Genomic DNA, 144,179 nt, shown 5'->3' on the forward strand with positions numbered 1-144,179 from the left:
ACTGAAGTACCTGGCAAAGACTTTACTTTCACTTGGATTGGCCCTTGGAGCTCAAAGACAGCTTTCCCAGGGAAAACAGCACATCTAGTGAGAAATCCAACCATTCCAAGAGTTAGGAAGAGTCAGGGGCCACTTCTCCAGTGTTTGATTGGAGAACAAATCCACAGAGGCTGCCAGAGTTGGGATTATCTGTAAAACGACTGGGTTTGTGGCCATTCACATCTATTCCTCCATGATTTACTGTACTCACTTTGATCACCTTGAGCCTCAGCTTAAAGAACACCTCAGTTTTATTCCTCCAAGGGTTACTATGTGCCCTTTTGGGTACAGAGGGCACCTAGCCAGGTGTGGTGAGGTGGAGACACAGAGACAAATTGGGAGGACATTCTGGGTTTTTGGAAGTGTTTGCTCTGTGCAAGATAAGATTTGTGGATGGTCTATCAAGAGCCCCTCCTGATAGAGACTCTTTTGAGTTTTTGTTGTCCCGCAGAGTTGCAGATGCTTAATTTTTTTCTCCAGGCATCATCTCTCCCATCCCCAGAGTCCTGCTATTAAAAACCAGGTTCCTGTTCTTCAGAATCCAAAGCCTGGTGGGGGGCACAGAATGGGCACATGACTGACCCTCAAGTCAGGCTGATGGCAGCCACACAGGAGGATTCTGCCCAGGGGTCAGGAGGCTGCAGAGAGGTCAGAAGGTCAGGAGGGATAGACGGTGGACAAGCTGAGAGGATGCTAGCTGGACAGGTCGAGGAGGCTATGGGTTTTCTAGCAGAACATAGAGCAGGATCAAAAGCAATTGTGAAAGGACAGGGGCATCTGAGGGTTTGTAACAAGGGTTTGGAGGGTGAGGGTTGGGCACCGAAAAAGAGGCTGAAAGGCGGAGGCCCAGCTGTAGAGGACTCGGAGACTAAGGAAATGGGACTTGAGGCTCCAAGAGCCATCTGAGGATCTTGAGCGTCTTTTGGCAAGGTCACTTCTGGGATGGCTACTTGAATGCTGCCTAGAGGACAGATTTACAAGAGAAGCTGAAGACAGGCGAAGGAACTGCGATCTTCCAGGGACAGACCAGACAGGAAGTCTCAGCTTGACCATCGCCAAAGGGGCATATCAACCTTTGAGCTGCTCTTCTCCCCATCAAGGGCAAGCGTCCTCCGACTTCTATCTGTGTATGGGGGGGGAGGTGGGGGCGGGTAGTGCCCCTTCTACGCTTCTATGGCAGGATGATACGATGACTCCAGCCTCAGAAGTTTCGAATTTCTCCTTGCCAAGGTCGGGCCCCTACAGGTGGGCGCCTGCGAGCCCCGGCCCCACGTATGGGCCCCATGCCCGGCCGCCGCCGCGGCTCGTCCCCTCCAGGCCCGGACGCCGCCGCGGGCCGTGCCGGGCCGGGCGCTCCGGGAGCTGCGCGGCGGCTGCTCGAGGAGGCCTGGCGGGCGGCGGCGAGAGGCTGTGCCCCAGTTTGTGTCCAATCAGGGAGTGCGGGCTGTGCCCCGAGCCGGGCAGCAATGCGTAAACAAACCCACGGCAACTCCTCCGCCCCCTCGGCGCGCTCGCCCCGCGCCCGCCGTCGCCGCCGCCGCCGGCTCCGCTCTCCTCGCGCCCGCCCGCCCGGCCGCCCCCCCGCCGCCCCGCCCGCACCCTGCGGCCCCGCCCCGCCCCCGCCGGCGCGGGCGCCCTCATCTACCTCCCCACGCGCGCGCGCTCGCGCACCACGCGCCCCGCGCGGCCCGCCCGGCTCGTGGCCTCCCGAGAGCAAGGTAAGGGCGATGCGCCGGGACCCGGGCGGCTCCCCCGCCCGGCGCGGCCCGGGGAAGTTTCTGGCGTCGCTGTATTCAGCCGGGCTGGGGGGAGGCCCCCGAGCGGCTGGGGGCCGGGACGGGCGGGAGGGGGCCGCCGGACACCCGGGGGTCACAAGTTGCCCAACCTGCCATCGGGGCGGGCCGGCGGGCTGCGCGGCGGGGGCGGGCGTCGCGCGGAAAGGGGCTGGAGGCGCGGCGGGGCCGGGCGCAGCGCGGGCGAGGGGAGGGCCCCGAGGAACTTTCTCCTCCCCGGAGGGGCTCCCGCCAGCCCGGGCCGCGGCCCCGCTGCCCCAGGGGCCGGCTCCCCGGCTGGAGGGAGCCCGTGAAACGTGTTTGAAGAAGCTGACGCAGTTTGTGACGCTCGCGGCTTCCTGACGGGGACCGGCAGCGGCAGCGCCTTCTCCGAGGAGGGACGAGCCGAGGCGGCGCTCTGGCCCTTCCCCCGGAGCCGCGCGCTCTGGCGCCTAGTTCGGGGGCCGGGGGCTCGGGGCGCGAGCATCCAGTGGCAGCCGGGAACCGGGCCCCGGCAGCGCGCGTCGCTTCCGTTTTGATTAGCTCGGGTTATTATATAAGATGTCACGGAGAGGAAAGGGGCGAGCGGGCGGCGCGTCGGCGAGGGCGCGTCGGCCTTCCGCGAGTGGCGGGGAGGGGCGGGAGGCTGGGCCGGCGGGGACCCACCTGTGCGCCCGCCGCGCCCCCTGCGGGTGCTGCCCGCGCGCCTGCGGGGTCGGGGACTGGAAGGGGGTCGGCGGCCGGGTGGACGGACGTGCTCCGCGCGCCCCTCACGACCCCGGGAACACTCGGTCAGCGGCCGAAACGTGCAGTTTCCTTCTCGCCGCCTGGCCTGGGTCGACACGTTTCTGGCTCAGGGCGTTTGTACTTTGAAACATTTGTTTAATATTAAGGAAGCTGCGTGTGCGGCCGTCCCCGTACGCCCGAAATGTGTGGCCGTGGGCCACCTCCGGGGCGGTGAATGAATCATCGCCCCGCGGACCGGGCGCCGATGATTCATGCGCGGTACACCCCGCGCGTACTCGCCGTGTGCCTCTGCCCCGGGGACCGGGGCCCTTCCGCGGCGGTGACGCCTGGAGGGCCGGGGTGGGGAGAGAGTGCAAAAGGATGGGGTTTATTTTTCCCCCCTCCTCCCGCAGTTTGGGGAAACTTTAGGGGGGGAGGGGTGTCAGTTTGCCCAGATTTCCCGAGGCTTGTTTCCCGTTCTTAGAAGAGTTGCGAGATTCCACCTGGCTGAGTTGATGAGCCGGTGGAGAGCACTGGTTCGCTGCAGGTGTGGGTCCGCTCTCTTTAGAATCTGCATGGTGTCAAGTGAGGTTTTGGACTCACTAGAAGGCATCCCTCTAGTAATTGCCTCTACTTAAGTACCGCCAGGGTAATTAGCAGAAAGTTTAAAAGTTAGTGGATCTTAAAAATAAGTAGTTCCTAAATAGAAGGGTTCTACTTAAAGGCTTAGGTTTAGGGCTTTTTTTTTTTTTTTTTTTTTAAAGCCAAATCCTACAAGAACCTAGTTTACCATTAATTAAAAACTTTTGACCACTGTGACCACCCTTAAAGACTAACTTGATTCATTCCTACCACACCCTACGCTTTTAAGATTGAGTAAAGTTTTCTCATCATTTAGAACTCAACTCAAATGGCATTTACTCAGCAAGGCCCTCTTGATTAACTTAAGTGGCCTGTCACCCCTCACCCCAGGGACCATCCCCGGGCCTATTTTATTTTCTTCATAGAACTTAATCACTATCTGAAAAGATTTTCTTTGGGTGTTCTTTAAGTCCTGTCCCTCTTCACTAGAACGTAAGCTCTACTATGGCAGGAGTTTTCGCCTGGTTTGTTACTGCTGTAACTCTAGTACCTGGAACAGTGCCTGGCATAGTAGGCACTCAGGATATGTTGACTAGTGAATGAATAAATTCCTTTTCCCTGATTTCTTGGTGAGTCTGTCTTTGACTGTTGAACTTAACTGTAACCTTTTTGTAGGCAAGGCACTAAGATGGGACAGTTCTAACTTTTCTCCTTCCAATTTTCTTTTGGTTGATTCATTTCCTCCTCTGTGGTGTTAAATTAACAGCACAAGGTGGATTGAGCTGTATATCCTAAGATGCCGAGTATGAAGAAAGATAAGGCATGTGGAGCCTTGTCAAGAGAAAGTGTAACTGTAGAGGTTAACGGATGATTAAAAATAATACCTGTGCTAGTTGAGAAGTAGAGGATATTGAAAGGAAATTGGCAAAATCAGTTCCCACAGTACTATATGTTTCCAGTGGTATTTGAAATACTGATATTTCTATTTCCTCCCTCCCCACTGCCTGTGCACCAACCTCAAATTTAACACAGTTTGGGATGGTCCTTAGTAGGTAGCACTTAATATGGTGTATTAATTTAACTAAGTGAATACAAGATTTCCGTCTCTGGCAGGGGCCTCAGCTCTGTTGTTGTTAGTGTCCATAGCTTAACTCCATAGGAGAATAGATAGAAGGAGTTATTTTAAAGTATATTTTTAATTTGAATACTTTAAATGGATTGTAAAGAATTAAAACTATAATATGTCAGTGATATAATGGAAGAAGGGTTCGAATGTCGTGCTTCATACTACCTCCCCTCAGGAAAAACTTTAGCAAACTTTTTGATTATAAATGATAAACTTTGGAGGCATAGCTTTACATTGTAGGAATCTTCTCAGAACCCAGTTCTTCCTAATTCACTGCCAGAGAAGAGTGGGCTTCCAGCAGTTCCCTTTCTGTAGTAGTGTAATCTCAAGAGTGAGCTCAGACAGAATTTTAAAGCTAAAAGGGACCTTAAAGTTGATTGGCATAATTCATTCCTTTTTATCAGTTCCTTTACTGAGGAAACTAAGGCAGAGTGGGATGATTTGCCTGGGGAGCAGGACTGGGATTAGACTCAAGTGTCTTGACTTATTGTTTGGAAGTCCTTGAATCAGCCAGAGCTCCCATAGTTGGGGATGAGTGGTTGTGGTTAGTGGATTCTCTGCCTCTTACTGGTGAACTCTCAGAGTGAAATGATGTCGTATTCAACTTTGTACCCTCCCCTGTGCCTTGGACATCCAAGGGATCAACACATACTTGTTGAATGTGGTTAGAAAAGTGTATTTTAAGTTAAAAAATTTGTTTAAGAATTGAGAAAGCAGGAAAGCATGTATCTTTTCCAGATTAAAAATGTTTTTGACAAGAAAGTCAGGATGTTGGCAGTAATTAACCTTAAAACTTTTATGGTAATGAAGCTGTTGCTTAATTTTTATTCCTCCACAATTTCAAGTAAGATGGCTTACAACTTGTAAGTGTATGCACTTGCTTAGTTGGCGTAATTATTCACTGAAGAAACAGTAGGAGGCTATTTCAGGACACTTGGTAAAGGTTTTGCCTTTGCCACAGCAAGGGAGGTTCAAGAGGGAGGGGACGTATGTATGCCTCGTATGTCCATGTTGATGTACGAAAGAAACTAACACAGTATTGTAAAACAATTATCCTCCAATTAAAAAAAATTGGAAAAGCCTAGACTTCTCAGCCAGAGTTGAGGCCGAAGCTCAGCTATGTCTCTGACAAGCAGGGCTGTCTGTAGCAAGTTACTTAACCTTTTTGAATGTTCTCATTTCTGAGTGGGGGTAATACCGCCTACCTTGAAGGACTGTTGTAAGACTGGGATAATGTATGTAAATTACCTTGTGTGTACTAGGCCCTTAATAAATGGAAAGTTATATTTTGACTTCTGATTTATACGACCAAGAGAACAACTTAATTTCTTAAAGCTTCAGTTTTCTCAACTGCAGAACTGGTGATTGGCCTAGGAGGGGGGGAATTAAATGATCCCTAATGCCTTCTCTAACTGTAGAGTTTAAGGAACTGATAAAAAATACACAGTTCCTGGATATGTTCTAGTGTTTCCTAGTTTATAGTCTATGGGAACTTGAAAATAATTTATATCCTCCTCTTGGGTCAAAATTGTATAAATCTTAATTATGTTGAATTGGTTCATAGTGCTTTTCAGATCTACTGTATCCTACTGCTTTTTTGCATATTCATTCTATTTTTGAGAGTTTGATAATGAAACTCCAATTACAAATCTTAGTCTACTTAAAAAATGTAACATATAGTGGAACTATCTGTAACTTCATTATGTGTTTTCTAAGTCTCTTGTAAATGTGTTATCATACTGTCATAATTTAAAAAATAAAAAGAGGAAAAAAAGAATGTACAATCATCCTACAGTTTTAGTTGAAATTATTCATATATCCTTGATCTAATAAGAGCAACTGCAAAGATGGTTAATTTCTAGGCCTTCCTAAGAATTTGGTGTAATTAGCTTTGATGATCTTAGCTATGTTTTCATTGTTTTATGTGCTATATGCTAGATACAAAGTTAACTTTCAGCCTCTCATTCATCTTATTATGTATAAGGCAGTATAAGGATGTATATGAGTTAATCAGACATAGGCACCCTTCCTTTGAGAGGCTTAGGAAGCATGTAGGGAGCTTAAGACAGATGCAAGCTAAGTCGCTTCATTTGTGTCTGGCTCTTTGTGACCCTATGGACTGTCAACCTCCAGACTCCTCTGTCCATGAGATTCTCTAGGCAGAAATACTGAGGTGGGTTACCATGCCCTCCTCCAGTGGGTCTTCCCAACCCACGATTGAACCCGCGTCTCTTACATCTCCTGCATTGGCAGGTGGGTTCTTTACCACTCGTGCCACCTGAGAAGCCCATAAGATAGGTAACCACAGACTTTATTACATGGAGGAACTGTTACAGAGGCATAAAGTAAATGCTTTGTGATTTTAGAGAAGGAACACACTGTTTCTAGCTGGGGAAAAATGGGGAAATTTTAATTAAGGAGTCTTGAGCAAGGCTTTAAAGAATTGGTAGAGTTTCAACTGGCAGAGATGTAGGGCTCAACCTATACTAAGACTTGAAGGAAAGGATAGATGAGCATACCCAAGACTGGAGAGGAATGTGGTCAAGCTGATGGGTGAGGAGCCTTGAGGCAGAAGAGTGGGACAGCAGGCTGCATGGCAGAGGTAGGACCGTGTTGTGAGCATCTTGAACACTGGGCTAAGGAGTCTGGTCAGTAGGCTGTAGATAACTATCAGCAGTAGTTTGAGTGGGGGAATGATGTGATGAAAGCTGTGCTCTATGAAATCAATTTGTATTGGAGGCGTCCTGGTTAGTCCCAGTTTGAAAGCTATTAAAATAGCTCCCAGAAGAAAAGCACTGAGAACCTAAGTTAGAATAGGGGCAGTTGGGTGGGTGAGACACTATAGAAATAGTAAATGCATTGGGATCTGTTGTCTGATTGGATGAAGGAGTTGAGGGAGGAGTCAGACTGAAGCTAAATGACTTTGGATAGTGATGGCGGAAAATGAAATCATCAAGAAGGCCACTAGTGAAGCACCTGTGAGTGCGTGCAGTCAGTGAAGATATGTCTAATTAATGGAAGCTTGGATTTGGATATGTTGATTTCCATCTGCCTATGGAACTGTCCAAATGGATGGCAGCCGTTAAAAACAGAGATAGAATTGCGAGCATCCTTATGACAGGGGATGCTGAAGCTGTGAGAATGTTTCCAAATGTGAGTGAGAAGGAAAAAAGGTCAGGATGGAGCTCAGAAAAACCATGTTTGTGGGCTTAGAGGGAGGTGAAAGAGGCTAACAGGGTGCCAAGAGGAAAAGCTGGAAGAGAAGAAGGAAAAGCTAGGGTAAAGAAAGCTGAGGAAGGAGAATTTGGAGGGGCCAATAGGGTAGAGACGCTGAGATTGAATACTTGGGAAAGGTCATTAGGATTGTCAGTGAGACTGTTGTCAGTGGCCTTCGAGGGTCAGGGTCCTTTGGGCAGTGGAGACGGAAGTCAGCCAGGGACCTGAGAGGTGCCTGAGTGGAAAGGATGCAGAGTGAGTGTAAACGGGGATTGGACTGTGAACATGAGAGGATGATGACTTGAGGTGATGGGGGGGCCAGTGGACACTCTTAAAACTATCAGAAAAGCCCAAGAGCGCTATGCACTGAGTGGCCGTCAGTAGAGAGGAAGAGACTGAAGCTCAGGAGAGGGAGCAGGAAGGCGGTTAATGCTCCTGGAGCAGGAGGGAAAGGAGCTGGAGAAGGTGACCACGTATCGGATTATCCAAGACAGTCTCAGTTCACATCTGTCACCCCAGTTCAGTTGTAGGATAGTGTTTGGACAAATATTACAGTTAGTTGGACAAGTAATGCCTGTTTTTATTCTAAAACAAAGCCCCCTTTTGAATAATAAATCATTTGATCATGACAAAAGTGGTTATTCATAGAAGAACATGTGATGTGGAGGGGAAAAGATTAAATGAAGGCAAGAAGAAACAGATTAAAAGAAGAGAGTTGGAAACTTGGAGTGTGATTGCATCTGAAATGGGTTGGTTCCTCTTTTTTTAAAAAAAAGAAAAAAAAAACACAGAGAAGGCCAGTTTCTTGGCTGAAGTATATTGAGAGTGAGAGGTAAAGCTGGGAGGTGGAGGAGCGGGGAAAAGATTTGGAATGGATCTGAGCATGACAAGAGCCCATGGTGGTGAGGAGGACCTGACAAGTTGCTAAGAAGCCTTCACCTTAGCCTTGTGATATGATGCATCTTCCCTGTATTTATGATTTTTCTCCAGCAATACTCAGAAAATTGGAAGTGGAGATGGTGTGAGTATCATTGAAACTGCCAGCTCCATATGGGTCCTGGGATGAGGAGGAAGGCGAGGGAAACTAGTGTTGATGGACTGGGAGAAAGAGCTGGAGATCTGAGTAGAATGTGTAGTGGCTGCCTCAGCAAGAGCGAAGGAAAGGGAGGATTGGTGTGTAGGGGGAGGGTGTCCAGCGCTGCTTGGTGAAGGGCCTGCGGGACTTCTGCAGTAGCTCATTGTGGTGGAGAGACCAGTAATGAGCAATGATGTGAATTCAGAGTGTGGCTGAACCTGAGGATGGTGAAGTGACACAACCATGACGTAGAATTTCACTGATCTCCAGGAACTGTGAGGACAGGGTGTCAAATGACACATACACCACACACACACGCTTTTAAAATTCTGGAATACATTTATTAAATCCTTTCTGAGCTTTTGGTTCATAAAGTTGGAAGTGTCTTAAAAAAGGGAAGTTATTTTATTCCTTCATTTAAAAGATGAGGAAGCTAAAATCTTTTAAAGGCTTTCTAGGAAAACTAAGACCCTCCCCAGATCACAGGTGTGTGTGTGGCAGAGTTTCCCTGGAAAGAATCAGAATCCCTGAATTTCAGATTAGTGTTGCCCTCCAGGGTAGAAGGAGCAATAAAGTATCCACTGAACAAAGTCTTAGGATGCTTCCTCACCATACAACTTGCTTCCTGCTTCTAGAGCACCTGTGTTTGTGAGCCCAGAAACCCACTGAGGAGGGCTGTGGAGTCATGTCCACAGTCTCTGACTTCTAACTGAAAGGCAGGCGATGGCATCTCTGAGGAGGACCCATGGAAAGCACCCCTTCTTTCCTACCAATTAAAAAATAGATGAGAAGCAGCTGATCGTCAAAAAATTTACTTTATTATTGATGAAGACTAGGCTGGAAGACACAACTCAGTGGGAAGCCCAAAATGGTCTTATAAACTGTGTATACCCTAGGCTGGACTTTGGAACAGCCTACTGGATGGAAAGTTTGAGGCAGCAGAGCAGAAACACCCGTTTCTGCCTTTCACTGTTTAGGCAGAGACGAGGCCAAATCTCTCATGCCCGATCTCTCTGATAGGAAAACTCCATCCATTTGCAGACTGAGAAACAGAGCCACAGTGTCACAAACCAACCAAATAAGTGGCGCCACCTCCGTGGACAAAGCATGGTGCAGGGGAAGAAGACGGCTGTGGATGGGGGCTATCCCCACCCCGCCCCCCTTTGGAAGCCCTGTGAGTGTCAGACAGGCATTTGTTCCCCTTGAAACCCCAGCTTATAGACCACTCATAACTCTCGTGTTTATGTTGGAGTTAAACTAGCTTCTGAGGCAGCAGGTGCATTTTTACGTTAACCAGGAGTGAGTGAAATAACTCAGAAGGTGTGAGCATAGTCCTTAGTTAGTTGATTTCATAGCCATGCTGAGTTGTTCTCTCCTCGCTCTCTCAGGAATCTCCAGAAACTCACTGGTACCATCCCAGAGACCTCCTTTGATAACCTGTTTTTGAATTCAGAGTGGAAAGTTCTTTGTCCTCATAAAATGTTGAAGGAGCCTTTGATCGGACATACGGCACTTGGAGTTTGTCCTGATTCTGTCACTGTTAGTGACCTTACTCATTAACTATTACTTGCCTCAGCTTTCTCATCTGCAGCATGGGAGAACACAGTGCCTGTCCTGTCTCCCAGGTATTTGATGTGAAAGTGCTTTGCAAATAAATAGTGTCATCCATATGTAAGATATCAACATTACCATGTGGGATAAAAGGAACATTCCAAAGTTTAAGAATTTTTTAAAAGTAAAGTGTTTCAAATAAAACAAATGACTTTTGAATTTTGGTGGGACCCTGGTTTAGGCACTGAAGGTGAATCATGGTGACTTTTCTACCTTTAGCCATGTCAGTGTGTATAACAGTTCTGGCCAAGTGTGATTAAAGCGCTGCATTTATGACAAATGAAAAATTTGCCTTTTTATCTATTTCTCTTTTAACTGCTAAAAAGGTTTTTTTTTTTCTTTTTTTTTAATGCAAAAGATAACATATATATAACTTTTGAAATGTAAATGTCTAGTTCAATGAATTATTTAAGAAGTGAACATTCATGGAACTACCTCCCAGCTCAAGAAATAGGACAGTTTCATTCCCCACCCACCCCTGCACAAGAGTCTTTTTTCTTTGTTAGGTGCTTGGTTTTCTTTTCAGGGAAGTTATGAGTAGTAGCAGGAGGCAGTCATAAACATTGACAGGTCCAAAATATGTGCTTCTTTGAGTGGAATTAGATCAAAAGTGTAACATTAGTGTTTTACTTGGTAGTTATTTCTTATAACTATGAATTTAGTGTTTTGGATAAGTCCTGAGTTTTCAGCCTTAAAGATCATAATCTTCAGGTTTAGATCAGATTTTTGTCCTTTGAATGGAACACAGAAAGTTGTAATCCTTTGGATGTGAGAAAACTTAACTTGCCCAATTATCTGTTAAATATTCTGGTCATTCCTCCTTTGCCTGTTTTTAGAAATGAAATAACTAAGACTCCAGTATTGATGACTTGTACAGTAGTCAAAGGTCTTCTTGGAAATACTTGAACATTATTAAGGCAAATGCCTTTCAGTTCAGGCACCATAGGCTCGATATGAAGTGGCAAGAATCAGTGAAAACAGCTTTATTGCATGAAAACAAACTGTATTTTCTTTCATTATAATCTAGTGTTCTAAATACTGCCATCTTTTAAGGCTTAATTAACGAGCCAATAAATCAGAAGTTTTTTTGGTATCCAGAAAAGGATTATCTGTTTTGTTTTTTATGTTTTTATGATTAAGACAGAAAATGATGGTAAACATGACAATAATTGAGAAAGCATCTTAGCTAATCAGATGTGTCTATAAAAACAGAAAAGCCATGAGTGTTTCAAAAATTGATAAAGGCTCATCTTTGGGGGGCAGTTTGTGGTTGTAGGATTGAGTTATTGGGATTCAGCAGTTTGGTGGATTGAACATACATTAATCTGTCCTTCTTGAGGCATGGTTGCAGTGATGGTAAACTAGAGATGGGAGATACCAGCACACTTTTGGAGGATGAAAATCAGACAGACCTGTGGCAACTGACTTAGTGTAGTGGAGAAAGGTGCTACTAAGTGCCCTTAAAGGAGGTTGGGAATAGAAATTAGGAAGAAATGGCCAATTTATCCCCCAGAATTCCAGAAGTGCTTTGGAATTAGAGGCTCTGAAGCAGGGCATGGGACTGGAAATAAGGGCTTGATTGAAAATCTAAAAGGAACAAGACTCACAGTTTGCTTCTCCCACCCCATATAGCAAGAGGAAGTCCTGAATATTTTGTCTTTGGAGAAATCAAGGTAAATTAGCAGCTCTGGATTTAAGGATAACAGGGAGAAAAAAAGACGGTAAGGGTGAAATGCTCAACTGAAAACAGTAATTTAATGAAATTGTGCATACCAAACGGGTGAGACCTGGTGTTCTTTTTAAGTCATTCCCAATCCTAGGGTAGCCAGGTAATCACCAACCTGGGCAGGATATTGAAGGACTCTTCTCTGGGCAAAATGAACGACCCCCCCCCCACCCCCAAAATAAAAAACCTACCATATACTGATAGTTTCTCCCACAGTGAGAAAACTTACTACCCAGTCTTCCTATGGTGAACCCACTACTAGTCAACCACCCTACACCTTCTGTTCTATGAACATGGAACTTGCAACTAGACACTCACTTGTGTCTGGCTCTTTGTGACCACATGGACTGTAGCCCCCCAGGCTCCTCTGTCAATGGAATTTTCCAGGCAAGAATACTGGATTGGGTTGTCATTTAAAGTCAGTGAATACGAGACGTTTGAAGAAACCATTCAGCAATGAAAAGGCAGGAACCAGAACAAATGAGGGAAAAAAATCATGGAGGCAACAGAAATGCAAAAGTAAGAAAATGGAAATAATTAAAACCAATCCACCCGTAACTAATGAAATAGAAACAGGGCTATAAGGTAATAATTAGACAATACGAGATAGGTCTTAATTAAAAATAAGATGGCAAAAATCATTTGAAGGACCAGAAGAAAAAGTAGAAATAAAAGCAGAGATAGAAAAAGGAGGAAAAAATAGAGTTAGTCAGTTGATCACATGTTATATCATATTAATGAGTTCCAGAGACTACAAAAATAAAAAATAAAATGAAAATTAATTAAAATAAGCAAAATTTTTTTTTAAAAGATTACAGGGAAAAGTAAAGGAGAAGAAATTAGCAAAGACATATTAAAGCTATTTTCCCAGAACTGGAAGACATACATTTGTAGACTGAAAGAGTTCACAAGATAGCCAGGTGAATGAATGAAAAAAGATCCCCACAGTGAGTGTGTATAAGACATTGAACATTGAATGACATAACATTGAAAATTTTTAGAATACTAATGAAAATGGGAACGAGCTAAATCCTGTCTGGGGTCGGGGGAACAGATCACATCCAAAAAAATTGGGAATTGGAGTGGCAGCTGAGAAACAATGGATTCATTCTTTCAGAATTCTGATTTCCTCAACCTAGAATTTCAAACAAACTATCAAGTGGGAGACATAGTATGGACATTTTGTGCATGTGCAGTGTCTCAAAAGTTTATTTTCTATGCATCTTTTTATAGGATGTTATGGATCGATAGAAAAATGTGGGTATCAATGAAGAAATAATAATACACAGTCTTCTGGAAACAGAGTCAGACACAGGAGACTTCTAGGATGATAGTGAAATTTCAAGGCAGCAGTAGTGCAGCAGGCCTGGAGAGGAGCCCATCCAGCTTAGAACAGGAGGAAGATCTACCAGCAGGCAGTGTCCAAATGAAAACAAAAACAAAACCAACAGTTGCTCTGCTACATCTGACCAAGCGTGGGATATTCCTCAGTGGGACTTTCCATTTCCCATGGAGTATTTGGCATAAATTGTTGATTCATAAGACCTATTAAGTAGGGAAAGTAAAGGGCAATTATAAACTCCAGAAAAATCAAATGGTCTTACAAGAAAAAGCACATAGAGTGAGATTTGTATTTACTTCGGGTGACAGTTCATGGATGAGCATTTCACACGGGTCGATGTCTCTGCTCCATGCAGCTCTTCAGGAACCCGGGTTCCTTCCACCTTGTGACTCTGCCATCCTCTCAGCCTTAGGATCTAAGGCTTTGTCCTCACCTGTGTGAGTGGTTAGCACCTGATTGCAGCCTGTGTGTGCTGCAGCTCACAGGAATGGGAAAGAGCAATGATGGGCAAAGGTTTAAAGTTCAAGTCTGCAAGTGGCAGAGATCACTTGCCCTCATATTCCCTTGGCAAAAATTTAATGACATGGCCACATCTAGGGAAAATATTCAAAATATTTCATAACTGGTAGCCCATCAGAACATAGGTTCTAATATGGAGTGAGAACTGCTCTAAAAGCTCCCTCCTGTATCAGACGTTAGCATTTTGTTTGCTGGATAATGGGGACAGGAGAAGGTCCCTGGAAGGGCCTAAGAGAAGCTCGGGTAGCAGTTATTTACCAGCTGGTGTGGAAGTATTTTAATAGTGACTGGTACAATATACTGAGATACATACCTTATTAACCCTGACCATACATACTACCAGAGAGGTTGGGGAAAAATATTGACTTCACTCTATCATAGGAGTCTGGGAGAGGATAAGCTAGTGTCTAATAATACATTGGTAATTTTATTAATTACTAAATGAAAGTCAAAAGTAAATCAAGAAATATCAGTATAAGCATATTGTTTAGGAATATAAAATTAAATATCAAAAGAGAAATAGTTAAATATTTTTAGAGTAGATTGCCTTTGGCAAGTTAGTTTGGGGGTGAGTGGAGATGTAAGAGAGGTTACTGCTGTCTTTTCATTTTAAGCCTGGTAGTAATTTGCATGAGTTATATTGACAAAAATAAAACTAGTAAGAAAAAACAGTAATCCAGTGCTAATAAGTACATTAGAGAATGATTTACATGGAATCCAGAGCTTTTACAAATATACATTAAAAGTTAAGAAACATTGTTTCAAAGTTAGACTCCTCCCTCAGGACTGACTCCAGTCCTCTGGAATCACTGTGTCTCACAATCATTTGAGGGAGCTTTAAAAAAGTTCAGATGACTCCCGCCTTCCTGAGATTCTGGCTTCTTTGGCTTTGGGTGGGCCCCAGGGGATCCATAACTTTTCAAAGAACCCCAGATGCGTCTGATGTATAGGGAGGGCTGACTCCCAGCCAAGTAGTTTAAACACCCTTGCTTCTGCTGCTTAAATGTTTCTTCTTTTCTTCCTGTCCTCTCTCACTGCTTCTGCTTCAGTCTGACCTTCTCTGTCTCTCAGTTCTGAACCAATGTGGTCTGTTTGGGGTCAGAAGAGTAGAACAGAAAGAAGAGACACGGGAGAGGTCATTTGGATGGCTGAATAGTGAGAATGGCTGTACAGGAAGCCAGGATTGTGTCCTTTTGTTTTGCAGAAACTAATTAAATTGATGGTCTTATCTTGCATTTCTGGTGGAGTAATTTTAGAGCTCAAATAAATTTGAACTTAATGACATTTTGTTATTTCTTTACATTTGGTATTGCCTCTGGTGGCTAAATTCACTGCATCCTCAGGTTGCCTTCAAGTTCTTTTATCTCCAATAGGTTTGGCCCCTGATGGTCCCAGCTGTGGTTGACCAGATGTTCACCACTGGCACCTGGGATCCCCAACAGTTTCTATAACTCTCTAGTTTTCTGTGAGGAAATTCTTAGAAGGAGACTAGCAAGCAAGAGATGAAGGAATTTCAGAATGATGTAATTTCCCAAAGTTAGAGGTCTTGTTGAACTAGATTTTGATCACGAGAGATTTTGTATACCTTAAGGAGAAATGTTTGTTGTGTGGATGAGAAAGTTTAGACCTCAGGGAAGAACTTTTTAATCTAACTTTTGATTTTTTTATTATTAATAATTACAGGCATAGTTACTTTCCTTTGTACCTTGCCCCACCCCATTCCCTGCCTCTAGATTCAGCTGTTCTTGTGAATCAGATGTCAGAGATATGCTTGTGATCATTTCACATCAGGCCATGCCCCACACCATGCAGGGGAGGACTTGCCTCTCGCAGCATGTCCAGGTTATAAGGAGCTGTCCCAGCTGATTTCTGAGCAAGTACTTTACATTTAATACATTTGTACGCTGGGGTCAGAGTGTGACCTTTAAGGTGAGGGATTGATTCAGCCCATCAATCAGTCTTATTCAGAGCTTGCCCACTTAGTGCAAGCCTGTTCTAGGTCAGTGCATCTCACACTTCACTGTGCACACACATGTTACTCTGGATGGCATTTCATTGCAGATTCCAGTTCACTTGCTCTCAGGTGGGACCAGAGATTCTGCACTTCCTTTAAGCTCCCAGGGGATGCTGTTGGTTCTCAGACTGCACTTAAAGAAACAAGGTTCTGGTTACCGGTTCTCAATTCTGATTGCTTTGTGGAATCACCTAGGGTCTTCTAGGGCTTATCTCTATAGTGTTTCTGATACCATTGGTCTAGGGTGGGGCCCAGATATGATATATATATGTATATATATATATGTGTGTACATATATTTTAACCTTCCTGAGTAACACTAACATGCAGATAGGATTAAGAACCACTGTTTCAAGCTCTGCACACTTGCTGTGACTCACAGGTAAAGATCTTCATGTGTAGACTTTGTAGCAATTTAGGAAGTATCCATAGCCTTTATGCGTGAATGCACCTACTTTGTGGGCTTCCCAGGTGGCGCTAGGGTTAAAGAATCTGCCTGCCAATGTCTGAGATGCAAGAGATGTGGGTTTGATCCCTGGATCAGGAAGATCCCTTGGAGAAGGAAATGGCGACCTACCCCAGTATTCTAGCCTGGAAAATCCTATGGACAGCAGAGCCTGGTGGGCTACCGTCCATGGGGTTGCAAAGAGTCAGACATGACTAAGCGCACATGCACACACAGAGATGACTAAAGGTGGCTATCAGAGGGGACATGCCTAAGAAGAAAAAAATAGCCTTTTCATTAAAACCCATATGTCACCTAACAGGAAAAATATTTGAAGTGATGAACAGATACAAAGTTAGTGTCTCTCTCTTTTTTGTTTTTCTTCCCAAGGGATCCTTCTGTCTTCTATATCCTTTCACTAAGAGATCATGGGGAAATTATATTAGAAACTTTTTGATGCTTTGTTTTCTCTGGGGAAGGCTATACATTTACTTCCTGTGTATAGGTTTTGTTGTTATTTAGTCATTAAATCATTCCAGCTCTTTGCAACCCCATGGCCTGTAGCCTGCAGAGGTTCTCTGTCCATGTGATTTCCCAGGTAAGAATACTGGAGTGGGTTGCCATTTCTGATTCCAGGGGATCTTCCCGACCTAGGGATTGAAGCCACATCTCTTGCATTAGCAGGTGGATTCTTTACTACAAAACCACATGGGAAGCCCATGTATATGTTTACCTGTAAATATATGTATTTGCAAAGTTTCCATAGCCAGAATTCTAGTCCTTATCCTTTGCCAAATACTTAGGAAAATTTACAGTATCTCCTATACTTTGTCTTAACTTGTCCTAAAACTTGAGTGACTTAACCATCCTGGTGAAGAAACAGTTGTTATTCTCAGGATTTTCCAATGGTGATGGCAATGGATGACTTGATTTGCTCTAAAATCATAGGCCTTAGTTCAGTTCAGATGTTACTTGTTTTGTTATTCTTACAAGGATGATCCTAGAAGCAGATGACACAATTTTCTGTATATTAAAATTATGTAAATTACAACATCTTGGGAAACAATAAGCATTAAAACCAGTGGATTAAAATTAAATATAATTGTGTGGCTAAGAAATTGCAGTCCTCTCTTCCACCTCCCTACCATTCAGTCAAAAATAGGGTTTTGATTTTATTTCCTTAACATAAACTTGTCTGCTTCATAGACTCTGACTTGGGTCAGACCCTCCTTACTTCTCATTCATGTTAATTTCTTTACTGGAACTCCCTGCACTCTTATTCCTCACAGCCAGCCTGCCAGAGTCCTCATATGTGGAGGTAAATCTACGGCTGAGGACAGAGTCTGAGGATGGAGTCCAATCTCCAGGGTGTCTTGTAGAGCTCTCTGACCTGGTCCTACTTTTTCTCCACCCTCATCACCTGTCACTTCCCTGGACAGTAGTTTTTCTCATTCTTTAGCTGAGCTCAAGGACAGGGGAGAAGATATCGGAGTTTGAAGGAAGATATAGGTATGGAAGAGTGGTCTAGGATGGGGAAGAGTAGATGGCCCCAGGACAGGAACTGTGATCTCTGGGCAGCATGGCAGTCCCTAAGCTAGGTGATTACAGATGTAAAGTGAGCCCGGCTGGCATTGGCTACAGAGGGTACAGGTGTGGGGAAGGTGGAACCTTGCATCTTGCATCCTGACTAGGCCATTCCACTTCTTGTCTCTTTGTTTTTGCACATGGTAAGTCCTCCGTCTAAAACAATTCCTTGTCTTTGCCTGGGAAAAAGCGTCTCTTCCCTTAAAAAGCCCTGCTGGTAATTTTGTCCCCTTTCCAGGCATTCTCCCTTTACCCCCAAGATATTTGGTCATCTTCCTCCATCCTGTCGCCACTATTCCATCATCCAGCCGCTGTATGCACCACACCACAGCAAGCATCTGTTCACACATGTCTCTACTGGACTGTTGACTTAGTGAGGGCAAGAATGTGATCTTTGAATGTCCAGTTCATACCACAGGACCCAGCACATAGTGGACACATACAATAAATCCTGGATGAATCCTTATGAGATTTCTCTGTAAAGTGTCGAGACTCTGTTCTTGCTGGATTGGAGGTTTGAAAGTAAATTCCACTTAGTAGCACATGACATGAACGATTGTGTTGCTTTAAGTTTTAGCCTGATCTACCCCTACCACATATCCAAGTTAACAGATCTTTCCAAATATACACATATATGTGCATGTGTGTATATATGTGTGTTGGGCTTCCCTGGTAGTTTAGTCAGTAAAGAATCCGCCTGCAGTGCAGGAGACCGAAGTTTGATCCCTGGGTCGGAAAGATACCCTGGAGAAGGAAATGGCAACCCACTCCAGCATTCGTGCCTGGAAAGTCCCGTGGATAGAGGAGCCTGGTGGGCTACAGTCCGTGGGGTCACAAGAGTTGAACACAACTTAATGACTAAACCGCTACATAGATATATACTTATCCACATGAAAATGGAGGGAAGTTAAAGAAAAACCAAAGAGTATAAATATTAAATATCCAGGATAATGGACGTCATAGACTCCTGCACACAGCGCACGTGGTTTATCTGTTCTCTTTCAGATGGGCCTGCTTGACTGGTAGGAAATAGGGTGAAACCTTAAGGGCCCATATTAAACACATAGGTGTTTTCAGGTTGTGTTGAAGTTATAAGACTCTAATTTTGAAAAGGTTTTTCTCAATCATGTAGAAACATTATGGAGATCTTAACTGCCAAAACAATTTCATGTCATTTACAAATGAATAAAACCCAGAGATAATTGAGGGATACTTTTGGAGGTTACAGTTTTACATTTTTCCTTAGGAGTGAGGGGACTTAGTTCTGTCGTGATGTGTCATTAAAGGGCTGTGGCGTCAGAGTCTCCCCAACTCCGTAAGCTTTATTTTCCTCATGTATAAAATATGAGATTTAGTCTCAATTATTACCAAGGTCATTTTGAATCATCTGTGATTCTGGAAAGTTATAAAACACATCCTGTATCCATGGAGAGAAAAGTTGATTGGTGACTCCAAAAATAGACTTATTTTCTCCTCCTTCATAACATTGATGCGCACTCATTGAGGAAATCACTCTGTGTGTATTGCCTTAATCAACCAATTTCTCAACTTTTTTTTTCTTACTGCCAGAAGCTCGAAAGTAAATGAGAGACTGTCTTAAGAAGCACCAAACAAATAGCTCTTGTCTCTTGTTTTAAATATAGAACTGAATTATTGTGCTCTTTTGCATTTCTGTTGTAGGTATTCAGAAAGCAGAAGGTGGTGATTTGGTAAATTTGGAAGCTATTTCGCATCAGTTCTTGCTGTCCTCTGTGTTTGTGTGAGAACCCCATTCAAAACATGTCTTATTTCTTTTCTGAAAATATACTTTCCTTCATTTTTTGCCTTTCTGCTGGCAACAAGTCCACATCTATAAATACTTCCAGATTTTGTCAAGATCCTTAGGTAACAATTATTTTCCTCTATTAACATATAGTTAGTCTAGTGAGGTGTCATTCCATTTTCCTCCTCAGCCCCTTGACTTCGCAGATGTGTGGCACCATCAGCCTGTCCCTGTGTGGTGATGTCCTAAGGGGCCCTCCTCCATTTGCTCTGAGGTTGCAAGGCCTGCGGCCACGCCACGCCCTTAGGCCTGTCTGCTCTCTGTAGCATCTTGACCTGGTCGGGCGAAGCATAGGGCTGGTAGGGAGAGTCTCCCCGTCTGTCAGCATCTGTGCTGGATCCAGCCCTTTGAAGCAGAGAATCAGCTCATTAAATGAACATTTTAAATGCCTGGAGAGGTTGCAAAAATTTCACTTTCGCTTTCCCTATTCTGTAAGACTATATGTCCAAAGTATCAGATCACTGACTCACTGTGTGAGATAAGACAAGTCACTTACCCTCTCTGAGCCTCAGTTGCCTTCTCTATGAAGTTTGGATTTGATCTCTAAAGTGACTTGGTCTTCAAAAGAAATATTTTTTCTCTCTTGCTTTGTCATAATCCCTCTGACCCTGAACCGACTAACTGGCAGTCGGCAGTCTTAAACATCAGTGGGTATCAGTGCTTTCTTTCTTCATGGTACTTCCTCAAACCAGTATGTTTCTTTTTCCCACTACACAGGCATTTCTGGAGGTTTTTACAAATCATTTATGACAATTTTAGTCATTTATTTTTCTATGCATATTGAGACCAGATGAACTCAACAACTCAATTTGTTTTGCCCATGTACTTGGATAATAGCATAAAAAATAAAGCATTGCTATTTTTGTAGCAATAACAAACATTTTTATCCAGCAAATATTGATGTCTTTATTAGTGAGAACTGAGTTCAGTTCAGTTGCTCAGTCATGTCCGACTCTTTGCGACCCCATGAATTGTAGCAGCCAGGCCTCCCTGTCCATCACCAACTCCCGGAGTTGACTCAAACTCATGCCCGTCGAGTCGGTGATGCCATCCAGCCATCTCATCCTCTGTAGATACTATTCACCTCAGCAGTGGGGCAATGTTAAGAGATCAGTCCTTTGATATTTATCCATATTCCTCATCACCAGTCAAGATCTTTGTTAAAGTGTTTTTGAACTGTCGAAACTAAAAGCAATCTGTGGAAATGGAGTTAGAGAATGTTAAAGTGACAGGATAAGTTTATTTATTCATCCAAGAAGTGCTTATTCCACGCCTTCTAGCTAGTCTTTAGATTGGCATTGAATGAAAGAAAGATCCTTGAACCCAAAGGAGTTTACTTTATACCAGGGGAATACATATGATAATCAATAAGCATAGTACATATTTGTTATATGATTTGTTATAAGTTGGTTAGAGCTATAGAAAAATGAGAAAATTGAGCAAGAAAAGGAGATGAACTGTGATGGGGAGTGGAGAGCTGGGTTGCAGTATAAATGCCATGGTCAGGAAAGGAGGCATGGCGGACAGAATGCCTCCTAGGATGTCCATGCTCTAATCCCTGGAACCTGTAAATAGGTTAAGGTCCATGGCAAAGGGACTTTCCAGCTTTAATTAAAGTTACAGGCCTTAAAATACAGGGATCGTCCTGGATAATCTGGGTGGCCCTTAAAAGTAGAGTGAGTGGTTTGGGTCACAGAGATGGGGCTGAGTTTGGAGCAATTCAAATGTGAGGGAGGTACAGCCTGCCAGTGCTAGAGAGGGGCTACATGGAGAGTGAAAAAAAGGGAGGGCAGCCTTGAGGAGCAGTGACTAGCGAGGAAATGGGACCTCAGTCTTAGAGCTGCAAGAACCTGAGTCTGGCCAGCAACCTGAATGAGCCTGGAAGCATACTAATACTAATACTGGAGTGGATAGCCTATCCCTTCTCCAGCGGATCTTCCTGACCCAGGAATCGAACCAGGGTCTCCTGCATTGCAGGTGGATTCTTTACCAACTGAGCTATCAGGGAAGCTTATACTAATACCGAGAGCCTTCAGAAAGGAATGCAGCCCTGCTGATACCTTGATTTTGGCCTTGTGAGACCGTGAGCAGGGGACCAGCAGAGCCTTGCTGTCCCCAGACTTCAGACCTACAGAACTAGGAGATTATAAATGGATGTTGTTTTAAGCCACTGATTCTGTAGTAATTGCTCATAGCAGCAATAGAAAACTAGTACAAGGACTGAGGAAGATAGCCATAGGTGTCAGGGAAAGAGTATTCCAGCAGAGAGAACAAGGAAAGCCAAGGCCCCGAGTGAAATCCATCTGGAGGGCTAGAAGGACAGCAAGTGGCCAGTGTGGCTGGAGTGGAGAAAGCAAGGAATGACAAGGAGGGGGTCAGAAAGGCAACTGGGGTGGAGACTATCGGGGGCTTTGGCTCTTATTCCCAGGAACCTGGGGAGTCCTTGGAGCATTTTGATCAGAAAGTAATGTGTCAGCTTAATTTTTAGAAGGATCATGTTGACTACTCTGAAAAATGAACTGTAGGGGGAGAAGCTGGACACCAGTTAGGAAGTGACAGCAACAATTCTGATGCAAGGTGGTGGTGGCTTCAGCCGGTGTTAGTGCAGGTGACGAGAGGTGGCCAGATTCTAGATACATTTTGAAGATAAAGTCTGCTTTTTTGTGCTTTAGATGCGGGATATGAGAGAGAGAAGTCAGGGATGATTCTCTCATCTGGGACCTGAACAACTGAAAAGATGCAGCAAACCAAGATGTAGAAAGCTGTGGGTGGAGGAGATTTGTGATGGGGGAGAATTGGAATACAGTTTGAACATAGTAACTGTGTCTGTTAGATAGCCATTTGGAGAGGCAGAGCAGTGGAGCCCAAACATGCCCAAATCCTAATCTCTAGATCCTGTAAACATGCCACCTTGGGTAGCAAGAGGGACTTTGCAGATGTGATTAAATTAAGGACCTAGAGGTGGAGAGATTATTCTGGATTATCCAATGGGCCCAGCCTAATCACATGAGTCCTTAAAGTTGGAGAACCTTTCCTTTGGTGGCCAGAAGGAGATGTGACTCTGGAAGGATCAGATGGTCAGAGAGACTCAGTGTGGCTCGCTTTGAAGACAGGAAGGGGGCAGTGGGCCAGGGAATGTAGTGGCCTCTAGAAACCAGAAGAAGCAAAGAAACAAATCTTCCCTAAGAGTCTTGAGAAAGGAACACAGCCCTGCCGACATCTGATTTTTACCCCAGTGAAACTCATATCTGACCTGCAGACCCATCAGATAATACTTGTGTTGTCCTAAGGCTAGATTTGTGACAGTTAGTTACAACAGCCGTAGAAAACTAATACACAGAGGATGCAGTTGGGCCTGAATCTGGAGAGGAGGGGAGGGAGGCCTGGAAGTGTACAGGTGGTATTTAAAGGCCTGGGCTGAAGGAGATCACCAACAGAATGTCCTCTTCTCTTCTCTCTCTCTGCTCAAAGCATTGAACCCTTGGCATTCCCCATCCGGAGATCAGGGAGGAAGAAGGAAACAGCAGAGCGCACCGAGAATGATCAGCCAAGGAGATGGGGGCAACAAAGACAGGGTGGCGTCCTGGAGGGCGCGTGAAGAAAGCATATCAAGGAAGAGGGAATGATTGTTTATGAGAGATGCTGCTGATGGATTACGTAAGATGAAGAGCAAGGCGATGCTAATGAAGATGTGCTGAAAAGGGGTGGCAGTTCTCAGGAAAAGTGGCATCAAGAGAACTTTCTTTGCCTTTATTTTTTTAGAGGTAGCATTAGGGGCATGTTTGTATGCTGATGGGAGCTAAGAATTGCTGGGGAAATGTCTTTGGGTGGGCAGTAAGGGTGGTGTGTTTATAGGGCATGAGTTGATACCTACTTTGGTAGGAGATTGGTGAGTTGCAAGAAGAGGGTGGGTGAATGTGGTGGGAGTGTATGGCCCTTCTCTTCTGATGCTCCCATCTTCTTAGTGGAATAGGAAAGCAGATGAGAATGAGGATGGGGAAGGTGGTTTGGGGGATTTCACAAGCCATGGATATGTAGAAGGATTACTTGGAAGCATTAAAAGCCCATAAGAAATTTATGATCATGAATTGAAAGGAGTAAATGACTCCATACACCTTTGAGAAAAGTGTCACCTAATACTAGATACCTTCTCTCTTTAAAAAAAAAAAAAAAGCCAAAAATTAAAGGACAGCATAAAGTACAATTATGCAAGAAAAGCCCAGTATTATTTCCTTATCATTTCCATCACTTTCTAGAAGATAACTTGCCTTATAGGGTTATTAAATTGTTGAACATAAGTCATATTTTACTAAATCAAATTTAAGTGAGTCTTAAACTGGGTTCCTCTAAGTAACAAAAACAAGTCTTTATGGGACAATTAGTTTATATTGAGTAGTAATACCAAAGAAAAGGATTGGCCCCTCGAAAGAGTTAATAGGAAAGAAAGGAAACTGGAGCCAAGATTTGTTCAGCAACTTGGTGACCACTATGGGTAGCTGGGACTTGATCCCATAGGTGACCCTCCAGGAACATGCCTTAGAATTGTCTGATGGAGGACAGACTGGGGGCAGGGGTAATTCATTCATTTTTTCATCCACTTGCTCCCATCCCCTGCTGATCATGGATTGCTTCAGAGTCTGAAGTCCATCACAGGACTGTGTGTGTCAGAAAGCTCAGTGGATTCCTGCAGGTGACGGGAAGGTAGCTTGACAACAGGATGCCCAGCACCAGGTGAAAGGAGTCTATACTTATTGAATACATGGTTTTCATAATGCATCTTCTTGTTCACTTTTTTCCATGCTGTGTGGCTCATCTCACGCAGTTACGCTCTTTACTAAGTGAGCTGCTGAGGCCTTGGGGGTTCATTGATGGAGGAGAGGCAGCCCCTCCCTCGAGTCTCCCAGTTCTCCGAGGAGCTTCCCCAATTCTTTTTATTCTCAGCATGATGTTGCAGTCCGTTGGAATCCTTCTTAAACAAAAGAGTAACATGCTGTGGTTTCTCTGTTAGAAGCAAATGGGGAGTCATTATTGGCAGTGCTCTGGTCGTCTGATAGACTGACAGACCCACCCCAAACTTGATATAAAACAACCATCTGTGGCCTCTCGTGGTTTCTGTGGGTGAGGAATTTTGATTCTGGTTGGCTGTGTGGCCTGTCTCCATTCCATTCAGGGTCAGGACAGAGGGCTCAGGGGCTGGGGTGGCATCGCCTTAAGGCTTGCTCGCTTACTGGTGCCTGGTCTGAGACACCTGGGCTCCTCAGATGCGTCCTTCTCTCTGTGTGACCTCTCCATGTGGATTCTCCAGCATGAAGGCATCAAAGGACCCAGACTTGTTACGTGGCCCCCTGGGGCTCCCAAGGAGCATGGTTCAAGAGAGGAGGGTCCAGAGGAAAGCTGTGTCACCTTTTATAACCAGTCTTGGAAGTCACGTAGAATCACTTGTACCTGGTCACAGACCTGCCCAGATTCAAGAGGAGGGTTCACAGGCATAACGCTTGATGGAGGCATGTCTGCACCACACTGAAGGAGCCCTTTCGGGTGGGAGGTATATGTTAGTGTAGCCATGTTTGGAAAATAAAATCTCACGGGCAGTGTTATTGCAGTGACTGCTGATGTTTAGTGAGGGCTCGCTGTGCTCCAGGCATTGTGTTAAGTGCTGGATGTGTTACATTATTTACTTTCTAGCAGGTGGAATTTGTAAGGTGACCCCCGCTTTTTATAATTTTGTTTATTTTTGGTCTTCATTGCTGTGCACGGACTTTCTCTAGTTGTGGATAGCGGGGACGACCCTCCAGTTGTGGTGCATGGGCTTCTCCTTGCAGTGGCTTCTCTTGTTTCCGAGCACAGGCTCTAGGCGAGCAGGCTTCGGTAGCTGCAGCTCGTGGGCTCTAGAGCACAGGCTCAGTACTTGTGGTGCACAGACTTGGTTGCTCCACAGCATGTGGATTCTTCCCGAACCCGTGTCCCCTGCATTAGCAGGCAGAGTCTTAACCACCGGACCACCAGGGAAGTCCCTTGCCTCCTTTTTACAAGGAGACGAAGACTCAGTGAGGTTATATGACTGGTGTAAGCTCACAGAGGAGTTCTGAATTCAGGGATGAAAGGGCTGATGGTGGTGAGGAGGTGGGGGCCTTACCTCCAGAGGGAAACAGAACCACGGGTCCCCTTCTGACTCCTTCTTCAGCAGCTCCTGGCAGTTTCCCCACTCTTATCCCCTCCCGCTTCTTCCCTCCAGTACATTTCCAGAATATTTCCATTTTATTCAATTAAATTTCAGTGATGTTGTCCTGTAGCATTTTTCACCATTGTGCACAGAGATCATTTCAGTTATGCCTTGAGTCTGTGGATTGATCAGGAAACACAAATATTACAAAAAGACACCTGAATTTAGTTTAGAAAACTTTCTAGACCATAAACTATTGGTATGTTGGAAACTTTTGTATATAAAAAGGACACATTTCCTTATACTGGTGAATCTCAAGCTTTTTTTGCACCAGGGTCAGTGATTTTCACAGGGGATTCCCTGTCCTGCTAGCGAGGGCACTTGTGTCCTTTGTACATGCTCTCTTCCCTTCCCCTGGTCCCGTCTGCCCCTGAGAACGGCAGGCCTGTCACAGAAAGGCAGCGGCTCCGAATCCTGTTCATTTGAAACCTCATTAATGAGCATCTCATAGACACTGTCTCCCGGTGTGTGTTTCATGAATGAATTCCATATGTGTAAAACCTCCCAAACTGCTGATTCGATGAGTCTGTGGCTTTCTTCTGCATCTAAGCATCCAATTTTTAGAAGTTATTAATAGAAACATATTTCTATCTTTGGGCACCTAGGTGCCTAAAAGAAAGAGAAGGTAATATGTTGTTTTGGCCTCACAGTGCCAATCTAAATATCTTTGGAGGGAGTAGAAACATACTCTTTGTTGAATTCATATTGCCATTTAGAAAAGTTCTTCAGGTTCTTCTCAAGATGACCCATTCATTCATTCAATAAATATTGATTATCTACTAAGTGCCAGACACTGGGGGACCCTGCAGCAGTGAAAAGAACAGACAAAAATCATCTGCCCTCATGGGGCTTACTTTCTAATGGGTGGAGACAGTTAGTAAATACAGAACATGCATAATTTGTCAGACAGTAAGAAATGCTGCAGAGGAAAATCAATCCAGAGTAGGAAATGGAAGTGTTAGATTATGTCGCTCAACACAGCTGTGTTCCCAGGACTTCCCACCTTCTCTAAGTAGACGCCAGCATCCTTACAGTGGCCCAGAAGGCTCTGTCAGACCTGCCCCTCATCTCCCTGACCTCAGACCCTCTCAGTTCTCTGCCACACTCATCTCCTTGCTCTTCCTCCGGCATCCGCTTTGTTTGCTTATTCATTTCTCTCTGTGTCACCACCTTCCTCCTGGTGACCATGAGACTAAGTCCTTATCTCTTTGCCCAGATGTCACCTTCTCAGTGGTGCCTTTGCAACTTACCATCTTATTTTAAATTCCAATCGTTATCCACTGCTAGCCTCCTTTCCTCTCCAGGAGGTCAGAGCCAAACAGAGGAGGTAACTGGCTGCCACCAGTTGGGCACAACCTTTGGCAGAACAGCATCACCAGCTTTCTCATTGGAGAGCCGTCTCGGTCCTTCACTGCTATTGGGAGAGTCTTCGCAGAGGCCCTGCCTGTGGTAGCATCATGGAAATCTCCCCAGCCTCTTCAGGAGCATGATCTAACCTGAGCTTCATTGGTGGAAATTCCCAGGATGGCGTTTGCCTTGGTCACACCGGGGGATGGTATCTCTTACGGGTTGGCTGTGGTCCAGAGCCCTCTTTCAGATGGATTATTTCTGCCCCATGATTTTTGACTTGGTATGTATGGTATGTTTAGTCTGCTTCTCCTTGGCAAGGCCATTCTTGTTTTCTTTCTCTGGGAGAGATTTCTCTCTTTCATTGCCCTCTGAGACTACCTCATCTGAGTTCTCTCAACTTTCAGTTTCACTGACTATGCTGACCTTTCATGTATTTTTTGCTTTTGTTCAGAAACCGAAACCGCATCTCATACATAGCTGGGCTGTATCTGCCTCATTCCCATCTTATTAAAAACTTTGCTTTATTTCCTCCTGTCTCCACCACTTCCTGGCCTTATAGCATTAAAAGGAACATGCCTGCTTCCACAGGCAGAGTTCCAGAGTCTGTGATTTTCATGACATAATAAATAAAATTTAAAATGAAGTCATCACAGGTGGGGTCCTCTGGGAAGCCGACCACAAAGTGGAGTTGAACACTCAGGATGTTTATCAGCCCTTTGAAGGATGGGAAAGAAACAAGAAGGCAGGCCCAGCGGCAGCCTCCGCAGCCCCTCAAGGAGCACTGGGGCTAAAGTGGCCCTTCAGAGCTGGCTTGACTTGGGCTGAGATGAACAGGCCTTTTCGGCTCAAGCATCCCTCAGTCGGTGCATAATGACGACCTTCGGAAAGTGCATCACCTTGGGTAGGAGGGTCTCTGTAGCTGAGGCCACCACCACAGAGGCCACAGGGACCTCACTGATGGCATCCGGGCATTGCTGCCTTCTTCCTCCTCATTTATGGAGCTAGGCACCAAGATTAGATACAGTGGCTCAGTGAAGAGGTAACCTCATCATCAGTTTCAGTTGGATGCTTTCATCATTGAAAGCAAAGGATGCTAGAGCCTGAAGAGGCACTCGAGGTCCTCTCTCCAGTCCTGGTGTTTTAACTGGTAGAGAAGGGGAGTCCCAAAGGAGAGGAAATCCCAGTTTGGCTTTCCTAGAAACAGGCCCCAAGACAAGGACTTGAGAGTGAGCAGTTTATCTGAGAGGTTCTCCCAGGAATGTCAGCAGGGAGGTGGGCAAGTGGGACAGGGCAGAGAAGAAGCCTTCAATAAAGGTGAGTTTTGAGAGAATTACTGCTGTGGGTACCTGGAGCTCAGTCCCTTGAGGGAACTTGGGGAGTTGTCCTCCCTAAAGAGCAAGAGAGCAGGGAGATTCGTCCTTGACTCAAGGCTGTTTCCTGGAGGCGTTAGCTGCCCTGCATACACAGCTCACCCCCTGAGCTGGCCCAGCCTGCACCCAGAACCCTGGTCCCAGCACAGGCTCCCAGAAGGCCGCCTGCAGAGTGGAGAGGGGAGCCTCGCGGGCCAGGCAGGATGGGGACAACGATGCTGCCTCCACAGGGCATCACCCCAGGTGTGACCAGAACTCAGGGGTCCCACCTACCAGCCAGTCCCTTGACACTGAGTAGGGAACATCTTCCTACACTGTGCCCACACCCATTCTGGGTAGTCTGGTGAGGAGGGTGAAGTCTGTGAAAAGTGCATGGGAGATAGTCCCTCTTTTTGAGAAGGGCTAAACACACATATGTGCCTGCAAGAGGGAGCATCTCCCTTGTACTTTTCACAGCCTCACCCTCCTCACCAGACTACCCAGGATGGGCAGACGACAGGGCCCTGAGAGCTGTGCCCGGCATGTGTCAGCGCCAAGTGAGGGGCTCCTCTGAAGGGGGCTTTGTGTTCTGTTTTGTGTGGGGGAGGTTGAGTCTGGAACAGTGTCTCAGGGAAGGTTTGAACAGGAATTATCGTGAACTGAGAGGCCGAATAGCACCCTGGTTAAGAGTCGGGGAGCCCTTGAGGTGGGCCATCTAGATTTTCATCCTCCTTCCATCACTCTGTGGCCGTTGGACTGTGGGCTTCTCTATACAGTAGAGCCATGGTAGAATCTGAGTCACACGGGTGTTGAGCACAGTCAGTGAAGGAGTTGATGTGAAAACATTTAACTGAGAGCCGGCCCTATAGAAAGAATTTGGTGAGCATGAGCTGTGGTCTCAATGATAGTTGACACAGGAGGGTAGAAAGGCAAGGTCGTGTGGGAGAATGATTAGGGCGTAAGATTCTAGAAGCAAGAGGAGAAATGCTGTGAAGTGAACCTTCTGGGATGCTGGGGAAGTGATGGGGAAAGCTTTCTGAAGTCGAGAAGGGCCGCCCACTCAGACCGAGTTCTCATGGGAGCCTCAGTCCCATCAAAGCAAAAGTTTAAGGGGAAACCCAATATGTAAAAAATATAAACAGAGCTGCTTGTCTGAAGGTGGAGTGGGGAACTGGGGTCCTATCTCTTCCCCTTCTCCCTCTGCCCACAGCCCCTGAGGGAATTCTGAGAAACCCCAAAGCTGCAAGAACAAAAAGAATTTCTACAGAAAGAATTTTAAAAGCTACTGTAACACCTCATTTGTTCTGTATTGAGTTTGTTTTCCAGAAAAACATTTTTTTAGAAATTCATCTTGGATGAAATTTTGCTTAAGTGTGTTACTTTTTTGCCTTCTTAACAAGGCTGAATGAAAACCTTTTAATCTGTTCTTGATGACTTCTGATTATAGTAATGAACATTTAGTTACGGGTCTGTGCTTTAATGTGGTGATTTCCAACCTCAGAGGTTCTAAAGAGTTAGGATTGTTTACTTGTGCTGTGCTTTTCAAATTGTTAAAAGAAGCAGTATGGCATCAGGGGAAGGTCCTGGACTTGGAAGCTAGACTGTACAAGTTTGCATTCCAGCCTTGCATCTTCTTAGCCTTGTGACCTTGGACAAGTACTTAACGTCTCTTTTCCTCAATTTCTTCTTCTGTAAATTGGAAATAATAATCATACTCCAGAGGGTTATTGTGAGAAATACACATGTTCTGTATGTTCATTGCTTAGAATAGTGCCTGCATATAAATATTATCATACAAATGTTGTTATTGTTAATATATCTGTTTTTTAATTCTTCTGTCTTCTCTGTTGATGTAGCAGAGTGGTTTAACGTAAGGGCTCAGAAGAATAATTTAATTCTTATGACTCAGTTTATTCATCTGAAAAATTGGGGCTAATAAGACAAATTAATTCACAGAATTTTTGTAAATGTTAAACAGGATGAAATTGGGGAAGCCTTTAGCACAGTATATGGCACATTGTTGCATAGTCATCATTACTATGAATTATTGAGACTCTAAATGAGGGATACTGTAACTGCAATGTAATCTAGAGACAGAAGTTTTTACTGTATTGACCCTAAGGGGGTCTTTAGAAAGAAGTCTTTAGAAAGTTCCTTCTTGTTACTTAATTGTTTTTCGGTTAGTAGAATTGTTATGTTAAGTAACAATGATCTTAAGTAATAAACATTCAATGTGTTTCTTAATATTGGAACAAGGGGTGGATGGGTGGAAGAATTAACTGTTCATGCGCTAGAATATGATGCTTATTAATGAATAAGCCTCTGACTCATTACTTTCCGATGTGTTTATGATGAAAGAGTTTGTGTTTGCTTTAGTTAAAAGGTTGACATGATTAGTACTCATAAAAGGGGATATTTTTAAAGGAAGATAAACAGTAAAGAAACGTGTTGGTGGAAATGACTAGAAGCAACTCAACATTAGGCATCAAATTTTCTGATACAGAAGAAGAGAGGCGAAGTGATATGAAAAGCAGGCAAACAAATAAAGAGTGATTTTGCAGCCCTGGTGATAGTGGGATGTTCACCTACCACGCACCAGCATACGCCTTGGTACTGAGCATTTTAAGGGCTAATTTAGGTTTCTGGGCTTCCCTGGTGGCTTAGACAATAACGAGTCTGCTTGTAGTGCAGGAGACCCAAGTTTGATCCCTGGGTCGGGAAGAGCCCCTGGAGAAGAGAATGGCCTCCCACTCCAGTATTCTTGTCTGGAGAATCCCACGCACGGACAGAGGAGCTTGGTGGGCTATAGTCCATGGGGTCGCAAAGAGTCAGACACGCAAAGAGTCAGACACGACTGAGCACTAACACTTCGATCTTGCAACCATGCCACTATCAAGACTAACCCATGCGTGAGGATTTTGTATAGCCAAGGTTCTATTGCATATTAAAGTGTTAAGAGAAAATTACCCAGCACTTGGGAATGAGGCACAGGGGTGATGATTGCCTGTCCTTTCAGTGTTCTGCTGAAGCATTGGCGGACATACCCAGTCACAGATCACATGATTCTCTAGGGAACTGTATCTTTATTGAACTTATTAATTTACTATTGATCAGGACCCAGAGTCTGTGAAGTTAGATGTTCATTGTAGATTGATAACTTGCAAACAGTTTTTGTCTGATCATGAAGATAAACCTGAAATTTTGTAGTTTTATTGACCTATAGCATATTAACTAGTTACACACACACACACACACATATAAAAACAATCTTCTTTCAGTATTCTCTTTCATTGACTATATACACTTCAGGCTTTCCTATACTCCACTGAAATGGATGTGTCATCCTGCTGTTTTAAATTAATGATTTAAATAAATTTTTGACACATGTTCAATTTATATTTTTACGAGTGATATTTTAACTCCTTGACAGTATATCCTAACAAACTAGCTGTTAATGGGAATTTCCTTTCTTTCTTTTTCCTGCTTTCTCTAACAGTTTTGTTTGTTACGATTTCAAAATTGATACTTGTTTTACAGCTCTTTTATTATTTTGATGTTGACATTCTGTGAAGAGCAAAACCAAGTGTAGGTAGTCAAAAGCTTTAAACCTGATTTTTTTAGGCTGTTTAGTTGTGAACCTAATGATTTCAGTAAGACCCACATTTCTGAAGTGTGTTATGTCAGTATAAGCTAATGTAACACTTTCATAACAGTTTTCATAATGTGATGGTGCAACTAGTTGCTGTTTTTGAAGTTGTTTGAGTTTATGGAACATGACATAAAAAATTGTAGAAATGTTCCATTTAGTGTAACTAGAACTACAAATTGTGATAAAATTTAGAGAACATGTTTTTTAATAGTTATTGGGTTTTATACAGAAATTTTTAGAAATATATTTCTCTCCATTCTTTACTCCTCATAAAATATTCTGACAAATCTTGCGTTAGAGAAGCTATTTGTTAGGGATGGGATGTCTTAGACAGGATCCCAGAGTTGGATAATAGATTGAATTTACGACTTCCCTGGTGGCTCAGATAGTAAAGACTCTGCCTGTAATGCAGGAGACCTGAGTTCAATCCCTTGGTTGGGAAGATCCCCTGGGGAAGGGCATGGCAACCCACTCCAGTATTCTTGCCTGGAGAATCCCCATGGACAGAGGAGCCTGGCGGGCTACAGTCCATGGGATCACAAAGAGTCAGCCATGACTTTAAGGTCGCCTGAGTCATTAAAGTTATGTGATTATGAGGTTTTCATGAAAGATTTTTCAGATTATCCTCCTTTTGTTAGAGGCTTGCTTTTAGCTGTTTTAGATCTGCTTAACCAATATGTACTTAATATTTAATTTGAATTTAAATTGAATATTTAATTAATATTCAGTTCCTCTAGAAGGTAAGCTCCATGAGGACAAGGCCATGTCTGCCTAATTCACCTGTGTTTTCCAGGCACCTGGCACCTGGTACCCTGTGCCTGGTACAGGGTAGGCCTGCAGCAAAGTATTTATGGAGTGACTTAATGACCACATGCTCACTTTCTCTCCATTATAAAATAAGGACTGTGTTTAGACCTTGATAATAGGTGATTTCAAATGTTGCAAATGCTGATTGCATTTCATCCAGGGCCTTACCAAGCTAGGAGAACCACAGAGACATGGCATACTCCTTGACCTTCTTTTTTTAGTTATCTGTGTCAAACTATTTTCTTCAGGGTTTTGTTTTTGTTTTAAACTGGCCTGTTTGTAAATTACCAAAATGGAGAATAAATTGGTATGAAACAGTGGAGCAGTTTCTATCGAGGCAAACCTTTGGCTTTCAGGAGTCTTGGAAGATGACATGCATGAGAACCCAGAAAATGCTGAGAGAGCTCAGAGAACAAAACCCACTGCTTGTACATAGCGAAAGCTCCACCACCCCCAGTTCATTGTTGCTCCCTTTTTCTCTCTCATCCTTAAATCCCTTTCCCTTTTAACTGCCTCAGTTTCTTTTTCCAAAAATGAGTCCTTTTGGTGTCAGTTTGGTACTATGTAGGTCTCCAAGTTCAAGAAAGGTAATAAACTGCCTTTATCTGGGCACAGTGTGAGGGTTTTTTGGTGTTCCAGTTTTAGCTTCTTTTTCATAAAATGTCAAAAAATGAAGATATTTCTTAAAATTCAGAGTATGTAGTTGTGTTTATACTGAATATATCTAAATTATCTAATAAATTTGTAATTTTTATCTATATAAACAACTTTAAAATTTTTTATGGGTGAGTCAAATTGTGTATAATACAGGTTTAGGACCCTAATCCTCCCAGTTCCGTGAGATCACATCTGTAAATATAATTGTTTTTTAAAGCATCTGTATATTTCTGTCTCTCATTAGAGGCACTGCATTGGTCAGATTCTTGATTTCTTTGATTATCCATGTCATCCATGTTTGAGCACAGTTGTTCCCAAATATTTTGAAAGGATGTTATTAATTTCCTTTTTTTCCCCAGATTACCAAAATTACTAGGAAAATGTAACCTCTGTCCACTTGGTTCAGCTCAGCTAACAGGGAGGAGATCTGTGCCACTCATCCCCAAATCAGTCATAGTCCTCTACATCCCACGTAACACAGTCTGCGAGGGGAAACATACCAGCTATCCCAGAGATCCATGTTACAAGTGACACTTGATGCCCAAGTTCATGTTTGTTGCGTTGGTGATGCCATCCAACCATCTCATCCTCTGTTACCCCCTTCTCCTTCTGCCTTCAATCTTTCCCTGTGTCATGGTCTCTTCCAACATGTCGGCTGTTTGCATCTGGTGGCCAAAGTATTGGAGCTTCAACATCAGTCCTTCCAATGAGTATTCAAGATTGATTTCCTTTAAGATTGACTGGTTTGATCTCCTTGCAGTCCAAGGGACTCTCTAGTAATTGTTATTAGTTGATAAAAATGTTTTAGGTTATTAGTTCATAAAAAGTGTACCAAGTTCAAGGTACATTTTTGCCTCTAGATGCAATATTATTAATGTCAATAGATATTGTAAATACTGTTAATATTATAAACAATGGCCTTCACAGGCCAGCCCACATAGCTCCTGTCTGGTGTTTGGTCAGTTATCAGTCTAACCATTTCTCCATTCATCAAATACCTAGTAAGTTTCTATGTACCAAGCACTGCATCCTGCATCAGACTGCATTTGAATCAGTTATGATATGTTTACAGTTAATAGAAATGAAAGGCACAGTATGTTAACATTTTGACAAACTCAATCAGCTTAATAAGTGATTGCCTTTTAAATCTTTTTCCTTTAAAACATTCCCACAACTATTTATTGATGAACTACTATATGCCACGCCCTTTGCTTGTCACTAGGAATGAAAGACTGACCATGATGGCCCCTGCCTTTAAGTTGCTTAACAGCGAACTTGAAGAAAAACAAGTTTGACTAAAGGAGAATGGAGAGGCAGGTGCCAATGTTTTCTGGAGCACTTTCTGGGCATTTTTGAAGACTTTTTATGCTAATACTTTATTGTGACTCAGCCCCTTCAGAACTTAACCTCTGGAAAGGAATGATGTCTTCTGGGAGAACCAGCACTGGATGTTTTAAATATGGCTCTTCAACTTATCAGCTATGATGTGGCTCTTTTTTTTTTTTTTTTTTTTTTACCTCTAAACCCAAAGAAAACTTTCTGGAGACCTTTGCATGAAGTTTTAACGGGAGTGGAAGGAGAAAGGAGTTAGGCAGAGTGTGTTTCCAAGTATGGCATCTGAGGAAGAAATGACGTAGATGGAAAACTGGTAGAAAGGGGAAGCATGCTCAAGCCTAGCACTGAGCAAGCGCACTTGGCTGCTCCCTCATGGTAGCCCCTTCATTACAGGGCTGGCTAGTTGGCTGTCCAATGCAAGATGGACAGGTAGGAGGCTGCAGTTGGCTTATCAGAGTAAATAGGAAAGTCTGGATGATGGCCTAGGAGGGACTCCATGACCTGACCACCTCCAGTCTCCCTCTTGGGCCAGCTTGGGCACCATCCTGCCTCAGGACCTTTGCACATACTGTGCCCTCTGCCTGGTATGTGCTTTCCCCAGTTACTTGCACAGTTTATTCCCTCACCTCATTCAGGTCTCTGTTCACTGTCACCTCACTAGAGTCCTTCTCCAACCACCTGTTTTATTTTTTATTTTTATTTATTTTATTTTTTGGTCACATCCTGCAACATGTAGGATCTCAGTTTCCTGACCAGGGATTGAACCCAGGCCCCCTGCACTGGAAGCATGGAGTCTTAACCATGGGACCACCAGGGAAGTCCCTCCAACCACCTATTTTATTTTTTATATTATTATTGTTATTTTAAAATTTATCACCTTAACCGTTTATTGCTGTGCTGGGTCTTCATTGCTTTGTGGGGCTTCCTCTAGTTTTGGGGAGCTGAGGCTATTCTCCAGTTGTAGTGGCTTCTCTTGTTGCAGAGCACAGGCTCTGGGCTTTCAGGCTTCTGTAGTTCTCGCCCGTGGGTTCAGTAGTTGTAGCTCTCAGGCTGCATAGTTCAGGCTTAATAGTTGTGGTTAATAGACTTTGTTGCTCCGCAATATGTGGGATCTTCCTGGACCAGAAATCAAACCAGTGTCCCCTGCATTGCAAGGCAGATTCTTAACCACTGGACCACCAGGGAACACCCCACCCCCTTTTTTTTTGAGATGATCTTAAGCTTTTTATTTTATATTGGGGTGTAGCTGATAATTTCAAATGGACAGCAAAGTGACTCACCATACATATGCACGTATCCATTCTCCCCCAAACTTCCCTCCTGTCTGTGCTGCCACATAACATTGAGTAGAGTTTCCTGTGCTATACTGTAGGTTGATTATCCATTTTAGATATAGCAGTGTGTATATATATCCCATCCCAAACTCCTTACGGTAGGTTGATTATCCATTTTAGATATAGCAGTGTGTATATATATCCCATCCCAAACTCCTTAACTATCCCTTTCCCCCATCCTTCTCCCCATTCCTCCCCACCAACCCTAGTTTGTTTTTTAAGTCTGTGAGTCTGTTTCTGTTTTGTAAATAAGTTAATTTGTATCTTTTTAGATTCTGCATTTAAAGGATGATATACAATGTTTCTGCTTCTCTATCTGACTTACTTCATTCAGTATGACAATCTCTGCATCCATCCATGTTGCTGTAAATGGCATTGTTTCATTCTTTTTAATGGCTCGGTAGTATTTCATTGTATATATGTGCCATATCTTCTTTATCCATTCCTCTGTCAATGGACATTTATCCAACCACCTGTTTGTTTGTTTTTTTAATTTGTTAAATGAAACAAAAGTAAATCTTTTTAAAGATAAAAGGTACAACTCACAAAGAAGATAGACATCCTAAACTGTTAGACACCCAACAACAAAGAAACAAAGTTACATAAAGCAAATATCAGAAGTATAACAACCACCTGTTTTAAATAGCACTCCCTCTCTGTCCCTCTGAGCTTTATAGCATTTAACTATTACCTAACATTTATTCTGTCTCCTTCTATGAGAATGTGTTCCATGAGAGCAGTTCTTTGCTTGCTCCACAGCCCCTACTTCCTGTGTCCAGAACACCCCCTGCACATAGTAGAAGGAATTAGGAGGTGCACTTCCAAAGAACAGGCTTTGAGCCTAGAAAAGACTTTTTCCTAGAACTCTCTTAAGGAGGAGTATTTTCAGCCTGTCATGTGCTTGTATTCACTTTCAAGACTACTCTAGGTGGAAGAGGGTACAGTTGGTAGTGGTATTCTAATTTTTCTAGAAAGTTGTGAGTTGGGGGTCATTTTTATTTATTTATTTTTAAGATTAAATTTTATTTTTTCATTTATTTTTACTGGTTGGAGGCTAATTACTTTACAATATTGCAGTGGTTTTTGCCATACATTGACATGAATCAGCCATGGATTTACATGTGTTCCCCATCCTGAACCCCCCTCCCACCTCCCTCCCCATCCCATCCCTCTGGGTCTTCCCAGGGCACCAGCCCTGAGCACTTGTCTCATGCATCCAACCTGGACTGGCCATCTGTTTCACACTTGATAATATACATGTTTCGATGCTGTTCTCTCAAATCATCCCACCCTCACCTTCTCTCATAGAGTCCAGAAGTCTGTTCTATACATCTGTGTCTCTTTTTCTGTCTTGCATATAGGGTTATCGTTACCATCTTTCTGAATTCCATATATATGCGTTAGTATACTGTATTGGTGTTTATCTTTCTGGCTTACTTCACTCTGTATAATGGGCTCCAGTTTTATCCGTCTCATTAGAACTGATTCAAATGAATTCTTTTTAATGGCTGAGTAATAGTCCATTGTGTATATGTACCATAACTTTCTTATCCATTCGTCTGCTGATGGGCATCTAGGTTGCTTCCATGTCCTGGCTATTATAAACAGTGCTGTGATGAACATTGGGGTGCATGTGTCTCTTTCAGATCTGGTTTCCTCAGTGTGTATGCCCAGGAGTGGGATTGCTGGGTCATATGGCAGTTCTGGGGGTCATTTTTAATTGCATTACTTTCAGATCATTTGCTCTCTTTTTCTATTTCCAACTTTTTATTTTTACAAATTCAAAATCTGCAGAAAAGTTTCCAGAATAGTTCAGTGAACACCCATATAACTTTCACTTAGATGTGCCACTTGCTACCATTGGGCCACACTTGCTTTATCTCTCTCTGTATATATATCAGTCAGTACAGTGTAGCTTTGACTGTACGGACCTTTGTTGGCAAAGTAATGTCTCTGCTTTTTCATATGCTGTCTAGGTTGGTCATAGCCTTCCTCCAAAGGAACAAGCATCTTTTAATTTCATGGTTGCAGTCACCATCTGCCATGATTTTGGAGTCCAAGAAAATAGTCTGTTACTTTCCACTGTTTCCCCATCTATTTGCCGTGAAGTGATGGAACCAGATGCCATGGTCTTAGTTTTTTGAATGTTGAGTTTTAAGTCAGCTTTTTACTCTCCTCTTTCACTTTCATCAAGAGGCTCTTTAGTTCTTCTTCTCTTTCTGCCAAAAGGGTGGTGTCATCTGCCTATCTGAGATTATTGATATTTCTCCCGCCAATCTTGATTCCAGCTTGTGCTTCATCCAGCCCAGCGTTTGTCATGATGTACTCTGCATAGAAGTTAAATAAGCATGGTGACAATATACAGCCTTGACGTACTCCTTTCCCAGTTTGGAACCAGTTTGTTGCTCCATGACCAGTTCTAACTGTTGCTTCCTGACCCGATACAGATTTCTCAGGAGGCAGGCCAGGTGGTCTGGTATTCCCATCTCTTAAAGAATTTTCCAAAGTTTGTTGTCATCAATACAAAGGCTTTGCTGCTGCTGCTGCTAAGTCACTTCAGTCGTGTCCGACTCTGTGCGACCCCATAGATGGCAGCCCACCAGGCTCCCCTGTCCCTGGGATTCTCCAGACAAGAATACTGGAGTGGTTTGCCATTTACTTCTCCTTAGCATAGTCAATAAAGCAGAAGTAGATGTTTTTCTGGAATTCTCTTGCTTTTTCTATGATCTGATGGATGTTGGCAATTTGATCTCTGGTTCCTCTGCCTTTTCTAAATCCAGCTTGAACACGTGAAGTTTTCAGTTCACTGCCTCAGTCAATTCAGTCACTCAGTTGTGTCCAACTCTTTGCCACCCCGTGGACTGCAGCACACCAGGCCTCCCTGTCCATCACCAACTCCTGAAGCTTGCTCAAACTCCTGTCCATTGAGTTGGTGATGCCATCCAACCATTTCATCCTCTGTTGTCCCCTTCTCCTGCCTTCAATCTTCCCCAGCATCAGGATCTTTTTTAATGAGTCAGTTCTTTGCATCAGGTGGCCAAAGTATTGGAGCTTCAGTTTCAGCATCAGTCCTTCCAACAAACATTCAAGACTGATTTCCTTTAGGATTAACTGGTTTGATCACCTTGCAGTCCAAGGGACTCTCAAGTCTTTTCCAACACCACAGTTCAAAAGCATCAATTCTTAAGCACTCAGCTTTTTTTTAATGGTCCAACTCTCACATCCATACATGACTACTGGAAAGACCTTACTTTTGATTATACGGACCTTTGAAGTTAAAGTAATGTCTCTTAAAGTAATTAGCCTCCAACTAATAAAAATAAATGAAAAAAATTAAGTAATGTCTCTGCTTTTTAATATGCTGTTTAGGTTTGTCATAACTTTTCTTTCAAGGAGCAAGCGTCTTTTAATTTCATGGCTGCAGTCATCGTCTGCAGTGATTTGGGAGCCCAAGAAAGTCGTCTGTCACTGTTTCCACTGTTTCCCCGTCTGTTTGCCATAAAGTTATGGACCGGATGCCATGGTCTTCATTTTTTGAATTTTAAGCTTTTTCACTCTCCTCTTTCACTTTCATCAAGAGGCTCTTTAGTTCCTCTTCACTTTCTGCCGTAAGGGTGGTGTCATCTGCATATCTGAGGTTATTGGTACTTCTGGCAGTCTTGATTCCAACCTGTGATTTATCCAGCCAGGCATTTCACATGATGTACTCTGCATATAATTTAAATAAGCAGGGTGACAGTATACAGCCTTGACATACTCCTTTCTCAATTTTGAACCAGTCCATTCTTCCATGTCTGATTTTAACTGTTGCTTCTTGACCTGCATACACATTTCTCAGGAGGCAGGTAAGGTGATCTGGTATTCCCATCTCTAAAAATTTTTCACAGTTTATTATGATCCACACAGTCAAAGGCTTTAGCATAATCAGTGAAGTGGAAGTAGATGTTTTTCTGGACTTCTCTTGCTTTTGCCTAGCTTGGAGAATTTTGAGCATTACTTTGCTAGCATGTGAAAAAGTGAAAGTGAAGTTGCTTATTCGTATCCGACTCTTTGCGACCCCACGGACTGTAGCCTACCAGGCTCCTCCGTCCATGGGATTTTCCAGGTAAAAGTACTGGAGTGGGTTGTCATTTCCTTCTCCAGGGGATCTTCTCAACCCAGGGATTGAACCCAGATCTCCTGCATCGCAGACAGACGCTTTACCATCTGAGCCACCAGGAAAGTACCTGCTGGCGTGTGAGATGAGTGCAATTGTACCGTAGTTTGAGCATTCTTTGGCATTGCCTTTCTTTGGGATGGAATGATAATTGACCTTTTCCAGTCCTGTGGCCACTGCTGAGTTTTCCAAATTTGCTGGCATATTGAGTGTAGCACTTTCACAGCATCATCTTTCAGGATTTGAAATAGCTCAACTGGAATTCCATCACCTCCACTAGCTTTGTTTGTAGTGATGCTTTTTAAGGCCCACTTGACTTCACATTCCAGGATGTCTGGCTCTAGGTGAGTGATCACATCATTGTGATTATCTGGGTCATTAAGATCTTTTTGTATAGTTCTTCTGTATATTCTTGCCACCTCTTCTTAATATCTTCTGCTTTTCTTAGGTCCATACCTTTCCTTTATTGAACCCATCTTTGCATGAAATATTCCCTCAGTATCTCTGATTTTCTTGAAGAGATCTCTAGTCTTTCCCTTTCTTGTTTTTCTCTATCTCTTTCCATTGATCACTTAGGAAGGCTTTCGTATGTCTCTTTGCTGTTGTTTGGAACTCTGCATTCAAATGGGTATATCTTTCCTTTTCTCCTTTGCGTTTAGCTTCTCTTCTTTTCTCTTCTATTTGTAAGGCCTCCTCAGACATCCATTTTGCCTTTTTGCATTTCTTTCTCTTGGGGGTGGTTTTGATCACTGCCTCCTGTACAGTGTTACGAACCTCTGTCCATAGTTCTTCAGGCACTCTGTCAGATCTAATCCTTTGAATCTACTTGTCACTTCCACTGTATAATCATAAGGGATTTGATTTAGGTCATACCTGAGTGGTCTAATGATTTCCCCTACTTTCTTCAGTTTAAGTCTGAATTTTGTAATAAGTAGTTCATTATCTGAGCCACAGTCAGCTCCTGGTCGTGTTTTTGCTGACTGTATAGAGCTTCTCCATCTTTGGCTGCAAAGAATATAATCAATCTGATTTCAGTATTGACCATCTGGTGATGTCCATGTGTAGAGTGTTGTTGGAAGAGAATGTTTGCTATGACCAGCACATTCTCTTGGCAAAAGTCTGTTAGCCTTTGCCCTGCTTCATTTTGTACTCCAAGGCCAAACTTCCCTTTTACTCCAGTTATCTCTTGACTTCCTACTTTTGCATCCCAGTCCCCTATGAAGAAAAGGACATCTTTTTTGTTTGTTTGTTTTATACATACAGACACACACATATACTATTGCAGACCTCACTGTTTAAGAGGTCTGTACTGGAGACCTCTTTTAAATAGGACTAAAGAACTATTTAAGAATAAGTTGCAGATATGACCCATCACTGCTCAGTACTTCAGTTTGTATTCCCTAAAAAGGAGATACAGTTACCATATTCAGTAAAAGTAACATTGATACAGTATCATTAGCTAATATGCAGACCTGTCTCAGTAATGCCCTTTTCAACAGTAATATCCATAAAAGAGCAAAAAGGAAGTCTCAATCCAGGAAAAAGTCTGGGATCACACATTCCATTTAGTTATCAAGCCCCTTTCATCTTTCTCAGTTCTTCTTTGTCTTTCATAACACTAACATTTTTGAAAAGTACCAGCCATTTGATTCGTAAAATGTCCCTCAATGTGGGCTTATTTTTATTTCTTTATATAAATTAGGGTCAGGTTATACATTTAGGGGGCAGGAATATCACATAAGTGCTAGTATGTCCTTCTGTGTGCACCACCTCAGCAGATACATATGTCAGGTGGTCCTGTTCCTGATGATGTTAAATTTGGTCACTTGATTAATGTAGTGTCCAATAGAGTTCTCCTCTGTAAAGGTGCCTTTTTCCTCTTGTAATTCATAAGTAATATGTGGAGGGATACTGCATCAGTGTGTAAATATCTTAGTGCCCCGACAAACGTTTACTTCATGGCTTTAGGATTCCTGGAGATTCTTGCCTGAATCCACTATAATTTTGGTGGTTGCAAAATGGTAATTTTCTAACTCTTTCATTCTTGAGATAGTTATAAAATGGCCTTCTTTTGGGCTTTCCTGCTGGCTCAATAGTAAAAAAAAAAAAAAAAAAAAAAAAAAAATCTGCCTGCCAATGCAGGAGAGGAAGGTTCGATCCCCAGGAAGATTCCGTGTGCCACAGAGTAACAAAGCCTGTGAGCCTCACTGTTGAGCCTGTGCCCTAGAGCCCAGGAGCCCTAGAGCCTGTGCTCTGCACCCGGAGAAGCCACCGCAGTGGGAAGCCCACACATTGCAAAGGTGGATCCCTGCTCTCTGCAGCAAAGGCCCCGCACAGCCAAAAAAAATACAGAAAATCATATTAAAAAATAAAAAAGAGTAAAATGGCCTTCTTTTTAAAGAAGAACTTCCTCTTACCCATTCATCTGTTTGTTATAAATTTAGATTCATGGCTTCTTTTCTTTAAATTCAGTGTGTTGTAATCCCCACTATCATTCATTCTGATGCTCAGCTCGTCTTAGACTTTGGCCTAACTATACTGATCCCTGGCATGTGCGGAGAAATGCCTAATCCCAGGAGTAAGAAATATTTTTCATCCAGTCACAGTGCTTCTGAAATTTTAATTGTGTCCCAATCACCTGAGGCCCCAGACTCTGCATTCCTCACAAGCTCCCTCATGGCACTGATGCTGACGGCTTCTGGGACTGTAAGCTGAAGGAGCAAAAGCGTAGGAATCTGTAGGCAGATCTGGAAGACTTAAAACTGTCTTGCTCTTCCTGTATTTCCATGAAAAATTCCCCTCATTAACATGAAAGAGACTGATCTTCTGAAGAGTACATGAGGTCTGCGAGGCAGGGAGAGAGGAGAGGAGAGAGTAACCCCTGTTACTTGATTCCCAGAAGTCAGGATGATGAGGAAAGTGCCGTTCCACCCACTCATCTTATTTGTGCATTTCCCTAGAAATCCTGCCACTTTAGGGTGCTGGCTTCAGCTGATTCTTGGGGACCATGGCAGTAGTGACAGCCTTAGTGGAGGGTGTCCCTGCTGGTGTTCTGTATGGAACAGATGGAACTTAGATAGGTAGTTTAAACTGTCCTCGTCCAAAAGTAAATGTTCTTTTTTTCTTTTCTTTTCTTTTTCCCTCTGTTGGAGTTATGAGCTTCTTGTCATTGGTAGATTTTAGTGGCTCTAAGTCAAATAATTTCCTTTTCCCATTAAAAGCTATTTCTTGACAGATGGTTGTCAGCACCTTGGCCATCTGCAGTTTGTGACCACTACATTCATAAAAATTCCAAATGTTTATGGTGCTTTGTACTGTTTAATCATCCTGTTTACTCTATTTACATTTTTATCAGCAAGTTTTTTTCCTGATGTCATTTCATTTACCCATCTGTCCTCTGACTTTTATATTTCCCCTTCTTCATCCTATTAAGAACTATTTTGGGGTGGGGGGGGGAGTTGCAAAAAAAAAAAAAGAATTGATGGGATCTTCCCTATGGAAGAGGTGAGCGTTACAAGCATGGGAATCCCTGTGTGGTGGTCTTAGAGGAACGTAACACATCAGAGGACATGTAGTCTTACCCACTGAAGGCTTGTGTCTTCCAGCATTCTTGTGGTGAAGTCATATCTCCACTCACCAATGTGATGGTGTTAAAAGGTGGCCCTTTGGGGCTTCCCGGTGGCTCCTACACTAAAGAATCTGCCTGTAATGTCGGAGACCTGGGTTTGATCCCTGGAGAAGGGAATGGCTACCCACTCCAGTATTCTTGCCTGGAGAATTCCATGAACAGAGGAGCCTGGCGGGCTACAGTCCATGGGGTCGCATTGAGTCAAACATGACTGAGCGACTAACGCACACACACACAAGGTTAGACAAAGTGCTGAGGGTGGATCCCTTATGAAAGTGAAAATGAAGTCGCTCAGTCGTGTCCATCTCTTTGCAACCCCATGGACTATAGCCTGCCAGGCTCCTCCGTCCATGGGATTTTTCCAGGCAAGAGTACTGGAGTGGGTTGCCATTTCCTTCTCCAGGGGATCTTCCCGGCCCAGGGATCAAACCTGGGTCTCCCATGTTGCAGGCAGACTTACCATCTGAGCCACCAGGGAAGCCTGGATCCCTCATGATTATGCCTTTGTAAGAATCATGTGAGCTTGCGTCCTCTGTCCGGCTCTTGGCATAAGTGAGATTACAGTGGTGCTGGGCCACCCACCAACTAGAGATGGCTGTGTTCTCACCAGCACCCAGGCATGGTGCCACCCTGACCTTGGACTTCCAACCTCCACAGCTGTGAGAAATAAGTTTCTGTCGTTTATAAGCGATCCATTTTATACTCTTTTGTTCTAGCAGCCTGAACTAAGATGCCTGCTGATGTCAAGTTATACTCATCTTAGTTTAGCCAGGTCCCAGTCAGCCCTGGGGGAGTGAGTGAGTGTGGAATCAGTGTGCACATGCCAGTTCATTTAAGGGAGTTCAGAAGATCTCCAAAATGAGTGTGCGTTTTTGTTTGTTGAATCTCTACCCTTTGTACCTTTTGCTGTTTCTCACAAGTAAGGAGACAGATGATGATAGTAGTAGACTTCAGAAAAGCTTGGGCACTTTCTGACCTATGAATGATTTAAGACTTCCTGTGTCCCAGGGCTCTCCCTTAGCTTCCATCCTTATCCCAGAAGGCTGGCCCTTACCTCCCTGCGGAGAGGTGCTTGGTCCTCTTCCCCTTATTGTAGAGTATCTACCTGCTGCTCCAGCAGGTAAGTGCCAGAAAGTGCCCTTTTTCTTATGATTCATCCCGTGGCCACAGCACTTGCTCATGTACTCCTTGAACTGCATGAAGTTCATAGGGATTTTTGTTCTCCCCCTCTGAGTAAGGTATGTATTACAAAAGGGTGTTTAATATAGCTACACTATATCTAAAAGCTAATCTGGCAGTCTCCTAGCAAGATACATCAGCAAGTTGTTGTTGTTTAGTCACCAAGTCGTGTCTGACTCTTTTGCTGCCCGGTAGACTGTAGCCCACCAGGCTCCTCTGTCCATAGAATTTTCCAGGCAAGAATACTGGAGTGGGTTGCCATTACCTTCTCCAGGAGATCTTCCTGATTGAGGGATCGAGTCTGCGTCTCCTGAATTGGCAGGCAGATTCTTCACTGCGGAGCCACATCAATGAGTAGATACCCTTCAAAGAGTGTTCTCTTTTAGAGGATGCCACCTGAAGATTTCTGCTATCAAGCTGTGTAATTGGCTTAGCCCAGTAAGAGATGATTGTCCCACAAAGGTGCCTCGTTGCCGTAGAAGCACAGGGCCAGCGGAGCCTGCGGTCTGTGCGGGCCACAGTGAGGGAGCTCAGGGCCATGGCTGTGGCTGGGTGCCAGGGCCCTGGGGAAAGCAGAAAGGCTGCCGCGCTGCCTCGTGCTAGACCCCTGGTACTGATGAGACCACACCTGCTCTCTGCATCTGGTCCCTCCCTTTCTCTCTCCTGTGAGTTGCTCTTGTTTTAAAAAAAAAAAAAAAAAAAATCACTGAAAGTCAGAAATGCTTCAGATTCTGACCCAGATCTCTGTGTATCTTTTTGACTTCTCAAAACTGTATTTGAATTCCAATGGTAGTCAGAGAGCAGGTTTTACCTCATTCAAATGTAAAAGAATAAATAGCTCATCCTGACATTGAAAAATTCTCAGACAGACGAGGTACTTCACACAAACCTCTGCCGGACCATGGCAGCATCCTTCAGAGTGCCTACAAAGAGTGTTTAAAGAGCAGGTCCACATGTAAATCCATGGCTGATTCATGTCAATGTATGACAAAAACCACTACAATATTGTAAAGTAATTAGCCTCCAACTAATAAAAATAAATGGAAAAAATAAAATAAAGAGCAGGTCCTATGAAGTGTTTGTTACGTAAATGAACCAGAGCCGAAAAGAATGGCAGCTGAGTGCATTTTATTTTCATTTGCCATCTTATCAGCCTTTTCAGAACATCATTTTGATTCCAACAAATTGGGATGCCAGTGCTGTGTTTGAACACTGCTCAAGTGTCAGTCCCTGGCTCTTTACACTCACATATGCATAGACTGATGATATCCAAACACAGACATGCCTGTTTAGTTGGTGTGATCAGCTGGGGAAATAGGTTGTCCAGTTGAGGAATACTCTGGATGTTATGTGCGCCTTTACTTTTACCCCAGAAGTCTTGAGATGATGTCCCCAGTGTTCATGACGGTCGGTGTGCTGCGTTCATTTTACCTACTGTATTCTGTGAGATTGTCATACATTCCGCCAGCAGGTATTGAGCATCTGCTCAGCTCACAGACATGTGCTGGGTCCTGTGTGTCCCTGCCTCCATTGTGCTTGTTGCCTGACCTGGTAGACCAGATGAACCCCAAACAGCAGCACTCACCCTGAACTCCTATGTATTCAGGTACACAGACCTCCAGCAGTTCTCAGAACAGAGACACTCAAAAGAGGTGGAAAGGCTGGTAAAAGGAATTGTTTGAGAAGATGTAGAATTGCAGTTGGCCTTCCTGGAGGGGGAGAAGGAGGAAATAGAGCATTCCATATGGTGGGCAGTGCTATAAATAAGCCAGGGTTAGGGGCTGGTTTTCACATTGTGTTTGTGGGATGGTGAGAAGTCCGCTCCAGCTGTGGAGGAGAGGCGCTGTGTTGGAGAGTGGAGCTAGGGTGATGAAACTTCTCTGGTTCTGGGCCCCAGACGCACTTATTATACAGAGCCGAGTGGTCTGGAAGGTTGCCCCGTAGCACAGGGGCTGTCCTAGAACTGCCCTGTGGGTTCCACACCTGCTTCCATCCATCTGTGCTGTGTGGTCCTGATCGTCATGCAAGCTGTGTGTGCCATGGCTTCACCTGTTCAACGAGGACCAGGAGTTTATTTATCTCACAGGGTTGCTGTTAAGAAAGAAGAGACTCATAAAGCACTTAGCATCGTGCTGAGTACTTGGCAGCCCTCATTACATCATTCGTTGTTGAGCAAGGAGATAAGTAGTGGCTTCAGAAAGCTGACTCGGGTTGAGTGACACTTGAGGAGGGTTCATGGAGTTGCCTTTTGCCTAGATGGAGTCTGAGATGGGATTTTAAAGGTGTTACCCGAATTCTAGCCTTTGCGTACAAGAAGGCATGTGAATGTATGGAGGATGACGTGTTAAGTGAGGCCATTCTGTTTTCACCCCCATCTCCATTCCACAGATTTTTAAGAAAGATCATGCTTGGCAGTCAGTCAGGAATGACTGGGTCAGAGTAAGTGGCAGTGTCCCGTAACAGCACAGGACACTCTTATGCTAGTCAGAGGAAATGAATTATTGGACCAGAAGTAACTGGAAGTTTACTCCCCCCACCCCTTCTTGGTTAATATTTTATACTGTGTATCCAGAGGCTGCTGTACTGACAGGGATGAGATAGAGAACTGAATAATCAAAATGGAAAGTAACTATGAATATCCTTACAAGAATTGTAGTGTCTAACTGCAGCAACTCATGCATGCTACTTCTGTTTGTTTTTATGCTTTGAGTGGGTGAGATCATGGAAGGCAGCTCCCTATATAATGTCAACAATTCTGTTTCATACATTTTCTTGAAGATTTTCTTTTAACTAAAAATTTTAGCTGAAAGTAAGCTGAATTCATTGATATGGTAGGAAGTTTGCTTTTTTTTTTTTTTTTTACTAAGCTTGATGTGGTTTGTCTTTGTAAAAATATGAAAAAAAAAAAAGTTGCACTTCAGTCCTGTCTTCGTGGTAGAAACTGTATGAAAAAACCTACAGCATGAACATTACACTTCATGAAGAAACAGCATCTTCAGAGTAGAACACTACAAAACACTCACATTCTTGTTTAGCACAATATTTTACCTCCTAAGTGTTGCTTGTCTGTTTTTTGATTCTAATTATTATAGATATTAGCATATGTGGTAAAGAGTGTTCTTATGTGCAATTCAAAGGGTTTACAAATGTAGTAGTTGTGGTATAGTGCTCCAAATATAATGCAAGACATTAACTGACACCACCAGTTGCAAATCAGTCTTGATGATATTTGTGTGTGATAAAACATGAGATAATCAGTTAAAAGTGAGCATGACTCTAATGTTTGAAGAAATACATCTCCTTAGTTCTTAGCCCATGCAATCCTTAAAATATACCATGCATATGCGTGAGTGCATATATCTATGTGATTTGTGCTTAGTCGCTCAGTCACGTCCAACTCTTTGCAACCCTATGGACTATAGCCCGCCAGGCTCCTCTGTCCATGGGATTATCCAGGCAGGAATACTGGAGTGGGTTGCCATGCCCTCCTCCAAGGGATCTTCCCAATCCAGGGATCCAACCCAGGTCTCCCACATTGCAGGAGAATTCTTTACTGTCTGAGCCACCAGGGGAGTCCACGTGTATGTATACATGTATGTTAATGTATATATGTATCAAGTAACCCCTGTAACTGTGTGGTTATTTGTAGTACAGATTAGTTCTATGCCAGATATTGTAAGTATTAATCTATGTCAGATTCCTTTGAACTGATCAAAAAGAATATCTCAAGTTAACAAGTACAATATAACTCAGTTTTAAAATAACCATTTTGGCTTATACACTTGGGAAATTGCATTAATAATAATATGAATGGGGATTCACTACCCTTCCCTTAGCTTTCTCTCAGCTCCATTCATATACCACATGTTTCTCCACACGTGTTAGCCTTTTGGTGAGTCCACTCATCTGTTTGTCTATCATGGCTGTCTGCAAATCAGTACTACTAGAAATACAGTATCCAGTTCAACTGGATTCTCAGTGCTGGGTTCTTTGTTTTAAAAATCCTTGTGTCTGTGCCTGAACAAATTCTCTCTCATTTCCTGTAGCCATCATCTTAAATGTGATCAGTGTCCTTAACTTCTTTAACCCAGTGGTAGCTGAGTTGTAATCCCCTGTGGTGGAAATATCCCTGGAGAGAATTTCCCCTCCCCTGAAACATGCCATTTAGGTGCCACTGCTCCAGTCTCTGCATCTGTCGTCACATGACTATCTTCTCTGTGCATCTGTGTCTTCACATGATGTTCTCCCTGTCTGTCTGTCTCCTTTTCTTATAAGGACACACTAGTCCTATTAAATTAAGAGCCCCACTATTCTAGTATGACCTCATTGTACTTGGTGATACCTTCAAAGACCTTTTCTGACTGGAAAATGTCAGTTTTCATTCCAATCCCAAAGAAAGGCAATGCCAAAGAATGTTCAAACTACCACACAATTGCACTCATCTCACACACTAGCAAAGTAATGCTCAAATTTCTCCAAGCGAGGCTTCAATAGTACATGAACTGTGAACTTCCAGATGCTCAAGCTGGATTAGAAAAGGCAGTGGAACCAGAGATCATGTTGCCAACATCCGTTGGATCATAGAAAAAGCAAGAGAGTTCCAGAAAAATATCTACTTCTGCTTTATTGACTATGGCAGAGCCTTTGACTGTGTGGATCACAACAAACTGTGGAAAATTCTTAAAGAGATGGGAATACCAGACCACCTGACCTGCCTCCTGAGAAATCTGTACACAGGTCAAGAAGCAACAGTTAGAACTGGACATGGAGCAACAGACTGGTTCCAAACTGGGAAAGGAGTATATCAAGGTTGTATATTGTCAATCTGCTAATTTAACATTTTCAGAATGCATCATGCAAAATGCCAGGTTGGATGAAGCACAAGCTGGAATCAAGATTCCTGGGAGAAATATCAACAACCTTACATACGCAGATAATGCCGCCCTTGTGGCAGAAAGCAAAGAACTAAAGAGCCTCTTGATGAAAATGAATGAGGAGAATGAAAACATTGGCTTAAAACTCAACATACAGAAGACTAAGACCATAGCATACGGTCCAATCACTTCATGGCAAATAGATGGGAAAACAACGGAAAACAGTGACAGACTTTATTTTCTTAGGCTCCACAATCACTGCATATGGTGACTGCAGCCTTGAAATTAAAAGACACTTGCTCCTTGGAAGAAAAGTTATGACAAACCTAGAAAACATATTAAAAAGCAGAGACATTACTTTGCTGACAGTTTCCTCTAGTCAAAGCTATGGTTTTTCCAGTAGTCATGTATGGATGTGAGAGTTGAACTATAAAGAAAGCTGAGCACCGAAGAATTGATGCTTTTGAACTGTGGTGTTGGAGGAGACTCTTGAGAGTCCTTTGGAACGCAAGGAGATGCAGCCAGTCCATCCTAAAGGAAATCAGTCCTGAATATTCATTGGAAGAACTGATGCTGAAGCTGAGACTCCAGTACTTTGGCCACCTGATGGGAAGAATTGACTCACTTGAAGAGACCCTGATGCTGGAAAAGATTGAAGGCAGGAGGAGAAGGGGACGACGAAGGATGAGATGGTTGGATGGCATCACCAACTTGATGGACATGAATTTGAGTAAGCTCCAGGAGTTGGTGATGAACATGGAAGCCTGGTATGCTGCCGTCCATGGGGTCACAAAGAGTTGGATATGACTGAGTAATTGAACTGAACTGAGTCGTATTAAATTAAGAGCCCCGATACTCTAGTATGACCTCATTGTACTTGGTGATACCTTCAAAGACCTTTTCTCCAAATAAGTCACATTCACAGAAAAATATAAAAGTTGAGAGTTTTATATTTTTATTTTTTATGTGTATTTTTTGGGGGCATACAATTCAACCCTTAGCAGGCATTTGGAAGAAATCTGTGCAGATATATAACATGTAATATTTAACCCTTAATGTGAAATATTTAAATAATGAGGTAAATGAGTACAGTATAAAAGTGAGAAATATTCACATTGTTGTTGAGTATGGATATTATAAATATCAACTTTTAAAGATTAAATTTTATTTATCCAGTTTTGTTAATGATTAGTGTTTATTGTTGGATACTTCTGAAGTGACCTAACTTATATAAAGACTTCATACAAGTATTCATGCCTGTGCTAATAAATTCAGTTTCTAATTACAGAAATTCTCTCTTTTGCCAGTAGAAGTGAGTACTTCACTTAAAACTTCAGACTTCACTGGTAAAGAGGGTTAAAGAGCAAATTGTTCAGGAACTCCACTGTAAAGGAAATGGTGATCTACTAATTTATAATCATCACGTTCCAATTAACTTCCTTGTCAGTATTTGTGGTGAGTACTATCCTCTGAAATTTTAAGAAGTGAAACACCATTGTAAGTTGTTCAAATCAAGAACAATTCTTGACAAAATTTAGCTTTTAAAAGCGTAAGCAAATACATGTAATTATGTCTCTTCTTTGGACTTTTTGCAGTGTTCTTAATTTGGTAAATTAAAATGCGAGCATTCACACGCTCTAATGTCAAAACCTCTCCTTTTGTAATTCTGCCGTGTAGGTAGTGAATGGTGCTCAGTCATGATGACTTACGTGAAAAATACTTTGCAACTCTTTCCCCCATTCACAGATCCTTCTTGATTTACGTGCAACACTCGTCCAAAAAGCTGCAGGGGGGTGAGTATCATCAGTACTTAGGCTGTGTAAATTTCTCTGTTTAGCATCTGTAGAAATGGAAGCATTTCTCCTCTCCTTAGGCTGTGAGGCCAGATCTAGTTCCCATAGACAGTATCCTGATTTCAAATGTGCTCTCTCTCGTTGCAGTTGTTGTCCTTCACAGGTCTGTGGAGATGGGAAGGTGAATACCCACCATCCTGTCATTCAGGGCTTCTTCTGAGACCAGGGTCCAGGCTACTGAGGCTGGAGATGACATGTACGCACACTCCAGCATGGCTTCCCCAGGTCAGGCCAGCTCGGAGCACTGTCCACCAGTATACAAGCAGGAAGCTTACCCCTCGAAGCCCTGTGTTCTCTCTTAGATCAGCACCCTAGACTCCCAGGTAGAATGGGGAAATCCTTTCTCTTTAAATGCCACCATGACTGTTTGGTGCTTTGAAGTCAGAGGTGAGGGATTAAGCCCTACTCTTTGGCAAATAGGAGAGAATGTTTTTGTTTAATATTCTTCTTCTCTTTGTTGGTAAACTTTCTCCATCATGACTAAGGAGAAACAGAAGATTATGCAAATCTTTACAAAGAAGAATAAAAGATTGTTTCTAACTCTCCTGGCTGTTTGATGATGATAACAGTGATAAGGATGACTCCCTTCTGGTAGTTTAGCCACTGTGTCCTACTCATTCCTGGAAAACAGAAGGCTGAAAGTTTGATTTAAGATGTTGCACTAAAACCATTTTGGTTTGAGACTGTCATCAAAAGCTTATTGAAACTGTAGAAGTTTTCAACCTTGGGATATAGAGAACTTTTTAATTACTATTATCTATGTGTGGAGGCTTGCGGACTACAGCCCATAGCGTTGCAAAAGAGTTGGACACAACGTAGTGACTAAACAACAACAGCAAAATGCATGTTCACAGAGAAATTCTTTGGGTCAGGAACTGGCAAACTGTAGCCCAAGGGCTACATCTGGCTAACTGCCTGTTTCTTAAATAAAGTTTTATCCATTTGTTTACATACTGTCTTTGGCAGCCTTTGCCCTGTATGGGCAGAGTTATGTGGTTGTGACAGAAATCACATGGCCCACAAGGCCTAAAATGTTCCCTCCTGACCCATTACAGATGCAGTTCGCTCTAGGTAATGCTCCCAAATTGTACAACCATTACTGAAGATCTTCAAGGCCCATTAGAGATGATATATCCCAAGTCTAAAGTGGTTTTATAGATGGGTCATGAAGTGAGCCATTGATTATGGCTCATGAAGTGAGTTGCCAAGGGTCTTACTGTTTGCCGGTGACTTCTTTTTCCTTTTTTAAAAAAGGAAGATTTTTCTTCCCAGAACTTTTAAAACATTGTGATAAAATAAGCATAATGCAAATTTTACCATTCAGTCTTTTTTAAGTATACAGTTCCATGGCATTAAGAACATTCATATTATTGTACTGCCATTACCACCGTCCATCTCTGAAGCTTTTTCCATCTTGGGATCCCAAACTGAAATTCTGTACCCATTAAATAACCTTTTGTTCCATTGCTGCCCATCCCCCCAGCCCCAAGCCTTAGGCAACCCCTGTTCTACTTTCTGTCTCTTTACATTTGACTACTTATCTTCTTGAACTCAAGAACAACTTATCACAGTCTCTGAGGCTGTTAAAGGGTTTATCACTGTGAAGTCCTTTGTGACTAGCTTATCCATAACTTTTTAACTGGAAGAACTATGCTTTACAGAAACTGGAAAATCCTAGCCTTTTTCCTGACTGATTCACTAGCGCTTGTCTTAGACCAAGGTAACCTGATCAACTTAATATCCGAGAGTATACCCAGGTCACTCTGTTGAAGTTTTACATGAAACTCTAGACTGCTGTGTACATCCTGTTTCTCGATTTCATCTTGATGAATAAGTTAAGCCATGATTTCCATATTTTACACATTTACCACTTAGAGAGTAATCTTTGAAATTCTTGCAGGAGGAGGAAGGGCACTGGGCAGGCAAGTTAGGTGACTAAATGTTACCTCCATGTGCATCCTAAAAGCAAATAAATCATGTGAAGGCATTTGTTTGAAGTATTTGTCATCAGGCCTTAAATTATGTTCCATGGTTCATTGTTTCATCCAGATAGGAAATTCTTAAAGTTAGTTCAGTGTTTGTTAGCTTACTATGTGCATTACTTATATCATCTCATTAATCCTCATAAAAACTCCTCAGAGATACATACTTCAATTATATTCATTTGAGTGGTGAGGAAACTGAGTCCAAAAACAGTTCTTTGCCCTAAAACATAGAGCTAGTATGAGATTGTGCCAGAATGTCAGCATAGGCAGTTGGTTGCGAAGTCAGAATTTATTTATCTGTTTGTATATTCCTTCATGCTTTCCCTCCATTCAACATGTTCAACAAATATTTAATGAGAGTCTGTTATGTTTTAGACTTTTTTTTTGGCCGCACAGCATGGCATGTGGGATCTTAACTCTGCCCAGGGATTGAACCATGCCCCTGGCAGTGGAAGCAAAGAATCTTAACCAACCTGGTCTAAGCACTGAACTGCCAGAGAAGTCCCATATTATGTTTTAGACTTGATTCAAGGGATACGGCAGTAATGATAAAGTCCTGGCCCTCATGGGGTTATGCTCTGTTAACTGTTTTCTATGTAGCCATCTTGTCTTCTCATTCATCATCTGATCAAAGATGCTTTGATACTGGTGCCTTTTTCAGCTTCTCATTTAGAAGGTATCAAAGGAAGGTTTGATAACTGGCAGGAGTTTTTCCGGTCATCTGGGAGAATTCCTTTCAACAGACAAACTAAGGACCCATTGAAGACAAATAGTGTCTCTCTCTTGTTGAACTATCAAGAACAACTTATCACAGCCTCTGAGACTGTTATAGGTTTATCACCCTGAAGGTCATGAGTTAAGAATGCCTATCTAATATTATAGCTAATCCACTCCCCGCTCACCCCACTTTAATTTAAGCCAGTTTTCTTTTAGCATTTCCACAAACCTGTCCAAAAATTAATCAGTATCTTAGCCATTAAGTCTTTGAGTAGTCGAATACAGTATGAAGACTAATTTTCCTTTTGTTTTCAAAGGGGTTTTTTTGTATTTGGTCCAAGATGGAATTGTGAAGTTCAAGCAAGAAGATTGTCTTTGGTTTTTTGACATCTTCCTCTTTCAGAGGGATTCCTTGGTGGCTCAGACGGTAAAGCGTCTGCCCGCAATGCGGGAGACCCAGGTTTGATCCCTGGGTCAGGAAGATCCCCTGGAGAAGGAAATGGCAAAACACTCTAGTACTCTTTTTTTTTTTTTCCAGTGGGTTTTGTCATACATTGATATGAATCAGCCATGGATTTACATGTATTCCCAATCCCGATCCCCGCTCCCACCTCCCTCTCCACCCGATTCCTCTGGGGCTTCCCAGTGCACCAGGCCCAAGCACTTGTCTCATGCATCCCACCTGGGCTGGTGATCTGTCTCACCATAGATAGTATACATGCTGTTCTTTTGAAATATCCCACTAGTACTCTTGCCTAGAAAATTCCATGGATGGAGGAGCCTGGTGGGCTACAGTCCATGGGGTCACAAAGAGTCAGACACGACTTCACTTTCACTTTCACTTTTCTTTCAGATCTGCTTTCCTACTTCTGCTGCTTCCCCGGCCTCCCAGCCAGCAGGGTGTTACAGTTTTATAGTTCAGTTCAGTTTAGTTGCTCAGTCGTGTCCGACTGTTTGCGACCCCATGGACTACAGCACGCCAGGCTTCCCTGTCCATCACCATCTCACAGAACTTGCTCAAACTCATGTCCATTGAGTTAGTGATGTCATCCAACCATCTCATCCTTCTACCTTCAATCTTTCCCAGCATCAGGGTCTTTTTCAGTGAATCAGTTCTTCACATCAGGTGGCCAAAGGAATCGAGCTTCAGCTTCAGCATCAGTCATTCCAATGAATATTCAGGATTGATTTCCTTTCGGATTGAATGGTATGATCTCCTTGCAGTCCAAGGGACTCTCAAGATTCTTCAACACCACAGTTACCCTGCTAAAGTGTTAGCTCTTAACCAGAGATTCATGCCCTTCCTGTGTGTTCTCCCTGCCTGCAGACTGAGAGTACTAATCCTCATTAACTGAGAACGAATAGCTGGAAATGGTTCACAAGGGCTTAATTATGACCCTGGCCTGGAATATTTGCCCTTTAATGGAAAACATTTTTTTGCTACGCCTTCATTCCAGAGGAGTGAATAAAGATTTAACATACCTGTTCTACAATGTTGAACTAACCCAAATTGCTAAGCATTTTTGTGGAACTAGTTTTCTTTGTACTACTTTGAATTGCTCAGTGAAATATTTAAGTTTCCCAATCTTGTTTTGAAAAATTGAGTGTGTTGAGTATTGAATTCAGAGGAGGGAGAGCTTTCTGACCATTGCATGCCTTAGTTTAGTCTGTGTGCTGGTTCTGTTGCCCCACCAGGAGTGTCTCATTCATTCTACAAACATTCTTGGGTACACTTGCTATCAGGACCTCTGTTGGGTGGGACAGAAATACTAGGTACTGTTCATCTGCTGGTGGTCCACAGAGTTCCTACTTAAACTTTACATTTTTGTAGTCCTTTACAGTTTACAATTTATAAAAAATTTTCTCACTTATTTAATCTTATATATGCTCACTATAACAATGCACAGGTATAAAGAAAATCTTCCCTATACGCCAGTGGTTAAGATAATATTAGTCCCAATTTTCATAGGAAGCAAGTAAAGCCAAGGGAAGTTAAGAGATTTGCCCTTACTAAAAAACCAGGCCCTCTGGGTGCAGTATCCTTTCTTTTAAACCACAGCTACCTATAAAGTTAGGACTTTTTCAATTCATGTGCTTACTTTTCTCTGGTGTGAATGTTCTGTCACTAAGTTTATATATTACATTTGCCCCAGTTGAATTTCATATCCTTTTTTTTTTCTTGATGGAATATTTTTCCCCTAATTTTTCCATCATAATTCCTAACTTTAGAATTACCTACATTCAGATTTGATGACATATTCTAAGTTTCTATATTTAGGTCCTTTGTCCATTTATGATCTTTGGAGATTTAATCTGAGCTTTCAGAGTAACAGTTGTGATTCTATACTGATGTTTTAAAATATGGTAGCCCTGATGATTGGAGTAAATCCAGTTTTCACATACAGTCTGTACCTATTCTAGTTCCATCCTCTGTTCTTCCAGTTGAAGTAGAACTTGCCACAGCCAACTGTTGACATCACAGTAAAGAAAATACAGCCAGTTTTATCTGCCTCTCAAGGGGAAAAAAGCAAATTTGGTTGGTTTGTCTCCTTAGCATAAAGCACTTTAAAATATTTATTTAGCTAACTGCACAGTCTTTAGCAGACTGATCTTATCTCTATTCCTAATGCTATTTATCTGTACTTACTTTTAGTATTTTGACTTAATTCTGTTTTTGTCTCTGGCTTTCTCATTTATTTTTAATATCCGTAGTTTTTGGTATTTTGCCTTACTATCACTGTCTTTGTAACTGGCGGAATCTTAAGCATGTAGGGCTAGTTTTTGACCACCCATAGTATTTTCTCTTTCAACTGGAGATTTTATCATTTGATTCTCTTTCATTTAACACTTTATTAATAAATCAGGTGTATTACTCTATAATTGTTTCTTGTGCATAAGTATCTCTCTCTACTCCTTGGTTTGACGTTAATTAGTAGTTCTGGAGGGCGGTGATTAACATATCCTTTGTAAGGATCCCTTCAAGAAGAAATCCCCCTCCCTACAAATACACAGTTTTTCAGTCAATATTTATTTGAATGATTACTGTTTGTCATCCACTGTGCTAGGGATGCACAGTCAAGTGACAGATCCACTGGGCTTACACTAGCAGGAGATTCAGACAAGTTAACCCGGTAATACAATTCAGTGTAGTGTGGGGCTTGAGAGAATAAGAATGAGTTGTGTTTTCTCTCTCTCTGTGGCTCAACTGGTAAAGAATCCACCTGCAGTGTGGGAGACCTGCACATACACAAACACACACACACACGAGTTGGGCAGATTTAGCAAGGGTGGGGAGGGGACTGAGATGGGATTGGGACAGGATTCTTATTTGAAAGAATAAAGCTCATCCCTCAGTCAGTTCAGTTCAGTCGCTCAGTCGTGTCCGACTCTCTGCGACCCCATGAGTCGCAGCACGCCAGGCCTCGCTGTCCATCACCAACTCCCGGAGTTTACTCAAACTCATGCCCATCGAGTCGGTGATGCCATCCAGCCATCTCATCCTCTGTCGTCCCCTTCCCCACCTGCCCCCAATCCCTCCCAGCATCAGGGTCTTTTCCAACGAGTCAGCTCTTCTCATGAGGTGGCCAAAGTGTTGGAGTTTCAGCTTCAGCATGAGTCCTTCCAATGAACACCCAGGACTGATCTCATTCAGGATGGACTGGTTGGATCTCCTTGCAATGCAAGGGACTCTCAAGAGTCTTCTCCAAGACCACAGTTCAAAAGCATCAATTTTTTGGTGCTCAGCTTTCTTCACAGTCCAACTTTCACATCCACTTACACGGCCACTGGAAAAACCACAGCCTTGACCAGACGGAACTCTGTTGGCAAAGTAAGGTCTCTGCTTTTTAATATGCTATCTAGGTTTGTCATAACTTTCCTTCCAAGGAGTAAGCATCTTTTAATTTCATGGCTGCAGTCACCATCTGCAGTGATTTTGGAGCCCCCCCAAAAAAATGTCTAACACTGTTTCCACTGTCTCCCCATCTATTTCCCATGAGGTGATGGGACCAGATGCCATGATCTTAGTTTTCTGAATGTTGAGCTTTAAGCCAACTTTTTCACTGTCCTCTTTCACTTTCATCAAGAGGCTTTTTAGTTCCTCTTCACTTGCTGCCATAAGGGTGGTATCATTTGCATATCTGAGGTTATTGGTATTTCTCCCGGCAATCTTGATTCCAGCTTGTGCTTCCTCCAGACCAGCGTTTCTCATGATGTACTCTGCACATAAGTTAAATAAGCAGGGTTACAATATACAGCCTTGACATACTCCTTTTCCTATTTGGAACCAGTCTGTTGTTCCATGCCCAGTTCTAACTGTTGCTTCCTGACCTGCATATAGGTTTCTCAAGAGGCAGGTCAGGTGGTCTGGTATTCCCATCTCCTTCAGAATTTTCCACAGTTTATTGTGATCCACACAGTCGAAGGCTTTGGCCTAGTCAGTAAAGCAGAAATAGATGTTTTTCTGGAACTCTCTTGCTTTTTCGATGATCCAGCGGATATTGGCAATTTGATCTCTGGTTCCTCTGCCTTTTCTAAAACCAGCTTGAACATCTGGAAGTTCTCGGTTCACGTATTGCTGAAGCCTGCCTTGGAGAATTTTGAGCGTTACTTTACTAGTGTGTGAGATGAGTGCAATTGTGTGGTAGTTTGAGCATTCTTTGGCATTGCCTTTCTTAGGGATTGGAATGAAAACTGACCTTTTCCAGTCCTGTGGCCTCTGCTGAGTTTTCCAAATTTGCTGGCATATTGAGTGTAGCACTTTCACAGCATCATCTTTCAGGATTTGAAATAGCTCAACTGGAATTCCATCACCTCCACTAGCTTTGTTTGTAGTGATGCTTTTTAAGGCCCACTTGACTTCACATTCCAGGATGTCTGGCTCTAGGTGAGTGATCACACCATTGTGATTATCTGGGTTGTGAAGATCTTTTTTGTACAGTTCTTCTGTGTGTTCTTGCCACCTCTTCTTAATATCTTCTGCTTCTGTTAGGTCCATACCATTTATGTCCTTTTTTTTTTTTTCCCATTTATTTTTATTAGTTGGAAGCTAATTACTTTACAGTATTGTAGTGGTTTTTTGGTCATACATTTATGACAAAATTGAGCCCATTTTTCATGAAATATTCCCTTGGTATCTCTAATTTTCTTGAAGAGCTCTCTAGTCTTTCCCATTCTGTTGTTTTCCTCTATTTCTTTGCATTGATCGCTGAGGAAGGCTTTCTTATCTCTCCTGGCTATTCTTTGGAACTCTTCTTTCAAATGGGAATAGCTTTCCTTTTCTCCTTTGCTTTTTGCTTCCCTTCTTTTCACAGCTATTTGTAAGGCCTCCTCAGACAACCATTTTGCCTTTTCGCATTTCTTTTCCATGGGGATGGTCTTGATCCCTGTCTCCTGTACAATGTCATGAACCTCCGTCCATAGTTGATCAGGCTGGCTGTCTATCAAATCTAGTCCCTTGAATCTACTTGTCACTTCCACTGTATAATCATAAGGGATTTGATTTAGGTCATACCTGAATGGTCTAGTGGTTATCCCTACTTTCTTCAGTTTAAGTCTGAATTTGGCAATAAGGAGTTCATGATCTGAGCCACAGTCAGCTCCTGGTCGTGTTTTTGCTGACTGTATAGAGCTTCTCCATCTTTGGCTGCAAAGAATATAATCAATCTGATTTTGGTGTTGACCATCTGGTGATGTCTATGTGTAGAGTCTTCTCTTGTGTTGTTGGAAGAGGGTGTTTGCTATGACCAGTGCGTTCTCTTGGCAAAACTCTATTAGCCTTTGTCCTGCTTCATTCTGTACTCTAAGGCCAAATGTGCCTGTTACTCCAGGTGTTTCTTGACTTCCTACTTTTGCATTCCAGTCCCCCATAATGAAAAGGACATTTTTTTTTTGGGGGGGGGGGTGTTAGTTCTAAAAGATCTTGTAGGTCTTCATAGAACCGTTCAACTTCAGCTTCTTCAGTGTTACAAGTTGGGGCATAGGCTTGGATTACTGTGATATTGAATGGTTTGCCTTGGAAATGAACAGAGATTATTCTGTCGTTTTTGAGGTTGCATCCAAGTACTGGATTTCGAACTCTTTTGTTGACTATGATGGCTACTCCATTTCTTCTAAGGGATTCCTGCCCACGGTAGTAGATATAATGGTCATCTGAGTTAAATTCACCCACCCCAGTCCATTTTAGTTCGCTGAGTCCTAGAATGTTGACATTCACTCTTGCCACCTCCTGTTTGACCACTCCAATTTGCCTTGATTCATGGACCTAACATTCCGGGTTCCTATGCAATATTGCTCTTTACAGCATCGGACCTTGCTTCTATCACCAGTCCCATCCACAACTGGGTATTGTTTTTGCTTTGGCTCCATCCCTTCATTCTTCCTGGAGTTATTTCTCCACTGATCTCCAGTAGCATATTGGGCACCTACTGACCTGGGGAGTTCCTCTTTCAGTATCCTATCATTTTGCCTTCTCAGACTGTTCATGGGGTTCTCAAGGCAAGAATACTGAAGTCGTTTGCCATTCCCTTCTCCAGTGGACCACATTCTGTCAGACCTAGCTAGAGGGTAAAAAGGTTCATTGTGGCTGCAGCATGAAGTTCAGTGTAGAGGCTGTAGAAGTAACAGGGTTATGGGATGGGCTTATTAGGTGTTTGGGTTTTATCTTAGGGAACAAGGGACTTTTTTTAAATCAGGGAGCAGCATGATCAAATTTTCCATTGGAAAGGGTCCTCTGCTGTGCTTCAGAGAATGGTTTGGCAGAGAAGAGCTGTAGGAAGACCACTTAAGAGTTCATTGAAGTAATGACGGGTAGACATGATGGTGATCTGAACCAGGGTAGGTTAAGTGGAAGGATTCAAGAGACGTTTAGCAGAGAGAGTCCTTGAGAGTTATTGATTACAAGGGAGGAGTAAATTAAGAGAAAAAGATAGATGGTGAAGGGTAATGAGAAGTCCTTCAGTTCTGTGTTCCCTCCCATTCCTCCGTCATTGATTTTAGGCAGTCATAGATTTTGAGCTGTAATATCCATGGCCATAAAATAAATACATTTAGGCCCAACAGGACACTTTAAATTTTAATATTTTCTAAAATCTCTGTGGGATGACTTATAGATTACAGAGGGTAGTTTTATGTCAGAGATATCCTATGTTCAAAGTTTAAATAGCATACTTAGGTATATAAAATAATTTACAATAATGGAAAAGTCATCTCACTGAATATTTCAGGGAAATAAAGATGTAACTTTATTTTTAAAATGTTATATGCTGTTAAACATCTGTTCACTGATGATATATTCATTAGGCAAGAAAGGAATGTGAACTTTTCAGTACAGAATTGCCCATCCATGGCCCAGCCTTAACTGAAATAAAAGTCTATACTTAAAAATATAAAGTAATGAAACCGTTTCTTAGGTATACAGATAGCCCCAGGTAGTTCCAAGGGTTGTCAGGAACCAAGTTGTTATTTGTGGTTTCCTGGAAGAATCTAGATCAGTGATCAAGTGAAACAAGTTATCGCTGTGTGATTTTGCTGCTTTGATGGGAAATCACCAGTGACCAGTTCACTCCTAAGTACACTGTATTCATTATTTCCCTTCTTCCTTTCATTTATAAAGTTTCTTTATTTCTTTTTTAAAAAGTTAACCTTTTTTTTTAACCTAACCCCTCTTAAATTCTTGGGTTTAAGAAGTTCTCTTAGGACGTGTAAATAACATGTGCCTTCGTTTTGATCTTGACCAAAATCAGCTCTGTGATGATGAATTTGCCACTTCTCAGGGTCTTGGCTTCTACATCTGTAAAGTGAGAAAGCTCAAATAGATCAGTGATAAGGGGACCTCAGCTATGATTCTCTTATCTGCCTTTTCTCTTTCTTGGTCCTGTATATTTATTTGTTCCCAGGCCTTTGTCTACTTGAACGTCCCTCTGGTTTTTGATATTTGTTATCAGAGCCTTACTGGGGCTTCTACGGTTTGTTGCAGTCCCCACAGTCAGAACCAAAGGACTCAGAGATGAGTTACTGGAAAGCAGTCCGAGGGGAGAAGCAACACAGCAGCTAGAAGTCTGTGTTTAAACCCTTAGAACTTATACATGAGTCAGGACACTTGCCCCTTCTTAACATTCCCTCTCGCCATTTCTTTTGTGGTTTTTTTTGACCCAACAAATGTTTGAGTTTTTGTTTTTGCTTTTTGTGTGTGTGTGTGCTTTTTTTTTTTTTCTCCTTTGAATGGGCAAGGTGGGGTGGTAGCTGAAGAGGGGAAAGGAGAAACTACTGAACATTTCACTGCAAACCACACTGCCTCAAGACACAAAGCACGGCTTTCCTTGCAAAGCTGTCATTCTCTTCCTGCTTCCAAGACCACCATTGCAGCTTTATTATGAAAGCCCTGCCTCCACGTCTGTCTCCAGGTCCTGCTCTGTAGCATATTTGTGACCCCGGTCTCCACTGCTGGTGTAAACCCTAATATCCAGCCACACATGCATTTCCTCAGGGAATGCCAGTTAACCCCACTTAGTGTGGATAGCGTCACCGACTCAATGGATATGAATTTGACAAATTCTGGGAGATAGCGGAGGACATGGGAACCTGGTGTGCTGCCCATGGGGTTGCAAAGAGTTGGACACGACTTAGTGACTCAACAACACCACACTGTTGATCACCAATCACACTTACACTCCCAGGACTTCATTAAGTGTTATTCCTTAAAAATACATTTACAATAGCTTCAGATGCAAATTAGGAAGATAGCAAGTCATAGTGTATATGTTGTAGTATTCAATATATACAATAGTATCTTCTATTTCTACTTTAAAAATACAATAAAAACAGGATGACTTTTCACATATCCATATGTTTAATTAGTTTTCAGGATGAGCTATCTGCAGAGTAGTCCTGCAGCTGTAAAGTCATTTTACAGGACGTATTTTTGTTGCTCATTGTGATTGCCAGGACTTACTGAAGTTGATCCCAGCTTGGAAATTGGCATGTATACTTTTCCAAAGTGGTTCTTCTGAGGACTATGAAAATGTGGTCACTGAAAACTGTTTCAGAAAATCTGTTGCTCTTGCAATATTAAAATGGTAATTTTTAAAGGTTACCTTCTTGCTACCTTAGTTTAGTTATAAATTGGATATTTTGTAAAAGCTGTCTTGTCACTTGGTGTATTTTTGACTTGAAATGTATCTTTGAACATTTGTATGCTGCTAGACGAGTGGTCATTGGGTTTATTGGTTTGTCACTAGAGCCATCTCCACTCTGGTAGATAGTAAGTAAGGTGACTTGATTGGAGGTAAAGGAAATACTCTGCATTATTTCCCCGCCCCCACGACTGTCAACTCCTTAGCCATCACTGCTTTCACTTCTCCAGAAGCAAAGATGATGTATGTTATGGAAGTACCTTTTCCTCTTTCTAACATGCAAGATTGGAAGTTGCCTTTGACAGATACCTTTGGGATGTTCTTTTGAACTTTTGTTTTACTGGTGGAGACAACACTGATTTGCCTGCTATTTTAGGATTACTGGATTGCAGTCTTCTAGGCAAGGAAGAACCAAGTCTAATTTATGTTTAGCAAAATAGTGGTTTTAGTAGAAATTTATAAGTTTGTGGAATGCAAAATATTAGGATTGAATGACTTTGAGAAATCCCTTAGAGTATGCTTTTGAATCAATTTTTTTTTTTTTTTTTTTTGCAATGAATGGCCTCTTGTAGTTCTCAAGTCCACTAGAAAGAGAACTGGGTGTTTTTGTTTGGAACCTTGCAAACAAAACTCTTTACCTTTCCAGTTAGATCCCCACCCCTAGGGTTCTCCGGCTTGCTTACAGTTGTTAAGTGATCCTGATCTACACCCACCCCGCCCCAAGTACCAAGTTCGTTGCGTGCTAAGTCGTTTCAGCTGTGTCCCACTCTTTGCGACCCCATGGACTGTAGCCCACCAGGCTCCTCTAAATACTGAAATGGGTTGCCCTGCCCTCCTCCAGGGGCTCTTCCCTGACCCAGGGATCGAATCCACATCTCTCCTGTCTCCTGCATTGGCAGGCGGGTTCGTCACCACTAACGCCACCTGAGAAGTCCACCAAGTTCCTTAGTGGTTCTTAAATAAGGTGCAAATCAATAGGTCTTGGTCCCCACCGTGGCCTGCATGGGGCTGATTTGGGAAAGACTGAGTAGACAGTTTCTCGCAGGGTGACTCATTCTCAGCACTGACCATTGCTTGTAAACCCGCCAGGGAAAATATGCCAGACACTGTTATGATGAAAACAACTGGGAGGGGCTGTTGGTGAGGAGAACAGATAGAATTTGCTCAAAGCTACCGGGAACCTGGGCGGGCGGGGCGGCCGCGGCACCTGCAAGGAGCGGGGCCTGCGGGCGTGGCCTGCGGGGGCGGGGCGGGGGCGGGGCCGGCCGGCGGCGCCGGCGGTTAGAAGGGGGTGGAGTTGCCCTTGGAGGCAGCACCGGCCCTGGGCCCGGAGGCCCGCCGCGCCCTATCGGGCCCGAGCCGAGTGGCCCCGCGGAGCCGGCGCGCTCCCGCCTGCAGGGGGAGGGCGGACGGGGCGCGGGGACCGGCCAGGCCGCGGCGGGCGCTGTTTCTCTTTCACTTTCCTTCTCTCTGAGGCCGGCGCGCTGGAGGCAAGGAGCGGCGGCGGCCGCGGGGTAGGTACCCGGCGGGCTGGAGAGCGGTTGAAGGGCCGGAACTCCGGCCGCCCCCGCGCTGCACGCCCAAGTTTCCGCAGAGAGCTGGAGCGGCACCCCCAGGCACCTGCCGCGGCCGACCCCTCCTGGAGCCGGGGGAGCCCCTCGGGAACGGGGGTGGGGGTGGCCAGCCCGAGTCTGGGAGCTTCGAGGTCGCGCGGTGCGCTCGGGGGGCGGAGAGGGCGGCGAGCGCCAGACCCGGAGAGAGGCGGCGCGTCCTCCTCTGCGCAGCCCCGGCCCGGCCCGAGCGGCGCGTCCGCCGAGCCCGGGCCCGCGCACCTGCCAGGCGGGCGGGGCGACTCATGCTCGGACCGCCCAGGGCAGTGGCTACCGGGTTCTGCAGAGGACGCGGAAAAGTTCTCTCCTGCCCCTGCCGGGTTCCTGCCCGCGCTGGCTTCCTTTAACCGCCGTGGTGACAGGGTTCTATGGCTTACGATCCTAAAAGCCTCCCTCGGTCGGGACTGTGCATGTCCTCTTTCAGGGGACTTTCTCAGACTTTGGAGTTTCGTGGCAAACCTGTGAGAAAGGCAGGGCGGTGTGTAGAGGAGGAAGCCGAGACCCAGGCGCGGTTATTTAGTGACTTACTGAAGACCATTGAGAAGATCCGATGATTACTTGCAGAACCTATTCTGTGCACATACTCAGTGGTACAGTGTCTGTCGATGGAAGGATGGGGCTATGTCTTTTACCTCTTTCGTTGCTTTATACAGAAAAAGAGACACAGATGTACAGAACAGACTTTTGGACTCTGTGGGAGAAGGCAAGGGTGGGATGTTTCGAGAGAACATCATCGAAACATGTATACTATCAAGGGTGAAACAGATCACCAGCCCAGGTTGGATGCTTGAGACAAGTGCTCGTGGCTGGTGCACTGGGAAGACCCAGAGGGATCGGGTGGAGAGGGAGGTGGGAGGGGGGATCGGGATGGGGAACACATGTAAATCCACGGCTGGTTCATGTCAATGTATGGCAAAAACCACTACAATATTGTCAAATAATTAGCTTCCAACTAATAAAAATGAAAAAAAAAAAAAACTTTTTAAAGTAACCATGTGGAAGAGCCATGCTAGACATTTCTGGAGGGAAAAAATTTTTAAAGATGTTAATGATGTTCAGTTTTTATATTGTGTAGCTATATGTATATTGTCTCATTTCATCGTCCTTGCTGGAGGAGGCTGGCATTCTTTATTTCTTTCCTTATGTATTTGACTGCACCAGGTCTTAGCTGCATCATGCATGATCTTCAGTTGCAGGATGTGAACTTTTACTTGTGGCTTGTGGGATCTTATTCTGGGACCAAGGATCAAAACCTGGGCCCCCCTGCATTGGTAGTGCAGAGTCTTAGCCACTGGACAATTAGGGAAGTCCCATAGGAGGCTGGCATTCTTGTTTTCATTTTACAGTTTAAAAAACCCTAAGGGTTAGGTAAGTAATATTGCCCAGGTTGTACATTTACTAAATATGACTGGTATCTATTTAAGGTTTTGCAGTCTAATAGAGGAGACTAAGAATGAAGATAATTGTAAACCACAGAAGAGTCAGACCTGACTTAGCAACTAAACAGCAGCAGCAGCAGAGGAGCAGAAGGACTCTTTGGGTGGAGGGCATAGAACCTGCAGAATGGACTATGAAGAGAGACATCCTTTCAGTTTGCCTGACTGTTGAACAGTGTGTTAAGATCAGCCTGTGGAGGGTCTTTTATGACAAGCTGAGAAATTTAAACGTTTCTCTGTTGCAAAGAGGAGACCCTGACATTCTTTGATAAGGGGCTCCAAACGTAATAGAATAAAACTTGGTAGAATCTAAGTTGGACTGCAGGTGGAGAGATAATATTTGAGTAGCATGGCTGCGGGTAGAATGGAAAAGGGCATCCATTTGATTTGATTATGGCTTGATGTGGAGTACAAAATGGAAATAGGGAGCATTTTGATAGGGAGGATAATGACTTCAATTTTGAATCTTCAGCTTGTGTTGGCAGAAACTCCTAATAGAGCAGTCAAGCAGACAGTTAAAATGCATTACTGGAGAGGTAAAGATATCAAAACCTGAGTTAATAGCCTCAGGTGTCATTTGTTTAGAGGTGATAGGGGAGGCCTCAGTATCAGATGAATTCGTCATTATTCTGATTTAATCATAGCAGGTTTACAAATTAATATTATAGTGAGGGAAATGTTCTGTTCACCTCTTCACCCAATTTGGAACATGTAATGCTTGCTGCTAATATACTGGTATTAATTCGGTATGAAGAATTTGACACCTCTTTCTCTCATCTTTTTAAAATTATTGTGGAAGAAGATATGGGAAAGCAGAACCACCAAAAGGAGTGATGACCAGCGATCTCATGAGAAGTCTGGATGTTAGTTCTCATGCCTCGGGACACCCAGTTGGGAACTCCACACCAGCTCCTGGGATCAGACATTCATCCACTTAATACCCTTTTTTGCCTGAACTACTAGAGCCAGTCCTAGCTAAACCACGAATGGCTACCCAAAGGAAACATTTGGTGAAAGATTTCAATCCTTACATCACCTGCTATATCTGTAAAGGGTATCTCATCAAGCCAACTACAGTGACGGAATGCCTTCATACCTGTAAGTGTTCTTTTTTTGTTATCTACCTATCGGACATTTTCGATTACATTTGTTCTTTTAAAACCACCACATTTTGGGTTTTTTTGTTTTCTCTAGATTTTTTCTTTTAAAACAGTCAATATTCTAAGAATTAACTTTGAATTCATTTTCATAATTGAACTTCTCATTGGGATATCAGTGGTATGAATTTTTTCTTGTTTCTTTTTTAAAATTGTAATAGTTGAATTTTCTGATTTTAAAATGTCCTGAAAATCATAAGAAATTACTGGTTATAGTTTTTTTTAAATGAACTATTTTAGGGTTTTTTTTCTTTTTTTAAATTTTACTGAATTAATATGTTCTGAGTTTTTTTTTTAGGATATGCATACTCTAATTCATTGTGGGTTTCTTTTAATCACTTTATCGAGGTATGGTTGACATAAAAAAGTTGTGAAGATCACTCCGTCATGTCCGACTCTTTGCGATCACATGAACTGTACATTCCATGGAATTCTCTAGGCCAGAATGCTGGAGTGGGTAGCCTTTCCCTTCTCCAGGGTATCTTCTCAACCCAGGGATTGAACCCAGGTCTCCTGCATTGCAGTTGGATTCTTTACCAGCTGATTCACAAGGGAAGCCCAAGAATATTGGAGGGGGTAGCCTATCCCTTCTCCAGCGGATCTTCCTGACCCAGGAATTGGATCAGGGTCTCCTGCATTGTAGGTGGGTTCTTTACCAACTGAGCTATCAGGGAAGCCCAGGAAGACCACCAGGAAAATATAAAAAAAAAGCTGTACATATTTAATGTGTATAACTTTGATGGGGTTAGACATAAGTATGCACCCATGAAACCATTACCGAATCACTGCCACAAACCTTATCCATTACCTCCAGAAGTTTTCTCTCACCTTCTTGTTTATTATTACTATTATTGTGATAAGAACACAACATAAAATCTGCACTCCTAGCACATTTTTAAGTGTACAACATAGTATTGTTAACTGCAGGCGTGACCCTGTCCAGAAGCTCTCTAGGACTTACTCATCTTATGTGACTTAAACTTCGTACCCTTTGACTAATAATCAATAGCCTCAATACTACCTGGGAACTTATTAGAAATGGCAGATTATCAGGCCTCACCCCGGAATCACCAAAACAAAGTTATCTGTGTTTAACAAACCTCCAGGTAATTTTGAACCATGCACAAGTTTGAGACCCGCTGTTCTAATATGATCATATCTTTGGAACTCTTACCAAGTTTTTCACCAGTCCTGTCAGTAGAAGAGGCATTTTAATAGCCATGTAGGTCCAGCTTTCACCTGCTTTTTGTGTTTTTGCCAATACACGTTTATTTCCCTATTTCAATGAAAGTAATTCCAGTAAGTTCTGGTTCTAGTAATTCCAGTAAGTTCTTTGGTGCCTATTATGTACACTGAAGTAGATACTTTATGTGCATGATTTCATTGTTCACCTTACAGTAACCTTGAAGCAGTTTGCAGGGGACATGGGGAGAGCGAGGGTTTAGAAATTATCTTCATTTGTGGGTGTGGAAGCTTAAGAGCTAAGTCACCTGCCCAGTCTCGCAGCTAGTAAGTAGTAGACCTGTATTCAGCTCCAAGGGCCATCCTCTTACTGAGATAACCTGGGACATTTATTAATCCCCCTCTTCAGCTGTTCTTTCCTCTGCTTTTGTACTATTATGCCAGTAGTTTTCAACAGAGTTGCAGGATAGAATCACCTGTTAATTGTTAAAATGGCAAATTTTATGTTATAAATATTTTACCACAGTAAAAAAAAAAAAAACAAAAAAAAACCATAAAATCACCTAGGAAGCTGTTTAAACACAGACTTTTTCAGAATGCCACCTGAAGAGATTTAGTGGGTGCTGTGATAAGGTCTCAGTTCACTTCACTTCATTCACTCAGTCCAACTCTTTGCAACCCCATGGACTGCAGCACGCCAGGCTTCCCTGTCCATCACCAACTCCCGGAGCTTGCTCAAATTCATGTCCATCGCGTCAGTGATGCCATCCAACCATCTCATCCTCCGTCGTCCCCTTCTCCTTCTGCCTTCAATCTTTCCCAGCATCAGGGTCTTTTCCAGTGAGTCAGTTCTTGGCATCAGGTGGCCAAAGTATTAGAGTTTCAGCTTCAGCATCAGTCCTTCCAGTGAATATTCAGAACTGATTTCCTTTAGGATTGACTGGTTTGACCCCTTGAGAGTCCAAGGGACTCTCAAGAGTCTTCTCCAACACCACAGTTCAAAAGCATCAATTCTTTGGTGCTCAGCTTTCTTTATGGTCCAACTCTCACATCCATACATGACGACTGGAAAACATAGCCTTAACTAGACGAACCTTTGTTGGCAAAGTAATGTCTCTGCTTTTTAATATGCAGTCTAGGTTTGTCATAGCTTTTCTTCCAAGGAGCAAGTGTTTTTTAATTTCATGGCTTCAGTCACCATCTGCAGTGATTTTGGAGCCCAAGAAAATAAAATCTGTCCCTATTTCCACTGTTTCCCCATCTATTTGCCATAAAGTGATGGGATCAGATGCCATGATCTTAGTTTTCTGAATGTTGAGTTTTAAGCTAGCTTTTCCCACTCTACTCTTTCACTAGGGTCTGGGCATGTGTATACTTTTGGTCAGTATTACTGGCCCATTCTATTCAGTTACCAGTTAACTGTAAACTGTCTTGAAATGTTCGCTTACTGTTGCCCTTATCATTATTTCACTTGAATAGTTAGTTATCAGTTAAACATCATCAAACATACTTATTGAATACCTACTGTGTGCCAGGCACCATTCTAAGCACAGCAGATATAGCAGTGAACAAGGTAATCAAAAATCTCTGCTCTCAAGAAAGGGGGAAAACCAGTAATAAATATATGCCATGAACAAGAACAAAGAACTATAGAAGGACTGTAGATAGCAGAGTTGGGGTTGTTTTTATTTAGTGTTGTCATGATTTCTCTCTTTGATATGATGACATTTGAACAGAATACCTGAAGGGATTGAGTTCTGTGCAAATATACAGCCTTGGAGTGGGAATGCCCTTGGCAGGTTCAAGGAACAACCAGTCAGTAAGGAGGCTGTCACTGCCAGTCAACTGAAAGATTATAAGGCCATCAACTAGGGTAATAGATGTGAGATGGAGGCAGTGAGGAGTGATCTACCGTGGATGTATTTTGGAAGAAGAACATCCTGGGTGTGGCTCCTCTAGAATGGGGACTCTGTCTCACAGTTTCCCACTGTACCAAGTATGGCACCTAGACATGGGCCACAGTCTGTTTTGTTTTGCTTCTTCTGACACTATTAGACATTATGAGTGCATTGTTTTTATATTTGCACATCTCCAGCAAAATCTTCCAGTTCTAGGAAGAGATTTAGTGGATGTTGGGAGTATTTAGTGTTTAGAGGAGAAAGTGAAGATTCTCCGGTCTCTACTTACAGATTTTATATCTGTTCTTCTGAAAGAACATTTTCTTTGAGACATAATGAAATCCAGGTTTAAATGTTCCTTTTTTGAAAGGAAAACAAGATTGTGGAAGTGTAAACAGTAAGTTTATAAGCAATGGTTATGTTTATGTTTGCAGTAGCAATTTAAGGTTTAAAGAGATAGATGACCATTTAACTGCTTATGTCCTTCTAGCCTGAAGTTGCTTGGCAGTCAGCAAATCCCTTTACTGAGAGAGAATGAACATGGCAGAATTGTGATTAAAGACTCAAGTGTGGCCTTTTTCTCTGCAGAAGCACAGAACAGTCAATGATAGAGGAGTCAGGCACTCAACTCAGTGTCTTAGGAGACCTGAGGATACTATAGAGTGCTAAACTTTATGCACTTTCTGGTCCTTGGATTTCTGTGTATTTTTTGGTTTGTATTTATACTGGGGCTTTTAGGCAAAACCTTTCTCACTTGCAAAATATATCCCTGTTTGTACTAATAAAATAAATAGTATGCAAAGCAGTGTTTCTTAATCATTGGTTGGGTCTTGATGTTACCTGTTTTTCTTACATCTGGAACAGGTGGAACAGGTGTAGTGGTGTTGTGATTTGGAATCACTATACAACAGAGAAGTGAGGTGGTCAGTGGGACAGGAGGAAAGTGAGAAGTCTGGTGTGACATTGAAGTACCCCATAACAGTTTCTTGATGGTGCTTTAAAAAAATCTTATTAACTTTGTACATAGTCTATAATTTTATGATACTGTAAGTTAAGAATGGGTAAATAATAATTCTTATTATGAAAACTCATAATAAAATGAAAGGATTTTGTTCTTACTGTTCAAGTTTGAAATATGAAAATGAAGCTTTATTATTGGTGAGCAAAGTCACACTTTGGGCCCAGTCCTTTCAGAACTCTCTAGTCAAGTGAAGGAACAGGAATCAAATTAAGGAATGTATCAAATGAATGTGGATGCTGGTAAGTGCAGTGACAGTAGTGAAACAGAATGATGTGATAGCAGATATGTGTCAGGATGTTGCAGCAGAATGGAAAGCCAGAGAGAGAACTAAAGAGAGTATTTTTTGAAAAGCCTTGATACAGATAAACGCAGTTACTTTACTCTTTCCGATCACTCTACACATGCATCTCGATGCTCTCTCCTGCTCAAATCAGGTTATTGTCCCCCCCCCTCCCCCCCCCCCATTCTCCCAATAAGCAGTTCTAGAGCTAACAGTGCCTGGCTTCCCTGTGGAGGTAGAAACCTGGATCACGATGACAGCGGACTGACTGAGGCACCCCATGGTGTCCTTAGCACTCAGCTCTGTGGAGGACAGGGGAAAGGGGCGAGCCGGTCAGGAGGGAGGGGGAGAGGGCAGCACAGGGTGTCCCGGGGTCCTGACGAGGAGTTGCAGGGAAAAAAAAGAGGCTTATAAAAGCCTCATCTTTAAGTGGGCTCCTACCTCACCTACTAACACCCAGCTCCCTTTAGCAGGTCAAGGACATGTGATAAAAAGGTATAAAATTTTACAGTGAAAAATTTACATACAGATGAGTTTTTCCCTTTAAATGTGATCACTTAATGCTAGTGAACTAAGTCCACATTAACTGTGGTTACATGTCTATGTCTATAGGGTAATTTGGGGGCTTCCCAGGTGGTTCAGTGGGTAAAGAATCTGCCTGCAATGCAGGAGATGCATGTTCTATCCCTGGGTCAGGAAGATCCACTGGAGTAGGACATGGCACCCCACTCCAGTGTTCTTAGCAGGAGAACCCCATGGACAGAGGAGCCTGGCAGGCTTCAGTCCATGGGGTCACAACGAGTCGGCCATGACTGAGCAACTGAGCATGCACATATGAAGTGATTTTAACAACCTGACAAACCTAAGGAAATGAACTTGTTCACACAAATAATTATTGAAGTCTTTAAATAATCAGATGTCAGGCACTTGCTAACTGGTAGAGTGATGAATAAAATAAATGTGGAGCTTAAACTCTGTTAAGCAAAACTCATAAGCTAAGAAGAAATTTCTACAGGTGTGTTTGGATCTATCTACTTCTTTTCTGTGGAAACTCACCTCCTCTTGATACTCAACTACCTATGCTGATGTCTCCCAAATCTTTATTTCAGGCATAGTCCTGAGCTTCAGAATCCCACTGGATGTCTACTTGGATGTCCTGAAGTGGCCTAGAACTTAACATACCTGAAAGTGAATGGATGGAATGCTAGCGTTCAATTGTCCAAGCAAGAAATACACTCCATGCTTAACTCTCTTTACCCTTACCTAGCTCAGCTGGTAAAGAATCCACCTGCTATGCAGGAGACCCCAGTTCAATTCCTGGGTCAGGAACATCCGCTGGAGAAGAGATAGGCTACCCACTCCAGTATTCTTGGGCTTCCCTGGTGGCTCAGACGGTAAAGAATCTGCCTGCAATATAGGAGTCCTGGGTTCCATCCCTCGGTTGGGATGATTCCCTGGAGGAGGGTATGGCAACCCAATCCAGTATTCTTGCCTGAAGTATCCCTATGGACCAAGGAGCCTGGTGGGCTGCAGTCCATAGGGTTGCAAAGAGTCAGACACGACTAAACGACTAAGCTCAGCACAGCAGTACAGGGGCAGAGTTCTGTCCGGTCTTGGTCCGTAATCTCTCAAAGGTCTGTCTCTTCAGTCTGATCCCCCATGACCTTTTTGCTCAGGCCATCATTCCTTCTCACTGGAGTCCCTGCAGCCTACTCCTAACCTGTGTTAGTGGTGATCATTTATAAGGGCTTTGCTATCTTCCTCACTCACTCTTCAGCCAACCCCAAATTTCCTTAAGGTACCCTACTGCCCTCAGGATAAATTAGATCTATTTAGCTGTGACTGATTTCTGCCCTCCCCCACCAGAACACACACACTTAATGCATACCCGTGGTTCAACTGCTTGCTCTGCTTGGAACATCTCCTGTATGCCTGGCGGGCAGTTCCCCACCCTTTAAAGCCCATCTACTCCAAGATATGCCATCTCTCTCTCCCAGAGGCAGGCTTAGATTGAGTGTGTCCTTAGTACCTGGTACTTGAGTGCTTAAGAGAAGCTTAAAGGAATAAATAAATGGTCAATCAGTTGATCATTTTATTGTCTGCTTTTCCTTTCAAGGATTCAAATGCAGTGGTAGGTAGCTTGAAAGGCATGTAGAGAGTGTAGGTTAGGAATTACGGATTTTGAAAAGCTTTCTTCTAAAATACAGGTGGGAGCTTTGTGGATCATGGGTAGGGCTAGGGCATGGGAGAGGGAGAGAGGCTGGATTGGGGAGTCAAGACTGGTGGTTCTAAATTAAGAGACACTCTGTCTCTTGCTCCAGGGTCCTGAGAAATTTTTTGAGGCTGCTGACAGTGTATTTGCTGCTGGTTGTATAGGTTGTTGACTTAAAATGAAAGACTTTTCACTTAAACTAAGAACAAAGGAGCTTTGTTCCAGCAGCTAAAATGTGCATAACACAGTGCATTGATTCTTAACTCCTTTGTGGTCCGAGGCCTCTTTAAGCATCTGACGAGTCTTTCCTTCAAAAAAAGGGAAGGTTTTAGACATAGAATTCTGTGGTACAGAAAAAGAAAGCTTTCTTCTTTCCGTCCTTTCAGAGATTATGGCAGTAATCCCTTAACTAAGATGAATTCTTTGGAAAAACGTTATTGTACTTAGTTTTTAACTTAAGTAAAGAAGGGTTAATTGATAATTAAATATAGATGTGACAGTTAAGGGACTTGGTAATTTTATATAGTAATGTGTAAGAATGAAGAAATAATTTAATCATAAGATGGTAAACTTGAAGTGCTACCATCATTTATTGTTTTCTGAACAAGTATCATAAATATACAATTATTAAAGTACAGAGAACTCTTGATATGTTAATACTCAGTGTTTAAAAATCTTATGCCACATATACTTGCTGTTCAAAATGCAGTCTGCAACCAGCAGCAGCATCACTGGGGAATTTGTTAGGAGTGCACACTCTAGGGCCCGCCCAGAGAGCGGCTGGATCCGGGTCTCTGGGGGAGAGGGCTGGAAACTGTAATAACAAGCCCTTCAGGTGATTCTGTGGTGCACTCAAGTCTGAAAAGCATACTTTGGACCAGACGTTAATAATACAAGCATCTCTAGAAGTAGGCACTTTGTACTTTTAATCATATAGTAATTGGAGTGAATGCGAATAAAATTAAAACAGTAGCTGTTATTTATTGAATGTCTTATTGAGGGTCATGGGCTTTTACATGCATTACCTTATGTAATCTTCCCAAGAACCCTTCTAGTTAGGTGGTATTAAATCAGTCAGCAAATGTTTTTTAGCACCTACATTGTGCCATTCATTACTCTGGACGGTGGAAAGACAGCAGTAAACAAGACAGATATAGTATGTCCTCTTAGAATTTATGTTTCAATAGAAGAGACTGACAAAAAGCAAGCACATGATAAAATTTTAGATTCCATGTATGACACATGCTCTGAAGAAAAGTAAGACAGAGTAAGGGCTTGCTTGGAAGTTACCATTTGAGCAGAGATTGTAAATAATAGGGATGAGCGAGCGATGAAGAGCTTTGAGGGAAGAGTATTTCAGATTCTTATGCCAGTGTTTTTCACAGAGACAAGACTCAGAAAGGCTAAATAACACAGCTAATAAGTGCTGAAGCTAGGTTCTGAGATCCAAATATCTGACTCCAGGTACACCTTCACAATAAATTAGGATATTTGCTGATTTTCTTCTTCTTTCTGGTAGTTTACATTTTCTATAATTTCTTTAAGCAGCATGTGAATTTTAAAAATGTATATAGGAAGTCTCTTCTAACTGTATTTCCATGACTGTATACCTATCATTATGTACCCAATGAGGATCTGAATTTATTAATAATTCTGAATGATAGTTTTTAAAATGAAGAGATATAAATTGAACTTTCCAATACTGTATTCTCTATAAAATTGGATTTTGAGTCAAGACTTGTTTTTAGAGTAATAATCAAAGGCCGAAATAGAAGTTGTACTTAAAAGTTTAAGTAAGTGCAAATACACTGGTCTAGGGTTGTAGTAGAGATGAAGTCACCGGTAACATTGATGTTACATGTTTCAAACAGTATTTTGGCAGCAACTAGTCATTCATGAAGTTGATTATAGTGTTCATTTTGATGGTTCTTTTTAAATAGGAAACAATAATTATAGGTCTTAATCTAGGTGTCATCTATCATTAGTAATAATGTTAAGAATCATATCAGATGTATGATTCTTTTTGCTGTTGAAACTATGTCTTAGATAGCAAAGAATGAACAGTAGAGCAGAGATTCATAGTGGACACTAAAAGACAAAACTAGGGGTTAACAAATAAATGAACTTGTCTTCTGTATTGGTTTGTAAGAATAAATCATATATAGGTCAGGATGAGTTGGAATTGATACCAATGATGGATTGAGGAAAAAAATACGTAACTTAAAAGCCAGCAGTATTCAGACTGAGAAATTGTGGTCAGTGTGCAGGTATGATTAAGCATGTAGCACAAAGGTTGACTGTACACATTATGAACAGTAGAGTGCAGCCAGTGTAGAAGAGACCGAAGATCATTTCCATTTGGATGCTCTGGAGATGTATCATAACTACTGGTGTTTTATAGCATATTAGTTTTTACCAGACTAGTGTATTACTATATATCAGAAATTTAAGAACCAGTGAACAAAGCTATATTCTCTCAGAATGCTCAACCACTGGCATATCTTTACTCAGTTAATAGAAAATCATTCTATTTTAGAAAACTATTTAGCTTATATTGAGTTAGCACATTTATTTTAATGTTTTTAATTTATTTATTTTTGGCAGTATTGGGTCTTTGTTGCTGCACAGGCTTTCCTCTCATTGTGGTGAGCAAGAGCTGCTCTCTGGTTGAGGCACGGGAGCTCCTCCTTGCAGTGGCTTCCCTTGTTGTGGAGCATGGGCTCTAGGCACTCGGGCTTCAGTAGTTGTGGCTCGTGGGCCCAGTAGCTGCAGCTCACGGGCTCTAGAGCACTGACTCAGTCGTTGTAGCACACTGGCTTCGTTGCTCTGCGGTATGTAGAATCTTCCCAGACCAGGGATCAAACCCGTTTTTCCCGTATTGGCAGGGAGATTCTTTGTCACTGAGCCACTAGGGAAGCCTTTAACTCATTTTAATTGTCAAAAAAAATTAACTGGTGAACTCAGAATCTCTTCCCTTGCTTTAGTTGAAAATGTAGGCTTATTTCTGACTTGACTCTGTAGTACACTTGTAGGTACTAAAATCATGACTCCTTTTGCTACTCCTAACTTTTGTATCCTCAGTTGTTCCACAGATATTTACTGAGTACCTCCTCCTCCAGGTACAGTATTAGCCTGGGCACATGAGACACATCATAGTAACATAGTTACTATGATGAGCAACATAGTAGGCAGTAAGTCAGAGTGTACATTCAGTTTAGTTCAGTCGCTCAGCCTTGTCCTACCCTTTGCAACCCCATGAATCGCAGCACGCCAGGCCTCCACGTCCATCACCAACTCCCGGAGTTTACTCAAACTCATGCCCATCAAGTTGGTGATGCCATCCAGCCATCTCATCCTCTGTCATCCCCTTCTCCTCCTGCCCCCAATCCCTCCCAGCATCAGGGTCTTTTCCAGCGAGTCAACTCTTCGCATGAGGTAGCCAAAGTACTGGAGTCTCAGCTTCAGCATCAGTCTTTCCAGTGAACACTGAGGACTGATCTCCTTTAGGATGGACTGGTTGGCTCTCCTTGCAGTCCCAGAGACTCTCAAGAGTCTTCTCCAACACCACAGTTCAAAAGCAGCAATTTTTCAACACTCAGCTTTCTTCACAGTCCAACTCTCACATCCATACATGACCACTGGAAAAACCATAGCCTTGACTAGATGGACCTTTGTTGGCAAAGTAATGTCTCTGCTTTTTAATATGCTGTCTAGGTTGGTCATAACTTTCCTTCCAAGGAGTAAGCGTCTTTTAATTTCATGGCTTCAGTCACCATCTACAGTAATTTTGGAGCCCAGAAAAATAAAGTCTAACACTGTTTCTACTGTTTCCCCATCTATTTGCCATGAAGTGATGGGACTAGATGCCATGATCTTAGTTTTCTGAATGTTGAGCTTTAAGCCAACTTTTTCACTGTCCTCTTTCACTTTCATCAGAGGCTCTTTAGTTCTTCACTTTCTGCCATGAGGGTGGTGTCATCTGCATATCTGAGATTATTGATATTTCTCCTGGCAATCTTGATTCCAGCTTGTGCTTCTTCCAGCTCAGCATTTCTCATGATGTACTCTGCATATAAATTAAAAAAGCAGGGTGACAATATACAGCCTTGACATACTCCTTTTCCTATTTGGTACCAGTCTGTTGTTCCATGTCCAGTTCTGACTGTTGCTTCCTGACCTGCATATAGGTTTATCAAGAGGCAGGTCAGGTGGCCTGGTATTCCTATCTCTTTCAGAATTTTCCACAGTTTATTGTGATCCACACAGTCAAAGGCTTTGGCATAGTCAGTAAAGCAGAAATAGATGTTTTTCTGGAACTCTCTTGCTTTTTTGATGATCCAGCGGATGTTGGCAATTTGATCTCAGGTGATAAATGTTACAGAAACAGGGAAGTTCAGGCTGGGTACAGGTAACTACCTGGGTGGTCAGTGAGATGGTATGACCACTTAAGTCTGTGAGGGAAGGCCTCATTAAGAATGTGGTAGTTAAACAGAATTAAGGAGGTAAAGGAGTTAGCCTATCAGATATTTGATCCCAGCCCACTGGGAGCTGGATACAGGAATCTAGAGAGGATCAGAATTTAGATCATATTTCATCAGTGAGAGTGCCAAGAGAGTGAATGTAGAGAAGGGCAGATGACCAAAGACTAAGCCCTGGAACCAAAAAAGAGGAGACAGCGAGGCAGGAGGAAACAGAGTGTGGGATCCTAGGAGGCAAAGCACACACAGCATCCAGGAGCAGAGAGCAGCCAAGTCAGCCGTGTGGGGTAGAATGAATCAAGGAGAGATGGTCAGGCTGAACAGTGCAGACACAAGGATAATCTGGGCACTTTCACTTCAGTTCTCAGGAGCAGAAGTCTGGGTGGGTGTGAGAGGATGGAAATGTTTGGATAATTGTACAATGATTATATACGTCTTTCACCTTAATGAAGGTAAAGAAAAGGTGGAGAAAGTATGGGAAAAGAAGAATTAAAGTATAGGTAGCTGTGAAATGGAGTGCTAGTTGACTCAGAAAGTAGGGTCACGAGAAGTTTGATTTTTTTTTTTCTGTAGATGGGGAAATAACGTGTATGAATGTTGATGGGAATCCTCAGTGGATAGCAGAAGACTGACGCAGGTGAGAGGGAGAAGCAGGGGAGCAGTGTGCTCAGATCGTGGGAACAGGGTCTAGGGAACAGAGCAGAGGTGGACACATTAAAGTTCTGGAAACAGGCAAGACCACAAAGGTTAGATGTTAGTGAGTGAGTAGGTGTGGTGATATAAATTCTACTTCGATTTTTTTTCCTTCTTTCCTTTTGTTTTCAGTTGAACAGAAAGTGAGGTCATCAATGTAGAGTAGTGATGGGGGAGTAAAAATGGGAGTTCAAGGAGAGAGGAGAAAAGTGAAAGTGAAAGTCACTCAGTTGTGTCTGACTCTTTGTGACCTCATGGACTGTACAGTCCACGGAATTCTCCAGGCCAGAATACTGGAGTGGGTAGCCTTTCCCTTCCCCAGGGGATCTTCCCAACCCAGGGATTGAACCAGGGTCTCCGGCATTGCAGGCGGACTTCTTTACCAACTGAGCTATAAATATTGGTGAAGAGCATATGGAATTAGGGTGTTGAGTGTGACCACCTGGCAGATGAAGGACCCACTTTTGAGGGTCATGGTCATGAATTTAAGGTGAGAGACCAATCAGCATGGTGCATGTTTTTCTCCCGCAGTGTTCAGCTGTAATCTTGTACAGCAGAGTGTGTAGAGTTGGATATAGCCCAGGTTGACAGTTTACCTGATCACGTATGATGAAAGAAGAGTTATAGTAGCGGGGCTATCCAGAGTCTGTGTGTGGAAGTGATTATTCTGGTCGGCCATGGAATTCATACCGATGAGGAGGGGAATGAGGGCATGGTGGTCCTCACCCCTGGAGTCCCACTTGACTCCTTAAGAAAGCCTTCCTGGACTTGGTGGTCTCCTGGCCTGCTTGGTCTCGGATTCTCCTACTGTTAGGAGAGCCCCAAGACTCTGCTAACCTTGCTCAGCAGGCTCTGCCTTGCTGTCTGTCCCTCTGTCCTGGCAAAGCAAGAATAAAGCAGTCTCCTTGAGAGAGCAGTGCTGTCCTTTGTGTTCTCCCTGAAACTGTAACTCATGTAGGCCTTTGAAAGAACTGTGCCGTGTAAGAGAAATAAAGATGTTCATTAGTCCCTTTTATGAGTAAAACTAAGAGATCCTGTCTCATGGAAGCAAATTACAGCTGTTCTGGAAATCTTTAAAAATAATGTCAGTTTCACATGTAAATATTTATCAAAAGCAGCAAACTGATGCCTCTTCTCTTTGCTGATGACCACAGTTTACTTACAAACTGTTAGCAGATAACAGAAAAATTTTTCAAAGGCAAACTGTGTCAAATGAGTGTTATCAAGAAGGGCACGTAAAAATAGTGATGTGCTTCAGGAAGTAAGAAAAAATATGCTTCTATGTTGAGAGATAAAACCAACACATTCAGATGATTTTAACAAAGTCAGCAATTGATCACTTTTAATAAACAGGATTACAAATGAATGACATGACCAAGGACATGAGAGAAAAGACTGTTACTGTTTTGTTATCCATGATAGTAGAATTGGTGCTGAAAAAGAGAAATTGCTGTGGATCACTGTGTCATCAGGGCTTCCCTTGTTGCTCAGCTGGTGAAGAATCTGCCCACAAAGCGAGAGACCTGGGTTCAATCCCTGGGTTGGGAAGATCCCCTGGAGAAGGGAAAGGCTACCACTCCAGTATTCTGGCCTGGAGAACCGCATGGGACTGTATAGTCCATGGGGTCACAAAGAGTCAGACATGATTGAGCCACTTTCACTTTCACTGTGTGTCATCAAAGCTAGGAAGCTAGTTTTCTGTGAGAGATGTGGGTGGACCATACATGTGAGATAACAACAACTAATGGGCCTTGTACCTGTTGTGACAAACCTGCCCCCCTCAAGAATTTGAAAATTAAAATGTGGAATAGCCTTTTAATAGTTGAACTATTGGAGTCAACTTACAAATAGTGCTTCTGAACAGGTCAATGGAAAGCGATCAGGAAGAGACACAACAAGGTGTCTCCTATATCCAGGAGGCTATGCTGGAATTGTATCAAACATATTAAGTTAAGGAAGGAGTGTAGAATGCAGAAGTGTTGATCAGTCTTGGATCCTCAACCCCAGAAAAAGAAGCGTCATATGTGCAAAGATAGGCAGTTCCCATTTAGGTGACGCAGTGTGTCATCAATTTGATACTTGGGTTGCGAGACTATCTCTAAGGTGAATATGGCTGCAGAGGGTTAATACCAGTACATGATAGACATTTCAAGTTCCATTAGCAAGATCATCTGTTACTTAAGATAGATATGTCAAACTAATCATGGTCTGATGCCATTCAATATTCGATTGCTGATGTCTTTTTGTTAGGATTTTATGCTCATCCAGCAAGCTGATTTATAGTGGTAGCTCACATTTATTAAGTAGAAGTTACCAGTTACTCATTTACACATTTTATGTATATTAGCTCATTTAATCTTCATAAGAGCCATGTGAGAGAGATATCCTTGTTATCCCCCTGTACAGAGATGCACAGAGTAATTTGCCTAATGGCAGAACGGGGATTCAGATTGAGCTGTCTGCCTCAAGATTGTCTTTTACCTGCTAGAACCACTGTGCTGTACTACCTGGGCTTCTCATGTAAACCTGCCCTCTAGGGAAACAACACGTTAATCCCATATTCTTGTGGTTATGTTTTGTCCTCTGTCAAAATGATTTCCTGATGGTGAATAACGAAGTGCCTTCTGGTTATGACTTGGCAGAGGACCAGCTCCTGGACTGGGCAGCCTCACTGAGGCATTCCCCAGTAAGTATTTGGTGGCTAGGATTTCCCAGTTGTCTTCTGGCCGCCTCAGTAAGGGAGCTTTGCAGAGTTGGAGTCCTGGTACCAGTCCCACAGAGATTTTTATTTAATTGGTCTGGGATGAGGCCCCTGAATCTGTTCTTTAAAAGAAAGATATCTCACTGGTGATTGTGGTGCTCATCAAAATTTGAAAACTACTGCTTCAGATGACACATGACTGTTGGTAAATTTGTTTAACAGCCTAGTTCAAATCTAAGATGCAGCAAAAGGAACAATTTCACGTAGTAAGCTTTGGCAGAAGTTTAATGAGGGTTGTAATGAGCTAAATATAAAGATCAGTTAAAAATATGAAATCTTGGTGCCCGGGACCAAATGGTATTGGCTTTAAGATGCGTAAAGGAGTGGTTTGGGTTTTAGGCCTAGAGCTAGACATCCAGGCTGGGGGTAGACGCCATGTCTGCTGCACCTCTGGGCACATGTGGGCAGCCTGCTCAGACTCTCCAGTACTGCATTCCTCCTTTGCCAGAGGGGGATGGTAGCTCCATACTGTAACCCACACAAAGCCCTGAGTCCAGAACCTGCTATTTGGTTAGTGTTCAGTAAGCGCTAGCACTTGTTGCCATTTAAGTGTTTTTCCAACTGGGGATGTCTTTGGTGAGCCTAAGTCCCTTTCTGACCGGGTGTTTCTGCTTGCTCCAGCATGTCTCTGTAGAGTGGCTGTTGAGGGTGAAGACTTTATTTGATCTCCACACACAGTCTTAACAACAGACTGGGACCTTTATAAACATTATTCTTGAACCACCTGATTTAACCAGTATAGCTGTTGAGCAGTTAGCTTAGTATTAAATCTTTAAGATATTTTTAAAATGTTTTTCAGCAAGGAAACTAGGAATCAAAGGAATAAACTAGGAATCAAAGGTTAGTGTTATAGTGATTTTTTAAAAGCATCTGAGCAAAAACAAATTCTCATTTTATTTTCAGTTTCACTGAACTTCTGGCCTGGATTTTCTCAGGTTCTAATTTGTGTAAGGTTGTTCTTTATTAACAACTTTTAAAAGTGTATGGGAGTTGTATTTCTAGAGTTTCTTGGGATTTTCTTTTAAGGATTGTATAAGATACTAAAGGAGTTTGAATTCTCCTTTTGAACATATTTAAGGCTCCCAAATTAAGGGGTCAGGCTTTCTTTTTCTGTATACTTTAGACCTGTAGATATAAAATTAGAAGAAAATGTAGCATATAGGCATGCATTGAGTAAGAAAATGGGCTCTTGATTCAAGTCCTGGCTTTCACCAATTATTGACTCCATGATTTTTGGCAAATTTCTAAAGTTCTCTATTCAATTTCTTCATCTGTAAGAGGCCTGATAATATTACCTAATTAATGGGGTTGTAATGAACATTAAATTATGTCAACTATATGTTGAAGCACTTGAGAGTGTTGCCCGTTGTTATTGTTCGGTCCCTAAGTTGTGTCTGTCTCTTTGCTACCCCTTGGAGTGTGTAGCGTGCCAGGCTCCTCTGTCCTCCTCTGTCTCCAGGAGTTTGCTCAAATTCATGTCCACTGAGTCAGTGATACTATCTGACCATCTCATCCTCTGCCACCCCCTTCTCCTTTCACCTTCAGTCTTTGCCAGCTTTAGAGCCTTTTCCAATGAGTTGGCTCTTCGTATCAGGTGGCCAAAGTGTTGGAGCTTCAACAACAGTCCTTCCAAGGAATATTCAGGGCTGATTTCCTTTAGGATTGACTGGTTTTCTTCTTGCAGTCCAGGGGATTCTCAAGAGTCTTCTCCAGCACAATTCAAAAGCATCAGAAGGTGCCTATTGCATAAACCTTTTAAGTTTTGATGATTTTGATGAAAATGATAACATCCACCCAAATCATCTGAACAAAAAAGAAAACTAGAATAGAAATATTTCAGCATCTTTTCTCGTAAACTATTTGAGAAAAAATTTTAATTAAAAATAATTATTGGCCTTAGCCTATGAAAAAAATTTTAATGCTTTTAATGTAATACTTTATGTAGTAAGGTTAATTCCTGTGTCCTATGGGATGGCTTACCTGTCATGTTTACTTGGTAGTCGGATTTAGCAGAGAAGCTGAAGATGTTTTTTCGGGGAGGGGATTTGTATTTCTACATTACATTCTTTTCCTTTGTTAAGTTAAACAAATGTCTTTAATCTGATAAAATTTGTGATTCCCTATCAGAAAACCTGGATTCAAGTCTCTGTGCTGCCATTCAGCAGGGAAGGCAGGTTACCTGGCTTGTAAGAACCTCTTCTCCTTTATCTGCAAAAGTAGAATAAGATACTGTATCTCACATGTTTGTGTGAGAAATAAAGTTGCCTCCTAATGGGGCTTTCTACTCCCTCTGTTCTGCACAGTAGAAATAAAATGTGAGCCACCTGTGTAATTTTAAATTTTCTAGTAGCCACATTAAATAAATGAAATTAGTTTTAATATATTTTATTTAATCTGTCTAAAATATTATCACTCCAACATATAATTAATATGAAAATCATTAATAAGATTATTCTTTTCATTCTCAGTCTTTGAGATCTGGTGTGTAATACAGCACATCTCAACTTGAACTGGCAACATTTCAAGTGCTCAGGAGCCACACGCTGCCAGTGGCTATCAGTCCAGATCTGGAATGCAGATTACTGGTCCCATCCCTGAGCACCTGGAGGCTGCCTTGGCCTCAAGCAGCTTTACTCTTGAAACTGTGTGCACCTCTGGACAAATGAGCCTGACATTTCTTTCTGCATCAACCTGGATAATATCTTTGTCCCTGGGAGGACAGGCTCCTGCCCTTAGCCTCCGAGCTGACCCACATGAGGACTTGCTCTGAGCATGTCACGTGCCTCTCTGTTTGGCCAAGGGCCAGAGACAACCAGGAATTCCTGAGAAGGATAAACCTTTTGAACCACAACCACAATCAGAGCTCCAGGGCGGGAGCTGAAGTCCAGGACAAGATCAGGCTTCCTAATACCCTTCATTCTTGCCTCTTATCTGTCCTATTTGCCTTCTTTCCCACATTTTAGAGATTTATCTGGTGTCTCTGGGAAAACCAGGGACAAATACCAGCAGCCTGCTAAAGAATTCAGCTTTTCCCGCCTCTGCCTCAGTATTGATTAGCAAGGTAGCCTTTCCTTCCCAAACATTAACTTTTAAAAAAGACATTCAGAATGTTTTGGAGGCCAGGAAATTTGGAGAACAGAAATATTCACATCTAAGCTTTTTTATTTTAGGGTTTTGTACTACTGGTTTTCATACAAATTTGGGGAGAAATATAGTAAAGGAGTATTACCCTCATGGCTGTATGCAGTGGTGAAAAGAGGTAGCGAATAGGGCACCCAGGTGTACTCATCCAGCAAAAAAATATGCTCAGATGTCACCTTCTTAGGAAGTCCTACCCTGATCACTCTTACCTAAAATAGCTCCCAGCCTGCAGCACTCTCTCGCTACCATTTTTGTCTGTTTTGTAGATATCACTTAGTGAAGTCGCTCAGTTGTATCCGACTCTTTGTGACCCCGTGGACTGTAGCCCACCAGGCTCCTCCGTCCATGGGATTCTCCAGGCAAGAATACTGGAGTGGGTTGCCATATCACGTATTACTAACTAAAATTCTTTGACTTCCAAAATAGAATATAAGCTCCGTAAGAGTATGGACTTTGTTTTGTTTATCCCTACATCCCCCAACTCCTAGTATAATGCTTGGCTGTTGCAAGTGAAAAGTGAAAGTGTTAGTCTCTCAGTTGTGTCCAACTCTTTGCGACCCCATTAGTTTCCTAGGAGAAGTCTACCCCAACCATTGTTTCTCTGACCAGTGTGTGTGATAAGTTTGAATTTTCAGACCTAATCTCAGTGGTAGGAATCCTAGTGTTTACTCAAGGTCAATTGTATAGATAAACTTTCACTGCTTTTAGATAGTCCAGGGCTTGCAGAGGGGAGGAAAGTAGTTTGTAATGAAGTCGTAAAAGGGGGAGCTGATCTGTACAGATGAAAATTTCAGATTACACAGGGTAATAAAATGGAAGAGGGGGCATTGGGATAGGGAATTGGGTTGAAAATTTTTTACAGTTTAGCTGCTGTTTATGTCTGAGGTTTTGGGGCAAGAAAGTTGGTAAATAAGAAGCTTAGGGAAAAGGTGGGAGAGAGTCATAACCAGAAAGATCAGTATTATTTGGAGCAGTGGTTGGCTTTATAGACTTGTGCCCAAAAAGCCACAAATCATATTTCCATTGTCTTTGTTTATAATAAGCTTTATTTAACATCTTAATTAATTAATTAATCCTCAGTGGTTCTTTCGGTTTACCTCTTGTGCGTTTGTACCAGCTTGATGTCACTGGCCATAGTTCATGGCCCTTGGAATTATGGTTCTGTGAGCACGGACGCATCATACTCTGTACAGGCCAGAAGTTCTGTTGAAACTCCTGGTTTGTCCCAGGAGCACCATGCCCACAAAAACTAATCCAGGCATGTTGAGAACTCTCAAGTATTATTAAGTACTATTTATATTGCATTCAAGTAAATTTTTAGCAAAAGAAATAAATTCAGATTTACTAGCCTTTACCTTTCCTTGTTCTACTTCTTTAAATGAGAAAATCTATTGTTTTATGTAAATGCATCAACTTTTTTACATACTGTGAATAAATTGTTTGGTTTGTGAGTACATTTAAGAAAAACAATAATCAAAATAGTTAATTTTTAAATTGTGGCAGTAGGCTTTATTTCAGGTGTTTTTTAAATAGTGTTATCATTTTAAGGTTTTATAAAGTTTGATTAAAGAATAGTATTTAGGTGTAGTAAATAATTTTTAGGGACTATGTCTAGTTATATTAAGTTTAAGTGAAGCATTTTAATTTAACATCTTGTTTCTTCTCAGTCTGCAAGACTTGTATTGTCCAGCACTTTGAAGATAGCAATGATTGTCCAAGGTGTGGCAACCAGGTTCATGAGACAAACCCATTAGAAATGCTGAGGTATGTCAATATATTTTTAGTTCCTCTAACTTAAATAATTATATAAGTTCTTAATTTTTATTATGCATCATAATATTTGTTGGTGCCTTGACTCAGTTAATGTAGGCTTTGATTTTCATTTTAAAGCATTTTAATTTATTTTATTGAGAAGAAATGAAAAATAAGGCTGTGCATATTAAATAATTTAAGAAATATATTTCCAAATTAAAAATTACAATTTTATCTCAGGATCTCAGGGTTACTTTAGTTGTAGTTATTTTCAGTATTTTATTATTCTACACAGTATAGAATAGTATAGTATTCTACACAATATTTGTTGAGCTACATGGTAGCGGGAAGAGGGCAGACCTAATAGGGATACTAATCTTGGGACTCTTAATTTTTAAAAATTTATCATATATTCTAAAAGTGTACAAACATTTATGTAAAACTGAAAAGAATTTTTAAAATGACTACCCTTTTCTTAATGGTATAATCATTATACCAAATAAATAGTAATAATATAAAGAAATGTAGTCATATATTTTTAAAGTTAGAAGTGCTGTATAAGATCCTAATCTGTTTGTACATGAGCGAGTGAGTGAGTGAAAGTCACTCAGTCCTGTCTGACTCTTTGTGACCCCATGGACTACACAGCCCATGGAATTCTCCAGGCCAGAATACTAGAGTGGGTAGCCACTCCCTTCTCCAGAGAATCTTTCCAACCCAGGGATCGAACCCAGGTCTCCCGCGTTGCAGACTGATCCTTTACCTGCTGAGCCACAAGGGAAGTCCAAGAATACTGAAATGGGTAGAATCCAAGCAGTCCATCCTAAAGGAGATCAGTCCTGAATGTTCATTGAAAGGACTGATGTTGAAGCTGAAACTCCAATACTTTTGCCACCTGATGCGAAGAGCTGACTCATTCGAAAAGACCCTGATGCTGGGAAAGATTGAAGGCAGGAGGAGAAGGGGATGACAGAGAATGAGATGGTTGGATGGCGTCACGGACTCAATGGACATGAGTTTGAGTAAACTCCAAAAGTAAACACCGGAGTTGAGTAAACTCTGGTGATGGACAGAGAGGCCTGGTGTGCTGCAGTCCATGGGGTTGCAAAGAGTCAGACATGACTGAGTGATTGAACTGAACTGAACTGAGCCTATCCGTCCTCCAGCGGATCTTCCTGACCCAGGAATCGAACCGGGGTCTCCTGCATTGCAGGCAGATTCTTTACCAACTGAGCTATTAGGGAAGCCTCTGTTTGTACATAGTAAGAAGAAATCATGTTAGAGAATTGGCAAATGGGTATGTAGAAATTGAAGAAAAGTAAATAGTTACTATACTCTAGGGAAAGAAAAAAGTTGAACAAGGGGATATCTTTAATCAGGGTACACTGTGAATATTTATATAATCATCATCCTGTAAACATTCATTGTTAAACACAAAAATGGCAGTAACACCACCAGGAAGAGGAGAGTTAGGAGAATGTATGTTGGGAGGACAGGGGCATGGCGGGATGATATCAGGAGAGCTAAAACCTTATCTGCCACAGAAGGAGGTGAGAAAAATCTAGACAGCAAAAAAGGAATGGCTTCGTTTTTTCTCTATCTATCTATAATATATATAGAAATATGAAAGTAAATACTAATAGAAGCAGCTTGGATTTGAAAGTGGTTGTACCTGGGGTTGTAGGAATCAGGAATAGGAATGGTGGGGCAAGAAAATGTGATATTTTAATATAACATTTAAGGTTAGGGGGAAGTTTGATTTGTAAATTATGTGTTAATATATGTATTACACTGATAAAACAAATATTAAGGAGAGAAATAATACTTCTTTTAAATACTGCAGCTTTTAAATAGACTGGGAAAACTTTGTGAATGAGTCAGTATGAGTGTCCTGAAGAATAAGGTAACATTGGTTTGGCTGGAGAGTAGGACTGGGAAAAGAGTATTTGAGCCAGGATGAAGAGCATGAGGGAGAAAACCAGGTTGGAAAAGGTAAGGCACCCTTAGGGATGACTGACTAAGCCAGTTGGCCGGAGAAGAGTGACGAGAGAGCAGCACCAGATACAGTTTGTAGGTTGGACTCAAGTTATAAGAGCACTTTAAGCCAGATGTTGGGAAGAAATTAGTTCTTGAGCAGGCAAGTAATGATCAGATTGGTGCTTAAGGAAAATTCATCATGAACATGTCAAGGTCTGGCAGAATGTCACTGTGCTGTCCTCTAAGTAGGGTGGTAATTGAACAGAAGGATGGGAAGTGTGGAAAGACTGGGTGGGAGAAATACTGAGAAGGGGCCATCTGGGGCTTGATGAGTAAACCTGTAAAGAAGAGAGACAGGTAGGTTAAGAAAACGCTTGCGTTTTGAGCCTGTTTGGGAGTGATATGGTATCATTTCTGCATTTAACTTTAAAAAAGAAAGACAGGTTTTCAGAGGTATTCTGTTGAAGGAGAAGACCAAGTCTTGACATAGATGAACAAAAAGAGGGGCTCGAGATAATCGGCATCTGTTGGAAACATGGAACTGGAGCTTCACAGAGAGAGGTGGGGGGTTTGGGTGTGTGTGTGTGTGATCTGCCTGTATGTTAGTTTTGAAGTCACAAAAGTGGATGAGATCCTCAGGAAAGGAAGTATGTAGAAAAGGTCAGAGAGTACAGAGAGCAGAGCAAAGAAGAATACTCAGAGGCAGAAGTAGCTGCAAAAAGAAGAATATCTAGGGAACAAAGAAAGTCGATAGGAAAAAAGAAAAATCGAGAAAGGAAGTTTTCAAAGAGGCATCGCTAGGCAGCATTGACAAACTGCTGCAGAGCTTGAGGAGAAAAATGACTTTAAAAGTAATTAAAAAGTTTAAAATTTTAACTCTAAAATTTCTTTTAAAATCTATTCAATGATGGAAGTCATGGATGATTTGGGAAGGTCTGTCAAGTAAGAGAAGCAAAAAATACACGACAGAAATAATGTTGGTTATGCTTTCAGAGTTTTCCAGTTGGAAGAAGAGGTTAAGAATCTGCTAACAGCTTGAGAAGACGATTGGTTAAGCCAGGATTTGGGGGTTTTCTAGATGTGAGAAGAGTGTCCATGTTTATTGTCAGGGAAGAGTACTGCAGTTGAGCAGGAGGAAGGAGATGAGAGGAAAGGATGCTGTAGGAGCAGGACGGCAGGATGAGGAAATGCAAGTCATGGAAAGAGGAGTTATGCTCAGATACAGGAGGGAAAGGAAATAAAAACAGCATCAAGATAGTGCTGGGTTTTTTTTGGCCATGCTGATGTTTGGTATGCGGGATCTTACTTCCCCAACCAAGGATTGAACGTGCACCCCCTGCAGTGGAAGGATGGAGTCTTAACCACTGGACCACAAGGGAAGTCCCCAATATTACGTTTTTTATCTAGGAAAAAATGGTCTCAATTTCACAGAATGAAGATTTTCTTTCATAGGAATGGAGATTTTCTTTCTCTACCAGAGTTGTCATAGAGATGTTGAAAGTGTCTGAATCAGCTATTGGTGTATAATAGACCATACCTAAATTTCATGCTGAAAACGAGACTAAAAGCATTTTTGATTCCTCACAGTTCTGTGTGGTTCACAGATCCAGGTGGGCCTGCTGGTCTTGGCTGGGCCCACTTAGGTGACTGCAGTCAGAGGCTGGTGGGTCACTGCTCTGCGGATCCTGGCTGGGTTCTGTCCTGTTGGTTGGGCTGCCCAGGAACTGGTCTGAGATGGCCTTACCAGGGCAGCTTGGCTCTCCAGGACATGGTGTCTCATCCCCCAGACTTGTTATGGTGGCAGGGTTCCAAGAAAGTGTACCAAAGCACGTGATGTGCCTCATAAGGCATAAGGCTTGGGCTCAGAGCTCAGCATGTCACTTGTGCCACATTCTTTGGCCTGAGCATGTTTCAAGGCTAGCCCATATTCTCAGGGTGGAGGAAAAAACTCCCTCCCTTAATCACAGTCCTGTTCAGAGTGGGTAGATTATAGAGAGAACTGGAGACAGGACCATTTGTATAATCTGTCTGCTACTGGGACAGGCTAGAAATAAATGTGTTCCACCTACAGAGTAGTTGGGTGTGGTGCTTGTGCTAAAACCATATGTTCTATATTTTGTAATATATGTGAGATGCAAATCTTAAACAATTTACATACTGGATTTTAATATCTTTATTGTTAGTATATTCTCTTTTTTCCTCTTTGGAAGGTTGGATAACACACTAGAGGAAATTATATTTAAGTTGGTTCCTGGACTGCGAGAACGTAAGTCACTCTTTGAATACTTGCAGGTTGTTTGTGTTTTGTAAGATCACCATTTCTGTTAAAGATTTTGTGATTGTTTCTATTATTTTTATACTGTTTTTCTTTTAAATTAGAAGAACTTGAGCGTGAATCTGAATTTTGGAAGAAAAATAAGCCTCAAGAAAATGGACAAGGTGACTTGTTTACTTCTATCTGTTGGAATTTCTTAGCCTTTTGTAGCTGTGGTGAGCTAATCTCTCTCTCCAAGCTCAAATTTCTTCTGTACAATATTGTGTACCTCTTTATATTATGAACTTTTCTCTGACTATGAACTTTTAATATAGAATCATGAGATTTTGTGTAAATGCATGTAAAATCTGGATCGGTCCAATTGAAGGTAATTGGAAATAGAGGAAACTGGTAAGAGAAAAAGGAGATAAAACAGAAAAGTGACCACTGTTTATAGCAGTATTAGCTAAAGAGCTACAGGAAATTGAAGAAATGGCCATAGCCTGCAACTGAACAGTGAGGGGTTTATGGTTGTATTTATTTTATTTTGTATATTTAATAGGAGAAGGGACTTGAATGTAGCTGAAAGCCAGATCAGAGGATCTTGCTATGCTCTGATAATCTAGAATTAACTTTTCATAGGTAGACTTCCAATAATACAAATTTATATATTCTGAGATTTGAAAAATATTTCTAGGTACTTATGGGAACTTTCCCCATCACCTATGTTAAGTATTCAAATTTGCCTTTTAGGTCCCAGGAGATTCAGCAGTGAGTAATTTTTAATAATTAAGGAAAGTGGCAGACATTACTGGTAGGGAAGAGGCTTTTAGTACGTATATAATTCACAGGAAAGAAAATACAACATATCTGAAATTATAAGGAAGAAGTGTCCTTTGGTCATTTGACATGAGATTTGTTTCAGGATGGCCTGAATACCACTGAAATTTTTCAAGGCTGTATGTGTTTTTATAGGCTCATTCTGCTATAGAGCTCAGTCTTCCACCCCTAGTTTTCCCATAAGATTCATAGGATTGTCAATTACATACATATCATTGAAGTGGCTTTCTCTTTTCACATGAAAAATGGGGATCAGAGTTTTTTTTGTTTTTAGTTCAGCTTAACTGTGCAGGACTGGCTTCCTATAGCAGGGGAAGTTTGAGAATAATTTTGAATGATTGGAGTAAGGTAGCAAGGGATTATTTTTAATCTATAATTAAAACACTGAAATGGGCAAAGAAGCCAAGCCTGGCAAAAAATAACTTAATTAAAGGCTTATTTTACCCAGGTGTAAACTGCAATTTATACAGTAGTGCCATAGTGAAACATATAGGTAAAATTGACTGAATGTTCCAGTTTTTAACTACATTTTCAAGACAACAGGAGCCAGGGCTTGTCCTCAGAAGCTGTGTGGTCAGGTTAGTCCATGACTGTGTCTTACAGATTGACTAGTGAAGGACTGCAGCCTGAGTTGTGTTTCTCTCCTTTTCCCCCATATTTCTGTCTTTTTAAAATAGTTTTATCATATTTGGTCTTTAGTTTGGGTGAAAGGTTTGGACCTTTTCTTAGAGCTGGAGCTTGGTTCATAGAAAGCCAAATTACCTTTCTAGGTAATTTCCGTATAAAAAGGCAGAAGAGAACTCCCACCTCCCCTGGACCACACATCTGTAATGTTTTTTACTACAGTCATTACAGAGGAGCTAACTCATCTTTTTTTTTAATCTAACTGGTCTGTTTTTTTTTCCTGGGCTTTTCTATACTGTAATGCTTGACTGGCTCCTTCTTTCAAGTTTATATATTCAGCTCATATTTTATCTGGAAATCTCCCCTGAATCTTTGCTTCACCACAGAATTTGGGTTTATTTCCACCTCTGTTATATGTGCCCACTTGGCCTATCTTACCTCTTACATCAGAGTCTTTATTAACTTCTCCGTCTGTACCTCCTTTTATACCCTGACACCATAAGAGTGAGGATGACCACACTCTAGTTTCAGTGTTCTTCCCTCAGACTTAGTCTAACAGAGTTAAAGGCACTCAATAAACAAATGAATCATTAAATATATGTGCATTATATGTAGCCTGCTGGCATTTCATAGGTTAAATACATTTGATTATAATATGAAATATTCTCAGATTTCTTTGATGGTGTTTTAATATGTTAGTTACATGCATGCTAAAAAAGCTAATTCATTTTACTTGTTATTTCACTAGCTGATTTTATATAAGAATATCTAATAATTTGAAATTTTGAACTTAAATATTTTAGTTTTACTAAATATTTAGTTTACTTGGTTTTAAACTTTGAATAAATGTAGAATTTGGAAGTAGTTTTTTTCTTTGATCAAAAACACTTTATTATGTATATACAAACTTGAAATTCTAATTACATATGTTGACTGAACTTTTTAAATGATGTAGTTTAAAAGAACATTTTATACATTTCTTTAAACAACATATGTTCAAAATTATTAATTTATCAAATATATATTCTTGTGTTGTTTAGTCACTAAGTTGTGTCTGACTCTTTGTGACCCCCTGGAATATAGCGCGCCAGGCTCCTCTGTCCATGGAATTTACAGGCAGGAATACTGGAGTGGGTTGCTATTTTCTTCTCCAGGGTGGAAGTATTTTTATATTCTGTCAATTTCTAAGTGGTCTAATCACTAATGGCAGTCGTTTTGTGACCAAATATAGTTAGTCCTAAATCTTTCATTTGGATGTCCCAGTGAGCCTAGAATTTGTAAGCTATGCTAATGAGCCACTTAATGGTTTTTAAAAAATATTTCCATTATTGAGTTGGTTGGAACATTTTAAAGGTACTAAAATTTTTGGTTATTCTTCATCAAGAACTGTTAAGAAAATGTTTTTTAAATTTGATTTTTGTTCTCATGGTTAGTGTATTGTTGCTTAACTATAAAATCAACCTTGAGTTATATCTAACTTGTGTTTGTTTAAATTATACAGATGATACTTCAAAAGTTGACAAGCCTAAAGTAGATGAAGAAGGTGATGAAAATCAAGATGATAAAGACTATCACAGAAGTGACCCACAAATTGCTATATGTCTAGATTGTTTACGAAATAATGGACAATCAGGGGACAATGTAGTAAAGGTGAGTGGATGACTACAGTTTTTTTAAATAATCTTTTATAACTTGTTGATAAATTTTCCAAGTGTCTCAGAATGTTTGCTTTCCAAGTTTTTATTAACGTAAACAAATAGAACATCACTTTCTGATATTCCCTTGCCTGCAAGTTGCCAAGCAGTTGCTTACTTCAGGCTCCTTCCTGTTTTCTAACCCTCATGACTGAACCGTCCTGGGTCAATGCCACCACCTAGTGGCCAATGTGGAGAATCACACCTGTATTTCTCCTTCCATCTCCTTTTATACCTTTGTTGGGAGTTCACCTACATACACTGTTTTTCCCTTTTTAAGTGTGGTCAGCAACTCAGACTCGGGTCATTTCATGACACACAGCATCTTCAACCCTTTTATTCATCCTCTTCTAGTTTTTTCTTTTGTTTCTCTATTTTTATTTGCAACTCAAAAAGCTATCCACGTCATGGCTAATACATTTTATGAACAATATAGTTGGTTTAGATGGATGTTATAAAGTACCTGTGAACTTTTCCTTAACTTCCTCTGTGTGATCTGTAAGCCAGTGAGTTGAATTCCTTAATACTGATTAAGTTTTCCCAGCATCTTGCAAAAAGAAATACGCATTAGCATAGTGATTCAGTGAATATTATCGACTATATGGACATGAGCAAAGATGTAAATAGTAAGTTTTTTCACTCAGGGATCTTTGGTTAGGTCTTACTCATACAAACAGTTATAATAAAATAAGATAATAGATTTAGTTAAGAGAGATTGGTTGGACAAGACATGTAAAAGAGTACCGCAATAGTTAGAGAAGTGGCCTCCATTCCTGTTTATCCTTCAAGGCCTCTCTGTTGGCATCTCATGCTCTGCTGCAGCACCCTTTCCTGTTTGTCAGCCTTCTTTGCATAAGAATTTTTAACGATCTTACATTTCTCTCTTATTCTCAGTCATTTCTGTAATCCTCTTTGGGGGAGGTTCTTCTTAATGGAGATGATGATCATCCTTTAGCTCGCTAATATATACAGTTATTATCTTGTAGTGAAAATTGAGTCAGTCAGAAAGTGGAGTATCCCTTCATAAATAAATGAGAAGTCTACTTCTCTGCAGGATTTCTAGTATGAAAGTTCTAAATCATTGAATTTCAGATTCATCTGAAAAATTAACTACCCCCTGCCTTGATACTGTTTGGCATCTTTGACACCTCACCATTCCAATTGAGATTTTACCTTTTCACTCTTTCCTTTATAGACTTTTCTTCATTCTTGTGCCTTCATTCTTAAAACAACTTTCACAGCTTATCTGACTTGTACTCTGCTTTTCTGATTCTCACCTTTTCTCTCTGGCCACTCCTATACTGTCTCTACTGACTTGACTTCTTCCTGTCTTCTGCTTGATATATGTGAGTATAGGCTAATATCTAGCCCCCAACTAAGTTATTCTTTCTCTGTAGTCATCCTAGGAGGTCACTTCTATTTTTTGTGACTTCCAACTATGCAAAGAAATTTTTAAATCCCCCTTTCCACACCTGTCATCACTCCCAAGTTGAAGTATTATATCTCTAACTACTTTTAGTATCCTAACTAGGAGTTTCACTAATACATAAAACTTCACCTATTTAAAGACAAATTCACTATACTGTATTTTCACCTAACTTTATTCCAAACATGCAGTTTCCCTTATCACTACCATCTTTTAACCAATCATAGAAATTCAAATTCTTAAGACATTTTTGACCTCCTCTCCCTTCAACCAGTCATAAGTCCTGCAAAATTTCCCTCAGTCTACTAAGGGCTGCTCACATTATATTTAGATTTTTTTAAAGTAGTCTGAAGTGTTTCCTGTATTCTTGATTTCTTTTATTATCCAGGGCTGAGGCTGCAGCCTGAGTGTGTACAAGCAGTTATAGCCACTATCAGGGTCAAGTAGTAAGTATTTTAGGTTCTGTGGGCTATACAGACTTTGTTGCATATAACTACCAAACTGACTTATTTTAGCACTAAAGCAGCCATAGATGATAGTGAGCAAACTGCCCTGCCTGTGTTCCGGTTAAACGTCCCTTATGAGAATAGATGGACAGCTGAATTTGGCTTGAGGGCGATGGCCATAGTTTGCCACCTTCTAGAATCAAGTCTTGACTCCTTGTGTTAGCATTCAAGGTCTTTTATTAAAACCCCTGTATTTGTAAGTTTATTTTCCATAATTCCTGGAAGTGAATCATCAAAATATGATTATTGTCATTTATCTGTGAGCACCAACATAAATTTTGGCACCCATGTATCTGACAAAGAATTTGCATCCAGAGTATATAAAGGTTTATATTAAGAATATTTAAAACCCCTAAGACTTTGAACAAGCCTTCCATTTTGGCATGTTATTCCTTCTTCTCACCACTGTCCAAGACTTCTGTCAAGATTCAAGAGACTTCTATATTTTGTGATTTTTTTCCCCCCACCTTGGTGAATCCCTCCTGAAATTGACTTGTATTTATTCCTCAATTAGAGCTTACTTTGCTATTTATTAAATCAGTATTTGTGTTCTAAAGGTACCAGATACTAATACTATCTTTTATCTTTTTTGTTATGTGTCTTATCCTTGAGACTGGATTATATATTATATAAAGGCATAAAAATTATTCCTAGGTTCCTTTATAGCCTTCTCAACCATCTCATTCCTCTGTAGTAGGATGAGATTCTCAAATGTGGTAGAGTAGTTAATGTATTGTTTATATGGTATACCTACTGCAGTTCAAACGTCGAAGTCAGGAGCAAAAACACAGTGAAACTGTTTTAGAATAAGGAGCTCCAAAAATTTGCTCTTGCATAAAATCTGAAAAAGCTGGCAAAAGTTTTCATAATCGACTTTTTCAGAAATCTGATAGTTAACCAAAGGCTAAAATCCTTGCAGAAACCCATGGAGCAAGAAAAAATGCTGACTCTTGGTAAGAATAATTTTAACTTGCCTTAGTCCCATCCTCTGCTCTCAGCTCTGAAACAGCCTTGTAAAAATCACAGCCCACTATCCTACTGCAGCTTCTCAAGCACCAAAAGGACAGAAGGGAGATAGATCTCTTTCAAAGCCTAATTGCCAAATAATTATAATTTGTCTGCTGGATCCTAGAATACTGTACTTAAAATGTTGTCTATATTAGACCTGACTTGAAGCTTGCCTAGTGGATAAAACCTTCTCCATGGACTAGGGAGGAGCAGGAGGAGAGAACTAAATACAAATCAATGTTGTTGTAACTGCATGACTGCCTGAAGCATAAATAATATTTGGGGCAAAAAGTAGACTTAACCAGAAAGCTTAAAAGGAGAAACTAGAGAATGAGACAGATATCGGAATACATAGCAGCTTTGAGAAGCTCAAAAATACTCATAGGAATCGAGAAGGACACGTATATACACAGGATTGTGTAGATGCTGAGAACAGACATTAATAGGCCCCAAACTCGCACCTTCGGCTGACGTCGAGGTTCTGCACAAGCCAGAAGTGAAGACCAGGGTGGAGTTGTCAACAGCGTGGTTAAGTGTTAGAGGTGGGCCCCGAAACTCATACAGAGTCCTGCAGCAAAGACTGGGAAACCGACTGCTTCCAAGGAAATCTCTGTTCAGTTGTTGGCTGACCAATAGGAAGAAACTTCAGCGGCCACATACATGCTGTAAAGAATACAGACTTTGCAGAAGTAGTTTTAAAAAGTCATTAAATAATGAGAAACAAGGAAAAGCCACAAGAGGACTCCCTGAGGAGCAGGCAGGAATTTGATTTCCAGCGTTACCACAGTAAAATGTTCAGTTTTCAACAACAAACTGTGAGATAAAACGGACACAAAGTATAGCCCATATATAGGAGAGGAGTGAATCGTGTCACGTGTCTATGGGGAGAACGCATAATTATATTTTTATTTCCAAAGTACTTACACATCAAATATTAAATAATCCAAGCTGGAATTTTGTTAGCGATTGATGTCCGACCTTACTGGATTAAAAATTCCAAAAACAAGCTTTTGCCTAGTTTTAAAACCTTTACTCTTCTGAGATCTCTATACTTACTAGTAATTTTGAAAAGATTATGAGTGGTGACACCAGGTCATTTCTACAGGTCCTTTTATCATTAGACTTCCCTGCAGATGAAAATACACTTAAAGGGTCTTCTAATACCCTCACATTATTCTCTGACTTAACTGGGACCTATGAAACATGCTAACAAGTCTGCATAAGCTGTTCAGAGCTGTTTAGAGACCTTAAGGAGGCCGAGATGATGTGAGCAGACAACAGGATGTCCATGTGCATTGTCTGGCACTTTTGTTTTCTCGCTATCTAGAACGTCAGTCTTCTCATTCAAGATGGGTCAAGTGCCTTTTGATTTAGATGTGACTTTTAACTTCTGTTTTCTTCTTAATGGATACTTTACCATCTGAATTGTGATCAGGTGTTATTTGTAAATAGATTAGTTTCTGTTGGTCTTTGCTTGGAAATATATTTTGCTAGGAATATATTTTGACTGGATAGTTCCACTTTCTGACTTTGTGAATTAAGGAACGTTTCCAAATTGTTGACCTAATTTCCTAGCATAAATAGAAGTAACAATTTATATCTTTAGAAGATTCAATTGCTGGGTTTTGTTTTTGTTTTAATATTGATAACTTAAGATTTGGGGATGTAATTTTCTTTCACAAATTGGTTCATGTTTATCATGTCTACAGCCTCATTTGTGATGGTCATTCTAGATTGGTTCTTATATTTTATTGATGTTTAAGCTTAATGAGTGGATTAGTACTGCTAAGGAAATGAGAAAACCAAGGCATAGTAAAATATTTTCATTAATAATCATTATTTCCTTTAGGGTTTAATGAAGAAATTCATTCGGTGTTCTACACGTGTAACTGTGGGAACTATTAAAAAATTTCTAAGTTTAAAACTAAAACTTCCAAGTTCTTATGAGGTAAGTTAATAATCTAATCTTGATTATTTTGATAATTCTAATCTGAAGGAGAATTCTAACAAAAGAAAGTAAAAATTGAGCATACATTTAATTTTGTGGAAACTTTGGTTATTTTCATGTTAAAAATTTAATTTTGGGATGTAATGTTCTATCTGTGTAATCTGTATTTTTGAATTTAATGTCCCAACTAGAACATGATACTTATAAATTTAACATTTTATAATTAGAGGAGATATTTACCATTAAGTATTCTTGAAATAAATATCCCAGCTAAAATGGATACTTTTTTTTTTTAATGCCTGCATGCTTTATGGTATGTTCTTTTTTTCAGTCTGAGACCTTTTCAATCCATTTTAACATTCTTTGTAGACTTTTTTTTTTCAGAATGTAAAACGTTGTTTTATGAAAAGGGATTTTGTAATTGATATTCATTTAGTTCTGCAGTATGCAAAAGTGATATTGTTTAGCCCTAGGTAACACCAGCATACCGTGTCTACATAAATGTAGCATACTAGTTTCTTTACAGGAGAGGTGAGTTGCCTTGATGTTGAACACAGCACAGCTTGTAATGTGTGCAGTGTTTCAAGAATGTTTATCATCCTAGGGCTATGGCTGTAACATAATGAGGGAACGGCTACCATTTCTCACCCACGCAAATGGCAGTCTTACAACTTGTATTAATTTCCTCTTGCTCCCTTCCGAGTTCCACTAGTAGCACCTAAAAAACCTTTAAGACCAAGGCTAGATTCCTATATAAACAAAGGCATCAAAGGCAACATAGTTTTTTCAGTCTTATATACAATAGTATTCACATGAACAATCATAGCAGAAATAAAATAATACCTGGCAATGCCTGTGTTTAAATCTTAAGTCTGTATTTTGAGGAAACCTCTGAACCTGAACTTATTTTAAAATGTCTTACAAATGACTAATTAATTTGTGGATTAAGGATTAATTCTTATATGTTTGGTCCTACAAATATAAAAAAAATTTCCAGAGACAGCAACTTTTACATTGGGGAAAAAATTGTGAACATTAATCAAACCCATATGTACTTGATAAAAAGTAAAAGATAAAAACGACTTATAACCACAGTGAAATAGAAAATGAAACTTTATAATTTGGTTTTGCTCTTTATTCTCTTCTTGTAAAATACCACTTGCAGTTTTATTTCCTTACTTTCAGGTGTGACTCACTGAGTTATTTTCTAACTTTCAGGAAGTTATTAGAACTGAGAGAATTGTTGCTCTCCTGCAGTCCTATTGTTGGCCATTATTACTACATTTCTTTATAGAAAAGGATAGAAGGGGAAGAGACTGACTCCACAGACAGCTTTTTTTTCTACCCCAATGCTAAGAACTTTCTGTATGATTTTACTAATATTTACTCTTCCCCCCCTTATTTTGCTGCCCTACAAGTAGGCTAGTAATTTTATGAAATACCTAACAGCTGCAGCTTCTATAACAGCATTGGTTATTCGGGCAGGATGGTTTGTTTGGTTTTTAAATGACAATAATAGGAACAGTGTACCTGATTGTAATTGCATCCTAAGTAAACCCCTTTACCTCTTTGCTTATGCATTTTACAGTCAAGATAAAGAAAGTAGAATTCTCTGCTTTCAGTTCAGTTCAGTCGCTCAGTCGTGTCCGACTCTGCGACCCCATGAATCGCAGTACACCAGATCTCCCTGTCCATCACCAACTCCTGGAGCTTACTCAAACTCATGTCCATCGAGTCAGTGATGCCATCCAGCCACCTCATCCTCTGTCATCCCCTTCTCCTCCTGCCCCCAATCCCTCCCAGCATTATCTGCTTTGTTCTTTTAAAAATAGTTTCTGGAAAACATTATGCGGGTCCGTTTATGTCACTATAAGTCATCAAAAAATCAATATAATTTAGCATCTATCTAGTACAATTGGAATTACACTCATTTTATACATAAAGTTCAAAAACCCTATTCTCTGTCTAGCCAGACAAGAATTACTTAAGACCCTTAAAAAGTTCCTTTGGGTTTTTCTGTAAGATGTTACGGAAAAACCTGAATGAACTTTTTTTAGCCAACCCAATATTATACAAGTCACAAACCAAGCAAAGCAGAAAGAGAGAGCCCTGGGAGATTCAGGCCTGTGGTCTGGTCCCTACTGTTCTGTCAACTTGAACGCCTGGAAGGCCCCGCAGATCACATATCCACAGCCATTCATTTACCCTCTGCAGATGCAAACTAATGAAAGTGGCTCCTTCAAATGAGAGATGAATTCCTAAGGTAAATGTGACAGGAGGAACCGTGAGGTTTCCAGCTTGTTCTCATTCAGTAAGAGGCAATCACAGAAACATGTCTGAAACCTCAGAGACTGCACAGTGACTAAGGAGCTTCACACTGCATTTCCAAATTATGTGCTGAACTTGAGGTAGAGGTGTGTGGGACAAGACAGACAGTGGTTCATGTTACTTATGTATGAATTGTTAATACCTATGAGGCAAGCCAGTGCTTTTAATAGAAAGATCCAGTGTTCTTTTCAAATAATGGATACTACTTCTATTTTGATATAACTATTTGAATCTTATTTGAACTTTGAAAAAAATGTGTAAAACTCTTATGAATTGAGAGTTACTTATGTTAATGGATCTGTAACTGTTCTTTTTAAAGTTGGATGTGCTGTGCAATGGTGAAATTATGGGGAAGGATCACACTATGGAGTTCATCTACATGACACGATGGCGACTAAGAGGCGAAAACGTAAATCGCTTTTATATTTACCTATGTGTGTAATTAGTTTATCATTATGTTAATGACATTTAACAGTTACTGAGACACTTTAAAAAAAAAAATGAGGGAAAGAGAAGAAACAGGTTCCTCAGTGACTGCATGATAGCTGATCCCAAGTATAAGACCAAGGTCTGTGTTAAATGTGGTTTTGTTATGTTTAAGGTGAGTTTAAAACACTGATCTGAATATGTTCAGAACTCTACTTAGAGTCGACAAGATGGTACTTCAATTTTTTTAAACCCCAATAAAATATGGAAACTTCTAAGTTCTGCCCTGACTAGTATGTTTAATGGTTAAGATATTTTTGTTTGTGCTAGAGAGGACAGGTAGGGTAGAATCTAGATACTCTTTTTTTCAGGTACCTCCTTTACATTGAAAATATATAAGATTGGACCGAAGGGTAAGTGAGTTTGCAGAGGTTTCTGATACCAGATTTAGATTATTGTGCCTGAGGCCCCAGGAAATATGAGAGAAATGATTAAAAGAAACCTAAGAACATTTATTTTAAAACCCCAAAGGAGTTGGTATTTTGAACTGTATCTTTGATTGGGGTTAATTTGAACGTTCCAGTGTATCTTACCTGAGTTATATGTAATGTCGATACTAGGGAAATCTGAAGGGGTAGGGGTTGCAAGGCTAATTTGTAGCAGTAAGAAATACAGTAGTAATTATAAAAACACAAAATTAAGAACTGTAGCCTCACACAATTACAGTGGTTCAAAAATATACCTATATTGAATGTAAACATTTGTGGAACTGTTTTTTCCCCAGAACTGTCTTGATATGACACAATAATAAATGAAACATGTAACTTCTTAAGTAGAACTTTTTTCAGTTTGCATCCCACTGGGATGATGATGCCTGCCTCGTGAGGCTAAGTTCTCATGACCAGGAGGAATAAATTATATTCTAGTCCTGCTACCAACTGGTTGTGTGCCTTGAGGAACTCATGAAACCTCTCTAGGGCTCCTTTTTATTTTTTTCCTAATTGTCTTTGTATTTGGTAAATTAATGCTTGCCTTTCTATGACATTTTATATATTTTTAAATGGTTGTGTATATATATGTATATATATATCACCCTCATTAATTCTTTCTAACCAAAATGTTCCAGGGACCCAGTGCAGATTGCAAGGGTAGTCAATTCTCTCTTGACAAGCCCTCCTGGGGCCTAAATATTGTGATACTACACATAATAGTAATACCATATTGGTATAATTTTAGCTCTCTTTGATCATGGGACACTTCAGTATGTGTTAGTGCTTGAAACCATCGTTATAAATAGGTTTGCCTTCAGGTTAGAGAGATGTGACTAGTCATCCATGGCAGGGCCTCTTCTGGCACTCACTTGTCCTTCTCGAGGTCCCTTCCCAAAGGTCACCCACACTGCCAGTTATTCTAATGGCAGAGCTCAAAAGAGCTAGTTCACAGAAATTGTCATTAATAAAGTGTATTCAGTCTTTACTACAAGTATGCTTCTGATTACACATTTCTGAATAGTTTAAACCCCCTGCGTGTGTAAGGCATATTTTATTAAAAATTTGTTCCAAAAAATGGTTTTAGCATCTTAAAATTTTTATTCAGGTTAAAAACTAAATCAACAAACACAAATAAAAACCACCCTTGACATTTGGCGCAGCAGTAAGTAGCCTGTTTCATTTTTTTTTAACATGACAACTCTGTTTTTCGTTTGTTCTCCTCTAAACCCATTTCTCCCTCAGCTTCACAGTCTCAGCAGCTGCAAGATTTTCATTTTTCTGGTTTTTCAGATCAAAATCCCTGAAGTCTGTCCTGATTAGTTTCTCCGTCCTTAGCAAATTCTTTGAACTCTGCCATCAAAATACAATAATCAAAATCCAGTTGCATCTTATCAGGTCCTCATTCTGGTCCAAGCCACCATCACTCTTCTCCAGAATTTCTGTAAAAGTCTCTTACCTGGGCTCCAGGCCTCCTCTGGCTACCACCTGTGCCTCCTTCCATCTTCACCTGCTGCTAAGTCACTTCAGTCGTGTCCGACTCTGTGCGACCCCATAGACGGCAGCCCACCAGGCTCCCCCGTCCCTGGGATTCTCCAGGCAAGAACACTGGAGTGGGTTGCCATTGCCTTCTCCAATGCGTGAAAGTGAAGTCGCTCAGTCGTGTCTGACTCTCAGCGACCCCATGGACTGCAGCCTACCAGGCTCCTCCGTCCACGGGATTTTTCCAGGCAAGAGTACTGGAGTGGGGTGCCATTGCCATCTCCATCTTCACCTAGCAAGCAGCAAATTAGAACATGTTTCCGTGCTCTAAATTCTCCAGTAACATCTAATGGCATTTAGATACAAGCTGAAGCCCTTGCCAGGACCTGTACAGGGCGGGCCCCACCCAGGTTTTCCTGTCTTCATCTCGCCCTTTGCTCCTGCCCTCTGGCCCCAGTGGCCTCTGTGTTCTGTTTCCTCTAGTGTGCCAGGCTTGCCCTTGCGTCCCCATGTGTCTGCCTCGCTTGTTCCCTTCACCCCTTCACTCAGAGAACTGTGCTTCTGCATCACCTTTTTAGCAGTCCCAGTCTGACACTTAATCCCTTCTTTGCCTCCCGTTTTCCATAGCATGCCTCTTAGTATGTTTCTTGTTTGTTCCCACGTCAGCTGTAGTCTGAGGGCAGGGTGATGATTTGTTCACTCTGAGTCTCCAGCACCTAAAGCGGTGCCTCGTACAGACACTCAGTGTTTGTTTGAAGAGTAAACTGAATGAAAGCCTTTTATAAGGTAATAGTTATGCCGATGCAGCCTAAAGGTCATTTTGTTCTGTTTCCCATTCGTTTTCTGTTCGTTTTTAAATTTTGCTCATGTTCCAATTAATTACGAGGTATTATAATTAATAAATTCTGACAGTTGGGGTGAAGGTACAAATTAGCAATAAAACAATTTTTTCTTGATTAAGCCCCTTCCAGCATATTTATTGCAGTCATGTCGCTTCCCATCTCTGCCCTTAACTGCCAGCAAGACACCAGATTGTCTGAAAAGCTCGCATTACTCTACCTTCTGGCATTGCCAACTGGCTCTGTCTTGGGCTGGGATTGGTGTTATTTCCTAAACTAATGACCAATTTATGGTTCTTTCACTTCTTGTACTTCTTTCTATTAAACATTTTAATCTACCCAGGATTTGTCCATTTACACACAAACCTACAGTGAGGCTAAGACTCTCGATTTATTCTAAGAAATTTTTTTGGCAGAAATACAATTTATTGAATGATTCACAATTTGCGCCTCACTGTTTCGAGATGTCACCATTGTCTTTGCATATGTATCTAGACATATGTGTACACATGCAGATGTGATATCCATTTTTGTTTCTGGACATTGTTTTGTCCTTCTGAGCAGGACTTATCCTACACCAGCATTTCATATTATAGCTTTTATAAAAATCTGACCACATGACATCGCTACCTAAAACTCTTCAGCTGTCCATTTTCTTTGGGATATAGTTAAATAAAGTTCCAGTTAACTTATAAGGAAACTAGTTGGGCCTTCTCTGTTACTGTATGATGTCTATCAGTATTTGTTAGGTCAAAGCTCTTTATCATTATTTTCTTAGTTGTATTGGCTCGTCTTCCCCATGTATCTAGGTGAGCTTGAGAACGCGATTGACTGGCAGAGCATTAAACTTCCAGGCTGGCTGGGCTGGCGTTTGCGGTCTTGTTCAGTTTGGTGCTGTGGGGTGCTCTCTAAAGCTCTACACTCAAAGTCTGTGGTTTTCTTCCTATTTCACGTTGGACACTGCCTCTGACCTTCTGGGCCTTTGGCAAGGTGACCCCATATTCACATCACCTCTTCCTCATGTCCTCTTGCTAGACTCCTGGGAGAATCTCTGGCAGTCGATTTGCCTCCACTCCTCAAGAGCAGGACATCTCTGTCTGTACCACTCAGCATCTGGGCCACTCCCCACCTTTATCCTGGGGCTGGTCCACTTCAGGCTCAGCCTGTTTACTTTTCTCTCTGCTCTTTCTGGATCCTTGTCTTCTTCATGTTGCATTTTTGAAAGACTTTTATCTTTAGGAATTGCCTATCTGGTCAGACTTAGCTAAGTCCTAGAAATTTTTCAGTTCATAACAGTATTTGTGCCTCAAGATCAGTGTTCCTCTTTTGCTTATTAGTGGGAGAAAATGGACCTTTTTTAAAAACTGTTGCTTCTCAAACTTGTGTGCAAATCACAAAACACCTGGGGATCTTGGTAAAATACAGATTCTGATTCAGTAGTTCTAGAGTGAAGACAAAAATTCTGCATTTCTGAAAGCTCCCAGGGGATGCCTGTGCATCTCATCTTTGGACCATCCTTTGAGAAGTGTGTCCCACTTCTGACACATCTTTTGGACTTCCTGGTGGCTCAGACAGTAAAAAATCTACCTGCGATGTGGGAGATCCAGGTTCGGAAGATCCCCTGGAGAAGGGACTGGCTACCCACTCCAGTATTCTTGCCTGGAAAATAACCATGGACAGAGGAGCCTGGTGGGCTACAGTCCATAGGGTCACACAGAGTCAGACACAACTGAGAGCAACTAACACTTGAGTAATAAGATTTTAGGAGACATGATATATGACCATTGGTTTACTCTGTGGTTTCCACGTCTGTACTAATACATGTATTCTGCTTAAAATGTCCATGCAGTGTTTTCATCACATTTTTTAGAACATAAATGGGATCATATGTATTGTTTTGCAACTTATTTTTCTCATGTGTTGATATGCCTTGTGGAGAATCAGTAAATTTTAAACTAATTCTTTGTAACAAATTGTTAGTATTCCATTTGTGCAGCTATAGCATAATTTGATTAGTACTCATTCGGTGGACATTTTTCAAATTAACATTACAGACATGCTCTTTTCCAGTACATACATCTTTTTGCACATGTGGAAGCATATTCATTGGCTAAATTCCAGGTGTGGATTTACAGCAGAATGTGCATGTTTTAAATTTTGATAGATACTGATAAATTGTTCTCTAAAAAGGTTTTCACAGTTTATAATAATACCAATAATGTGTGAGTGCCCATTTTCTGACACCCTCACCAGCACTGCATATTTTCACTTTTGTGTTTCTTATGTAAAGTTTCTCTCCAAATCCATTGCTGCTTTTTTTTCCCTTATGAAGTTTGTGTGTTTCTTACTGACTTCTGGGAGTTCCTTATGTGTCTGGATATTCATCTTCGTTATGATTGTTGCAATTATTTCCTCCTAGTTGTATGGTGCTGCATAGTTTGCCTCGGTTTTTTGATCCTTAAACTTGCAGTAATAATACCAATCTTAAAAAAATTTTAGTAAGAACTAATGAAATATTATTTAATAAGGCACTTAGCAGGGTGCCTGACATAATAAATATTGTGTTATTAATAACTTACATATGTTTGCTTTCATTATTATTATAATTCTATACTCCTACACTTGGTCTCATGCCTGCGAGCTTACTCGTACTGTCTCTTCAGCCTCAGCTTCCCCGTGAACTCATGTTCTTCCTGCTTCCCTTTCCTTGGGTAGGTTGAGTACCTACTCTCAGGACTCCCCCATTCCCAGATAATCCTGGTTGCTTTTATGGCTTCCAGCAACCCCTGCCAGTCCCTACCTAAAGTTATTCCACCATGTTTGTCTTGCTGTGCTTTCTTTTCATTACCAAGCAATTTTAGGAAAAACAAACATCTAGCTTAACTGATATCAAATAGATTAATAAGAAAAAAATACCACTTAGTGAATCTTACCCCTTTCCACCCAACTCCTTCCTTGGTAAATGCTGTCTGGGACTTGGTTGCATAGTTAGGCAAAGCCCGACGGGCCAGAGGAGGGGAGGAAGGTTGTCAGGGAGAGCAGTGCAGGGCGTCTCTTAACAGTGTTGATGAACCCTGTCCAGAAATTCAGAGACTAACTTCTAGAGGAAATATTGCTATCTATGTTTTCATTTTGAAGAGCCATGCAATGTTGAATTCATAAATGTAAAATTTTAAAGTGTGTGTTTTTATATTTAATAGTTCCATTATAGTTCAAATATTTATGCTTAATAAGTGTTCAACATAATATGGAAAAATCAAGATTTGGCAATGACTTTTTAAATATGAATGGCTAGTTGCTCAGATGGTTAAAGCATCTGCCTGCATTGCAGGAGACCCAGGTTCAGTCTCTGGGTCAGGAAGATCCCCTGGAGGAGGAAATGGCAACCCACTCTCCAGTATCCTTGCCTGGAAAATCCCATGGACAGAGGAGCCTGATGAGCTACAGTCCATGGGGTCGCAAGGAGTCGGACACAACTGAGTGACTAACACACACACACAAACTCTTAAAAGACAGTGGATTTAGAATTGAATCTATTCACTAGTTTAAAAACATGTTCATTCATTGGTTCACTCATGACCCTTTTTCTGAGTGGCTGCTGTGTGCCAGTTCTGCCCCTTAGCTATTAAGATTGCAAATATGAATAAGATCAGACTCAGGGATCTCACAGTCAAATGCTATTAAAATAGTTATAGAGACGAAGAGTCTAATGTGAGGAACATAAAGGACCCCATCTTAAGCAGAAAATGGGTCCCCTACAGGCTGAGACAAGCTCCCTGCCCCCTTGCAGAGCTCTGAGACTCTTAAACAGTGGTTGAAGAAGAGATCTAGGAGAGATTAATCACAGGAAAAGATGGGAGAGAGAAGGCACCTCTCCTGGATTGAGAAGGCAAGGGTTTTCTCATGAATTTAGTATTTGAAGAAGAGATGGATAAGATAGGTCACCGTTTTGGTAAATATTTGCAGAATGTTAACAAAATTCATATTTAGAGACTAAAATTATTTCACGTTAAAATTTACCAGTCACTTAAGTTATTAGTCTTTTTCCAAAAACAACTGCCATATTTTGGAAAGTGTTTACTTAAAATTAATCATGTTGCCTCATGTTTGACATGAAAATATTTTAAATATGTATCCAGTTGTGGATGCCTCTTATCTGATGAGTTCATCTCCTCCGCAGTTTCGGTGTCTGAACTGCTCAGCTTCGCACGTCTGCCCTCAGGATGGCCCTTTGTATCAGGTAAGAGGCACTCACGACTGTACATATGACCCTAATGACGCCTGCCCGCCGCAAAGGTGACCACTTCCACCCCAAATGCAAGGTCCCAAGACACGTCACTTGGCGGAACTCAGACCTATTTGAGCTACAAAGCTTCATCTTTTCAACTTAGGTCCCCAAAGTTTCCACTTATTTTAGTTCTCTTGAATTATCTAATTTTACAAAACTAAAAATTAAGTTATAAATGTTAAAGCCATTATTTATGCATCCTGCAGTTTTAATAACTACCAGCTTCAGCCTGCAAGCAATCTCTGCTCCATATTGAATCTCTGCTCTGTACTTAACACTTATTTGTGTGTGGTTTTTTTGGTTTTTTTCATTGTTTATTCCCCCACAAGTGAAAGAAAAAAATGCCAGATTAGGAAAGGCTAAATAACAGCAATAGCTAAATGTAGTTGTGAGCTTGCTTACTGGACCTGCCCTAAGGACTATACTGAGTTACCTCTTAGCGCAGAATGATAGTGAGCGGATTTAGTAATGCACTGAGAAAGTGAACATGCCTCTGAGGAAAGTTTATCTAATAAAACTGCATCTTAAAAATTTGGAAAACAGAAGAGACGAAGTGTGTAATATAGTAAAGGTTACTGTTGAGTACAGAGATGATGTAGGATCACCCTTAATCCATGTTTTAGTCATAGTATTTATTAAAAATATAGATTTTTAATTAGTCTTCATCATTATTTTCTTGGAGCCAAGAAGGGAGAATTGTAATTATATACAACCTTAACTAGCAAGTTTACCTCTGATGTTTCTATTTTAGGGTTAGGACAAATAAATATATGTTAAGTATTGAAAGAACCATTTCAATGAAATCAAAAGTGTTAAATTAGCAATTTATCTAGAATTTCCTTCAGTCTCATTGTCAGTTCTGTGATAGTGCAAATCCCCACACATTAAAATGTGTGTTTCTTAATACACACTGGTTAAGTCCTGGGTGTATGTGTATTTAGTAATAGAGTAAGCAAATTTAGCAACTATAAAGGCCAAGAGAAAATCATTTAGAGAAAAAAAAGCAATCATCCTTATCCTTATGTAATGAGGGTGGGGGGCAAGTGAATAATTTAACTGAACTGGTGAAATGTGTGTAGATACTGTAGCTGATTTTTAACTACACAGCTGATTTGGGGATGAATTGTGGTATTCCTGGCCTTAAGTTATAACTTGTACAAATGTGGCTTTTTATTTTTATTCTCAGTACTGATGTCTGTTTGTTTCCTGAGAAATAAAGGTATTCTTAAACTCTGACCTAAAGTTTTAGGAAACTAGAGTAAGACCAAGTTTTCAAAAATCCACACACGTTTCCTTTTTTTTCTGCAGCACTTCGTTATGGAGTATAGTCCGGTCAGAAAGTTGAACTTGTAATTAATAGGATGCATCTTTAGCCAAAAATCAACTAGAAAATTTCAAGGAAAAAATTATCACTGTTTTATTATAAGAAAATATTATATGTATAGCTTTATATGATTAAATCTTTTAATTTTGTGAAAATTTGGTGAAATCATTTTGTAGGAAAAATTCTAGTGAACGAACATTCACCCAAGAAGAAAGAAAATGTAAATCACTAAGTTATGAAAGACATAGAACAATATTAAAGAATTATTTCTTCAAAGGCTACCTAAATATAAAACTACTTTGGTCACATTCTCTCAGATTTTCAGGGAATAGATCATTCCCATCCTAAATTGTTAATTTTAAGTAATTGAAAAAGATGGAATTTTACCAAATTCATTTTACAGATGTAACATAATCATGAAGGCAAAAACTGATAGAGAACCTCCAATTAGAACACACAAGTATCAAGTCTCATTTTGAACATAACAAAGATGATAAATAATATACTAAGTGTACTAAAATAATATGCTAGAAGAAGAATAAACCAAGACCAAATAGTATTTTTATCAGACATTAAAGAATAGCTTAAAGCTGGGGGGAGCAATTATATGTATTAAGTAAAATAAATGTCAATAGATATACTAAAAGGGCATTTGTTAAGATTCACATTTTTCCTACAAACTTATTTTGAAAATTTTTCAAGACAAAGAAGTTGACATAACACAAAGAAATATCCTTAACTTTTAGATTTATCAGTTAACATTTTGCTACATTTTTTGCCCCTTCTTTCCCTTTCTTCCTCTTTTCCTCTCCTTATCTTATTAATCTTTTAATAAATATATCTCTTGTTTCTTTATGGAGCCATTTGAAATTAAATTGTACATATCATGACAGTTGACCACAAAGTACTTCAGCATATGTTCCCTGAGATTAAAGACATCCTCATATATAATCACAGTACATCATACAGAACAAATTTAAATATTATAGCGGTCAGTTCTTCCTATGATTATGAAGTTTAATATAATTTCAAACACATTTTTTTTTACCAGATTCTTGTTTAACTTGACAAAGTCAGTCATTCTCAAGTTCATCAGGAAATAAAATTTGGCACTTTTGGTCAGTCACATTTTTAAGTGAGTAATCCCAGGGCATATGCACAGCCACATACTAAAATGTCTTTTAAAGCTGAAATAATTAAAATTGGGTACTAACTTAAACAGACACATGGATAAAAAGCAGAGCTCAGGAACTCACTCTAGTATGTATGAATCTATAAAGAGTATTTCAAATTAATGGCAGGTACCAAGCTTTATTAACAAATACTTACTGAGCACTTAATTATGCACTGGGCAATCTTGTAGGCCCTGGGAACACAGAAGTAAAAGTGAAAAAAATTTGTTTCCCTCATGGAGCCTATACTCTAATGATGGTAACAGATGAAAATCAAATGAATAAATTTTATTGTGTTAGAAGAAAAATTGAAGTAGATAAATAGAATATTTTAGATGAGATAGCTAAGAGAAGACCACTTTGAGGTGGCGATTTTTGACCAAAAAGAAGTGGGAGTAATAGCTGTGTGTCTCTCTAGGGTAGAGCTTTCCAGGCTGAGGCTGGACAGAGATCTAGAGGCAGCAAGGTCGTGTCTGGTGGTTTGAGGGCTGCAAGGTGGCCAGGGGGCCTGGAGCAGAGACAGCAGTTGACCGGGGAATTAGGACACCTGGAGTGTAGATGTTGGGGTGGGATGTGATCTTGTAGGGTTTGCTTTCAGTTAACTGTTCTGAGACTATTAGTTGTGGGGGGGGGTGGCGGGGAATTCAGTCCATACCTCACATTATATGTGTTTCTCATGGCTAAAATGGTGCACATTAAAAATGAGACCATCAAAGATCAAGAAGAAAACATAGCTAAATAACTAATCTCAGAGTAAAAGATGAACTTTCTCAATGTGTTTAAATGCAAAAGGGAAAAAAAAAAAACCAGACAAACCAAGTTGATTACTAATACTGAAAAATACATGGCAGATGTCCCACACATTTTAAAAAGTACATGCAAAAATACCATAAATAAGGAATATTTGTATATATACAAATAAAAAACGAAAAAATTCCAACCAATGAAGACCAGGCCATTTTACTTCCCTCTTTTCCTTTATCCTAGTAGAATTGGTGATGAATTCTTCTACTTATGATAATGGATTTTTGAATGAGTGACTGACTTATTTGCAGAAAGTGTACAGATTTAACAGAGTCAGGAATGGAAAGCAAAGCTAAAGAGGTTATTGTAATGAGAGACAAGCTGTAGGATGGGAAGAAGTCAGGGTAGTAAGAGTCTAGGTAGCAGTCTTTACATCTGGCTGAACTTCAGAACATCCAGGGAGTTTTCTAAAATAGATTTCGGAGTCCACTCACAGATATTCTGATTCAGAGGGAACAGAATAAAGTGTAAAATAAAAACAAGTAAGCAGAATTTAACCAAAATAGATTTAGACCATAGAATCTCAGTCCACCCCTTTCATCTATAGGAATGGAAGCAGTTTTCTCACAGGATTTTTGCATTTACCTACTAGGAGACAAGGGGGAAACAAGCCAGTGGCCATCTCAGCCTTTCTTGGTTCCATAAAAGTATCTCCTGGAAATTTCATTTTAAAAAGGGGAGTCCACAGCTTTCAGAATAGGAAAAACCATTGGTTCTTCAGACCCTTTCTGACTGTGATGTTTGAATTCTACATGATACGGCAAAACAGAGGGCAAAAGACACAAAAGTGGTGGTGTGGCTTTTCCTGCAGAAAGCTGTCTCCTCTCCGGGGCTACATGTGGTTACCTTCCCTTTGTGGGGCTAGCTGAAGGATAGTCTGAACCACTCAATTTCATGATAGTCAAGTCCAAATATTTAGTAGGATCAATTGTCGAAAGGAGGCGGTAACCTAAATGTTTCCTCTAACAATTAGTGACTTGTTTTTCAGCATTTTTTAAAGGACCATTAAATATTAAATGCTACAAATAAAAAAGTGTCAAACTTACTTAAAATGTGTGATTTGTAAACAGTGCCCCAGTTTCCTAGATTCATAGCACGTGTGTGTGTCAGTCGCTCAGTCACGTCCGACTCTTCGCAACCCCATGGACTATCGCCCACCAGGCTCCTCTGTCCATGGGATTCTCCAGGCAAGAATACTGGAGCAGGTAGCCATTCCCTTCTCCAGGGGATCTTCCCAGATCTCCCGCATTGCTGGCAGATTCTTTACCATCCTAGCAGAAGGTCTGTTAATTGGTGATTCAGTGGACTGGCACGGAGAACAGCTCTGATGGAGTCCGGCCTGCGGGCTGGTCTTGTACGGCGCCACAGGTGAATGAGTGAATGCCCCCCAGCAGCGAGAGCGGTCTGTCCTCACAAACCCTGCCTTGCCCTAAGTACTGACAGTAGTACTGTTCACATATGCAACCACTATGACACCCACAATCCTTTGAACTTTACCTTTGTTGCAAATTATGGAAAAGTTGACTGTCTCTAGCACATAATAGTTTAAAAATATAATGATAATTAGTCTTAATTGTCATAATCACTATTCCCAAGAACTATTGTAAACCATAACTGCACATTTTTTAAAGATTTTTATGTATAATCTGTTTTTATATCCACACAGTCTTACTCATCATCTGTTTTTATTTTATAGTCATACCCCATGGTATTGCAGTATCGACCAAGAATTGATTTCGGTTAGACCAGGGGGCCTCGATCCCACTGAGTGAATCCTACACTATGTGTTTACTCATCGACAGATTGCACAGTGAAAGGCGTGTGGACTCGAGGGACACAGCCAGAGTTTCAGCATGCGAATAAGGCCATTGTCTGTTTCTAAATTGTCAGTTGCATTTATGTTGTTTCTATCAAGAGCAAACCAAGTGCCATTCTGCTACTGAACCATCTGCATAAGGTATCTGTGCCGTCTCCCAGTGTACAATACAAGTCATGGCTGAAATCAGTAGGTGTGCGGCCATGACCTAGCCTTCTGAATATTTTGCTTGCCTGTTCCAAGATTGTTCTAATGTTTGATTACACTAGTAATATGGCTCAATCTTTGTGGTGTTGCAGTTTTCACATACTTACTATTTGATTAATTCTTGTTTAAATAGAGTACTGTACAAGGAACTAATAATTATTATATCTTGAAATTATTTTGTATGGGAAATATATTTAGAGAAATGGCCTTTGAGCCACTGTCCTGTTTGCAGTAAGCTTTTTGTGTGCAAAATAGTTCACTCTTGAGTGTGCAAGTCCTTTTGGGAAGAATTGTTCTGTACATGAGAGCACATTATAACTGTAGGCATTTGGGGTCATCTGTCTGTGTAGTCTACCAGTTGCACAAGGAGGGCCTGTTTGCCTTCCAGAAAATGTACATGACTCTTTGGAGAGTGAAGTGAGATTCATAACCATTTGAAATGTTGGCAGCTGATCACATTCACTTCTAACTAAACCCATGTTTCGGTGAGGTTAATCTTTCATAATGCCTTATGATGAGCGGGTGCTGCTTCGTGAGACGTCATTGCCATTGTGTAGCCCACATTACTGTGTGCATCATGATATTGTGGTTCTTGATCTAACAAGTACATTGTTTCCCTCTTTCAGTTGGCCTTAGGTGTGTGTCAGTGTGGCATGCAGAAAGTTATGATGATTTTAAGTACTAGGGTTTTTAGAGCAGGTAACATTAGCTATTCTATGGATTTCAAAAATCTCAAAGCAATTGTAGATTAAAACTGTTAGTAACCTGTCACATTTCCAAACCATATGCATAAAATAGAACAAATACTGTGTCATAGATAAATATGCTAACCAGAATTAATGGTTTGAGGATATTTCATTTTAGATCCTGTAGTAATTAGTGGGAACTGGGATTCTTATTTTATAAATAAGTTCTTTAAGGTCAGATCTATGATAATGTCCTTGGTTTTGCAGTTTTGTTAAGTCTTCCATTCCTTTTGAGATGAGTCTGCAAGTCAACGAAAGTCTTGTTACCTTAAATTATATGAAGAACTTCATTTTAAACCTCTTACAATCTACACTGTTTCTCATAAACTTTGGAAATTAAGTTTGACTAATTGCTTTGAAACAAAGTTAACCTCTGAAACTTAGGAAATAATCTTAAAAGTTAGGAAAAATATTTGTTTTAGAAATCTGATATGAGCACAATCTGTGTGTTACACACATAGCTTTTATACTGTATTTTCCAGTAAAATGTATCATAAGCTAATGCCTTCTAAATCTCAAAATGCTTCTTAGAAATAAAAGTGTATGACTCTAAGAAACACAAAATACAGCTAAATCTTGATGCATTTCACAACATAAAAGGCTGAAACGTCGTCGTCATCTTTTCCGTATATCTTTGTTTCAAGTCAAAAAGTCTAAAGTTTTCTGTTGTTTTTGGCCTGACTTTTGTGGAAAAGGTCATGGCAATATTTTTAAAAATTTAATTTTGTTAAATTATGTTTGTGCTTGGAAGGGCTCACAAACAGAATTTAAAAGGCAGATTTTTAAAAATTCTTTAAAAATGGTTGGAACAGACCATTACACTAAACCAAAAATTGAATTTACTCTCCAGCTACAGAAATTATTTTGCTGTGCTGTGAAATCCAGTTCCCTGACATCTCTAAGGCATTTTTAGATTTCTTATAAATTTGTCACATCTAGGTCAGTGATTACTTATGGAAGTTGATTTTTAATTAACTCAAAATGAATTGAGAGTGCATTTTAAAATCCACAACTGAGACCTGGATGTTTTTGGGTCCCCAGCCAAAACTTACAGCCTTAAATGAGTTTTATATACATGATCTCTTTAAATTTGGCCTGTTGCCTCATCTTATGTAATGTCTCTATTTTCCAAGGAAATATATAGGAAGTAATTACGGAATTGAGAATAGTTTTGTATAGAATTCCTTTATTTAATGTTACTGTATTAACGTTTTTATTGAAATGCAGTGGAATATGTGCCAAAACATGTGAAAACCCTTGCATAAAGAAGGGCATCTGTTATATGGGGAAAGGTACACATTTTATGATGGTCCTGAATAATGTGGTGTTGCTGTTTGAACCACAGACTTCATATTTTCAACTATGTTTTTTAAGTATGGGACTACTTTCATGTCTAGTAATACACTAATCCCTAATTATCCCGAGTCAGATTGTGAAATTTGTAAGAAACCAGATATAGAAAAAATACACAGGCAAAAATAGGTAGGTGGTCAGTTTTACAAACTTGGGGTGCTAATAAAATTAACTCTTTATACAAATAGCCTATATAAATAATCATCAGAATCTGCAAAATTGGAGAATAAAACTAAGTTTTTCTTTAATCTCTTGTTTCCTAAGCAACAAACTGAAAGAATTTACTTCCATAAAAGATTTTGTAATTGGTTATCTCTGCTTTAGATATCATAGATGTCCAAGGGTCAAGGGACCATAGATCTAAAGAAGGCCTGTGAGTTATAAGACATCAGTTTAACTGAAGTAATCACATTAGTTAATAGAAAAATCCAAATATGGCCCTTTCTCCAGGTTAACAAAATGCTTTTAAGTATTTAAAAAAAAAAAAAAAAGGTTCACTGATGAGGTGATATTAGGTCATTCAGTCTGGGGTCCAGGTACCTTGGGTGATGCTTTTAGAAAAGTATATTATTTCTTTATTCATTAAAAGTCTGTCCCATATTAATATGCTACATTTTATAAATGTAATGAGTTTGCTCAACTATATGTAACCTAAATTAAAATGATTCTTTAAGGGGGAAAAAAGTATGTTATATAATATTGTGAACTGTTTAGCTTTATTGAACTATTTAAGAGAAAGTGCCTCATTGCTAAAGTGCATTTCTGTTTTAGATTTACTGCATAAGTTTTGAGTTTTCTGTCCCTGTCTCTTATCAATGGTTTTATATCTAAATAGGCTCTTGTAAGTTAGAGTAATCTCTTTTTGAAAGATTTTCATAAGAAAATAGATATCACCAAAGACATTTTAGTGTTAATAACCATGTTAGAGAGACAGTTTTAACTGTTTGGAGGTTGGAAATTTTTAGACTGCAATTTACTTTTATATAATTAGGCAATAACCTTGAGTAGTTGCTAAAATATCACCAAAGAAAGACTTTAAACTTAATTTTCATGGTAAGATCAATCAAATGCAGGTTTTTCTTGCAATAATCAGAGCATACTTCCTTTCAGCCATGTTTCTTGTTTTTCCAGCACCATCTGACAGATCTTAGGAAATTCTCAAAGGTGAAAAAGAGATTAACACAACCAGTAGCCTCCCTCTGGATGAAAAATGGGAGAAATACATAGTTTGGAGAGAAAATTGAAATTGAGATTTTAAATTCTAATTTGAGAAGCTTTTTATCCCATGGAGGTGATACGGACTAAAATTAGACTTATTTAGTTCCTGGGTTCTTAGTAATATGAGAAATTTTATTAAAGACAGACTTTGGTAAAAGTGCTGACATGCTTACTTGTGTAGAAAACAGTACATTCTCTTGGACTCACATAAGTAAATGCTTTTTCTGTATCCAAAAGCAAAAATTTTCCTAAAGGCCTGTGGGTTTTTTTTTTTTTAAAGTAACTCTTTGTCTTGTTTCTCAGCAGTTACTTTGCTTTTAGAATTTAACCGTACAGCCAAATTCGGCAAGAAGGGCCCCAGATGAAGAGCGTGTACATCAGGTTAAGCCCTGTCCTCACACTGATATTTTGGGGAGCCCGTGCTGTGGGCCACTTCAAGTAAAGCTCACGCTAATGAAGTCTTCCTGACAGGCCCCTAGGTAAACTTCCTGGGGTAGGGTAAAGAAGGATGTGCTCATTACATACTCTGGTGGACCACAGGGATTTGCCAGCAGGCTTTACTTTATACCAGTGAGACGTAGATACTGGTGTGGGCATTACAAAAAAGAGTTTGCCATAGCTTTCATTTTATGGGTTGGAAATATAAAAATATGAAATGCTATCATTTTAAGATATACGCCTGTCCCTACAATAAGGAATATAACCTGTCTGACAGATCTGGTGTATAAAAATTGGAAAACATGCTAAAACTCAAACCCTCTGAAAGCACAAAATAACCAACTAATTCTGGATTTACTTGATACACTTAGTTCAGTAGTATTTTGTTGAAAAAAGTTCAGATTGAAAGTTCATTAAAAATACTTAAATATTACATCACAGGGTTTTCATAAGTTTTTTCTCAAAGCAGTAGCATTTTCCCAGTAATTTAAAAATGATTTCCTTCCTAATGTAATATAGTTTTCACAAGTAGTGTGTTTATTTGCTATCCTGACTATATTTTCAAATACAATTAAAATGCTTGAGCACTTCCTTTTTAGAAAGTTATGGAATTAAACAAAAAGAATTTAAAATGTGTGTGTATACTTGCTATGCCCCTTTTTCTAGGATTCAAACCTTGAGACATTATTCAGAAATGCGTTTTAATTTTAATTGTCTTTAGAATCAAGTGAAACATTAAATACTGGGTCCAGTTTTCTTCCATTTTTCAGAGCTTCATGGAATAAGAAACCAGTCTAGTGCAAACTGAAGATTAAATATTTCTGGGCAGTGCAGAGATAGTGAACAGATTATGTGTATGTGGACTTCACATCAGTCCAGCATAGCAGGCGTTCTGCACATTAGAAATGGAATGGGATCAGCCTAACATTGTTTGCAGGCGGTTTTCTTTTGCTATATTGTTTTGGATGGGGATGGGGCCCAAGTGTCCTTATGAAGCTGTGGTCGGCGACAGGAGCTTGTGGGGGGAGCACCAGTGTTCTGCGTTTCCTGCTTCTGGCAGCACAACAGCAAGCACCAGTTCTTAACAGAGTAGCCCTCACGTTAAATTAAACCATCATAGACTATATTGTACAGTTCTGTTGCTAATATTCCTTTGAAATATGAAATATTTTAAGCTTTCTTTTTGTCAAAAGTGGTAACATCTTAATACAAATAAAAACCTTTTTGTGGTTGTAAGATTTAGCTTATAAATCATTCAAATTGAAGTGAAACATTACCAGGTCATTGTTAATGACTTAGTCTATTAAGAATATATGTATTTTTGTAAAGGGAAAGCACTTGTAGATATTTAATCAGTACTATATGTCTGTTTTGCAGAAATAAAATGCTGCTTAGAGATTCTCTTTAAATATTTTTTATTTTTGTGCTCAAATGTATTTTCTGTTGATCTATGGAATGTTCTGTACAAAGCTGTATGGTTGTACTGTTGGGCTAGATACTTTTGTTTTTTAAAATCTGGACTTAGCCAAGTATATTTGACCATGTTAAAAATAGTATCTTTGTTATTAAAAACTTGATTGCATAATTTGTTGTCTGTCATCCTTCATATCAGTATTTGCAGATCATAACCTTCATTTAAGAGTTTCCATTAAGTATTATTGTAGCAAATTTTATGAACATTTGTTGAATATTTGAGATAAAAAATCTTTAGGAAATATTTATTAACTGTTTACTTTAGAGATGGCAGACTGGCCCTCAAATAATACTACAATTTTCACACAAAACCCACTGGAAAAAAAAATAATAATAATAAAAAAAATAAATAAAAAAAAATAAAAAGTATAACTTTAAAAAAAAAAAAAAAAACAGTAGTATGCAAATTCTATTCAAGTTCCCATAAACTACAGACCAGGAGACACTGGAACATATCCAGCGACATAAAACAAGGTGCAAAACTTTCATGGTCTAAAGGTATTGAAATCATACAGAGTCTGTTCTCTTATCACTGTGGAATTATGTTAGAAATCAATACCAAAAGATATTTGAAAACAACCCACATATTTTCAAGTGCAGTGACATTTACCAAGAGATCTTTGACTTAGCCATTGAAAGCCTCAGTAAAGTTAAAAGACTGAAAAAAACAGAGGGTGACTACTGAGAAGAAAACATTTAAATGAGAAGTTAATATCAAAGATACTTTAAAAAACCTGTGTATTTGGAAATTAAGAGTCTACTACAGGAGCCATACAAGGTAAATTAGAAAATATTTGTAAACAATAAAAATGAAAAGAGAATTTATCATAATTTGTTGCAGTTAAAGCTGCCCAATGCAACTAAATACAATGTGTAATCTTGAATAAGATATGAAAACAAATAATGGACGCTAGCATAAAATTTTGTGAAATTTGAACAAAATTTGCAGTTAATAACCTATCACATGTTAATTTCCTGTCTTGTTTTGTTTGGTTTGGTTTTACAACATAGTGTTTCTTTATATACTCTGAATTGGATTAGAAGTTTCAAGCCTCATTCAATATTTTTTTAATCACAAAGATAATAAGCTTTCTAGACTTTTAGCAGTAATACTAGATTACTAGTAATACTAGATTAGATTACTACTGTTTAGCAATAATACTAAAATAAATGGAACTATGTTAAAGTTTTGAGTGAATATAAATTAGAAATCTAGCATTCTATTCATAGTCAAGTGTAATCAAAATGTCTAAATTTTTTAGTTAGGCAAAAAAATCATACATTTTCTAAAACATGTAATATACATACTACTTATATTAAAAAATGTTAGTCACTCAGTCGTGTCCCACTTTTTGTAGCCCAACAAGCTCCTCTGTCCATGGAATTATCCAAACAAGAAACCTGGAGTGGGTAGCCATTTCCTTCTCCAGGGGATTTCCTGACCCAGGGATCAAACCCGGGTCTCCCTCACTGCAGGCAGATTCTTAACTATCTGAGCCACCTATTTGTATTTATGTATACAAAAGCTTTTCTACTGCACTTGATAAAGGCCTGAGAAAGTACAACAAAAAAGAGATGGAGAAATTGGAAAACAAATGAAATGAGAGCTCTAAATATGAAATAGAAAAAAAGTGAAACAAACCAGATAAAAGATCATTACACAGTCCAGTTGTCTTTAAACAAGGCTGCTCACTAGACACATCTGGAGCTTTGGAGAAAATAAAACAGCACCTGGGAGTTTATATTTTTCAAAAAATTCCAGATAAAAAGTAATTGAGTACCAAAGAAAAGTCCAAGTGATTTGGAAAACAGACTGCTCTCTTCAGCTCATTAGATAAAGCCTTTTTTTATTATTAAAATACCTTGCCTGGGGAATTCTAGATGAGCTAAAGTAAGACATTAGTCAGAAGGTTGCAATGATTCATATCTCTGCCCCATATGTCTGCCCTAAGACAAAAGTGCCTGAAGCTTTGTCTTAGATTAGTGATACCATGGAGGTGGCAGGAGACCCCAGGCATTCAGTGGGGTAGGAAAGCAGCATCTTCTGAGCAAAACTCCTTTCACTATGTTTAGCATCGCCCTCCTCAGAGCTGGTGCAGAATAGGAAAGAATTTGTGACGACTGTGCCTAGGAAGTGCTCAAAATGTAGCCCCTGATACTTTTATCCCAGGTCAGGGGCCGGAACAGGGGAAGGCCTCAGGGAAGGGAAGGCCAAAAGACAAGACGCACCCAAAGAGGAAACCATTTTGTGACCTGCTAACCAGTCTGCCACGCCTCCACTTGAGAAAAGGGTCACTTTACCTGGTTTCTAGTGCTTTGTCAACACAGGCTCAGCTCTGTTCTTTTCACCAGTTTAAAAAGGTATGGAGGAGTCTGCATCCCAGCTGGGCCTGAGAAGGTAGGGAGCCAGACCTGTTTGCCTGGAAACTGAGGGATTTGCAGACAGTATTTTGCTGGAAGCCTTGAATAATTCTGCTTGACACTCAAGCCCCTGCTGTGCAATTTGGGTGCCAGGATTACCATCAAATGGAGACGCATGCTCCTAAAGAAGAAATAGCAAATGATCACCCCACACCTTCCACTGCCAAAGCCCTGCTCTTACCAAACCCAACTCAGATCTCAATTCCGGCAGGCAGAGCTGAACTTTCTCCGACTTCTGTACCACTTAGCACTTTGATTGCAATCACAGAAATTATGTTTTATTGTCCTCCCCTTAACGCTATGAGTGTCAAGAAGGATGTTGACAGTCATTGTGGTATATCCTCACCCTCACAACACATTTGCATAGTAACTGCCACTCATAAAACCAATGAAGTAAAACAGTTTAGGTTTCAGAAGGCAGAAGCAAAGCTGACAAGCCTCCAGCCACTCCCCAAAGGTCTCCTGGTATCATTTCTCTTCTTATAAAGGTAACAGTCATATTGGATTAGGACACCACTCTTATGACCTCATCAACTTTAATCACCTCTTTGAAGGCACCACGTTCTAAGGTCCCTACCCCACAGATGTGTGGAGGAACAAGAGACCACAGGAAGTGACAAAGCAAAGCGAATGGAAATAACGAACAAGAAAGCACAGCCATCTGCCGTCTCCCTCTGATCATCCACGGATCGCAACCCAGTTTACCCAGTGTTCTGACTTGCCGGGAGCTAAACTGCCAACAAGTAACTCAATACTGGCTTAGCTAGAGCTATTCCAATCACATGGTCATTCATAAAACTTACTCCCAATGAATGTACTAGTGCATAAAGGATGCAGCAGAGGGTCTGCCACGTGGTAGGTGCTTTACAAAGGTCTCCCCTCTCTGACTCTCACCCATTTAACCATCAGAACAATCTGTGAGATAAAAGGGAAAACAAACACATGGGACCTCATCAAACGTACAAGCTTCTTCACCGCAAAGGAAACCAGAAACAAAATGAAAAGACACCCTACAGGTGGGTAGAAAATATTTGCAAATGATGCCACCGATGAGGTCTTAATTTCCAAAATATAGAAACAGCTCATACAATAACAACAACAACAAAATACCAACCCAGTTGAAAAGTGGGCAGAAGACCTAAATAGACATTTCTCCAAAGAAGATACACAGATGGCCAGTAGGCACATGCAAAGATGCTCAATGTTGCTAATTATTAGCAAAATGTAAATCAAAATGACAGTGAGACATCACTTCACCAGTCAGAATGGCCATCATTAAAATCTACAAATACTAAATGCTGGAGAGGGTGTGGAGAAAATGGAACCCTCTTATACTTTTTGTAGGAATGTGAGTTAGTACAGCCACTGTGGAAAACAGTATGGAGTCTCCTCAGAAAACTAAAAATAGAGTTGCCATATGATCCAGCAATACCACTCCTGATCATATACCCAGACAAAACTAGAATTCAAAGAGACATATACACTCTTATTTTCATAGCAGCAATATTTACAATAACCAAGACATGGTAACAACCTAAATGTCCCTCAAAAGATGAATGGATAAAGAAGATGTGACACACACACTCAATGAAATATTACTCAGTCATAAAAAAGAATGAAATAAGGCATTTATAGCAACATGGATCTACCTAGAGATCATCATACTAAGTTAGAATACTTATATGTGGAACCTAGTAATATGACACAAATCTTTGCAATTCCATGGGCTGTAACTGCCAGGCTCCTCAGTCCATGGGATTCTCCAAGCAAAAACACTGGGGTAGGTGGCTTTTCCCTCCTCCAGGAGACCTTCCCAATCCATGGATTAAACCAGCATCTCTAATCATCTCTTGCATTGGCAGACAGATTCTTTACAACTAGTGCCACTAGGAAGCCCCAATAAAATATGAGACAAATGAACCAAAATAGAAACAGAGAACAAAATAGACTCAGAGAACAGACTTGTGTTTGTCAAGGGGGAAGAGGGTGTGGGAGGGAAGGATTGGGAGTTTAAGATTAACAGATGCAAACTACTATAATATATATGGGAAGGATAAACAACAAGGTCCTACTATTAGGGAAACAACTGACCAAAACTGCCCATCCTGGCCAGGCAAGATAGTAGCTCCTTGCATGAGTTATCTTCCAATGGACGGCCTAGTAAGGAACTTGGAACTAACAATCTACCACCAACTGAAGGATTTGGGAAAGGTCAAAAGGGGAGAGGAGGCCCTAGTCCATATGTCCTACCAACCTCCCAGAATCCTTCTCACTGGAATCTATCTTGACTGAGCAATGTACGTGCCACCAGGAAGGACCCTGAGTCAGAATGATTAGCCAGAAACAACCCAGAAATCCCATGACTATAAAACCCGAGACTTCAAGCCATATGGCAGAGTAGGTTCCTTACCCTGCTATTCTTCCTGGGCACCCCTTCCCAATAAAGTCTCTTGCTTTGTCAGCACATGTGTTGCCTCAGACAGTTCATTTCCAAGTGTTAGATAAGAGCCCACTCTTGGGCCCTGGAAGTGATCCCCCTTTCTGTAACACTGGTGTATAGCACAGGGAACTATATTTAATATCCTGTGATAAACCGTAATGGAAAAGAATATAAAAATGAATATATGGGACTTCCCAGGTGGTTCAGTGGTAAAGAATCTGCCTGCCCAGCAGGAGACCTGGGTTTGATCTTTGGGTTAAGAAGATCCCCTGGAGAAGGAAATGGCAACCTACTCTAGTAGGTTCTTGCCTGGGAAATCCCATGAACAGAGGAGCCTGACGGGCTATAGTCCATGGGGGTCACAAAGAGTTGGACACAACTTTGCAACTAAACAACAACAATATTGACTAATACCTCAATATAAATAATTTTTTAATGAATATATACATATAACTCAGTTTATATGTATATGTATTTATATGCATAACATTGCTCTATGCAGAAATGAACACAACATTGTAAATCAAAAAAGTGAAAGTTACTCAGTCATGTCCAGCTCTTTGCGAACCCATGGACTTGTAGCTGCCCGCCAGGCTTCTCTGTCCATGGAATTTTCCAATCAACTGTAAGTCAATTAAAAAAAAAAAAAGAAAAGAACAGACCTGTGAGACAGGCATTATTAGTCCAGTTTTAATGATGTGAAAGTGATCTAAATCACTCACAGTCATCAGAGATGTATTTGGGTCTTCACCATGGACCTATTTCCAAAGGTGGGTCTATTCTCAGGGCCCCTGACTCTTTGCATCTGAGAGCTGAGAGCTATAGAGCAGCTTACCCTCAGGCCCTCCTGGCTGCTCCAGGATGGATCACATAGAGGATAAATACTCGGCAGCCAGTATGTACCTGAGATGACTGTGGTCAACACATCATTATGAGGACCCACTGTATACCAGGCGCTGCCCAAGTCTCTGGGGATCCAAGTGGTGAGTCAAACAGCTAACTGAGCTGCCAGTATGGGAAAGAGACCCACATTAAACAAAGACGAGAAATACGTGATAATCAGACCGGTAAGTGGGCTGCAGAAAATAACTTCTGTGACAGAGAACGGAAGGTCCAGACCTTTCTAAGAAAATGGCATTAAGTGGAGATGAGACAGGAGCTGGATGACCAGGAAAGAGTATTCCTGAGAACACTAACCAGGGAGAGCCCGTGCGGCCCGGCCACCTGACGAGGTGGCAAGCGGTGGGAGAGAGTTCTGGAGAAGGCAGTAAGGGGCTGGGTCACGTAGATGATTTTAAGTCTTATTGAAAAGCTTCTATTTTAATTCTGAGCATGATGGGAGGGTTTTACACAGGCGCGTGACATCATCTTGTTTACACATTTAAATGACCACCCTGGAAGCTCTGTGGAGAATAGCTGGGGAAGAGGTGGGGGCTAGAATAGACAAGGGAACAGGCTAAAATCCTAGCACAGCAACCCAGGTAAAAAAAGGCGGCAGGGTCCCGCACCAACGAGACAGACCTCAAGATGGAGAGAAGTGGGTTTCTTCTCTGCATCACCCTGACCCCGGCTGTAGTAAGCCTACCTTTAATGAAACCTAAGTTCTTAGGATGGGTTAACTTCTAGATTGGGGTGGGGAACTCAGACCAAGAGGGTGGGAAGACGCCACAAAACAGGGCAGCAGCCACACCTAAACTCCCAGCACTGCCTTAGAAAGCCCAAAACGAAAACAGGAGGAGAGCGGGAGCAGGGAGGGGACGTTTGGGTGGGAGAAGGGATCCTGAGAACCTGTAAGCAGGGCTCCCACGGAGCCGGCTGCTGCTCTGCCGAGCACACTCCTTGCCCAGCCAGGCTGGCGCTCCCCACCAGAGGCCCAGCCCCAGCACCTGCTCAGGATGTGGGATATCATCCTCTGGAAATGCCCTTCTTCTCCCCAGCCCAGAGTGGTCCTTGCTTGCTCCTTCCCCATGACCCTTCACACAGCCCTGTCCTGGCACCGGCACAGCCATGCCGCCTTGGACTCCAGGGAGGGCTCTCCCACTGATAGACTGAAAGTGTGAGTTCAGTCGTGTCTGACTCTTTGCAGCCCCATAGACGGTAGTCAGCCAGGCTCCTCTGTCCATGGGATTATCCAGAAAAGAATACCGGAACAGGTGGCCATTTCCTACCCCAGGGGATCTTCCCAACCCAGGGATCAAACCAGCGTCTTTTGCGTCTCCTGCATTGGCAGGTGGACTCTGTACCACGGTGCCACTTGGGAAGCCAGAAACTGAAAGTCGCTCAGTTGTGTCTGAGTCTTTGCAACCCCATGGACTACAGTCCATGGAATTCTCCAGGTCAGAACACTGGAGTGGGTAGCCTTTCCCTTCTCCAGGGAATCTTCCCAACCCAGGGATCGAACCCAGGCCTCCCACATTGCAGGCATATTCTTTACCAGCTGAGCCACAAGAGAAGTCCAAGAATACTGTAGTGGGTAGCCTATCCCTTCTCAAGAGGATCTTCCCAATCCAGGAATTGAACTGGGGTCTCCTGCATTGCAGGTGGATTCTTTACCAACTGAGCTACCAGGGAAGCAGCGAATGTGACATTAAACCAACAGAACTCATGAGATGTAATTAACACACCTGGATGAGAACATCAGCAATCCCAGGACTGTCTCAGCACACTCTAAATCACAAAGCACGGTCTCAATTCAAAACTCAGAAAGTCCAGTTCAGTATATTGATCAATAACTACTTATTGCAAGGTTACACTTCTTCCCTGCTCCTAACTAGGGCCCAGTAGGTAGTTACATACTTTCCAAAAATGGAGGATAATGGTCCCCCTGCCCTGATGGGTTCTCAATGGTTTGGGTACCTGGTGGGGAAGGAGAAATCAGAGAACAGCAGAGCAGCTTGCACACTGGCCCCAAGCAATCTGGACCTGACTGATGTTTAAATCCCCCTTTCCCAGAAGTCTTTCTGGGTTCTTCAGAGGGTCCCCTCTGAATCCTTCAACCATCACTCACCTCACCAGGAGCCATGCCTGTTTCGGTGGGCTAGTCCTGGTACCCCTGACCTTCTATGCCAGCGCTACAGCCCACAGCCTCTTACTACAGGAGATTTCTCTTCCGTTCCCAGCTGATATTCCTACTGCAGATCCTTCACAGGGTCCCTGCAGGTCGTGCAACAGTGATCCACAGTCAAAGACCCGTCTGTGATTCTTGTCAGCACAAGCTCCTCTCTCCCTCTGCCTGATGCCTCCAGGCTGAGAGGCAAAACCTCGGCCCTCAAGATTCCTCTGGTTGTGTCGACTACAGTTAAGTGTGCTCACAGCCACAGGCTCTCATGTCAAGCCTTCCTGCTGAAGGTTGTTGGGGCCCCATCCCCACTAGACTTGGGTGGAAGGGTCAATACCCTGCACCTGTCCGCCTTGAGGAAGGGTGTGCACAGCTCAGCTCACGCCATAAATGCTCCCTCCTTAACTCCTGTAGCATTTCTTGGAAAATGTGAAAGGAGAGCCCCCCCAGGTGACCAGAAGCCTGGGAAGTTTATCATCACTGAGTCTGTGTGGACTCCTCTCTCTGCCTTCCCTCCCCTTGGCTCTCTCCCTGGTCACCAGAGGCAAGATGGCACTCAGCCTTCAGCCACAACACAGCTCCTGACAATGCCAGGAAATGGAGACCTGCCTGCACCCTGCCTCGCAGCATCCAACCCAGATGGAGGGACTGAGGCCCTGGCACCAGCCCAGGCCAGGCTTCCAAGACAGCTGCCCCTGGGAGCTGGGCTGAAGGGAGGGCCAGTGAAGTCCTGTTGAAACCACCAGAGTCCAATTCAACCACTGATTCTCTAAGGACAGGGTGACCCAGCCAGGGCCAGGGAAGGAGTAAGTGAAACGAGCATCAGACACTGTAGCTCCTACAATGCATGGGGCTCCGCTGCCCACCTATGCATTTGGTGCCCAGCTATTCTGGGCTGGTCAGTTCACCCTCCCAGCATCCTATTGCCTTGGTGTCTCATATTCCCCACCAGGAAGCAGTTGGGTGACTAGCTGCTGGAGCGGGGAGGCAGGTTGGCGGGGGGGGGGGGGGGGGGGGGGTGTTCTGGGAAGTTTTCCCAATGGGGCTGATCAACAAGGGAGAGGGAACTGGCCCAAGGACAGTGTGTCTGGTTGTTAGACATGTGCTATGGAAGAGCATCTCAGAGCTGCCACTGGAGGTTTCCATCTGAGGCAGCCCCAGAACTCCCTCCCGATTACATGGAGGATGACGGGGAAAAGAGCAGAGATCCAGAGGTCTGACCATGGAGTGCCTCACTCCCAGTTCAGCTACTCCCCAGCTGTGTGACCTTGGGCAAGTTGCTTCCTCTCTCTGGTCCTGCCTTGGCTACTTCACCTTGTGCCCCTCATCCCCACTGTGATTACATGCGTAGTATCTGTCCTCCTAGCCAGGCGGCCAGCTCCCTGAGCACACACGCCAGTCTGAGTGGCTCAGCTCCGCGTGGTCTGGCCCATGGCCGTGCTCAAGGAGAAAAGAGAAACCTCAGTGAACGATACGGACAGTGACCCTTCTGTCCTATGAACACTCAGGTTCAGACCTTAGTGGGGAAATGTCTGCAGGACCACTGCTACCCCTAGACTTATGCAAGAGGGGCCCCTGCCCTAGACCTGACTTAAGAGACCCTGCATACACAAGACTGTTTGCATACACCCTCCAAAACACAAGACTCCCCACCCCCCTCCCCGCCCATTTTTTGTTTTTTTAAGAAACTTTTTTGAAAAATTCAATACCCAGTTGAGTGAACAAGAATTAGGAAAGAGGAACACACCATCTAATTGGGGCTCTGAGGCCACAGGATGCTGGAGGGAGGGGCCTGGAGGGTCCAGGTCTCTGGACCTGCATGCATGCATGCATGCATGACCATGCATGGAGGGTCATGGTCTCTGTCCTGGACAACTAGACAAGGGGGGGCTACCTGGTTAAAGTCACACACCCGAGATCATCCCCAAGTGAGTGTCCAGGCAAACAGACAGCTGTACCCCTTCCCTTGCCTCTGCTCAGGTGCAATGATTTGGGGAGGCCCTACCTCCCTAAGGATCCTGACAAGTCAGTCTCCATTCTGGGCTCAGGCGTGTTCCAAGTGAGTCCAGATGATCTGGGATCCTGAACCTCATTTATTTCGTTAATCCTCATAATGTATTATCTCCCTGATAATAAACTTATGAGGTCTGGCTACAGTCCTCATTTCATAGATGGGGCTCAGAGAGGTTAAGTCATTTGCTTGAAGTCACGCAGCTAGTGACTATCAGAGCTGGGATTTGAACCCAGTTCTGCTAGCTTCCAGAACCTATGCCTTTAACCACCATGACTTCTAATAAGCAACATTTGTGCACCTTCTATGTGCTTAGCATTGCTCTGGGTCATGCATGCAAAGGGATCTTCCTGGTATTTGTTATTCTGGAAAGGAGAGCACTACACACAGTGCAGACTTCTCAGCTACTAAGAAATATTGAGCAAATTCAACAGCAGTAGGGCTGTTTTTGTGACAAATTAAGTGAAGAACCCTTCTCACAAAAGGAAATACAGAATACCAAGGTGAGAGACTGGTTGGAGACTGCTCTAGGAAGAGGGGTGTAGGCCAACGGGACTGCTCCGTCTGGAAGAGTGGAAAGAGAACAGAGAATGAGGCATGGGTCTATAAAACAGTGACAGACCAAGAGGAGGTGAACTTCAGCATATCCATCACTCTCTCTCCCACAGGACACAGATCAATCCAAACAGCTTATGTCGTGCACAACTTGTCTGTCACCTTAGCAGAATTCAACAACGATGACCATCACTTCTTTAAAATAAAAAAAAAAAAATTCCCTGACTTTCATGATATGACTCCAGATTCACATTATTCCTCTCTGGCCAGTAGGGAAGGGACTAAGTGGAGGCAAGTGAAATGTTTAGGGTGAAAATTTAAGGAGGCATTTACTGTCAAGGTCATGCAAATGCCTCCCTCTTCTGCTGCATCTCTTACTGTGGACAGCCCTCCAGATTTGGCCCTGGGGTCTCTCTTCTCCCCACTCCATGCTCTCTTCCCTGGGAGATCTCACCTGGGCTTCAAAGACCACATCTGTTCAGATTGATCTCTCCAAATCACACCACTCCTTTGAGCTCCTGAGCCAAATAGCCACTTGCACACTTGGAAGCCCTTCTTGGCTGCTTCAAAGATATCTCAAACTAAACATTCTCAAAGCAGAATTTAAGACACTCCCTCCCAAGTCTTTTCCAGTGCTCCCAGCCTCAATGAGTGGTTCACCATCTACGCGGTTGTTCATATCTAAAAACTAGGGTTCATTCTGGACACAATCCTCTTCCTAATCCTTGTCTCCCTCCCCTCCCAATATCTTTTCATGAACCTTACATTTAATCTACCACCACCCTAGTCTAATCTACTGTGTTCTTTTAACAGGAAGCCTACAAAACCTTTTTATCTGGTCCCCAACAAAGGCTTTCATCATACTCCCACCTCCATGTCTATACTCCATGCTGTTTTCAGAACAGTACTTTCAAATTGCAAATCTTATGTCACCACATCCTCTTGCCTTCCACAGCTTCCCTCCCCTTTAAAAGGCTCAGAGCCTTTTAAAGGCTTCCTATTATTCTTAGGACAAATCAAAATCCTTAACATGATCTATGAGGAGTTTCATGTTCTGGGCTCTGTGGGCTCTCCAGCCTCACCTTGCCTGATGCTTGGTCATTAATAATTCTGCATCCAACTGCAATGTGGGTGGTGGTCTCTGTGGCACCAGCTGGGTGTCCATCGTTCAACTAAACTCTGATACTATCTATTTGGGGATAGTCATCACCTGTGCTTCTGACTGACTGGTTATAGATTGGAGCTTCCACAGTCCACCTTTCTGGGTTTGATTAACTTGCCAGAGTAACACATAAGACTCAGAGAAATATTTTACTTACTAGACTGCCAGTTTATTATAAAAAGATAAAACTCAGAAACAACCAGATAGAAGAGATGTATAGGGCAAAGTATAGGAGAAGAGCACCAACATGAAGCTCTCTGCACCTCACACTTTACAGCCTTTATGGAGGTTTCGTCATAGAGGCATTATTGATTAAACTGTTGCCCACTGGTGATCAATTCAACCTCTGGCCCTTCTCTTCTCCCTGGAGGTCAGAGAGAACTGAAAGTTCCAACCTCCTAATCACATGGTTGGTTCCCCTGGCAACCCATTCCCATCCTTAGATGCTTTCCAAGTCACCTTATTAACATAAACTCAAGTGTGACTGAAAGGGGGTAGTTATAAACAACAAAACACCTTTATCATATTTATCACTTAGGAAATTCCAAGGGTTTTAGGAGTTTTGTGGAGATAAAGGCCAAATACATGTTTCTTATTATAAATCACTATATCACAGTCATGATGTGCAAATTCCATCCAGACCCACTTGGCTTTCTTCTGCCCATTTTCCTTGCTGGTTTCTCCCCATTACTGAGCCTTTGTTTATGCCTCCTGGTAAGTAACTCCAAGAAACCCTTCACTCAACTTAGTCATCATTACCTAACGGAATAACCCTGCCTTGATGGAAATCTTTCCTGACCTCCATGACTGGGTTAGCCCTCCCATAAGAGGCCCAGCACAGTGCTTGACACATTGCAGGCACTCCAGGAACATTTATTGAATGACTGAATTCAACAAACCCATGTAATGTATGGAAGAACTCAATACACGTTTGGTGGTTTGAATTTGACAGTGCCTATTGGGTGTCCATAAAACATAGTTTGACAGGTTTAAAGCACCAAATGAGAACCATCTGATAATCACTTCATGGTGCTCAGATCAGATAAGCTGGCCAACTGTGGAATTTATGGGGAATTCATGAGAGGGCTGACAAAGAGATTGGATAGTTACATTCTGTGGTCAGTTATACTCTCATCTTGTTCTGTTTGCACTCTTCACCAAGAGTTACTTTTCTGCTATTTTGTTTTTATGACTCTTCACCAATCCTTTTCTCACTCCTATGTGACTTCCAAATGACTTTTCAGAAAAATCAATCTAATAATATGCAAGTGCTTTGCTCCAGACAGCCCAGCTGAAGGAATTATGACACACAGAAATATTATCACTGCAAGTGATATAGTACAAAAGAATATTTGCTGCAGCATTTTTATAATGGTGAGAAAATAGAAACAATATAAATGATCACAAATAGAGAAATGGATTAATAAACCCATAAGCATGACACTGAAAAGAACGTAATAGAGCTACGTCTTCTGATGAGCAGATTTGCATATCTTAATTTAAAAGGGGAAAAGCTGAAGCACAGTATGTACAGTATGATCCTTTTTCTACAACAAATATATGAGTATATGTTTGTACACGTGTATGCATGCTAACTCGCTTCAGTCGTGTCCGCCTCTTTGCGACCCTATGGACTGTAGCCCGCCAGGCTCCTCTGTCCATGGGATTCTCCAGGCAAGAATACTGGAGTGGGTTGCCATGCCCTCCTCTAGGGGATCTTCCCAAGTCAGGGATCAAACCTGAGTTTCTTATGTCTCCTGCATTGGCAGGTGAGTTCTTTCACACTAGCGCCACCTGGGAAGCCCATATGTTTGTACAACCATGGTTAAAAAAAAAAAAAAAAAACACCTGAAAAGAATACACATTAAATTGTAATAATGGTAACTCATGAGCAAAGAGTTGGAGGGACCTTGAGAAGGGAATCTCTTTTCTTGCTTTATACTCCTCTACGTTATCTAAACTTATGAAAAAAGCTTGTTATATTTCTAACTTTAAAGTTCTAACGACATAGGTAACATATTTACTTGTTTGGTTACTATCTGTCCCCCTCACTAGGATGTGAATTTTACATGGTAAGGAACTTAGTCCATATTTTCTTGTTGACAGATCCCCTGTGCCTAGAACAGTGCCTGATACAGTAAGTACTCAATGCATATTTTAAATATTTTAATAATAAAAATATTCAATATTTTAATGAATCTATTTGTAAAAGAAAGTGACATTTTTAACAAAATTAACAAGAGAAGTATTCCACATCTCCTGCTGCTGTGTGTCCTTATCTTGGAAATAGGTTGGGTACCAAGGAATCTGAAATTTTCTGTATCCACGTCATTCTTGCCTGGAGAATCCCATGGACAGACGAGCCAGGCGAGCCACAGTCCACAGGGCCACAGAGAGTTGGACATGACTGAAGCAACCGAGCACACAGGCCCTGGATTAAAGTTGGCCTCTTCTCCACATGGGGCTTCCCAGGTGGCGCAGTGCTAAAGAACACACCTGCCAATGCCGGAGACACAGGTTTGATCCCTGTGTTTTGGGAAGATCCCCTGGAGGAGGAAATGGCAACCCACTCCAGTATTCCTGCCTGAAAATTCCGTGGACAGAGGAGCCTGGCAGGCTACACAGTTCATGGGGTTGCAAAGAGTCAGACACAACTTAGCGACTGAGCACACACACACCACATCATTGGTTCTCATGGCAAATAAGTTGAAAACCCACAAAATCCCCTACTCATGAGGGCAGAAAAGCCTGGCAGGCTCAGCGTTCAAGTGCGGTGCTATGCTAAGTCACTGCAGTCATGTCAGACTCTTTGCGACCCTATGGACTGTAGCCCGCCAGGCTCCTCTGTCTATGAGGATTCTCCAGGCATGAATACTGGAGTTGGTTGCCATGCCCTTCTCCAGGAGATCTTCCCAACTCAAGGATTGAACCAGAGTTTCTTAGGTCTCATGCATTGGCAGGCGGGTTCTTTACCACTAGCACCACCTAGGAAGCCCTGTGTTCAAGTGATAAAGCCTCAAATGACAAAAACTTGGTGATTTTCAGAGAAACCTTGAAAATGAAATAAAGTTCATTCATTCAAAAAATCAGAGTTAAAAAGGAACACAATGAATAACGGAAGAATGTGCTGTCACATCACATGTTGAGTAGTGGAAAGGTCACAGCTTTTTAACCACCAAATAGTTTAAACTGGTTAGGAAAATTAAAACCACAAAAGTAAAATAGATTATAGCTTAGGAAAAGATTTGCAAAAATACACACAAATATATTTTGTGGTCCCTGTTTCTTTTAAACTTCCCTCTTGCTTTACTGCAGAATTGACACATACCAGTGAAAAAGAGATCCATGATCCCAAGGAAACATGAGCTGTCTCTCCTTTTCATGTCAATGCTCCTAAAATTGAGAAGTCATGGTGCAGAGAGAGAAACTGGTCAAGCCAAAGCCAAAGAACCCCAAACTTAGGGCTTTCTGCCTTGGGGCAATGGAGGAAGGGAAGAAGGGAGTATTTTTGTCCTTATCACCTAAACTTAATGGTTCTGGGAATGCTTATTTCTTGCACATTGCCCTTACATAATCTATAAGTTTTGGGTTTTGATTTCTTCCTTCTTATATCAACAGGTTAGGACTCCTCTAGCAATTAAGAGTCTGTCAGTGCAGGAGGCATAGGTTTGATCTTTGGTCCAGAAAGATTCCCCATGCCGCAGGGCAACTAAGCCCACGTACCACAATTTCTGAAGCCTGCGTGCTCTAGAGTCCGTGCTCTGCAACAACAGAAGCCACCACAGTGAGAAGCCCAAGCACCGCAACTAGACAAAGCCTATGTGCAGCAACAAGGACCCAGCACAGCCAAAAATAAGAAATCAGTAAATAAAATTTAAAAAAATAAAACAAGCTGTTGAAGAGGTACACAGTCTGGCCATGGTCAACCAGAAAGATAGTCAATGAATGAATTCTTAATGGAAGAATGTAGACACGCTTGATCCCTACTGAGAGGTAGGGGGAGGGAATAATTTGCTAATTTGATTACTGGAAGCTAATGGGAATAAATTGCTAATTGCCTAAAGAACTTCCTACTTAATATCTGATTATCTGATACTTGTGATCTTTACTCAGGAAGTAGAAATCTGCTGTCTTTCCAGTGTCTTTCTCTGTGGCAATAGCTTGAGATCACACTAGATGTGATCTCATCCAATGTAGGTGAAAGTTAAATATTCTTTAGAAAAAAATAAGTTTATAAGAATACACCTTAGAAGTACAAAAAGATATGATTAAATTTAAGGGGAATATTTACAGGATAATAAAATAAGTCCTATCATTTTAGGTGCAGAGAGAGAAATTTTCACTTTTTTCTTCATTCTGTTCTGTATTGTTTGAATTTCTTTTAAGAATCAGGAAATACAAAAAGGGCTAAAAAGTGAATTCAGAAGAGATGTAATCTATAGTTTTCTCCAAGTGCTGTGGCTAACATTGCCCCACAGGTCTCTTGAGATCTTTCTAGGAAGTCACTTCCCTCCCCATGAGGGCTGGTGGGCATTTGTGGCTTCTTTCCAATGGTTCTCCATGAAAATCAGCTCAAGATATGATGGCAGATGGAATCTGATCTCTCCCAGCAGACTGGGAAATTTAAAGGGAACATTTGAACTTTATCAGAGAAAAAAATTCAAAGTCACAGGAAAGAAACTGGAGAGGGATAAATTACAGACTGGAAAATTATTGAAATGGAGGGAGATATTTATAAAAATGTTGAGTGATGTATTTTGATAAGCTAGGAGATAATATGCAAAACAAATCCATATTTGTGGTTAAGAACACAGGCTTTGTGGTCACAGAGACCTGGGTACAAATCTTTCTCTGCCAAATGCCATTTGGGCAACTCACCTGCCTCTCTAAGGCTCACTTTCCTTTTTTTTTTTTTTGTAAAATCAGGTGGATATAACAAAAAGAAGTGTTACTCAGAGGAGTACATAAAAGTGCTCAGTAAAAGGCAGTAATTAACCCAATCTACATATTTGATGCAGTTTCTATCAAAATTCCAGTGACATTTTTTTTCTTTTACAGAAATAGAACAGACAATCCTGAAATGTTCACGGAAAAACAAAAGTTCCCAAATAGTCAAAAAATTTTAAGAACAAGTTGGAGGCACCGCACTTTCTGACTTCAAACTATATTACAAAGATATAGTCATCAAAACAGATCAACTGAACAGAATAGAAAGCACAGAAATAAACTCAGGCGTGCATGTCAATTAATTTAAGATAAAGAATATACAATGAATACACAATGTGGATTGTGTATTCAAGAATAGACAACTATAAGCCAAGGATGGTGAAGAGACAGTTTCTTCAATAACTGGTGGTGGGAAAATTAGACAGCTACATGCAGAAGAATGAAAATGGACCACTATCTTACACCATACACAAAAATTAGCTCAAAATGGATGAAAATCTTGAAATGGACAAAAGACTTGAATGTAAGACCTGAAACCATAAAACTCATAGAAGACAACAGAGACAGTAGACAACTTGATATCAGTCTTGGTGATGATTGTTTGGATTTGACAGCAAGAACAAAGGCAACAACAGGTAAACAAGTGGGACCACAGTAAACAGAAAGCTTTTGCATAGCAGAGAAAATCATTACTAGAATGCAAAGGCAGCCTACTAAATGGGAGAAAATGCTTGCAAATCAGTACCTGATAAGGGATTAATATCTAAAATAAACAAATAACTCATATAACTGGAGAGCAGAAAAAGAGCAATAATAATAATAATCCAATTTAAAAACTTTAAAAAAAAAAAAAAACAGGCAGAGGACCTTAATAGCTGTTTTCCAAAGAAGACATATAGATGGCAAACAGGAAAAGGGTATATGAAAAGTACTTAGCATCATTGATCATCAGGAAAATGCAAATCAAAAGCACAATGAGATATCACCTCACACCTATTAGAATGGCTATTATCAAAATGACAGGAAATATCAAGTGTTGACTAGGATGTGGAAAAAAGGGAACCCTTGTACAATGTTGGTGAGAATACAAATTGGTGCAGCCACTATGGAAAATAATATGGAGGATTCTAAAAAGATTAAAAATAGAACTACCACATGATTCAAAATATACAACCTTCCAAAACAGAATCAGAAGCAAACAGACAATCTGAAACTATTGAACACTTGTAGTGAAATTGAATTTGTAGTTTAAAATAAGTTTTCAGCAAACAAATATCCAAAACCAGACAGTTTTACAGAGAAATTCTACCAAACATGTAAAGAAGAGCTAATACCTATCCTTCTCAAACTATTCCAAAATTGAAGAGGTTGAAACACTCCTAAATTCATTCTACAAGGCCACCTTAATTACCTTAATACCAAAACCAGACAAAGACACTACGAAAAAGAGAAAATTATAAGCCAATATCTCTGATGACTATAGGTGTAACAATTCTCAGTAAAATATTAGCAAACCAAATTCAATAATATGTTAAAAGGATTATACACAATGATCAAGTGGGATTTATTCCAGGGACACAAGGATGGTTTGATTTTTGCAAATCAATGTGATACACCACATTAACAAGAGGAAGGATAAAAACCAAAGTATTAGTCATTCAGTCGTGTCTGAATCTTTGCGACCCCACCAGGCTCTTCCGTCCATGAGATTCTCCAGACAAGAATACTGGAGTGGGTTGCCATGTCCTTCTCCAGGGGATATTTCCAACCCTGGGGTCGAACCCGGGTCTCTAGCATTGCAGGCAGACTCTCAACCATCAGAGCCACTAGGAAAGCCATTAAAAAAAAAAAAATCAAAAGATTCTCTTAATAGATATGGGAAAAGCATTAGACAAAATTCAACATTCATTCATAATAAAAACTCTCATCAAAGTGGGTATAGAGGGAACATATCTCAACATAACAAAGGCCATTTATGACAGACCCAGAGCTAACAGAAAGGGAAATGTTGAAGGCTTTTCCTGTAAGATCAGGAACAAAACAAAAATGCCCACTCTTGCCACTTCTCTTTAAAAGAGTATTGGAAGTCCTAGCCAATCAGACAAGAAGTAAAAGACATCCAGGTTGAAAGAGAAGAAGTAAAATTGTCACTATTTGCAGATAACATGATACTATATATAGAAAATCCTAAAGTCTCCATCAAAAAAAACCTATTTGAATTAATAAATTAATCCTATAAATTTGCAGGATAAAAGATTAATATACAGAAATCTGTTGGCTTTCTATACACTGACAATGAACTATCAGAAAGAGAAATTGTGGAAACAACCCCATTTACAATTGCATCAAAAAGAATAAAATACCTAGGAATAAACTTAATCAAGGAGGTGAAAGACTTATTCTCCAAAATCTATAAAACACTGATGAAGGAATCTGTAAATGATACAAAGAAATAGGAGGATATTCTGTGTTCTTGGATTGGAAGAATCATTACTTTTAAAATGTCCATAGTACTCAAAACAATCTATAGATTTTATACAATTCCTATAAAAAATACCCCCATTTTTTTCACAGAACTAGAACAAATAATCCTAAAATTTATATGGAACCACAAAAAAACTTCAATTTTCCAGGCAAGAAGACCAGAGTGGGGTGCCACTACTCCAGGGGATCTTCCCAACCCACGGATCAAACCCCTGTCTCTTACATCTCCTACACTGGCAGGTGGACTCTTAACCACTAATGCCACCTTGGAAGCCCACACAGTGAAATGTTATTTATTTATAAAATGAAGGAAAGCTTGCTATTTGCAACAGCATACATTGACCTTGAGGACATTATGCTAATGAAATACACCAGACAGAGAAAACAAATACTGTATGCTTTAACTTATACGTGGAAACTACAAAAACAAACAAAACCAATAAAACCTGGAACTCATAGATGCAGAGAAGAGATTGGTTGTTGCCAGACGTGGGCAGTTGGGAATTGGAAAACTATGTGAAAATGGTCAAAAGGTACAAACTTCCAGTTATAAAATTTAAAATTCACGATGACTAGTAAGTAAGACTGTGTTGTATTTGAAAATTTCAAATCTTAACAATTTGAAAATTGCTAAGAGTGTAGATCTTAACAGTTCTCATTACTTTTCTCATCCCATCAACTTTCATAACAATTTTTTGTTATGAAAAAAATTTATAACAATGTATGGTGATGCATGTTAATCAGACTTATTATAGTGATCATTTCAGAATACATACAGATATGGAATCATTATCTTGTACACTTGAAACTATTATATTCTATGTCAACTATAGCTCACTGTTTTAAAAAAAGATAGCCATTACTTTTCATTACTTTTTAGCTGTTATGAGAAGCACAAGCTGTTTCAGGTAATAAGAAATTACATAAAACATATATAAATGAAAACTGATGTTTCTTTGGCAAAAATTCTAGATTGCTGTTATGTTATTTAAGGAATTTTAAAAAGTGGAATCAGTACTAGGCAAGCATGAAATCTAACTCAGTACATTGGCGGTGACCAAAACCATCACCAAGAAAAAGAAATGCAATAGGGCAAAATGGTTGTCTGAGGAGGCCTCACAAATAACAGAAAAGAAGAGAAGTGAAAGGTAAATGAGGAAGGAAAAAATATACCCATCTGAATGCAGAGCTCCAAAGAATAGCAAGGAGAGATAAGAAGTGAAATGAACAATGCAAAGAAACAGAGGAAAATAATAGAATGGGAAAGATCAGAGATCTCAAGAAAATTAGAGATACCAAGGGAACATTTTATGCAAAGATATGCACAATAAAGGACAGAAATGGCAAGGACCTAACAGAAGCAGAAGACATTAAGAAGAGGTGGCAAAAAATACACAGAACTATACAAAAAAGGTCTTAATAACCCAAATGGTGTGGTAACTCAACTAGAGCCAGACATCCTGGAGTGTGAAGTCAACTGGGCCTTAGGAAGCATTACTATGAACAAAGTTAGTGGAGGTGATGGAATTCTGGCTGAGCTGTTTCAAATCCTAAAAGATGATGCTGTGAAAGTGCTGCAATATGCCAGCAAATTTGGAAAACTCAACTGTGGCCACAAAGGTCAGTTTTCATTCCAATTCCAAGAAGGGCAGTGCCAAACAATGTTCAAACTACCAGACAATTGTATTCATTTCACATGCTAGCAAGGTAATTCTCAAAATCCTTCAAGCTAGGCTTCAACAGTATGTGAACTGAGAACTTCCAGATGTACAAGATGGATTTAGAAAAGGCAGAGGAACCAGAGATCAAATTGCCAACATCCATTGGATCATAGAAAAAGCAAGAGAATTCCAGAAAAACATCTACTACTGCTTCATTGACTATGCTAAAGCCTTTGACTGTGTGGATCTCAACTAACTGTGGACAACTCTTAAAGAGATAGGAATGCCAGACCACTTTATCTGTCTCCTGAGAAGCCTGTATGCAGGTCAAGAGGCAACAGTCAGAACCGGATATGAAACAATGGACTGGTCCAAATTGGAAAAGTACTTCAAGGCTGTATATTGTCACCCTGCTTATTTAACATATATGCAGAGTACATTGGGTGAAATGCCAGGCTGGATGAAGCACAAGCTAGAATCAAGATTGCCGGGAGAAATATCAGATATGCAGATGACAACACCCTTATGGCAGAAAGGGAAAATGAACTAAAGAATCTCTTGATGAGGGTGAAAGAGGAGAGTGAAAAAGCTGCCATCCAGTCCCATCACTTCATGGCAAATAGATGGGGAAGCAATGGAAAGAGTGACAGACTTTATTTTCTTGGGCTCCAAAATCCCTCCAGATGGTGACTGCAGATATTAAAAGATGCTTGCTTCTTGAAAGAAAAGCTATGACAAACCTAGACAGCAAATTAAAAAGCAGAGACATCACTTTGCCGACAAAGGTCTGTCTAGTCAAAGCTATGGTTTTTCCAGTAGTCATGTATGGATGTGAGAGTTGGACTATAAAGAAAGCTGAGTGCTGAAGAATTGATTCTTTCAAACTGTGGTGCTGGAGAAGACTCTTGAGAGTCCTTTGGACTGCAAGGAGATCAAACCAGTCAATCCTAAAGGAAATCAGTCCTGAATACTCATTGGAAGGACTGATGCTGAAGCTCCAATACTTTGACCACCTGATGTGAAAGAGCCGACTCGTTAGAAAAGACCCTGATGCTGGGAAAGATTAGTCAGGAGGAAAAGGGGACGACAGAGGATGAGATGGTTGGGTGACATCACCAACTCAATGGACATGAGTTTGAGCAAGCTCTGGGAGATGATGAAGGACAGGAATGCCTGACGTGCTGCAGTCCATGCGGTCACAGAGAGTCAGACATGACTGAGCTACTAAACAACAAACTGTCTCAGTTCAGTTCAGTTGCTCAGTCGTGTCCGACTCTTTGCAACCCCATGAACCACAGCACACCAGGCCTCCCTGTCCATCACGAACTCCCAGAGTCCACCCAAACCCATATCCATTGAGTCGGTGATGCCATCCAGCCATCTCATCCTCTGTCATCCCCTTCTCCTCCAGCCCCTAATCCCCCCCCAGCATCAGGGTCTTTTCAAATGAGTCAGCTCTTCACATCAGGTGGCCAAAGTATTGGAGTTTCAGCTTCAACATCAGTCCTTCCCCTTCCTAAATGTCTGCGAGAGCAGTGCCTCCCAAATGCCAGTAACTAGTAAGAGCTACTTATCTGCCCTTTCATCTCTCAGAGCTCTTCTAATCCTCCTGATTACATGAAGGAGAAAGCCCCCAGGAGAACAACCACCCTGGACCACCCCAGTGCCAAGAGTAGGGAAATCAATTGTCCTAGTTTTCCCCATACTGTCCCCATTCCAGCCCTTCAGGTCCCATGGCCAAGGAAATCCTCAGTCCTCTCTACTGAGATGGTTATCCAGTCTGCCTGGGAGTCTAGCACCCAGATCAAGCCCTGTAGGATCTTCTCGTCTATTCAGTTTCAATTCAAAGCCAGTGGCATTTCTTTTTCTTAGTAGAGCTATTTCACTAATATCCCCAAGAGTCTTGTCAGATGTGATTAGACTTAAATTTGGGCAACACAAATGGAATGGATAGAGGGAAAAGAAATTATATTTTCCCCTGAGATAATTGGTTGAGAGTTTAGATGATTTAAGGGATTAAGAAGAGGTATGCATGCCTCTGGGTGCTTAGTGATTGATGTGCACCCATATATGAATGAGCATGTGTACATGTAAGTGTGATATATTCAGGAAGACACAGACCAGGCAAGGGATCTAACCTGGGCACTAATCCGGGGAAGATGAGGGTCACAGGTGGTTCTCAAGACCACAGTTCCCCATACTGGCCTCCAGGGGGTGCCATCATCCCGCAATAGTTCTGTTGCCTTTGGGGGATGGGGGGCAGGTTGGGAGGAAGTAAATGGACCTTGAGAGTGAAGATGACGCAACTACCCACCTTTAGCAGTGGGGCGTGCAAGAATGAGGTGTTTACAGCTTACAGGAGCATTCCAAAATCCTTCTCATTAACCGCACCCAAGATAAGTAAGCACCTCCACCTTCTACCACTGAGGCTCTCTTCTTCCTGCTTTAACTCTGCCAGACTTATCTGCTTTGGAAAGGAGAACCCTCATCCCAGTGATCTCTCCGGGATCTGCATCCTCAGAAGGAAGAACTCTAACAGTTCTAAACCTGGCTGTTTACCGCAGGTAATCATGCATCCAGGCCTCCCACTCAGTGTCCCTGTCCCACGGCTGCCTTCTCAGGGCACAAGGCGTCCCTGGGTCACCAGCTGGAATGAATAGGGAGCTGATTGCTGAGCGCTACTCCACGCTGACTGATGTGTGTTTATTCCATTTGAAATGTTCTGAAAAAAGAACAGTTACTCTGAAGAAGAGCTCCGTGTGAGCATGGTGAACATGAGGGCAATGATTCCAAAACTGCCAGGGGATCAGCTTCAATGTGAGAGTGTGCTGGCAAAGCAGAAGCGGGGTGCCAAGCATGCTCTGGGAACCTGGGAACACCTGTGAGAAAGGACTGGCATAGGCTCCTTGTGTCAAGCCCATCGGTTGGCATTGTTCACAAAATGGAGTCGCTTGTGCTAAGCCCCACATCAAACTGAGACTTCACTATAGTGCTGGCTCTCCCAGAAATGGACTCTTATACCAGTCAGTCAGGACTTGACCAGATCAGCACTAGTGAGGTAACCTGTCTGACAGAACCCTGCCACCCACTAAAAGAAAGTAACCTTGAGATAACGACCAACTTTTTTTTGCCTACTATAATTTCCTTGGTCCTGCTCCCTTCTGCGTATGAAATTCTTTCATTTTTTTTACAGCTCCTTGGAGCTCCCTTCTGTCTGCTAGATTGGTTGCTACCTGATTCAAACCGTTTGCTCAAATAAACTCTTAATTTTTCAATATGCCTCAGTTTCTCTTTTAACAGATTCAGAAAGTATAG

General features: G+C 41.3%; 1 protein-coding gene across 5 annotated transcripts; it reads left to right on the forward strand.

Annotated features, from left to right (window-relative positions):
• Positions 1-1,669: 1,669 nt before the first annotated feature.
• On the forward strand, positions 1,670-120,237 carry PCGF5 (polycomb group ring finger 5). 5 transcript variants are annotated; one of them, XM_061162168.1, is made up of 10 exons: positions 1,670-1,757; positions 67,674-67,969; positions 87,362-87,458; positions 91,634-91,689; positions 91,803-91,862; positions 94,643-94,791; positions 99,625-99,723; positions 102,371-102,460; positions 109,467-109,526; positions 114,571-120,237. In XM_061162168.1, the coding sequence occupies exons 2-10, from the start codon at positions 67,858-67,860 to the stop codon at positions 114,616-114,618; spliced, it is 771 nt and encodes a 256-aa protein (XP_061018151.1). In that variant the 5' UTR covers positions 1,670-1,757; positions 67,674-67,857; the 3' UTR covers positions 114,619-120,237. The 5 variants fall into 5 exon arrangements, with proteins under 5 accessions (XP_061018151.1, XP_061018150.1, XP_061018152.1 ...); XM_061162167.1 differs by lacking the exon at positions 1,670-1,757 and adding an exon at positions 65,204-65,339; XM_061162169.1 differs by lacking the exon at positions 1,670-1,757 and adding an exon at positions 65,260-65,339 and having other exon boundaries at positions 67,671-67,969; positions 91,806-91,862.
• Positions 120,238-144,179: the final 23,942 nt, after the last annotated feature.

This window comes from Dama dama, chromosome 15 (genome assembly GCF_033118175.1).
Source record: "Dama dama isolate Ldn47 chromosome 15, ASM3311817v1, whole genome shotgun sequence".
NCBI lineage: Eukaryota > Metazoa > Chordata > Mammalia > Artiodactyla > Cervidae > Dama > Dama dama.

Excerpts from the sequence above, each read along its gene's own strand:
- PCGF5 (XM_061162168.1), top strand. The coding sequence starts at position 67,858 with ATGGCTACCCAAAGGAAACATTTGGTGAAAGATTTCAATCCTTACATC. Across the intron at positions 94,792-99,624 it reads CAGGGGACAATGTAGTAAAG|GGTTTAATGAAGAAATTCAT; the intron begins GTGAGTGGATGA and ends TATTTCCTTTAG. Across the intron at positions 102,461-109,466 it reads GGCGACTAAGAGGCGAAAAC|TTTCGGTGTCTGAACTGCTC; the intron begins GTAAATCGCTTT and ends TCTCCTCCGCAG.